The sequence below is a fragment of the Silene latifolia genome, chromosome 2 (genome assembly GCF_048544455.1).
Source record: "Silene latifolia isolate original U9 population chromosome 2, ASM4854445v1, whole genome shotgun sequence".
NCBI lineage: Eukaryota > Viridiplantae > Streptophyta > Magnoliopsida > Caryophyllales > Caryophyllaceae > Silene > Silene latifolia.
The window spans coordinates 196,484,038-196,628,216 of record NC_133527.1 but is presented as its reverse complement, the minus strand read 5'-3'; the positions used below and the strand labels follow the sequence as shown (position 1 = coordinate 196,628,216).

General features: G+C 35.0%; 12 protein-coding genes across 18 annotated transcripts; 3 read left to right on the top strand and 9 right to left on the bottom strand.

Annotated features, from left to right (window-relative positions):
* Positions 1-11,303: 11,303 nt before the first annotated feature.
* Positions 11,304-18,068, top strand: LOC141644269 (putative alpha,alpha-trehalose-phosphate synthase [UDP-forming] 9). Of its 2 annotated transcripts, none has more exons than XM_074453755.1 (4): positions 11,304-11,506; positions 13,648-15,676; positions 16,261-16,528; positions 17,236-18,068. In XM_074453755.1, the coding sequence occupies exons 2-4, from the start codon at positions 13,695-13,697 to the stop codon at positions 17,560-17,562; spliced, it is 2,577 nt and encodes an 858-aa protein (XP_074309856.1). In that variant the 5' UTR covers positions 11,304-11,506; positions 13,648-13,694; the 3' UTR covers positions 17,563-18,068. The 2 variants fall into 2 exon arrangements, with proteins under 2 accessions (XP_074309856.1, XP_074309857.1); XM_074453756.1 differs by having other exon boundaries at positions 11,306-11,506; positions 13,651-15,676.
* A 2,005-nt stretch (positions 18,069-20,073) lies between these two features.
* On the top strand, positions 20,074-24,501 carry LOC141644268 (uncharacterized). The gene is made up of 7 exons (XM_074453754.1): positions 20,074-20,471; positions 20,582-20,662; positions 21,120-21,296; positions 22,626-22,796; positions 23,100-23,312; positions 23,453-23,541; positions 23,636-24,501. The coding sequence occupies exons 1-7, from the start codon at positions 20,375-20,377 to the stop codon at positions 24,284-24,286; spliced, it is 1,479 nt and encodes a 492-aa protein (XP_074309855.1). The 5' UTR covers positions 20,074-20,374; the 3' UTR covers positions 24,287-24,501.
* Positions 24,502-42,060: 17,559 nt separating this feature from the next.
* Positions 42,061-46,745, bottom strand: LOC141644267 (uncharacterized). Of its 3 annotated transcripts, none has more exons than XM_074453753.1 (2): positions 45,944-46,502; positions 42,061-42,391 (listed from the first exon to the last, which is right to left on the bottom strand). In XM_074453753.1, exons 1-2 carry the CDS (start codon positions 46,040-46,042, stop codon positions 42,155-42,157), a joined length of 336 nt encoding a protein of 111 aa, XP_074309854.1. In that variant the 5' UTR covers positions 46,043-46,502; the 3' UTR covers positions 42,061-42,154. The 3 variants fall into 3 exon arrangements, 2 of the variants coding, with proteins under 2 accessions (XP_074309854.1, XP_074309853.1); XM_074453752.1 differs by lacking the exon at positions 45,944-46,502 and adding an exon at positions 42,496-42,649; XR_012543983.1 differs by lacking the exon at positions 42,061-42,391 and adding an exon at positions 45,325-45,840 and having other exon boundaries at positions 45,944-46,745.
* A 6,824-nt stretch (positions 46,746-53,569) lies between these two features.
* Positions 53,570-55,048, bottom strand: LOC141632568 (uncharacterized). The gene is made up of 6 exons (XM_074445109.1): positions 54,970-55,048; positions 54,645-54,803; positions 54,492-54,560; positions 54,300-54,372; positions 54,004-54,208; positions 53,570-53,860 (listed from the first exon to the last, which is right to left on the bottom strand). The coding sequence occupies exons 1-6, from the start codon at positions 55,005-55,007 to the stop codon at positions 53,775-53,777; spliced, it is 630 nt and encodes a 209-aa protein (XP_074301210.1). The 5' UTR covers positions 55,008-55,048; the 3' UTR covers positions 53,570-53,774.
* Positions 55,049-57,730: 2,682 nt separating this feature from the next.
* Positions 57,731-60,468, bottom strand: LOC141632556 (uncharacterized). Its single transcript, XM_074445098.1, has 6 exons — positions 60,317-60,468; positions 59,913-60,125; positions 58,659-58,727; positions 58,485-58,557; positions 58,161-58,365; positions 57,731-58,014 (listed from the first exon to the last, which is right to left on the bottom strand). Exons 1-6 carry the CDS (start codon positions 60,352-60,354, stop codon positions 57,929-57,931), a joined length of 684 nt encoding a protein of 227 aa, XP_074301199.1. The 5' UTR covers positions 60,355-60,468; the 3' UTR covers positions 57,731-57,928.
* Positions 60,469-63,294: 2,826 nt separating this feature from the next.
* Positions 63,295-64,783, bottom strand: LOC141632550 (uncharacterized). Its single transcript, XM_074445094.1, has 5 exons — positions 64,681-64,783; positions 64,368-64,592; positions 64,209-64,281; positions 63,668-63,875; positions 63,295-63,531 (listed from the first exon to the last, which is right to left on the bottom strand). Exons 1-5 carry the CDS (start codon positions 64,713-64,715, stop codon positions 63,446-63,448), a joined length of 627 nt encoding a protein of 208 aa, XP_074301195.1. The 5' UTR covers positions 64,716-64,783; the 3' UTR covers positions 63,295-63,445.
* A 965-nt stretch (positions 64,784-65,748) lies between these two features.
* On the bottom strand, positions 65,749-67,321 carry LOC141632544 (uncharacterized). The gene is made up of 5 exons (XM_074445086.1): positions 67,195-67,321; positions 66,855-67,067; positions 66,695-66,767; positions 66,244-66,451; positions 65,749-66,132 (listed from the first exon to the last, which is right to left on the bottom strand). The coding sequence occupies exons 1-5, from the start codon at positions 67,227-67,229 to the stop codon at positions 66,041-66,043; spliced, it is 621 nt and encodes a 206-aa protein (XP_074301187.1). The 5' UTR covers positions 67,230-67,321; the 3' UTR covers positions 65,749-66,040.
* Positions 67,322-70,076: 2,755 nt separating this feature from the next.
* LOC141644262 (AP-1 complex subunit gamma-2-like) lies at positions 70,077-99,270 on the bottom strand. Of its 2 annotated transcripts, XM_074453742.1 has the most exons (18): positions 82,949-83,340; positions 82,095-82,397; positions 81,857-81,998; positions 80,893-81,066; positions 80,163-80,342; positions 79,532-79,686; positions 76,493-76,583; positions 75,995-76,158; positions 75,305-75,359; positions 74,804-74,926; positions 74,601-74,696; positions 73,799-73,926; positions 73,212-73,316; positions 72,828-73,087; positions 71,774-72,025; positions 71,381-71,556; positions 70,723-70,827; positions 70,077-70,555 (listed from the first exon to the last, which is right to left on the bottom strand). In XM_074453742.1, the coding sequence occupies exons 1-18, from the start codon at positions 82,978-82,980 to the stop codon at positions 70,460-70,462; spliced, it is 2,637 nt and encodes an 878-aa protein (XP_074309843.1). In that variant the 5' UTR covers positions 82,981-83,340; the 3' UTR covers positions 70,077-70,459. The 2 variants fall into 2 exon arrangements, with proteins under 2 accessions (XP_074309843.1, XP_074309844.1); XM_074453743.1 differs by lacking the exons at positions 82,095-82,397; positions 82,949-83,340 and adding an exon at positions 99,146-99,270.
* On the bottom strand, positions 95,147-99,146 carry LOC141644266 (AP-1 complex subunit gamma-2-like). 3 transcript variants are annotated; one of them, XM_074453749.1, is made up of 5 exons: positions 98,969-99,146; positions 98,038-98,209; positions 97,346-97,515; positions 96,738-96,889; positions 95,147-95,529 (listed from the first exon to the last, which is right to left on the bottom strand). In XM_074453749.1, exons 3-5 carry the CDS (start codon positions 97,442-97,444, stop codon positions 95,520-95,522), a joined length of 261 nt encoding a protein of 86 aa, XP_074309850.1. In that variant the 5' UTR covers positions 97,445-97,515; positions 98,038-98,209; positions 98,969-99,146; the 3' UTR covers positions 95,147-95,519. The 3 variants fall into 3 exon arrangements, with proteins under 3 accessions (XP_074309850.1, XP_074309852.1, XP_074309851.1); XM_074453751.1 differs by lacking the exon at positions 98,038-98,209; XM_074453750.1 differs by lacking the exon at positions 98,969-99,146 and having other exon boundaries at positions 98,006-98,209.
* Positions 99,271-123,521: 24,251 nt separating the features above from the next.
* Positions 123,522-128,596, bottom strand: LOC141644256 (RING-H2 finger protein ATL46-like). Its single transcript, XM_074453736.1, has one exon. It carries the CDS (start codon positions 127,887-127,889, stop codon positions 126,747-126,749), a length of 1,143 nt encoding a protein of 380 aa, XP_074309837.1. The 5' UTR covers positions 127,890-128,596; the 3' UTR covers positions 123,522-126,746.
* On the top strand, positions 123,539-124,986 carry LOC141644255 (putative aspartic protease At2g35615). The gene has a single exon (XM_074453735.1). It carries the CDS (start codon positions 123,539-123,541, stop codon positions 124,856-124,858), a length of 1,320 nt encoding a protein of 439 aa, XP_074309836.1. The 3' UTR covers positions 124,859-124,986.
* A 4,839-nt stretch (positions 128,597-133,435) lies between the features above and the next one.
* On the bottom strand, positions 133,436-134,203 carry LOC141632538 (transcription factor PAR2-like). Its single transcript, XM_074445082.1, has one exon. The coding sequence runs from the start codon at positions 134,020-134,022 to the stop codon at positions 133,762-133,764; it is 261 nt and encodes an 86-aa protein (XP_074301183.1). The 5' UTR covers positions 134,023-134,203; the 3' UTR covers positions 133,436-133,761.
* Between the last annotated feature and the right edge of the window lie 9,976 nt (positions 134,204-144,179).

Genomic DNA, 144,179 nt, shown 5'->3' with positions numbered 1-144,179 from the left:
CGTCTATAGCAAGACTAACTGTTTTTTGAGAGAAACACGATTATATTCCTTTTATTAGGATATGAAAGAAGATATTAGGGGACGCAGCTACTATTGTGCAAAACTGTCTCATACTATAAGACGATTTATTTATAAAAAATCACTCTTTTATTAATAACAAATGTTTTTTTTTTTAAAAACGCTATCTCCGTATCTCCGTCATAAAACCGTTTTATTCTATAACGTAAGCGGGTGACGGCCCCTTCACCTCACGTCTCACGAAAACCCATGTCATGAATAGAAAAGACAATCATAGCTCAAAGGCCGGAGTTTGTGGATCATAGATTCATACGAAGGAAAAGGGAGACCATTCTTGTATGTGTAATATAGATGGATGGTTGAACAAATAATATCCGAGAAGAGCGTGGCATATACGTTTGGAATACTAGAACATTCCTCATGTGGGTGGGTCCCCTTCATTTTGGTATACAAGTACTAGATAAAACACTTTGCTGTTCTGGATAAGGATGATTGACCCCACTTCACTAATCCACTTCACCTACGCAAATTCTTATTTATAACAGACCAAAGCGTCTTGCTTGTGACGGGCTAATCCCGTCACAAGCTGAAGACCTCTCGCAAAAAGGGAGAGGGGACAGGACAAGGTGGGCACCTCCCATGTGCTCCCCCACTCACCTCTCATGGGTATTTTGTGAGAGGAAACGGTATCCGTCACAAGCTTGTGATGGATATCGCCGTCTTCAATGAGATTTTGAGATTACAGACATATCCGTCGTAAAATGACAAGATTTAAATATTACTCATGTGGGTAGATAATATAAAAATAGAGTGTTTAAGGATTAATATTCTACTCACATGGGTAATACTTAATTCGTCGCAAGCTTGTGACGGATATCTCTATCACAAGAAAGACTTGCTGACTTACTTATACGGTTTTTTATTTTTAACATTTGTTTTGATAAATTGTTATATTATTTTCTCGTGATTTTTTAAATGTTTCTCTTAAAATTTAGCGTAAATGGTTTTATATTAAATTTACTTTGAAATAATTTTAGAAAACCAAATGTTACCGTATAAAATAAGTACAATTGTACAAATCATTGTTAAAGATCAAATCTCATTTATATACCAACAATTCTTATATATAAAACCATTTTACATAAACAATATTGTAAAATTAAATGATTATTTATCTAAAAACCTCTATTAAAATAACTTTCACCAATCACCATTTTTCATAATAAGGGCATTAAGGAGACTTACTCTATATATACATCCTCCTTGAGTCCCTCAGTCTCGATTACTCCGTAGTTGTTTACTTTTATTTATCTTTTGTTAAAAATATTGGGATTAAAAATGGTAGATAATCACCAATTCTTATTTAAAACTGTCTTATATTTTAAGACAATTCTCACACTCGAGTAAAATAAAGATGAAGTAAAAGTGGTTGTGATTTGTAAGAAATTTTAAGTTAAAACGATCTTAAACAATATCAAGTTATCAACGGGTAGTCTCGTAGTCTTGTAGGTAAAATTAGTTTTACACAAATTCTTGTTTGTGACGGCACATATCCGTCACTCTTGAGTGACGGATACCATTTTACCTCATAAAGTACCCACTTTTTCTCTCTCTGCAACACTATTCATGTGGTCCCCTTTCTCCACTAACCCATTTTGTTACCATTTTATCTCACAAAATATCCGCCACAAATGATAACCCGTCACAAGGGAGACCAATTGTTAGTTTTACGAGAATTCTATTAGTATTAAATCTATGAATATTAGTCTAATCACAATTCACAATTACTTAGCATGATGCATGCCCCCATAGCCCCACATGGCATATCCTACATCGCATCCCGTTTAAAGCGGGTAATGGATAAGCCCATTTCTATTCACTACTTGACCCACGACCATACACATACATGCGTCAAATACATGATGTCGGCATCTTGTCATTTTCATGCATTCCTACCCATTATTATTCCTAATCTCTAATATTTCATTTTTAATTAATTATATAAAATTAGATTAGATGTTTACGTCATTATGGCTTAATCCTTAGTTGTTTGGCTATAAATATAGTTTATGACTTTTAAAACATGATCCTATTAAAATTGGATTATGATATGATAACAATCATGTTAGACAAACACTCATTATCATCCCATAAGTCAACACAAGTGCACACCATAATTCTACCAAACATTTTAATCTCAAACAAGCTACTACTACACATATTTAAAAAGTCAACCCATAATATATAGGGGTTCGCAATTTTTATTTCAGAAGAGCTATTTCCCGTCTGAAATAAGACGGATTAAAAGTAACCATTTTATGATAAAATGTTACTATTTTCTGATAAAATGTTACCAGTATTTTCAAGGTAACAAAATGATATTTTTAGTTATAACATTTTGTCATTAAATGGTTACATTCTATTTAAAAAAATGAAGATATTTGGTCCGTCTTATTCCAGACCGTCTGAAGCAAGACTTATTGGTAGGGGATTAGAGGTTGGTTGTGCTCATAGCCTCAATATATACGATAAATCTTTCTTAAGACGACACTATTCATCTTAAGTTTAAAACGAATCAAATATATATCACTTGTGTCTATATAAGAATGTAGAATTTGTGTAATATATACATGCTCTCAAGTTAACGAGTTAAGATTCGGTGAGAGTTATTTTGTAAAGTTGGATGAGTTGATTAGTACGAGAGTGGGAGAAGCAAAATTCAACGGAAGCAGGGGAGGTGAGAAATTTCATTATGGGTGAATTACTAATGTAGTCGAATAAATCAGATTTTTTTTATAATTATTATAACTAAAAGCTCAAATTATTATTTTGTGGAGACGATCATCGCTGCTAACAAAAATTCTCATTTGTGACGGACAATATCCATTGCAAGTTTGTGACAGATCAAGTAAAACTCACTTGAGTAAATAAAGACAAACCATTTGGGATTCCCAAGGCACTTTTACTTTTGTCTTATCTACTCATGTGAATGATACTTGACCCGTCACAAATTTATGATAAATATACCCGTCACAAGAAAGATTTATTACCCTGCTAATTCCGCCTAACTCCAAAATATGAAGTAATTTTACTACGTGGGGTTAATTCTCAGCTCCACTAATAAATTGGAAGAAACTTGTATAAACACAAATTCACATTGGAAACATAAGGCTTATCATATTGGGATTAAGTCAACCAAGAATAGTGATGGACAATTCTAAACCAAAACATGCCGACACAATATTTTTTTAAGAGATTACCTTTTTTTCTAAATTTAAACAAAAAATACAAAATTACAGCATTTCATATTATACTGATACTATCCGTCTAAAATTGTAGATGGATCAAATATATGACTACTTACATAATAAGACAAACAACAAGTGAAATGGTTGGGTTACTATTCATGCAAAAATGAGATTATTTGACCCGTCTACAATTTTAGACGGATATAACCGTCATCAGTCTAATTTTCTTACCTAATAAAAATAAAAATGAGAATGTTTAAATGTAAGATAAGAATCGAAGTGATAAAGGCCAGCTTTTAGTCACGTGGATAAAAGTACGTGTCAAAGTGTGGTTCAACCGGCGGCTTTAAAAAACTAACCTAATTTGTTGACAGCCAGCTAGGATGTACCCGTTGGACATTTCTGTGTTTGGGGGTTTGACAATTATGATGTAGGGTAGCTTGACTACACGTGTCGGTTTATTATTGGTTTAAGGCGGGTGTACGTAGAAACGCAATGAAAATACAATTGGTCTCCTTGTGACGGGTTACCATTTATGGCGGATATTTTGTGAGATAAAATGGTAACAAAATGGGTTAGTGGAGAAAGGGGACCACATGAATAGTGTTACAGAGAGAGAAAAAGTGGGTACTTTGTGAGGTAAAATGGTATCCGTCACTCAAGAATGACGGATATGTGCCGTCACAAACAAGAATTTGTGATGAAAATATGGTTTGTGGGAGGAAAAGATACGTAAATTGTTACTACTCCACAAACTTGATCTTCTCATTTTTTCCAATTTTAACCTTCTTTGATTCAGATTTGACGTCTATGCCATTATTGTTAGAGTTTTGTTAGAGTTGGTCTGATCTTGTGTGAGACGGTTTTACGGTAACATGGTTGTAACTTGTAAAACAGATTCAAATACATCATATACAGAGTATATGCAACTATGCAAGTATTTGTGTTATTATTGTTAAGGTTTATATTTCACATTTCGAACTCCTAATTTTTTAAGAGGCAAGGTGTTTCATTAAATTATTAAGTTATCACCTTTTCTTTTGGTTTTTGTAAATCTATTATCGTTGATCTTGGGATTCTTGTTTGTTGATGTCCCATTTTTTTGGTAAATTATTTCATGTAATTATGCAGTTACCAAATTATTTAAAATTGTTGTATCCTATATATATATATATATATAAAACTGGGTTGAAGCGTTGTGGATGCGCCACGTGTCAACCCAGCATTAAATACAGTATTAATTACAGTTAAACATTAAATATAAACATAAAAAATGCTGTATAAATCTCAGTAAAATATTAATTATAGTTTAATAAATTTTATTATAAAATTACATTAAATAATTACGATAATTTGATACTAAATTTATTAAAAAATTATTTTGATAAAAATTCAAAAATGTGAATATTATGTTTATTGCGAAAAATGCTTTAAATTGAGTATAATTTTCAGTATATTTATTGAAATATTTTGATTTGTAGAGATAATTAAAGTGAGTGTCTCATAATATTTTATGTTTACATAAAAAGACATTTTGAGAAAGTTATAAAATTTAGACCATTAAATCCTAATAAAAATATATTTGAAAGAGTCATTGTATTTCTTAAAAACATAACTTAATTAAATAAAACTACTAAGAGATAAGTTTTTATGTGGGAATGAAAAAAATATATTGCGAAAAATTGAATACATGTGAGATTTTGATAGGTTTAAAATTTGAATAGTATGATAACGAGTATGTGTACGAGTGTGTATGTACGCAGTGATCGCGAGTGCATTTGAGTAATCAAAATAAATGTAATGATTATTAAATAAAATAGTATTATAAACGATATGAAAAAGTAGAAAAAACGTTACATTTTTCTTTAATATCTTCAATTAAAATATTTATACGTCAAATATAAATATTGATTATGACTAGCTAAATATTACTTTTAGTTAAATATTTTATATGTTATCTTTTAAATACTTTGAAGTTAAACCTCAAAAAATATTATTCGAGAAAGTTTAACCTATTTTATTTACAGGTAAACTCTTAAACATCATTTATATATAGTTGTTTAAAAATACAAAAGGAGCAATTCTTATAGATATGTTTGACACATAACACATCTAAGACAAAATCAAAACATTTGAATAAGTTGGGTTTAACTCTATACGTTTCATACATAAATATCATACGGTACATAAAAAATTAAAAATTACATAAAATTATATTCACATCATTTTGAACAAATTTTAATTGATTTGGAACATAACATATCGTGAAATGCTATAATTTGAGAACTTAATGTTGATTGTTGCATTATTCGAATAAATTTTAATTTAATTAATATGATATTTGATCGGTCACAAAATAATTTATAAAACGTTGATCATGCATAATTAATTATCACTTATTAGTTTTAATTAAAATTGTATGTATTTTATTATAAAACATTGAAGTTAAACCTACAAAAATTAAATTTGAGAAAAATTAATTTATTTTTATTTATAAGTAAGAACATTAAAGGTCATATATAAATTATGTTATTTTTATTCAATTTATAATAATAAAATTTTAAAACAGGCCGCTCGAAGCGCGGGATACTACCTAGGTATGCTTCGCGCGGTCACAATAGGTAGTATCTAAATAATAATTATGATAACAAAATGTTTCTTCAATTATGTCACAATAGGAACTCTCGCGACACAATAGGTAGTATCCGAATAATAATTACTACTTATTATAAATTGAAAAAAACTGGGTTGAAACGCTATAGACGCGCCACGTGTCCTATACAACATTAATGACAAGTATTAATTACAGCTAATCTTTTAATATGAGTATAATAAATGTTGTACAAATCTCAGCAAAATATTAATTATAGTTAAATAAATTTATTATAAAATCACATAAAAAAATTACGGTAATTTGATTCTAAATTTAGTAAAAAGTTATTTTGATAAAAATTCTAAAATGTATATAATTACGTTCATTATAAAAAATGCTTTCAATTGAGTATAATTTTGATTATATTTATTAAAATATTTTGATATGTAGAGATGATTAAAGTGAGTGTCTCACAATATTTTACATTTACGTAAAAAAAAACATTTTGAGAAAGTTATAAAACATAGACCATTAAATCTGGTAAGAAAAATATATTTGGCAGAGTCATTGTCTTTTTTAAAAATAGAACTTAAGGAAAACTACTAAGAGATAAGTTTTATAGTGTGAATGAAAAAACTTATATTGCGAGAAATTGAATACATATTAGATTTTGATAGTTTAAATAGTGTAATAAGGAGTATGTGTACACAGTAACACATTGATCGCGAGTGCATTTAAATAATAAAACCTAATATACTATTACAAACGACATGAAAAAGTAGAAAACACGTTAAATTTTTCTTTAATATCTTCAACTAAATATGTATGCGTCAAATATAAAATATTGATTATGACTAACTAAATAGTACATTTAGTTAAATATTTTATATATTATCTTTTAAATACTTTGAAGTTAAACATCAAAAAACGATATTAGAGAAAATTCAACCTGTTTTATTTACAGATAATCTATTAAACATCATTGTAGAAAAATAATATAATTGATAGTTGTTTAAAAAAAAAGGTGCAAATTTCTTATAGATATGTTTGGCACATAGCACTTGCAACACACAATCAAAACAATTGAAAAAGTTGAGTTTGGACGCTATATGCTTGATACATAAATATCAGAAGTTATACATAAAAAATATAAATTACATAAAATTACATTCACATCATTTTGAACAAATATTAACTAATTCGGGGCATAATGTATCGTTAAAATAATATAGTTTGATAACTCAATGTTGATCGTTGCGTTATTCGAATAATTTTTTTTTTTTTTTTTTTTTTGAGAAAATATCATTATCATTAATAAAAAGTCATACGACATCTACAACATATGCCAAGCTCAATCGGATACAAATCGATTACAACCATAGGAAATAAATTCTTGTTCAAAGAATGAAACACTGCAACAGAGTCTCTATCATCGATTCGCCGCAAAAGGCTTTCATCCATAAGAGGGTCTCCGAATCTTCCTTGACGAGTATCCATTTCTTTTGACGTGATTGATTGTAGCCATGAATCGGACAAAATATGTAAAACCATATAACGATCTATAACAACGCTGATCTTCTGCCGACTTATTAGAAAACTGCAAACGAACCAGAAAACGAAAGCTCTCAAACTGAGAGAAGGACACCACCGATAGACGGGGACGGAGCCCTCAGAAAGAGAGACGAAACAAAAACGAAAGCGGAAATTAAACAAAAATATAAAGGAAAATAGATTGCATACTATTGATTGAAAAATAAAGCAATTTTGGGGCTTACCATCGATTGATGATCGATGGGAGCCCCGTATAATTGATGGAGGCTAGGGTTTTTAGAAAGAGTTTTTTTTGAGAGAGAAGTGATATTGAGAACAATTCGAGAGAGTTTTTTTGAATAAATTTTATTTTAATTAATATGATATTTGATAAGTCACAAATTTATTTATAAAACGTTGATCATGCTTAATTAATTATCATTTATTAGTTTAATAATTAAAAAAGTTATTTCATAAAAATAATCCGTCCTATTGGTTCGTTATTAGTAGGTATGGTGTTTAGGTTGGATTTAATTGGTATTATTGATAGGATGGAGTGATTATTGCAGATCATCAATAGGATGGATTATTGTTATGAAATAACCCTAATTAAAATTGTACATACTTTATTTTAAAACATTGAAGTTAAACCTAAAAAAAATTAAATTTGAGAAAAATTAATTTATTTTTATTTATAAGTAAAAATGTTAAAAATAATATAAGAATTATATTGTTTTTCTTCAATTATAATAATAAAATTTAAAAATAGGCCGCGCGAAGCGCGGGATACTACCTAGTATTCAATAAATTTATTACTAAATTATTTTTTTCCTGGAATATAGAGAACAATATAGTGTTTCGTGTAGATGATGTATTTAGATAATATTATGTACAATTTAGTTATGAGAAAATTTAATTTTTATGTAGTCTCATTGTATTTATGGATAAATCTTTGGGGTCGTTTGGTTCGCTAAGGGAATTGAAGTTCCAAGGAAATAAGAGTTCCCATGATTTTGTAAATCACATGAAATGGAAAAAAGTTGTTTGGTTGGAATGTGGGAAGTTAATTCCACAGGAATTCACACTTACCTGTAGGGGCCTAGGTAAGAACTTCCCACATCATGGAGAATTGAGTTCTATGGAACTTCAATTCATGTGATTTTGGGCAAACAAACAACTCTCCCATTTTGCAAATCCCATGAATTGTAATTCATGTGTTTTATAATGGGTAACCAAACGACCCCTTTGTATCTTTAGTCATGCAAATTGTATCTTTCATTTAATGTATAATGTACACGCTATTAAAATATATAAATATAACTCTCTTTCTACTTAATGAGTCTCATTATACTTTAGCTCGATTTTAAAACGTAAAAGTAACTTACATATAGGTGAAATTCAATTGTTGTGTATTTGTGATAACTTAATGGTCGAATCCATATAATGAATGTAGACAAGTTATTGCGAACAGTAGTTGGGATTGTACCTTTTTCATATTTTTTTTAGTCAACTAGGATTATCTTTTCATTACTTCTATCTAATAACTTAAGGATCGATGCATGCTATCTAGAACATTATCTCCCTATTAAATTTGTATATTGTGCCCTTGCCCATAACCTGTAATAATTACAAAGATAATGTAAATTATCAACCTTCATTACCACCAATAATTAAAAATATAGCTAATAATCTAGGTAGCATTAAAATGGACATGAACACATGACACGACATCTCATAAAATTTAGGACACGGAACACGTTATTTAAATTAAATAAAATATATATTTTATAATTATAAACGTTCGATTTTATTTTTGTTAAATTATTTGATAATAAATTTAAATAAGTGAAGGTAAAATCTGTCCTTGATTATAACTCATTTTCATTTACCATCCAAATGTATCTTCTAATCAATCTCTTCCGACTGCTCATTTGTCGTTTAAATAACATTATTCACCCCAAATGATGTCCAAATGTCATGGACACGCGTCGGACACGGCTCAAATACCATTGACACGCGTCGGACACGTTCTCGAATAAATGTAGAAAGTAGACACGGCTTTATAGGTGTCTGACACTTTTCGGCGTGTGTCCGAGGAGTGTTGGTGTCCGACACGGTGTCAAACACAGGACGGCTGATTAGTAGAAGTGTCCGTGCTACCTAGCTAGTCATTAAGAACCATCAAAACTTAAAACAGGTCAACTACGTTAGATAACACAAAAGAAAAATGCCTAGTAACCTACGACAAGTTTGTCATATACACGCAAATAAGATTATAAAAGCATATTTATCACATTTACATTTTAAGACCGATATTATCATTCTGAGATATGCATGCCGACTGAAGAAAATATAGCAATGGTGTTTGTTTAACCAAAGATTCCCTTAACACTTTATATTAATCTTGTCACATGGGAGTATTATTTATAGGCACTAACAAACTAAAAAGACTAGTTTTTATAGAAAAAAATACATTAAAGGGCTTAAACATTATTTTGATTTTTGAGTGACTTTTGTTAGTGAAGCTTGATGACATCGGGTGGGACTTGAGCTATATTGTTTATGGAGTGATGTACAATGAATTTTATTTTCAGTCCGTCTTGCTTAAGACCGCAAGATCCGTCTGAAACAATAAGATTTCTCACAAGTGGAAATCGCATGGGTCGTGGGACACCCCATGTGCTTTCCCACTCACTTCCTAAATGAGTATTTTGTGAGAGGAAACGGTCCGTCTTATTATTTCAGACGGATCTTGTGATCTGAAATAAGAATTTGTGTTTTATTTTATTACAATAATAAAGTAGACTTTACTTAGTGACTATTGTCCTTTTGTGAGGATTATAATTTAGTATAAACATATTTGGACAAATTAAAATGGAGGTATAAATGGCCCTTCGTTCTTTGTATGGCCCTTTTTGACTGATTAATTTTCATCGAGGAAAATTAAAAAAGCGCCACCAAATTAATGGCTCACATTACTTTCTATTTTATCGGTTCATTCGATTTTGGTTATTTGTTAACATTTTTTTTAGGATGTCTTATTAGTTTATTTACTTTTTTTTTTATTTTAGAAATGTTCGTTATGAGTAATTGGACCAATCATATATACTCTGTATATGTATTATTATCCAATTGTATTTCATTAACATTAACTACAAAATATTTTCTCCTCTCTTTTTTTTCCAAAGAACAAAAATAGAGGAAAATATAACACAACCTATGAAAGGTAGATACCGTATAAGAGAAATTGGTATTTACCTAAATATAACACTCCACATGAAGAATTTATTGAGCAAATGCTTTTACAAGAACATTAGAATAAATGACATATCATCCAATTACAATGATACATAATTATAGAAAATTGCTTTGTGTAAATTTGTAGATAGTTAAAGCCGATAGTTCACGATATACTTAATTTTAAATAATTTTCTTAATTTATGCACATTGAAAACAGGATTACGGGGATTAATTATGCATTTTTTTTATCATTATATCTCTCTTGTATTAAAGACTATAATTTTTGTTTTTGTTTTTGTTTTTATAGTAGATGATACTCGAACGTCGATATTTAGCTAACAACTCCGATTTTAAAAGGTTCTTTTCAGTCAAATGAGCCACAAAGGCAATACAATATCGGGGGTGCATAGGAAGGTTCAATTGTTGACCAATTATTCAATATACCTCATTTCTAACCATTAAACTAAGATATTTTCAATTTCAAAATTGAAAAATTAAGAGTCTTAGTTTTGTAAACTGTTTAAACATGCTATTAGACAGGCCTCGGTGACTTAATCAAAAGTGAGTAGATGAGGTTGGATATTAGAAGAAGTAGGTAAGGGTAGTAAAGTAACAAAAGAAACCAAATAGAGTAATAACATAACCCAAGTACACAACATAATAAAATAAAAAAAGTAAACCTTATCCAAAACCAAGGTTAAAAACCTAACTATGGTAAATCCCATTTATTTCTCTTTCTCTCACTACTTTTTTTTTTCCTTTGATTTTTTTTTGCTTCTTCCTCAAGTTCATCACCCCTTTCTCTATTTATTTCTCTCTCTAAATTAAATTAAATTGTCACTACTAAACATTTCTCAACTATTTTCTTCAACTTCTGGTTAGTCAACTTTATCATTATCCACTTCATTTTATCTTATTTGATCTTTACTTTACTCTCTAATCACTTTATTTATGCTTAATCTATGTTTAATTATTAAATTAACAGTAAATTTCTTGGTTTTATTTGCTTTGTTTATTTAATTATTTGTTATTTAGTTGATTTACAAAAAAAATTAGAATACCCAGATCGTGTTTTTGATTGATTTTATTCTTGTATGTGAGTTTAAGCTAAATGGGTATTAATTTATTGTGTTAATTATTGTATTCTTTTGCTTTTTGTTTGATTGGGTTTAGTAAAGTTTTGATGTTTTGATGTTTATTTTCATGTGTTTTGTATTAATTCTGTTTAATTATTGTATTAATTTGATTTTGTTTTTTGATTGGAGAAAATATTTGATTTTTGGTGTGAAAATGGTATTTTAGCTTGAGTTTTAGGTAATCATTTAATTATTTTCATGTGTTTTGTATTATTTTTTGTTTATTTATTGTTTTATTCTGATATTTTGTTTGGTTGGGTGTAGTAAAGATTTGATTTTTAGGTGTTTATATATTTATGTGATTGATTTTTAATATATTTTTGTTGATTTGCTAATTAAGGAAAGAATAACTCTTTCATTGTGTAGAACAGATGGTGCTTTATTTTGAAGATGTCACATCTGTGAAGTAATGGGTTTGTTTTTGCTAGATTTTGATTGTATTCACATTTCACAAGTAACTTGTGATTAATTTGATTGTGTTTTGTTTTTCCTGATTTCTGGACTTATATGTAGAGGTTGATTAGTTCAATTCTAGTTAATGGGTAGTTGAGTGATTAGAGATTGGATTAGTAGAAGTTAGGGGGTAGAGTGGAGTAGGGAAGAAAATACCTTGGCCGATACGTAGCTTTCATTTTTCGAGAGGAAAGAAGATAAGAAAAGGAAATTGGTTCTAGGGTCTGTGTGGATTTACAATTTCTGAAATAGGGGGTGTGGTTGAACACTACTTGAACCTCAGGATGATTTCATTTGCATTTTCTGAGTTCACCATCAAGGGGGTGTCTGGTTTCAGTGTGTAAATTCTAGACAATTCTGTGCTTTGACTCCCCTAATGCGCGCAGGCCGCGCACACACACATACGCTCATGTTATGCGGAAGCGTGAATATCTTTTTGTTGGGCCTGTACTGCATGTGTGTCCACTCTCCATAATAGAACGATATTGTCCGCTTTGGGTCAAGCCCTCACGGATTTACTCTTGGGCTCCTTCTCAAAACGCCTTGTACTATTATATTCTTTGGACACTTATAAAGACGATCTTCCATCTTTATTCTATCGATGTGGGACATGGGTTTGCACCCTAACAACTCACATGATTTTGTTGTATGTGGCCGAGGATAATTCTTTGATAGATTGAGGGCTAGTATTTTTACTGCAGAATGGCATCGATCTACTTAATTATATGCTGGTGAAGGTTATACATTTCGTAGTTTTATGTAGTGTTTTGGTATGGAACAATCTTGGACACTCAAATATGGCTTGTCATAACTGGACAGTCTTTGTCTTTGTTTCATTTTTGGGCTCAAAGAAGGTTTGGAAGAAATGTGGGTTTTCTCATGACGTTGACTTCTTCAAGTGTTGTTCTTCTAATAGTTTTTATTTTCATTAAGGTGTTTCAAATCCATTGTTACTGACTTGGTGGACCTGGTTATGTTCTTTTGTTACTCAATCTCTCATTATGTACTAGCCATTTCCTTCTATTAAATTTAGATAGATTAAAATGTTATCGTTTCAGTTTTTGACTAATATATTGTCTTCAGCTTCGGGGTTGCCCATTTACTAAATTTGGTGTGACAAGAGCTTTGATCATAGGTTCTACTGGAATTCTTGTACTACCTAATTTCAGTTGTTGTCATGCCAGTTCTGCAAATGTCTGGAATGTTGCAGTCTACTCATTATGAAAAAAAACCGATAGGAATTTATGAATATTGAGTATAACTTTTTGTTGTCTAGTTCTGACTGATAACCTGAAAGGTTGCATGAATTAGTGATATGATTGTGGTTAATGTGATGCATGTATAACTATCTCAGTGTCTCTTGGTGGCGTGCTATTATTCATTTTCATGTAATGGTCGTATCTGACATACTGCCTTTTTTCACCAATAGCAGATCTTCTGTATGCTTGAGCTCCCAGGCGGATTCTGCTACTTGTCATGGCTTCGAGGTCATATGGAAACTTGTTGGGGCTTGTCTCTGGTGATCTTCTAGATATTCCGCATACTCCTAGAACTCTTCCACGAGTTATGACTGTTCCCGGAATTATCTCTGACTTGGATGGTCGTGAAAGTAGCGGTGATGAAACAGACGTATCTGTTGTTCGTGAGCGGAAAATTATCGTTGCAAATTCGCTTCCTCTGAATGCTCTGAAGGACGTCGAAACGGGAAAGTGGTGCTTCACCTTAGATGAAGATTCAATTTACCTGAATCTGAAAAATGGACTGTCACCCGATACTGAGGTTATCTATGTTGGTTCTCTGAAGGTTGAAATTGATCTTTCTGAGCAGGAGGAGGTTTCCCAGAGGCTCCTCAAGGAATTCAAATGTGTTCCCACATTTCTTCCCCAAGACATTCAGAAGAAGTTTTATCATGGGTGTTGCAAGCAATATTTGTGGCCTCTTTTCCATTACATGTTACCTATGTGCCCTGACCATGGCGATCGTTTCGATCGCTCTCTTTGGCAAGCATATGTTTCTGCTAATAAAATATTTGCTGATAAGGTTATGGAAGTCATTAACCCAGAGGATGACTTTGTATGGGTACATGATTATCACCTCATGGTCCTGCCTACTTTCCTAAGGAAGCGATTTTATCGTGTGAAGTTGGGATTCTTTCTTCATAGCCCTTTCCCTTCGTCAGAAATTTACCGAACCTTACCAGTTAGGGATGACATTCTGAGGGGTCTTTTGAATTGCGATTTAGTAGGTTTTCACACATTTGATTATGCCCGGCATTTCCTGTCATGCTGCAGTAGGATGCTTGGGTTGGACTATGAATCGAAGAGAGGGCACATTGGGTTGGATTATTTTGGACGCACTGTTTACATTAAAATATTGCCTGTGGGTATTCATGTTGGTCGGTTGACATCTGTCTTAAATCTTCCTTCCACATCAGCCAAAGTAAAAGAGATTCAAGAAAAGTTCAAAGGAAAAAAAGTGATAATTGGGATTGATGATATGGATATCTTCAAGGGCATAAATTTGAAGTTGATGGCCATTGAGCAATTATTACATCAAAACTCGAAGTTCGTAGGCAAGCTGGTCCTGGTTCAAATCATAAATCCCGCTCGAAGCACAGGGAAGGACGTACAAGAAGCCAAGCGAGAGACGTATATGATTGCTAAACGGATTAATGAAGTGTATGGCTCTCCAAATTACGAGCCTGTGATTCTTATTGACCGGCCTGTTCCACGTTCTGAGAAGTCGGCATACTATGCAATTGCTGAATGTTGCCTGGTCAATGCTGTGAGGGATGGGATGAATTTGGTTCCTTACAAGTATGTTGTCTGCAGGCAGGGAACACCTGCCCTTGATGAAGCTTTAGGTATCAAATCAGATACACCCCACACAAGCATGCTCGTGGTTTCAGAATTTATTGGATGTTCACCTTCTCTTAGTGGGGCCATTAGAGTTAACCCTTGGGACATTGATGATGTGGCTGAAGCCCTCAACGTAGCTCTTACAATGTCTGATTCCGAGAAACAACTACGGCATGAGAAACATTATCGATACGTTAGCTCTCATGACGTGGCATATTGGGCCCGCAGCTTTCTTCAGGATTTGGAAAGAGCATGCAAGAGTCACTATAGCAAGCGTTGCTGGGGATTTGGGCTGGGGCTTGGTTTCAGAGTGGTTTCTCTTTCTCCGAGTTTCAGGAAGTTGGGTGTTGATCGTAGTGTATCTACATATCGGAGGTGCAGTAGAAGGGTGATATTCCTGGATTATGATGGCACTCTCGTACCAAATAGCCGTATGAACAAATGTCCAACTCCTGAAGTGATCTCTCTTCTGAATGGGCTCTGCAGTGATCCTAAAAATACAGTGTTCGTTGTTAGTGGTAGAGGAAGAGATCCACTTGCTGACTGGCTTGGCCCTTGTCAGCTGCTGGGTATAGCAGCCGAGCATGGATACTTTTTGAGGTTTGTTCATTATAGATTTTGTTCTTCGAATTTTGTGAATGTGTAGTTGTCTTTGGTTAACAGTGAGAACCAGCAGTGCCTACCTTAGGTAAGCACCCAATGAATTCGTAGGTATATGTCATAACAAGACGTGGCAAATGGGTTGGGTCAATTCGTGTTTGGGTCATTTTGGGTATACATGCATTCAGGTCAGATCGGGGCATTTCAGTTCGGGTCTGCTTGGCTGTGTCATGATCTAGTTATCTATGTGTTTTGTACGGACCGAGAAACATTCGGGTCAGAATGTCAGATTGAATTGGTTTGGATCAGTTCTGCTTCCGGGTCAAATAAAGCTCGACTGTTAGGTTATGGGTCTGGTTGAGTCAGTTTTGCCAGGTCTAGGCGTATGTCATACACGATAGGCATTCGAGAAGGCTTAATCGGGCCAATGGCTCCCTCAATGGTCTGAACTGGAGACCCAGTGGGCTGACTCATTAGTACTTACATTCGATACTGAGAATTATATGAAAATACAGGACAATACAAGTACAAAAAGATTTACAATATGCGCTTATGTAAGCTGATATATTTTGCTCTTGTTGCAGGTGGAATAAGTCTGATGAGTGGGAGTCCATGTCCGTGGAGCTTGATTGGAAAGAGATTGTTGAACCTATCATGAGATCATACACCGAAGCAACAGACGGGTCCACCATAGAGGTTAAAGAGAGCGGCCTAGTGTGGCACCATCAGGATGCAGACCCAGACTTTGGGTCATGGCAAGCAATGGAATTAGTGGATCATCTAGAAAATGTGCTTGCTAATGAACCTGCTGTTGTTGCTAGGGGCCAGCACATTGTCGAAGCTAAGCCACAGGTACCTGTTTTTGTTGTCGCATTTTTTACATCTGTGTGCTCCTAGTCGTCTGTTTCCCAATTTCCGACACCCAGGTTATAGATCTAGCCATCGGCGATGACACTATGTTACTTCGACTTCAGACTTGAGAGTATTTCAATTTCACTTCAAGAACTAGTATTTCAGATTTATAAGTATATTTTGAGGTACAACCGTACAAGACATGCCACTTCACCTGTATTCCTCATTTTATGACGGTCCTTGTGTTTTAAAAAATCGATTTATGACAAACTAACGTTCAGACACGTGCATGTGTCCAACACATGTACATGTCTGAGTGACTTCGCTCAGGGATGGCCGATCCACATTACATAATTTTGAAATACAAATTCTCATTTGTGACGGCCGATATCCATCACAAGCTTCTGACGGGTCAAATAAAACCCACATGGGAGAATTAACACAAGCCATCTGTGATTCCCTATGCATTCTACTTTTAGTCTTATCTACCCATTTGGGTGATACTTGACCCGTCACAAGCTTGTACGGATATATCCGTCACAAGTGAAACCTATTGATTTTGAAAATGGGTGATAGGACAAATTTCTTGATCTTTTTTGTGATTGATAGCAACTTCAATGTTTTTTGCGGCTCTTCGTTATCCCTATTCTTTTCTACCATTTGTCGTCTTTCCCAAATTGATCTCATCTCTTTTGAGTGTAATTCAGGGTGTGAGCAAGGGGCTTGTTGTGGAGAAGGTTATCTCAACATTAATCAACGAAGGAAATCGACCGGATTTTCTCATGTGCATCGGGGATGACAGGTCTGACGAAGACATGTTTGAAAGCGTATTGAAATCATCTTCCGATTCATCTCTACTATCGAGTCCCGAAGTGTTTTGTTGTACGGTGGGGCAAAAGCCTAGCAAGGCCAAATACTATCTTGACGATACGTCTGAGGTTTCAAAGCTCCTTTCAGGCCTAGCTTCTGCTACTTCAACTCAAAAGCCACGGTATAATCCTCATGCACAAGTCTCTTTTGAAAGTTCTGTCTAATACCATGTGGCGTTCATTTAAATGTCGATCCAATGAAAAAGATCGCCATTAAAGCTTAAAATTTCACGGTATCTATGAACTCGGGATTTCAAAGCTTCTTTCTTGGAGACGTCTAGGACTTGTACATGGCGAGAGAATCTGAAATTTACTTGTTCAGTAACTTTTAAGGGATTTCCGAGTGTTCTTTCAGTGTAAGGACGTCCGTGATTGTACATAAAATGTGTTGGGCCCCGTCAAGTTGTGAATTGTTTTCAAAGAGCATTTTCGGGTTTGGTGGCAAAGTCCCTCTTTGTATCGACAAGTTCTAACAAGTGAACTGGATGATCCAAACAAACCATCAAGAGATTCGTATTGATCTTGCCTGAGATCAACCGGACCCTTGGTGCTAACAAAAGTATATTAGTGGCGTGCTCAATCTTTCGAGATTGATTTCCTGTGTAGTTCTTTGAAAAAAACTAATTATTATTACCATGGGGGTGAAATATAATTATCTTTTGTCTTGTAAATGTGTTTTTAAAAGATCGTCAGGAGACAACTGGAGTCGTTATCAGTAATCACCATTCACCAGGTAATGGCGTACTACGTGCATTTTCATGCATTACCGAGTATTTTGTTTTCGTTAGCATGTTTTACGTGTTTTGGAATATTCGGATGTATGTCAACATGCATGAGCTAGCTGCTACAACAGTAAACAACACAAGGGAAACGCTCGCGCTGCTCTACTCTAGGTAGCTAGAGAATTGGTTTCGTGTTGGTTTTATGGATAGCAGACAAACTGATTTCGAGTTGGGATGGGCTCGTTTACGCCCTATGCCTGAGTGTTTCGGAGAATCGGAGGTATACTATCTGTTAGTAGCTGACTAGCTGGGTCTATATTTGAAGTCTTGGGGACCAAAAATATGATCCAACTTTTTTTTTTTTTTTTTTTTTTTTTTTTTTTTTTTTTAATTTGAAGTTGAACTTTTTCATTGCCTAAGAGGTGATGGGCATTCTCGACCTTTGGCGTAATTAAATTTATTGATATTAAATTAGAATGACGCATATGTTTCCGGCTTCAGAATCATCAAAAAGCAGGTCGAGTTACTCGGGCAGGACTGTTTTAACATTTCTACTCGTAAGGCAGGCCGAATTGTTCAGATTGAATCGGACTGTTTTTAACATTTTTACCAATGGTTAGAGCCCAAGTAAGAGGGACAGCTAAAAAGGATTCAACGGAATGTTTTTAACATTTTTACCGCGCGTGGGTGGGTTTTGTGCATTGCTTGGCTCTGCCATGGATGTTGCATTGTTCATCATTCATGGACTTCACAGTGTAATTGAAAGGGAAATGGATTTGACGCTTGGCAATGCCACTTCCACCACTGTCGGTGCCCTTCTGTGGCCCCCTTGTGGAATTCGCTTCCCTCACATACATGCGCCATAACGACGTTTCAAAGGTGGGTTCAGGTCAGCCTATCCGGCTATCCCAAAAATTACTCCGTATGAGATTAATGCTATAATGTTGTTATCGTGGTCTTCAGTTTTGCACTGGCTTTGCTATCTCATTCTTCTATCTTGCCACAAGCAGCGGAACAGAGCCTCTGGTTTTGACCACTGAATTTACAAGCTTTATTGATAAAATTCAATATAAACCTCGATTCATATTTGGGGAGTCATTTTCTAGTGGTGTACGAGAACTCCATTTATTTTAAAACGCCAATATAGTGTTCTATCCTTAGTCAGTCCGTTAGTCAGCAATTCATTATTGTGAGATTAATGTTATAATGCTTTCTTCTTTTTGTTTTTTTTGACTTGTAAAAGTGGTCACGTGATTTAAGAGCTAATATACGAATTAAAATTGGTTCGTATTTATGAATTTGATGTATAGACCGATTATCAGCTTTTGTCTAGTTTTATGACCAATTAACTCAAATTATAATTTGGATTGATATTGTTTTCTTTTAATCAACCAACATAACAAAAAAAAAGTTAAATTAAATTAAATTAATTAAATTGTACGAGTATGTACTTATCTTTTTATCTCGTTGATAAGTTTTCAATGTATGTCATGTGCACCATGACGGCATGACCCCATGTACCAAATCTTTAGGCGCTGGCTTACCTCATTCACCTAGTCACCCCATTCTCTTGAATTTCCCTTTTATCTATTTCCAGAATTTTGGAAATCATTCTCTCTAAAATTCTATATTACCATAAAAAAAATTGTATAATTAATTTTTAATTATATATATAATAAATTACGTATAATTAATTTAAAAAATAGCTTAACTGGAAATCCTCCCTCACCTCCGCGCTCACACTAATACTTCTTTCCCAGTGTAAATTATTGTCATAGATAAATAAAATGGTGTAATAAACATAGCCAGAGTTTAACAAAGTTATATATATGAGCGGTAATAATTATAATTCAAGTTTAAATTCTATCGATATTATCGATATCATATGCGTTTTTGTAACTAGAAGCAAAACAAACAAATTAATTACATACTTCTCTTAAAAGTGCAAATTTTCACACTCCTTTTCTTATTTTCTTTTCTCTCTTTATCACTTTAATCCTTTTTAATCCAAAAAAATATCCTTTATTTATCACCTTTTTCCAACAAATTTTTCAAAAAAATGAAAAACACCCATTTAATATTTTCACAAACCCAATAAAAAACACCCACAGATTCATTCACTATCACTCCAAAAATCTCCTCCACTCCACTTCACTCCAACTTTCTCTCACTACTATTCAGCTTTCTCTCTCTAGGATTTCCCTAATAATGCAACAATAAATTCTCATTTTTTCTGGGTGCATTTTATTTTTGTCATGGAATTAATGGGTAGAAATTATTTTGTTATTTTTCTCTGTATTTTTCTCTTATTTTCTGGGGTTTCTTCTGTTTCAGCTTCTTCTTCACCTGCTAGTAAGTTCTAGAACCTTCTAGAATTACCCCTTAAATTTCACCCTTTTTTTTACTGTTTTTTTCTTGGTTAATCTTTACCCTCATTGTTGATTTTGTGTTTTTTTTGGCAGGAATTGTGAATGTGTTTGTGTCAAGCTCTTTTGCTAAGCTTATGAAATGGGTTTGGTCACTTAAAACTACCACAAAAACAGGTAATTGTGATTTCGGACCGTATTAAGTTTAAGACGGCTTTTTTCATGCTAAATGGTTCATTTAATACCCGCCGTTTTGACTATGTTGTGAGTTTAAGACGGTTTTAGACCCGTCATTGGTTTATTTAATGTAAGCTGATGTGACTGTGTTGTAAGCTTAAGACGGTTTTAGACCCGCATTGGTTTAATGGTTTATTTAATACAAGTTTATGTTGACTATGTTGTAAGCTTAAGACGGTTTTTGATCGCATTGGTTTATTTAATACGGAGTACAAGTTTATGTGACTATATTGTAAGCTTAAGACGGTTTTAGACCCGTCTTCAATGGACCTCTTTTGATTGATTTGTTTTATACAAGCTGATGTGACTGAAGATTAAGGATGATAATGATTGTTATATTAGTTCTGATTATAACGATGATGATGATGTAATGATAATGGTGACGATGTAATTTCAGCAATATCAGGGAGGTCAATGGTGAAATATGAAGGTGGTTATGAAGTAGAGACGGTGTTTGATGGAAGTAAACTCGGGATTGAACCTTACTCTGTCGAAATTTTACCAGATGGAGAGCTTCTTGTTTTAGATTCTGCTAATAGCAATCTTTACAAGATTTCCTCTGCACTCTCCCTTTGTAAGTGGGTTTCTTTAATTTTGTCTGTGAATTATTAGTAGAATGTAAATATTAAATGATATTTAGATTACGATGTTTCATGTTAGCTGACGTTGAATAATTAAGGGATTATGATTTTGTTGTTGATGTTGTCGTCGTCTTTGTCATTGAATAGGGACAACTACTCAAAAGAGACTGCTTTAGTTACCCCCTAACTACCCATTAATACTTATTAATTGTATATTTGTAATTTTGTATGTCTTGCAATTTGTATGTGTGAGTCGATCTCTCAAGAGACTGGACCTTTTATTGTGACTTGTGAGATGCGACAAGTTTTTGATTTTGCCATCTCACAGTCTCAGTTTCAGATGCCCTCATATGAATTTTGTGATGGGACTATTTATGAAGATTATGTCGAAATTGATTTATGGGTTGTTTTCAACATTGGATTTGTTTGTCAATTTTATTTAGTTTAGAATTAAGATAGTAGTAGGTGGCATTTGCATAGGTAGAACGAGTCCTACCTTATAGTTAGCGGGTTTTATTAGAAGGTTTGACTTGGAGCTTACATTGTTAAGGCATGGGTGTTTGGCAATCGAAGGTTACATTTAGCAGGTCGTAAAAAAATGACTGGTTAATACGCGATTCTTTAATACACTATTTTGAAGCTATCATCGGATTCACGGGTGGAAATGTCTTTTTACAAAAAAATTAGGCTTTATATTTTTCGAATGCTTCTCAAAAGAACATGTTGGAAATTAGCATCTTGGGCTGAAACCCGAACACACCAATGTCTCAAACTATATTAGTACCGAGTACTACTTAACAAGCACCAAAATCAGCATATTAGCTGGCAAGTGCGCTAAATAAAACCCAATATGCTCACTTTTTCCTGATATGATGAAACCCAAACACCCCAATGTCTTCTCTTGATGTAGATGTCTATGAAATGTCTTTGGTAAGATGCACTTTTATTTAAAGTGTGAACTGTGAGATGTGGCCGTCAAGCTGAAATTAACTTTTGTTAATGGGACCATCACTTTCTTAAGCATTATTATGCTCTTCCAACTTGCTGTTTGAGACTGATCAATCGGTCCGCTGAAATTTGTCGTGAATATACAGTTAATGTTTAGTTTTGGGTTATAATCTTATTATGTGGTTGGCCTTTTCTTGTTCTCTTCTGAATCCATTTCACTAATAAGCCTCATTTTGAAATCAATGTCATGAAAAATAGTTAATGACGCTAATCTAGCGAAATAGTGGGAGTATCAAGTAGTATATTTGATTGTGCATGTGTACGTGCGTTGTTTATTTGGCTTGGTTCTTGGCGTGATTCATTGGGATATGCAGACAGTAGGCCAAAGCTGGTTGCTGGATCAGCGGAAGGATATTCTGGATATGTAGACGGAAAACACAGGGAAGCAAAGATGAATCATCCTAAAGGTGTTGCTGTAGATGACAGGGGAAACATATATGTGGCTGATACTGTGAACATGGCAATCAGGAAGATCAGTGATGCAGGTACATCCGGCATTTAAATTAAAATTTAAGCAACATTCGAACGAGTTTTGATGATTTTTCTTATCTTTGGATACAAGAGGGAGGGGAGTTAAGAGAGTAAATCATTTTCCTTCCATACAAAGCATTAAAAGAGTGCATAGGAAGTTAAATGCGGCTTCTGATGTGTCCACCAATGATAGTTGGAGTATTTAGGTAAAATATCATGGGAAAAATATCGACTAACTCATCTAAGAATTAGTTGTTAGAAAGAGAGATTGAAATTCTTTCAGATCAGCTTAGGCTAATTGATCTTGTTCATGCTAGGAGTTACAACAATTGCTGGTGGAAAATCGAGCCACAGAGGTGGCCATGTGGATGGACCGAGTGAAGATGCAAAGTTTTCCAATGACTTCGATGTGGTGTATGTTGGCAGCAGCTGTTCCTTGCTGGTAATCGATCGGGGGAATCGAGCTATCAGAGAAATCCAACTCCATTTTGATGACTGTGCTTATCAATATGAAAGCAGCTTCCCTCTTGGTAAGCTAACACTACTAGTAGTAAAATGAGACGGAATACGTAAGGGTTTGGGTTGGTCTATAATGTGAGACCATCTCATAAAACTCATTGTTTCTTAAGCGAAACTGCTTTAACTCACCCCTATTTACTCATGATGACAGGAATCGCCGTCCTAGTAGCTGCTGGGTTCTTTGGTTACATGTTAGCCCTTTTGCAACGACGAGTGGGTTCAATTGTTTCTTCCCAAAATGTAATTACTGGTTCTTCATGTTCTTATTAGACAATGATAAAATTTCCAATAGTAAATCGTCCGATGCATTTCCTGACGTATATTTTTTTATCAGGATGTGCAGACAGTTGAAAGCTACCCACCAGGTTCATACCAAAAGCCTCTAAAATCAGTGCGGCCACCATTGATCCCTACAGAAGATGAATCAGAGAAGCAGGAGGAAAGTTTTCTTCTATCATTGAAAAAGTTGCTTGCCGCAACTGGCACATCAACCATGGAAATCATTGGAAGTATATTTCCAGTTTTCAGAAAAAAACCAGTTCCTTATCAATACCAGAACCCGATAGGGCTTTACCAGCAATCTAACGGGCCATACCAGCATCCCAACGATCGGCAGTCACCAGAAAGTTTCGAGATACCTAAGGAAGAAGAACCTCCTTCCATTGATAGGGTACCCACTCCAAAGAAAACATATGCCTTCATGTCTACAGACGCAGACAAGATGCAGCAACAAAGTCGGGTTTTCTACAGTGGGTGGGATGCAGAAGTTCAGAAACAACAGAAACATCAAAACCGTCATCAGCATCACTCCTCCGTCCCCAATACTTACTATGAGCAAAGCAATGAGAAATCAAGTGAGATAGTGTTTGGTGCAGTTCAGGAAGAGGATCATTATCAATCCGTTATAAGACCTACTCCTTATGCTCTGGATTCATCTATTCAGTACAGAAATGGGTATGCCAGCGGCTTCTCATCCTATACATAAGTACCATGTTTATTTTGTTAGCACTTATTATAATATATATTATCACGATGCCTTTTTGAAGTAGCAGTAGTATCGTAGTTGTATTGAGGTAATATTTTTTCCACCAAAGGGTCGTTGAATCATCTACCCTTTCAAGCCGTCTACATCACAGTAAGAAAAATGTCATCCTTACGAGTTGAGATATTGATGTTGGTAATATAAAGTTCGTTCTCTCATAGTCGTCTCATACTTCCCTTTTTCATGTGTTTTTCGTGTTAAGAGTAATTCTGATGCAAATTTTTTTCATATTGAGTCTTATGATATGTCCTTTCTACATTTTCAAAGGCCATGATTCACACACACCACATGGTTTTCCGAGTATAGCGCGATACTTCTTGTTTACTCATCTTGTTTTGTATTATCATGTACATGATCCTTGAAATCACATCTAGAAAATCAATCTCTTAGTATACTTGGCTACTATATAACTAAAATCCAATATTATGACAGCTTGCTATGAAATGCTGGACCATTAATCATATGATATATTTGTTGTTTTATATTGATGCATTTTATATTCCAGATTCCCGGAAAAAAAATATACATGCAGTTGCACCAGTTAACCATTGTTAATGAGAAACTGTCAAAATTTAGTGCATTGTTGTCGCAAGAATATGCGCCAGTTTCTTACTGTCAGTAGTGCAGAATGTCTGATCTGAAATAAAATAAAGAAGCATGGGTTTTTGTTTTAATAAATCTGCTTTTGTTTTTGTATGAAAGATCCCATTATTGGCTGCTCAAGTTTCTTTATTTGGTTTTCCAATGTGAATACTAGAGATAGCTTACAAGTGGATGCTATGTATAGCAAATGTAGGCCCTAGTCGTGTCGACGGTTGTATATTTCAGTGTAACCTGGGGCGGAATAAGGATTTGAATTTACGGTTGAACAAATAATGGAATATTAGTAAATTTTAACTCGAGTTTTCACATTTTCCCGCTGTTGGGGACGACTGTCCCTGTTAGCTACTCTCTCTCGTTCCGCTACTGGATGTAAAAATCACTTTTTTTTTTGGGGGTAATTAAGCAAATAAATTAATAGCTCTTTTCCTTGATCAATCATCAGGATTAGTAGCGCTTTTGTTCTCTTTTCCCTGCATCCGTTCAAGTCTTTGTCAATTGTGTGGTGGGTTTTGTCTATTCACAATTGCAAGATCCAACAATGCTAGAATCTAGAGATAATGTTTGATCTTGCTAGGCACATGATGGCTATTAATAGGGTTGGCAATTTGTGGGTCGGGTCGGTCCGGTTTGTATCCACAATTTTGTCCGTTCAACATCACCATTATGGTTGATGGGTTCCGGTTTGGCTCGATAATGTAGAGATTGATCATTGTTCCTAATCAAGCTAATTCGATAATGATCCCTGATAATGAGACGAGACAACTTGCGAGCAATTCGAACTTGGCTCGGATAAAGTTCGGTCAAAGCTCGGTTCGGCCTTTGCACGAGAATTTAAAGAGTCAAGCTGAGTTAATGCTGGCTCGGTTCGATCCCAAGCGAGTCAAACTTGTGTGATTAGATAAGATATTGTTTATAATTTATAAGAATATTTTTATCATGAGTATATCTTTTTATCAAAGATCAAATGTCTCACTGATTTGCCAGATATTTTTATATATAACTTTCGAGCTTTGTTATTGAAAATATTGAAAGAAAGAAAAACATAAATTTAACAATTATATAAATCGAGTTAAGATCGAATTTGGCTCGAGCTCGCATTAAAGATCGCAACCTTGATAGTGAGCACATTTTTTTCAAGCTCGAGCTCGGATTTTGCTTCATGAGTACAAGTCCTGCAAGGCCAAGCTCGTGCTCAACTCAACTCGTTATTATCCCTAATCCCTTCTAAGTATGTTTATTATTGGGCATTTTAAGTTCAGATGTATTTTGGTTAGTTAATATAACTGTCGATGATAATTAGTAATTTGTCGACTGACGAATATCGAATTGGGTCATTTGCCTACTCGAGTTTATTTTGGGTTCATTAAGACATATAGGCTGGGTGGATATGGGGGGTTTAGGGTAACTTGGACAGTTAAGATTGGGCCAGATCAATTTTTAGGCTGATCAGTATTCTCGGCCCAATGCCTTGACAAAGTGAATAATAAATCCAGACACGACCCGAGCTTAACTGACTCAAACTCGATCCAAATAACCTGATCGATTCGCAATTCATGGATTATACAACCAGTTGTATATATTGTACGACGTAGAATCTGAGTTTTGTGATAGAGTATCCGGGCTTTATGTTAAATAATATGAGCTTTATTAGAAAGTATTGAACTTATCCATTTGTACAATGCTTATGGTACAATAGTCTAATTAGAACAAAACTAAAATTGGTATAGACACGTAAGTTACAAATTGTTAAATCTTTCACTTGGTGCAATTATAAAAATAATTTAATCCATATTACTTCGTATAAAACAAAATTATAAATTGTCGTTATAAGTTTATAACTAGCTTAATATATAAATGATTGTCTTAATATAAACATTTCCCAGCATTTCTTACTTTTCCTTATTATTTTTGTAGAGCCATTTTTTTTCTTCTGAAAACGAAGTATATCAAGGTGAAATTAGAAAATTAATAAGGTAGCAATTAATTTATAAATAATACACGAAAAAATAAAAATATGTATACATCAAACGAGATCTAAACTAGCAGTAGTTCACTACCAGTTCATTAAAATCGTCATAAAACTTGTGTCCTTTCGCATACAACATAATAAAAACAAACCTAGAATAGTAGTGTTGCTTAATACATAGCAGAAGAAAATCATCAATCACTAAATCTAAATGGGTCGAATTCTAAAGGTAAATTCTTATTTCAGATGGTCTTTTTTGTCTAAAATTAAAACCGAGAAAATGTTGTCATTTGGTAATAAAAAGTAACCATTTAATGACAAAATGTTACAGCAAAAGTTACTGCTAAAACTATTCACATTTGTTCTGGTAACCTTTTATAAAAAATGGTCACATTTTATCGTAAAATTGTTACATTTTCCAAGTTTTAATTTTAGATGGAACGGACTCGTTCTAAGGGAAACTTGTTGAATGCAAAATTATCAATTCCTTTGGTAGGATGATTAATTATGCCAGGACAGTATGTACATCCACCAAACTCCGCTTCGCCTGAATAAAATGCAGATCAAACAAAACGGGTTAATTTGGAGAAGTAACACAACCAACAAGACAATCAGGCGCCGAATAGAAAAAAATGTATATGAAAGAGTAAAATCGTAAAACACATATATAAAAGAGTAAAATTCATATGCAAAAGATCATAATATAAAAAAAAACTTATTTAATTAAAGAATGGAAATCGAAGGTAGCGACTGTGGGGATCTCTCGTCAGCAAAAAAAAATATGGAAATCAAAGATAAAAATACCAAGTCTGATCGAAAACTTATATCTAGGTAATTTTTGAAAGGTTATATTGGATTAGTACTTTTTTCGTATAGAGTAAAAATGTACAATGTATATATGGTTTGTATTAAATTTGGAATACCTAAAAATAAAAATACCATCATTTAAAAACTTTCTATGTACCAAAAAAAAATCATTTAAAAACTTTCATGTGTGAACTGTGAAGTGAAAATAAGTAATTAAATTGAAGTATAAAACATGCATAGGTACATTAAAAAAAGCTTTTTTTTTATACTCCGTATATTTTAACAATGATTTTAATTCTGGCTTTGTCTTTGCTACAAAGAAAATATTACTCCCTCCGTCTCACTTAATAGTTTAAGTTTGCTTTATTTTCTCCTTACAAAATAAATCAAATATAAACTATTAATTGGCACAAGGGAGTAACTGTTTAGAGATGGATAAATACTACAAAGCTAGAATCAAACAATAAATCAAAATCAGTTAACTTTTAACAATGATACTCCATATTTTATCAATGATTTTAACAACTGCTGCCTTAAAAATAAGTTTTTTTTTTTAAGGTATGCCCTTATGGCCTTATAAACTTAATATGGAAAGATTTCAGGAGATTATCTAATCATGGTAAAAGCAAAGTTTATATTTGCCTTTTTTATGAGAATATCTTGTAAACCTTTTCATATTAAGCTTATTAATGTGTGCGTTAGAAAAACTGAATAACATAATTGTTTCCTCTGTTTTTACCAAACAATCTAGTATTCACCGCGAAACGACAGACGGAAAACTTACACCAATGTGGTACTTCTTGACTAGGCCCCAAGCTTACGCAACAGTCGACCTTCATATACGGGGCAAAACTCAACTGCGCAAAGAAAGTCTCGAGTGGAGCGCTTGGACAATTTTTTTCCTTAGCCATGAAATTAAGGTGATTCATCATAGGCGGGTTGATTGCCATAGTAGGACCGTGCTCTACAAGCTCATACTTTTTACCGCCATCCTGTAAATTAACCAAAATAAGTACATCAATCGATAATTGTTAAGCTACAATAATCGAAATAAAATACGAATTAAACAATTTTTTACATTGAATAAAATTTAATTACCCGGCTGTTAAAGTATTCTAAAGCAGCCTCTGCAGCCTCACGGGAGATCATTGCTACATATTTGTCTGTTACCCTGCCAGTAATAGATGACGTAGCGTTACTTTTACGAAACTACGGAGTATTATTTATTAACGTAGTTAAAATCGGTTAAAATCGTAACATACCATATGTCCTCGTCTTCATCAAACAAAGAACCATCAGCATTATACCAGGTATCACGGTGTTTCGAACTCGCTTTCTCCATCTCTCTAATCTTTTTAAACCTTGAACAAGTTTTTTTTATCGTGATTTTAGAGTATTCGGATTTCAGATGACTTAGACCAATTAAGCAATAGCGTATGAGAATTTATACAGTATTACAGATACAGTATTACACATTTACACGTGTTTCGAAAGTAAATTTGGGAAATTCATAACAGTTTCCTAATTAAAGATACAGGATTAAGGAAATTGATACGGAGTATCTTATTTCCTTCATCAATCTTGGAAAAATATACAGTCATATAGATGTGGAATCGTGATTAGACTTTGAAACGGATTCAAGGCATATTCTAACACCGCTTATACTTCTCTCTTCATAGGACGCCCTTCTTACATTCAAGGCAAGGGAGGAGGACTAAAGGAGGACCATTTTCATTTTGATCCTCCTCCTTTTAGTGTAAGAAGGACGTCCTCCCGGAGGACACAAGTATTTCTTTGGGTAGCTTGTGTTCCCATGACACTTCTATGTAGACATGACAACCGGGTCGGGTCAGAATGCGGGTTGGGTCAAATACAGGCTGAGTCAGATACAGGTCGGGTTAGGGTAAAAATACGGGTCAATAAATAATTTATGCCTTTTTTTAAGTAAAACATATTTAAAATTAATATTTTCATCATATTCAATGTTTACATTAGTTATATTGACATAACTAGTTGGAAAGCCCGTGCGATGCACGGGGCTTCCATTAGAATTATTTGTAAAAATATATTCTTAAGTTGATAAAAAAGTCCTACTATGTTGTCATTGATGAAAAAAAAATCGTGATTGGTATAGATGATAACCGATAAGTTATTAATGCTTTTAGCATAAAAGTTTTGCCATCGATTAGTATAACATCAAGTGACATAGTTAATTAGTTATATATAGTATGTCGCTCTTTTGTTCATTGTTACAGACACAACCAGTTTTTAATTAAATACAAAACGTTTTCTCTATAAACATGGTGGAGCTCACCAATATGAACCCTTAATAACGGAGACATATCTTTATGAGTTTTGCAAATTATTTTACAAGTACGTAAAACTGAATGATGTTACAAAAAACAGCAGTTATCATAATTATATATATTTAGTGCGTTGAGAGAGAATATTAGATCTCTTACAACATAATTTTACCTTGACTATTTACAATTAAGAGTATTTGCTCCTTATACACATCTCGCAATATCTCTGATTCTATTACATAAAATGCACGGGCACTTAGTAGTATTATCTGTGACAATATCAGTTAGTAGTTTATGTCATTTTTTAAAATAGTTGGGTTACCAAGTTAGTATAATAATGTCAGTTAGTAGTATATATTTTATGGCACCGCTAAAAACGTTATTTGACGTTACCATGGTCTGGTAAAAAGAACTAATAAATTTAACAAAAAGTCAAATTATGCTACAAATGGAAGCAAACAAAATCTCGGGGATTGATTTAGATGAGGACAGGTTAATTATCAGTTCCTATAACAAAAAAGTAACGAAAGCGTTGTGGCATTTGGTATTTAACTATATCAGTTGTATACTAACATTCAGAGATATAGTTGGATTATAGAGTTACCGTTCTTATTGTCTTAGCACCATCTATTTTTTAACGAAATAGTCTTTGACTACTTATCCCTAAAAACTCCATGCAAAATATATAATACGACATCTTAATTTGGTAAATTATGAAAATTTCTTTGTAAATAATGTCCTTCTTGTGGACTTGATACATTAGGTCTCTATCATCGATGTAAAATCTTAATCTCTCGGATGTCGTTGCAAAAAACAGCAGGTATCATAATTATATATATTTAGTGCGTTTTCTATCAAAAAACATTTTTGGCTTAATCAATTAAATTATCACCTCTTAATTTTCAGTTACCTTTTAAGCTACATTTTTAGGTTTCAGTTAACTTTTCAGTTAGTATGACAAATGAAATTTAAGATATAGTAGAATTAATTATATTTTACTCCTTTTTGAAATCTACATTTTAAAAATTACTCCCTTTTGAAATTGTATGCTAAAATTACTCCATTAAGTTGCATTTTTCCCTAAAATTGCTTCAAAACTTCAATTTATGATTTATTTTCTCTGTTTTTGAACTCTCCCTCCATTTGTCAACATAGTTATACCTTTCAAAGTATAAATTGGCTAAGGCACAATTGGAATAAGTTCAAAAACAGACGAAATAGGTCACTTAAATTGGAATTTTGAAGTAATTTTAGGAAAAAAAATGCAATTTGAGAGTAATTTTAGCAAAAAAATTCAAAAGGGAGTACGGTAATTTTAAAAATGTGAATTTCAAAAGGGAATAAAATCTAATTAACTCGATATAGTATATGAATAATGTTTCTTATAATTAATATATCATATAATTGATAGAAAAGACTTCCGCATTAACAATTGTGTAAAAGCAATACGGAAGATCATTGCGAAGAAGATAAAATACATTTAATGTGAAATTCCTAAAAGATAATGAATCTTACTCCCAAAGTCTACACGAACTAAAATACCCGACAAAATCTCGCATAATGAAAACAAAAGCGATGCCTAAAAGTAAGGATGCCAAATGGGGGATAAGACATGACAGATATAAGCCTTCTCATACCCGTATTTAATAGAAAAATTACATGCCCCTACTTGTCGCAAGTAAAAATTTTCAAAAACATAACCGCTTCAACTTTGTCTATTCTATAACTTTCTCAATAATTATGATATTATTTTACCCTTATATAACATCCATGGTTGGCACGATTTAAAATTCAGTTTGAGTCCAACACTTGCTACATCCAAGACAAATGCGATATAGTTGGACACTTGTGATATATTTTCCTTTTTGATCAAATTAATTTATTTTTTTCTTATTGTAGAGCTAACAATACTTTTTATTCTTATGTAGAAAGCTAACATTTATTTTGAGCCTACTTATTTATTCCGTTCCTCATGATTTTGGAGTATATATGTACCTTGTGTTACAATGCCTAATTGTTAATATTTATTTTGAACCAATAGCTATAATGGAGATTATAAAATTAAAAATGGAATTAACTTAAGATCAACTACTTACAACAGGGTTAAAAATAAGTAAATATTGGCAAGAAAAAAAACATCAACAAGTAATTAATTAGATATGAGAAAGGTCGGGAGATCATGAAAAATCTGATATTTAGGTTTTATTTCAAAGAAATTAGTTACCTGTTTTTTTTTTATTCATTCAATTCATAATATGAAATATAGAGAACTTATTAGGTACTTTTATATCATTTTACCAAAAAAAAGCTACATTTCGGTTAGTTTGCCAAATATTTTTGGCTTAACCAATTAAATTATCACCTCTTAATTTTCAGTTACCTTTTAATCTACATTTTTAGGTATCAGTTAATGATGGGGCATATTCTGCACCGCTGACCAAGGTTAACATATTGAGCAAGGTCAAGGGTATCCACAGCAAAGTCAACGACTTAAACAGTCTAGCCGATGGAGCCCATCGGCCTGTCACCTGGGTCCCGGCCAGACAACTGGCCAGCCGGGGCACATTTCCGCGTACTCATATCCAAGACCCTCGGCGAGCCTGCCACAGGTCCATCGGCCGAGGGTACAACGGTCTTTTCACCTGATAGCCACTTAGCCACCTGGCCACTACGTGACAAAAGGTGAATGCCTATAAATACTCCTCAACCTTCATTGAGGAAAGGATCCACAAATCAACCTAACAATCACTATTCATCTGGTAATATCTTCCTTATCTCTCTACAATACACGCTTAGCCAAGTTACAGACAACTTCTCTCTAAGTTTACTGACTTGAGCGTCGGAGTGAGTACGCTCGGCCAAAGCCGAGCCCTCAGTTTGTTCATCGTTTCAGGAGACCGCAAGGAGGATTCAAGCAAGGACATCTTTCCACTAGCTACGAGTGGTATCAAGTATCTGCTCTGGAATTACACCCGGAACAATTGGCGCCGTCTGTGGGGAGGAAACTAGAAGCTAGTCACATTCATTCCCAAACTACAAAAACAAAAACACAAAAACCCACCCAAAAAGCTGAGAAGATGTCAAAACAACAAGTAGTCGAGAATGACGAAACCACATTCCACCAAGATGATACATTTCACCATTCTGGGGTAGTGCAACCCTCCACCGGCGGAGTAATCCAACCGGAATTCGGAATGCCGATAACACCGGACACACCGCCGCCCGTCAACCAGGTCACCATCATGGGACAGGTGGTTGACGTAGCAAAATTGAAGACACTCCTGGACCTAATTGGGAGTGCACCAGCACACACAGGCACGCCGACACGAGCGACGGAAGCCATCCAGGAGACCAGGGCCCAGGGCGTGACTCCGAGAAACTTGGACGAAGCACTGGGAGAAGCAGACCTTATCAAGACGCCGGAGGAGCCCAAGGTGGTCGTGGTAAACATAAGTCCTTCTCGCACTCGGGAGAGGACGCCGCCGCAGCATCGACGAGGCACACCCCGGGAGAACCAGCGAAGCCCGACTCAGGAGAGTCGGAGAAGAAGCCCAAGCCGGAGAAGAAGTCCTTCCCGCTACGAGGAAAGAAGCCGGACTAGGAATGCGAGGAGTCGGTCGCCGCGCGTCATACGACACGTGGTCAAACAGCCCCTCAGTGACTACGTCCTAGACACCGCCGTGCCACCCAAGCTTAAGTTGCCGGCGCTCACTTACAAAGGAGATAGCGACCCAACCGACCACGTCGAAGCCTTTGAGTCACACATGTCGGTATGGGAGCAGCCCGATGAAGTCCGTGTGGTTTTCCCAACGACTCGCATGGGATGGCTCAGAGTTGGTACAAAGGTCTTCCCGACGGGTCGATATACTGTTTCGCCGACCTAAAGGACGCCTTCTTAGCCCAGTACTCTTGTAACAAAAGGAGGGCCGTGGAAACATCGGACCTCCTAACTATCAAACAGGAGGAGGGCGAGTCCCTACGAGGCTACGTGAAGAGGTTCGAGGACAGGGTACAGCAGATTCGGGAGATCAACCCCGAACTGGCGGCGTTCGCACTAATGAAGGGCCTCCCAGAGGGAAATTTAAAAGACGAGCTTATCAAGCACGGGGGCCTGGGCATGGACGCCGCACGGAAGATGGCCGACCAGGCCATCAGGGTGGAGGATTACCACAAGACCTGGGTAGGCCCCAGCGAGGCCGAGACCTCAGAAAAGAAAAGCCGCCGGGATGACAGCCCGGATGAAAGACGCCGCGACTCTAACAGGTCGCGATCTGATGAGAAACGCCGTGACAATAACAGGTCACGGTCTGATAGATCTGCCAGGAAGCAGGACAAGACAGGCGCCGGGGGAAGTTCGGGAATGTTTTACCAAAGGCATTACCATGATAAAACCCCTCTGGTCACATCGGTCGCCCAGGTCTTCGCCCTGAGCAGAGGCGAGGGCCAGAAGTGGGAACGGCCTCCCAAGCCGAAAGGAGACGGCGACTCGAGCCAGTACTGCGAGTACCACGGTAGCACCGGCCACCTCACCGACAACTGCCGGCACCTGAAGAACGCCATTGAAGAGCTAATCCGAAAGGGGTGCCTCGACAAGTATGTGGCCAAAGGCCAGAAGACAGACGCCAGCGGCTCTGACAAGAAATCCGTTTTTAAACGGATAGGAGTGATCAATGTGGTCATCGGGGGTAACGAGAACGGTGGGTCTGCTCATGGGCACAAACGGCACTTGAACGAGCTGTATCAGGCCATCAACTTTGTGCCCAACACAGCAACCCCCGCCTCTAGCATTCCCGATATGACTATCGGGGGGAAAGACTACGAGGGAATCATCGCCCCTCACAGCGACCCATTGGTAGTCAACTTGGACATATCCAACCACCTGGTAAAGAGGTGCCTGATTGACACAGGCGCCTACACGAATATCATGTTCAGGGAGTGCTTTAACAGCCTCGGCCTTAGACTCAAGGACCTGAGCCCCTGCACAAATCCACTATACAAACTTCTCCGGGCAGGCCTGGTACCCCGGGTTCAATCGACACCTACCGGTGATGTTCGGCGAAGGGAATGCGGCCAAGAATGTCCTAGCCGAGTTCGTCGTCATCAACGGCTCATCCGCCTACAACGCCCGATAGGCCGAGTTACTCGAGCGATGCCGACGCAAAGTGATGTCCATCCGGCCCCGACACTAATGTACGTCTCGGACCGGGGGGAAGCGCATAAACTCGTCTCCAAAGACGAGAAGGACGAGGTGGTCAACATCCAGATATCTGCCAGAGGATGCAACATGCAATCCCTCAAAGTGGCAAAGCAGTCGGAGAAGGGGAAAAGCTCATCCTCGCAACCAAAGGGCGACCTTATGGATGCAACCGACGGCTGACGGGGGAAGAGCGCCTCTAATGAGGCATTAGGAAACCAATAGACCTTGTGTATCGCCGGAGGTGCCCAAAACAGCTGTGGGCACCCCGACGCATGTTAATATCAAATGTAAAAACGACCAAGTCTTTCATCAAAATGTTCATTTTTCAGGCCAGGCGCCATCAGAGGGCCGACGCCGTCTCATACTGTCGATTCGACAAGAGCGGCAGTCGTTGAAAGAAGGCCGACGCCGTCTCATACTGTCGATTCGACAAGAGCGGCAGTCGTTGAAAGAAGGCCGACGCCGTCTCATCTTGTCGATTCGACAAGAGCGGCAGTCGTTGAAAGAAGGCCGACGCCGTCTCATACTGTCGATTCGACAAGAGCGGCAGTCGTTGAAAGAAGGCCGACGCCGTCTCATACTGTCGATTCGACAAGAGCGGCAGTCGTTGAAAGAAGGCCGACGCCGTCTCATACTGTCGATTCGACAAGAGCGGCAGTCGTTGAAAGAAGGCCGACGCCGTCTCATCTCACTCTGTCGATTCGACAAGAGCGGCGATGTTGAAAGAAGGCCGACGCCGTCTCATCATCTTGTCGATTCGACAAGAGCGGCAGTCGTTGAAAGAAGGCCGACGCCGTCTCATACTGTCGATTCGACAAGAGCGGCAGTCGTTGAAAGAGGGCCGACGCCGTCTCATACTGTCGATTCGACAAGAGCGGTGGTCTCCATGAAGAAATCGAGTGCTGTGGCAGTCACCCCAAATAGTAGACGCTTCGGCAGTCACTTAAAGTGGTAGACGCCGCGTAACACGCTGTCCGGACGCCAGCTCACACTGTCATAGACAAGAGCGGCGGTCCCCATGAAGAAATCGAGTGCTGCGGCAGTCACCCCAAATAGTAGACGCTTCGGCAGTCACTTAAAGTGGTAGACGCCGCGTAACACACTGTCCGGACGCCGACTCTTACTGTCGTACCGACAAGAGCGGCAGTCTCCATCAGAAAGCAGACACCGCGACAAGCCGCGGCCAACGCAGTTGATAAATAAAATCAAAATGCCTTAAAAACGCTAAAAACAGTTGAGTTACACATTCTAAACCGCCTCGGCCAAGCCAAATCGGAAACGAAAAGAGACGCTCAATTAATGACGTAAAAGGGCAACCCAGACAAAAACGAGAAAAGACCTCGGCCAAACCAGAGGCAAAGTGGAAACACTCAAAAAAAAAAAAAAAAAAAAAAAAAAAAAAAAAAAAAAAATATATATATATATATATATATATATAAGGTAAAGACCTCGGCATGCCGAAGGCAAAGGAAGAACTCTTATTAATAATAACAGTTTACAGGCAAAAGAATGGAGATAACAGGCCGTCCCCATTGGGATAGACCAAAACACAACCTACCAAAGTTGTACAAAATACAAGGAAAGGAAAGCAAAAGTTGCAAGTATCATTTTTTAGCAACAAAAATGGCAGAGGGAACAGATCTGCTGTAAACTTGTTCTCATCAAGCAGCCCACGGTGTTAGTGAGGAGCTGAAGCTATCTAAGACACCGGGTGACCCTGGTGACGACCGACCACCCCCTATGCCTGTCGCTGCTCATCATTAGCAGCGGTAGCCGCATCCTCTTCAGTGGGCAACCCAGCAGCTTCCCTAGCAGCCTCAGCTTTGGCCTCAGCTTCATCAGCCGCCCTCATTCTATCAGCTTCCTCCTTGGCCGCCTTAGCCTTCTCAGCAAGAGCAGCTCTCTCCGCGGCCGCCTCCTTCTCAACCTTCGCCCTCACCACCTCCTGGGCTTTCTCCGCCATGGCTTTCTCCTTAGCCGCAAGCTTATCATCAAGCAGCTCCTCATATCTGTCCCACGGAAAGGAACCGTCAACAGGGAAAAGCTCCCCGATCACTTCCCTAGCAGCTCCTTCGGCCAGGTCCCGGAATTGAGCGCACAAATTGGGAAGCATGACGGCTTGGAGCATCTCAATATCCGCCTCCTTCTGCTTGATGATGGCGTCTTTGCTCCGGCCCACCTCCGCCTGAGCCTTAAACAAGTCCCTGAACTCGTTCTTCTGCTGGAGATAGAGGTCGGCCTGCCCCTGAACAAGGTTGCACTTCACCTGCAACTTCGCAGCTTCGGCTGCCGCAGCCTCGCTCTTGGCTCTCTCGGCAAGGACCTCCTTTTCAGCGTCCTCCCTGAGCTTTCTCTCAGCCAAGAGCGCCTTCTCAGCATCTCCCCTAAGCGTCCGCTCATTGAGGAGATCCAGCTTTGCCGACACAGCCACCTGCTTAGTGACATTGCGCTCATGAACAACGCGAGCCACGGTATTCTCCTGCTCTTTAAGACGAGCACCGGTGGCCACGTGCCACCTTGCCAACTCCCTAATTAGCTTCGTGCCTTCCTCTATAAGCTGGGAGACGGAGGGCTTCTGGGACAAAGGGACGGTGGTAACAATTTGACCACCAGCCTGCGGCTGGGAGGAGGAAGCCTTCTGGGATGAAGGGTTGACAGTGACGCCTTGATCACCAGCCTGCGCAGAAGACCCCTCCACCTGCTGCCCAACAACGGCAGAACCCGACTGCGGTTGGCCTGCAAAAATTGATTAAAGGCATCAGTATCAACGTGTATCGACATATCAAAAAGCCTGGCTAAATTTAAGTCACAAGCTAGATAGGTACCATGTTTGGCCTTCTTGGCCGGAGGAGACTTTTCCCTGCCAGCGGTAGAGGCAGTCCCTTTCCTCTTTCGGATAAGGGAAGACTCCCCCTCATCGGAGTCATCATCAAGAATATCAACAATCTCCTTCTTGGGGGGAGGGATGGGAGGTGCAGCCGGCGCTGACGTCTTCGCCGCCGAAGACGTAGTTTTCCGCGTCCGACGCACTACACCGCTAACGACCCTCGCCTGAGCCTCCTCCACACTCAAGCCCTTCAGCCGTTGTTCCATAAGATCACTCGGCGACTTCCTACGGTCGTGGGCTAGAGCCTTCGGATGCAAGTTAGCAACGGTCCCATCTTTGTGCAGCCCCATTCTTCGAAGAAGATCCTCAGACAAGCCCTTTCCAAAGTGATCTACGAAAGATTTAAAGCAAGAGTAAAGGTAGGGAAAATAAATCGAAGTTCGAGGAACAAAAGCGTTAAGAACGACGATGGGCCTCACACCGACCCCACTCACCCTGTGCCAGGGCCGGTATGAGGCCGACATAGCAGAGCGGCTCATCCTGAAGGATGATCTGCGTCGGGGGAATCCATCTTTTCGGCACCCCTCTCTTGTCCACCTCAAAGAGCCTCAGTGCCAGCCTCTCATCCTCCTTGAGATAGACGGTGCTGGCGGATATTTTGGGCCTCTTCCAGGAAACCCATCTATCGTGCTCCGCCTGAGTCTCACACCGCAAGTTAACTTGGTGCTGGAAGGAGCACGGAAGCGGATAGTCATCCGGCACCTTAACATACACCCACCGGCCTTGCCATTCCTTGCAAGAAGGAGGTTTGTCAACAGAGACATAACCCTGCTCCATCTGCACACTATACCATCCGGCGCGGCCAGATATCGATGGTTTGAGACAATGAAGCCGGCGGAATAAATTCACCGTTGGAGCCTCTCCCTTGAAGAGACAAAGCCAGACAAAACCAATTATGGTTCGCACAGCCAACGGGTGTAGTTGTGCAACGGCAACGTTCATGGCTCTAATAATGGCCATAACGTACCCATTCAGCGGAAACCGGAGCCCATACTCCAAATGCTGCATATACACGCCAGTATGGCCCGGTGGAGGGCAACAGACGGCCTGACCCTCCTCAGGGATAACAATTTTGTACCCCCTACCAAAGAAAAAATGGCCCTCGAAAAATTTGTCGCCTGAACAACTGGCGAGCTTATGAGTCCAAGCACGGTCAAGATGGACCTTACAAGCGTCGCCGTGATCCAGGACGCATCGCTTCCCCCTTCTTTAGGACGAGGCCCTTCCACTTCATCACCGAAATCATCACCAAAATCGCCATAGGAATCAGAGTCCTCCCATTCCTCAAGAATTTGAGGATCAACTTCAGGAGAAGGAGACCTAGGGCCTCCCGACGCAGTTTTACTAGGTCCAGCATCAACAGAAGACATGTTCACAACAAAGTTAACGAAATAAAATGAAATTTGTTTGATTACCTTAAAGAAATACACTCGCCGGATCGAAGACCGAAGATTGGAAGAAAAGAAAGCCCTTGAAAATTTAGAGAGATGAAGGTTTTGGGAGAAAATTTTCGAAAATTTGAAGAAATGAAAGTAATGGCCAAAATCACGGCATAAACTGCCCTATTTATAGGGAAAAGCCCATGAAGAAGGACCAATCAGGACACAGCCCATGAAGCGTCAACCAATCAGCAAGCAGACACGTGTCAGACATGCAACCACGGAATGTCAATCGTTGCAACGATTGAATGTCAATCAATGCTACAGTTACCAAGCGTATTCAACACGCCCATTCACATCTCTTCGCCTGTTCATCTTCCACACCAAATTCCTAGGCACCTGCTCTCCGCCGGCCACATGATCGACCAAGCCAGGGAACACCGGCCGGGGGCAACCAGAAATAACCGGCACTCTCAGCCCTGGTCTCGGCCGGCATCACATCCTTTCCCACATCGGATACCCTTTACGCATCCATGTGGAGGGGGGATATAGTAGGCCTACGAATGATCAAGCCGATGCTGCAGAAGAGGCCGACGCAGAAAATTTTTGCATAACACTTGCGCAGAATATACACTCAACATACATCGGAGCCCATGCCACGGCATAGACTACGCTGGGGGCAAATTGATGGGGCATATTCTGCACCGCTGACCAAGGTTAACATATTGAGCAAGGTCAAGGGTATCCACAGCAAAGTCAACGACTTAAACAGTCTAGCCGATGGAGCCCATCGGCCTGTCACCTGGGTCCCGGCCAGACAACTGGCCAGCCGGGGCACATTTCCGCGTACTCATATCCAAGACCCTCGGCGAGCCTGCCACAGGTCCATCGGCCGAGGGTACAACGGTCTTTTCACCTGATAGCCACTTAGCCACCTGGCCACTACGTGACAAAAGGTGAATGCCTATAAATACTCCTCAACCTTCATTGAGGAAAGGATCCACAAATCAACCTAACAATCACTATTCATCTGGTAATATCTTCCTTATCTCTCTACAATACACGCTTAGCCAAGTTACAGACAACTTCTCTCTAAGTTTACTGACTTGAGCGTCGGAGTGAGTACGCTCGGCCAAAGCCGAGCCCTCAGTTTGTTCATCGTTTCAGGAGACCGCAAGGAGGATTCAAGCAAGGACATCTTTCCACTAGCTACGAGTGGTATCAAGTATCTGCTCTGGAATTACACCCGGAACAGTTAACTTTTCAGTTAGTATGACAAATGAAATTTAAGATATAGTAGAGTTAATTATATTTTACTCCCTTTTGAAATCCACATTTTTAAAATTACTCCCTTTTAATTTTTTTTGCTAAAATTACTCCCTTATGTTGCATTTTTCCTAAAATTGCTTCAAAACTTCAATTTAAGTGACTTATTTTGTCTGTTTTTGAACTCTCCCTCCATTTGTTTATATAGTTATACCTTTGAAAGTATAAATTGGCTAAGGCATAAAAGGGAATAAGTTCAAAAACAGACGAAATAGGTCACTTAAATTGGAGTTTTGAAATAATTTTAAGAAAAAATGCAACTTGGAAGTAATTTTAGCAAAAATTTTTTTAAAAGGGAGTAATTTTAAAAATGTAAATTTCAAAAGAGAGTAAAATCTACTTATATTATATTAGGATGTTGACTTTATTAAAATATTAGGAAATCTACTTTTACTAGGATAATTTTATTAAATTTGTTTCGAAATCTACTCTTGTTAGGAATTCTTAAAATTGTTTCGAAATCTACTCTTGTTAGGAATTCTGAAAAAGTTGGACTCTCTAATATCGCTTGAAAAGTTTCTGCTTTATATATATGTATTGATTATTAAAATAAAGTTTTTTTAGTTATATAAAATTGGATTTTTAATTGTGTGTGTAATTTTAAGTAATAAATAAAAATAATTATTTTTTAATTAATTTTGCAAATTTTCGTGTCTTGACCCTAAAAAACGGGTCAGGTCGTCGGGTTTTTGGATCGGGCCAGAATTTGACAGGTCTACTTTTATGACATTGTACCATGACCATCATACGCAGTGGCGTAGCTATAATTTATCGAGTGTGGAATCAATTTACCATAATACACTCCGTAATTATTATGGGAAGCGTTAGGGCGATAGCGGTAGTTATTGACTTTGTAAACCACCCTAACTAAATTAATAAAATATTATAATTAATTTGTTTACCGACAAACTTAAAAAGGACAAGGATGTAATTTACATTTTAAATTAAATTTTAATTCTATGAATATGTTATCGTCTTTGATAAATTAAATACTAATTTGTACATAAGTTTTACTGGTTCAAATGCAATTGTTGCTACCAAGTCTTCTGCAATAATTACTACTGTTAACGACTTAATGGTCACTGTTTCATATCGAAAACCGAACCCCAATGGCAATTCAATCAACAATTGTTAAATAAACGTCACTGCAATCAAATAACATAACATGGGCGTAGTTAATTTCCCCACAGCAGAGCGTCATTGTCTTTACAAAAACCAAAAATTCTTTAAACACGGCAAGAAATGTCGGAAAATAAATAACCACCATTAACATACATAGAAGATCATAGGATTAAATAATCCTAAACTTAATCTAACAACTCATAACGACTAAATAACTAAATCTAATCTAACAACTCAGAAATATCGACTGATGGTAGCTCTTGAGTAGTGCCCAACCTTACACAGGAGTTGATCCTCAAATGCGGGAAAAAACTCAACTCCGCAAAGAAAGCCTCGACTGGAGCGGTTGGACAATCTTTTTCCTTAGCCTTGAATTCAAGCCTATCAAGGTGATCCATTGTAAAACCCCTTGCCATAATAAGACCATCCTCTACAAGCTCATATCTTTTGCCATCATCCTGTAGTTTAACCAAAATATGTACGACAATTAATAACAATCGATAACTGTTAAATATGTACGATTTTTTTTTAAATTGAATGAGAGGAAACAAAATTTATTTACCTGGCTGTTGTTGAAGTATTCTAAGGCAGCCTCCATATGCTCATGTATTTTAATTCCTATATTTTCGGCCTCAGCAGCGTCGATGGAAATCGTTTGCCCCATCTTTCTAGTCTCGTCTGTTTGGAATTTTTGTTGTAGGAATTACAGATTTCAAGTATTCTAACTTCGGATGAATAAAATAGATGGCTTATGAGAGTTTATATAGCGCTCTCATAACGACCTACAATGGATTTAGGAATCATTAACAGTTTCGTAAACAAATACAGAATTATTATTAATTTCCTTAATGATTCGAGGAACCTAATCAGATGCGGAATCCTAATTAGACTCTGAAAAAGATACATAGCGACGATAGCGTATTTTAACACTCCTATTACTACTCGGTTTTGAAACTAAAGCTCGAAGACAAGGTCAGTTTTTTTATCGTCTTTTTTTTGGTAATTATTGCCTATCTCGTATTGCCAGATCAGCGAAGATGAATCATTCTAAAGGCGCTGTTGTCACTTGTCAACGACAAGGGGAACTAACTACTAAGACGTGGCTGATAATGTAAACATAGCAATCAATAAGATCAGCGATGCAAGCATATCGGACAATTAAATAAAATCGAGCCAGGAGTTACAACAATTGCTGGTGAAATCGAGCCACAGAGTGAAGAAGCAATGGGTTTCTAATGACTTGAATGTGGCCTAATATTGGAAGGAGCTGTTCCATGCTGGTAATCTAACGTGGAAATCGAGCTACAACTCCATTCTGACTTCGACATGAAAGCAGCTTATATTATTACAGTTCGGCAGTTCGCGACATCATTTACTTCATCATCCTTGTACGAGATGGTACCACTCGAGGAACGTTTTAAAAAAACATGGGCTCTAATCAAGCTATTCGATATATTGTTAACTGTAAGCGGAAAAAGTAATTGATAAAGTAAAAAAAAAAAGTTTGGCAATTTTGCTGAAAAGGTACCTTATTTTTGGTAAAATAATGTAAAATGATATAATAATTATTTAATATTACATATTGGAGCGGTAATAAATGGAAGATAATTAAGGTACTTTAAATTTCAAATGCTAACTTATTTGACCAAATAAGTTACCTGACAAACATTTAAAAAAAATTCAGGCAACTGTAATTTTGATAAAATAAGCTACTTTGTAATTACCTAAAATGTCGTGTCAAATGGAGCCAAAATTAACGAAGTTGTGTTTTTTTTTTGAAATTGTCATCTCATTAATAATCAACTAAGCGTAGGTTACAATGAAGATAACAAATAGACAAAGGAAAATCAAGATTGCTAACGTAAAAAATACATTCAAAATAACTATCTAAATATCGTAATGATACCGCCGCTCCAAAATCATAAATTTCTTGAATCTATGAATAATCGATGTCTTTGCATCCTTCTTGATGGAGGGAAACAGTGTAGCCGTCTTGATGTATTCATCCACGAAACAAATCTGATAATCTCCCCGTCGATTAAAACTTATTATATTGATAACAATCCCACAAAAAAAATGGAAAAACCCCGAAAGAAGGGACGGAACAACAGATCTCACCAAAAGGGAGACTATCATTGAAAATAAGATAGATCTGCATAATATTAGTTGTTTAAGAAAGCTTTTGTGGGGCTTACCATCGATGGATGATCGATGGAAGCCCCCGAATAATAATGGAGGCTAGGTTTTTAGAGAGGGTTTTTTTTAACGAAGTTGTGTTTTGGGGAGTTAGAACTTGGACCTTGAATTTGTACTTCAGGAAGACTAGCCCAAGAATAATTATGTTTATTACTATAATCTGAGTGATTCAGCAAATTAATGTGATTGAGGAGTTAATAATATTCGATTTCAGCCCCAAATAAAAAATATTAAACCATTTTTGACAAGTATTCGATTTCCACCCAAGACTGGTTAATCGCATAACGACTCCATTAGATGTCCTTTGTTGCAACTCAAAATTTTCGTGGCTGCTTTATCAGACTCTAGGAACCCTCCATGTGATATAAAGACATTTTGTTCTCAGAAACATGAATTCCCGAAAACCGTGTATTATTCACTTCAATTTGAGCTGTTTGGGAGGCCGTATCGGGTCATATTTTTTTTTTTTTGTGCCAGTTTTTCAACCACGTGTCCAATGTCACTTTATGAGTTACCCTATTCAATTTAAGCCCAAATAACAATTATTAAACCATTCTTAACAAATAACGGATTTTCCAGAGACTAATTGACCACATACCGGCTCTATTAAAATGTGCTTTGTTGACTCGAAATTTGTGGCCGCTTTGTCCGACTCTAGGAACCATCACTGTGATTTACAGACATTTTTGTTCCGGCACCGTAAAATCCCGAAAAACATGTATTATACACTTCAATTGGAGTCGTTCAGGAGGCCATATCGGATCATAATATTTTTCTTCCCCGATCTTTTCTTCCTTGTACAAGGGGTCGTTTCAAGAGAGTTTCCTATTCAATTTTAGCCCAAATAAGAAGTATTTAATCATTTTTTACAAGTATCCAATTTCCGACGATACTAGCTCATCACATACCGGCACTATCAGATGTCATCTGTTACACTAGAAACTTTTTGTGGCCGTTTTATCTAACTTTAGGAACCCTCTCATGTGATTTACAGACATTTTTCTCCCGAAAACTTGAATTTCCGAAAACCGTGTATTTACACTCAATTTGAGCTGTTCGGGAAGCCGTATCGGGTCATATTTATTTTTGTGCCAGTTTTTCAACCACATGTCCAATGTCACTTTATGAGTTACCCTATTCGATTTAAGATCAAATAACCATTATTAAACCATTTTTAACGAATATGCTAATTATAATTTGCTTTCACAATTTGTTTCTGCCAATATTTATCCGTTGTTTACCAAACAGAACCGTAGTTAGATATCCCCACCGAAGAGCGTCACTGCCTTTACAAAAATCAGAATTTTTTTCGACACAGCGAAAAATGTCGGAAAATAAATAACCACCATTAACATACAAAGAAAATCATAGGATTAAATAATCCTAAACTTAAACTAACAACTCATAACGACAAAATAATTAAATGTAATTGCTAAACTTATTCAACAAATAAACAAGTAATTAAATCTAGTCCTAGGATTGTTTTATTCGACTAAACGAGTGATGGTAGCTCTTGATTAGTGCCCAACCTTACACAGGAGTTGATCCTCAAATGCGGGAAAAAACTCAACTCCGCAAAGAAAGTCTCGACTGGAGCGGTTGGACAATTTTTTTGCTTAGCCTTGAATTCAAGCCTATCAAGGTGATCCATCGTAAAACCCCTTGCCATAATAAGACCATTCTCTACAAGCTCATATCTTTTGCCATCATCCTGTAGTTTAACCAAAATATGTACGACAATTAATAACAATCGATAACTGTTAAATATGTACGAAAAAATTTAAATTAAATGGAAGGACACAAAATTTATTTACCTGGCTGCTGTTGAAGTATTCTAAGGCAGCCTCTGCATGCTCACGTATTTTAAATCCTATATTTTCGGCCTCAGCGTCGTTGGAAATCGTTTGCCCCATCTTTCTAATCTCGGAATTACAGATTTCAGAGTATTCAGACTTCGGATGAGTAAAATAGATGGCCTACGAGAGTTTATATAGTGCTCTTATAATGGCCTATTAACAGACGGTTTAGGAATCATTAACAGTTTCGTAAACAGTACAGAATTATTATTAATTTCCTTAATTATTCTAGGAACTTAAACAGTTGCTGAATCCTAATTAAACTCTGAAACAGATTCATAGCGTATTCTAATAGCACTCCTATTACTACTCAGTTTTGAAACTAAAGCTCGAAGACAAGGTCAGTTTTTTATGGTCTGTTTTTTTATCAGCGAAGATTAATAAAAGAAAGCTGAAATGGTAGCGGTGCTTAATACACAGCGGAAGAGAATCATCAATCAGTAGACGAACAGACGTGTAATCATGCCGATTCTAAATCGCTTTTTTCCATTCTCTCTATTTGCTTATTTTTATAATTGTTTTTTTTTTTTTTAATATATGACAATCAGCAAGATCAGCAATGCAAGTATAATGGACGACAATTATATAAAGTCGAGCCAGGAGTTACAACAATTGCTGGTGAAATCGCGCCACAGAGTGGAGAAGCAACGTTTTCTGATGACTGGAATGTGGCCTAATATTGGAAGGAGCTGTTCCATGCTGGTAATCTAACGCGGAAATCGAGTTACAAGTCCATTATGACTTCAACATGAAAGCAGCTTACAGTCCGCGACATCACTTCAAGAACGTTTCCAAAAAATCATGGGTTCTAATCAACCTATTCGATATATTGGTAATGGAAAGCTGAAAAAATAATTGATAAGATAACTAATTATAAAAAAAGTTTGGCAAATTAGCTGAAAAAATAGCTAATTTTTGGTAAAATGATGTAAAAGTATATGATAATTATTTAATATTATATATTGGAGAGGTAATAAATAAAAGATAATTTATTTGAGGTATCTTAAATCTCAAATGTTATTCTAGTAACACTTAGGCTATGTTTGGCAAGGCATTTCAGGTATCTCATTTGACCAAGCAACCTGATTTGACTAATATTTCAGGTAGTTGTTTTACCTAGTGCTGTTTGGTAAAGTCGTTTCAGGTACCTGAAATGACTTTTCAGGTATCTGAAATGAAAAGCTACTCCAGGTAGCTTTTTAAAGTTTCAGGTAGCTGAAATGTTCTACTTTACATATTTATCCTTTATTTAAATTAATTTATTATAATTATTAATGTCCTTTTATGTCATTTTACAAAAAATCAGTTACCTTTTCATTTAGATTTACCAAACACTTTACAATTAATCAGCTACCTTATCAGTTTTCAATTTTCAGCTAGCATTTCAGGTACCTTTTTAATTTCAGTCACCTTATCAGGTTTCAGGTACCTTTTTAGGTTTTAGGTACCTTTTTAGTCAATTTTACCAAACAGAGCCTTAGCTTATTTGGCCACAAATAAACATTTAGAAAATTTCAGGTAACTCTAATTTTGATCAAACAAGCTACTTTGTAAAATAAATTACTTGAAATTTCGCGGCAAACGGAGCCTAAATCAACAAAGTTGTGTTATGGGGAGTTAGAACTTGGACCTTGAATTTGTAGTTGAGTGTAATTTGAGTGATTCAGCAAATGTGATTTAGGATTTCAGCCCAAATAAAAAATATTAAACAATTTGTGACAAGTATCTGATTTTCACCCAAGAATGCGGGTCGGGTCAAATACGTAGAGTCAGATACAGGTCGGGTTAGGGTAAAAATACTAAATAATTTATACCTTTTTTTAACGTTTTTTTAAAAAATTGTAAAACATATTTAAAATTAATATTTTCATCATATTCAATTTTTAACATTAATTATATCACAAATTCTCATTAAAGACGGACATTATCCGTCACAAGTTGAATACGGATAGTGTCTTTCTCACAAAATGCAAATGGATAGTACAAGTGGGAGTGAAATGGATATTCTCACTTGACCTCCCACTTGCATTTACTGAGATGGTCACTATCCGTCTTCAGCTTGTGACGGATAGTGGCCGTCTTCAATGAGACAGAAGGTAATAATATCGATATAATTATTAAAATAAAGTTTTTTAATAATTATTTTATTATTAAATATTATAAAAGTTATATAAAATTGGCTTTTTAATTGTGTTTGTAATTTTAAGTATAAAAATAATTATTTTTTAATTAATCTTGTAAATATAATATATAAATATTAATATTTTAATAAAAAAAATTGATTTACCTCTGACCCAACGAGTCGGGTCTCGATGCTAACATAACAGGTGATTTCGGGTTCGGGTCGAACGAGTCGCCGGGTCGAAATTTTCGAGTCTTGACCGAAAAATGGGCCAGGTCGGGTTTTCAGGCCGGGTAAGAATTTGACAGGTCGGCGTAGCTATAATTTATCAGTTTACTATAATATACTCCGTAATTATTATGAGAAGTGTTAAAGCGACACCGAGTGTTATGAGTTTGTGAAACACCTTAACTAAATTAATAAAATATTATACTCCGTAATTAATTTGTTTAACAACAAACTTAAAAAGGGCAAGGATGTATTTTACATTTAAAGTTCACTTTTAATTCTATGAAGATGTGAATTGTGATCGTCTTAAATACTACTCCGTACAATAATTTTACTGGTTGTCTTACACTAGTTCAAATGCAATTGTTGACGTAGCAAATGTGTTTCATATGGTAATGCAACCATAATCACTGGTATCTCGTCTTCTACAATAATTACTGTTAATGGTCCGTGTTTAATATCGAAAACCGAACCCCAATGGCGATTCAATCAACAATCGTTAAATAAACGTCGCTGCAATCAAATAACATAAACATTGGTGTATTTAAAACCAGAAATTCCTTAGACACAGCAAAAAATGTCGGAAAATAAATAACCACCATTAACATACAAAGAAGATCATAGGATTAAATAATCCTAAACTTAATCTAACAACTCATAACGACTAAATAACTTAATCTAATCTAACAACTCAGAAATATCGACTGATGGTAGCTCTTGATTAGGCCCCAACCTTACACAAGAGTCGATCCTCAAATGCGGGAAAAAACTCAACTCGGCAAAGAAAGTCTCGAGTGGAGCGGTTGGACAATCTTTTTGCTTAGCCTTGAATTCAAGCCTATCAAGGTGATCCATCGTAAAACCCCTTGCCATAATAAGACCATCCTCTACAAGCTCATATCTTTCGCCATCATCCTGTAGTTTAACCAAAATATGTACCACAATTAATAACAATCGATAACTATTAAATATGTACGAATTTATTTAAATTGAATGAGAGGAAACAAAATTTATTTACCTGGCTGCTGTTGAAGTATTCTAAGGCAGCCTCCATATGCTCACGTATTTTAATTCCTATATTTTCGGCCTCAGCCTCGTTGGAAATCGTTTGCCCCATCTTTCTAATCTCGTCTGTTTGGAATTTGTTGTAGGGATTACTGATTTTAGAGTATTCAAAATTCGGATGAATAAAATAGATGGATTATGAGAGTTTATATAGTGCTCTCATAACGACCTACAATGGATTTAGGAATCATTATCAGTTTCGTTAACAGATACAGAATTATTATTAATTTCCTTAATTAATCTAGGAACCTAAACAGTTGCGGAATCCTAATTAGACTCTGAAACGGATTCATAGCATACTCTAAACACTCCTATTATTACTCGGTTTTGAAACTAAAGCTCGAAGACCGAACCCCAATAAGATACAGTAACATAAGATGGGTGTCGTTAAATTTCCCTACTACAGAGCATCCTTGTCTTTTCAAAAACCAGAAATTCTTAAGACGACACAATACTGAGAAATGTCTTGAAAATAAATAATCAGCGATGCAAGTATATTGGACGACAATTATATAAAATCGAGCCAGGAGTTACAACAATTGCTGGTGAAATCGAGCCACAGAGTGGAGAAGCAACGGTTTCTAATGACTTCAATGTGGCCTAATATTGGAAGGAGTTGTTCCATGCTGGTAATCTAACGTGGAAATCGAGCTGCAACTCGATTCTGACTTCGACATGAAGCAGCTTATATTACAGTTCGCGACATCATTTACTTCAACACTTCAACATTCTTGTACGAGATGGTACCACTTGAGGAACTTTTCCAAAAAAAAAAACATGGGTTCGAATCAAGCTATTCGATGTATTGTTAACTGAAAGATAAAAAACTACTAATTGATAAGATAACTGATTATAAAAAAAAAAGTTCGGAAAACTAGCTGAAATGTTATGACCGAGCAATGCCTAGGCCATGGGCACCAATGACCGAGCAATGGCCGAGCAATGCCTAGCCATAGCCGAGCAATGCCTAGGCCATGGGCACCAATGACCGAGCAATGGCCGAGCAATGCCTAGCCATAGCCGAGCAATGCCTAGGCCATGGGCACCAATGACCGAGCATTGCCTAGGCCATGTGCGGCAATTGCCTAGGCCACGGGCACAATGACCGATCACTGCCTAGGCCATGAGCAGCAAGTGCCTAGGCCATGAGCAGCAAGTGCCTAGGCCACGGGCACCAATGACCGAGCACTGCCTAGCCATGGCCGAGCAATGCCTAGGCCATGGGCACCAATGACCGGCTGATTTTTTGATAATATGATGTAAAAGATATGATAATTATACAAAAATATATTGGTCGAAAAATTCTAAAAATTACACTATAAAATTCTTTACGAATAGAGCTTTAATATAAGTATACATTTCAACATATATATTTAGTTATATATTTTGATAGATATTGAAGAGAGAAGTGAGTATCTCGAAAAGTGAGAATGACAATAAAAAAACAGAGGGAGTATTATATATTGGCGCGGTAATAAATGAAAGATAGTTTATTTCAGTATCTGATAACATTCCATTTCTTGTAGCTTATTTGACCAAATAAGTTAATTGTCAAACACTTAAAAAAAAATTCAGGTAGCTGAAATTTTGGTCAAATAAGCTACTTTGTTAAATAAGTTATCTGAAATATTGTGTCAAATGGAACCTAAAAAAAATTCAGGTAGCTGAAATTTTGGTCAAATAAGTTACTTTGTTAAATAAGTTTACTTTGAATTTGTACTTTAGGGAGACTAACTCAGCAATAATTATGTTTATTAATGTAATTTGTGTCATTCAGCAAATATTTCTACAATAATTACTGTTAATGGCCGTTGTTCATATAAAAAAACCGAACCCTAATGATTCAATCAACAATTCTTAAATAAACGTCGCTCCAATCAAAAAACATAATATGGGGTGTAGTTAAATTTCCCCACCACAGAGCATCATTGTCTTTACAAAAACCAGAAATTTTGTCTCCACAGCGAGAAATGTCGGAAAATAAATAACCACCATTAACATATTAGAAAATCCGAAAATACCCATAACATTTAAACAACTAAATCTAATTGCTAAACTTATTCAACAAATAAACAACGAATTAAATCTAATCCTAGGATTAGTTTTACTCGACTAGATGACCCCGCTTAACATTGACTCGGACAAAGGGAGTAATCATTGAAAGATCGTCCTTTTCTTCTTTATTGCTTAGACTTATTAATTTTGACACACAATGCACTAATTGGAAATCCTTAATTGCGTCTACGTTTGATTAAGAGGAAAATACTTTTCTAGGAAATTATTTGTTGCCATAAGATTGCAAGAATCCCAAGTCCTAACCAAATTGAGCTTGAGTGAACAATTAGACAAACCCAATTCTTCATTGCTATAGTTACTCTTATTTGGGAATTGCGAAATGAGGCTATTTTCGAGAACAAGACACCTAACTGGTCGTGTATATTAGATAAGGTGTTTCTAAGAGTTGGGTTGTGGTGCAAATCATGGAAGGAAAATCTACCCTACACCCTAGAAGATTGGTTAAATAATTGGAAAGCAATGAGATCATGGAAAGAGAAAAGGATAGCACAAAGAACGACCTTTCGTCTTGGTGTTTGAATACGTGTTGTTGTTCTCCGTCTTTGTAGTGTCTGTGTTTTCTGTGTGGGACTCTACTCGCTGTAGGTCTCTGGGTTTATCCCTACTTATTAATCAAAAAAAAAAGACAAACCGTAAAACTTTTCCTCATTAGTTTTAACACCGCTGTATTTCCATATTGAACCTAAGACCTCTAGAGTCGAATTAGTGAAAACACGACTTTTCTCATATTAGATGCAAGTTAGAGTGCGTATATCTTATATGGAGTATCTCATTATTAAGATATAGGACTATAGGAGTAGAACTGTCGATTCTGTTTCCAACATCAGCAGAATAAAATGTAAGTATATTAAATAAAACACGACTTTTTTTTTTTTTTTTTGGTAAAATGTAAGTATATTAAATAAAAGGATATCAATATACAGAGTTCATATGATCAAATTACAAAAGATTCTTGCTTTCTAACCATTCCATATCATCTATTCTCAGCTGGTTTTTATCCCTCTCCCTTATTCTAGCTTTCATGTCGTTCATGAGCCCTCTTGCAAGCCACTCAGGACGAAGTAGAACCATTTCATGTCTGCATTTGTTGCGCTGATGCCATATCATATACACTGCACATATCGCCACTGCATACTGGATCTCCTTTTGTAACTTTGAGCCTTGTCTGTGCAAACACCAATCCAGGACATATGTATCAGGAATCTCTTGCATAGTTTGATACTTTGATAGTTGCATGGTAATTAGAGGTGGCCCAGATGACCAAGTTCAAATCCGAAGAGTCCCTTATACTCAGACGCGGATTGGTTGAGATGGTTCCATGTAGCTTAATGAATATATTACTACCATATTCGTGCCAGAAATTGAAACCAACGGGGTCGAACAAGTAATGGTTTAAGAAAAACTCAAAAAAAGTTGGAATATTTTGACTAAAAACGTCGAAATTTCTGTCCGCCAGCTGGGACGACCGCCCTGCTTGCCCCCTAGATCCACCGCTGATGATATGTCATACTATTTAACCATTTAAAGTGAGTGTTTATTTGTATTGCCTAAACGAGTTACTATGTAACCCATGTCAGGAGCTTTGGGAATGATTACTCCCTTTGTCCGAGTTAATTCTGTACCCGGGGTCGCTTCATGAGCTTCCTATTCGATTTGATTAAGCTCCAAATAAGAAGTATTAAATCATTTTTTACAAGTAATCCAATATTCGGCGAAGACTGGTTGATCACATACCGGCACTATCAGATTTCATCTGTTACACTACAAAAATTTGTGGTCGTTTTATCCGACTCTAGGAACTCTCCATGTGATTTACATACAATTTTGTCCCGAGAATCTGAATTCCCGAAAACCGTGTATTATACACTTCAATTTAAGCTGTTCGGGAAACCGTATCAGGTTATATTTATTTTTGTGCTAGTTTTTCAAGTCCAAGGTCACTTTATAGTTTACCCTATTCGATTTAAGACCAAGGCGGTTGATCGCATACTGAACGGGCAACAGGAGTAATTTAATACGTGGCAATTCTCAACGCTGCCACATACTGGGAATGCTTTATAACAAGACACCCAACACAGTTGCACACGGGTATGTTTGCTTCGAAAAATTTAAATAGGTGAAATCGTTACTTCAAAACAAAAAGTGGGACAAAGAATCTCTACCGACCGATGTTCTATGAGCCGGGGTATAAAAACTCTGGCTCATTAATATTCACAAAACTAGAATCCAAAGCTAGAGTAATGCCGAGCATTGTTAATTATTATACATAGCATAAGAAAAACCATCAGGCCCATACACTCATATCAACCTTAAATTATCAACCATTTCAAGAGGATGATTAACCAAAGACTTGCATAATTTACATCCACCAAGATTTGCTTTCCCTGAGAAATAAAAACCAAACGAGTTAATTTTGACAACTACCAAAAATCACAATTTATGAGATTCTAGAATTCCCATGAATTGCGTGGGCAATCACACGAGTCCTGAAAGTATGGCAACAATTGCAATAATATGGAGAACTTACTCCAATGTGGTAGCTCGTTACAGGGCCCCAAGCTTACGCAGCAGTCGACCCTTTTATCCGGACCAAACCTAATCTGCGCAAAGAAGGTCTCGACTGGTGCGTCTGGACAGTCTTTTTCCTTAGCCTGGAAATTGAGATGCCGAAAATCATGGATGGTTGACACATAAGGGCCTTGCTGTACAAACTCATACTTTTTACCTCCATCCTGTGGATTAACCAAAATATTTGAAACAATCGATTTTATGTGCTAATATTCAAACATTATTCTGACATGGCTAATTAAGGGTGTATTTTACCTTGTTGTTTAAGTACTCCAAGGCAGACTCTGCAAAAGAACGAGACGCTTCTGCTACAACACTGTCAGCTATCCTGCCAGAGAAGGATTGAATTAATTGAGTATTCGACAAAAAAATACCATTACATATTGCGAATATTAACGCAACTAACATAATTCACATCAGTTAAAATCGTTAAAAAGGCGGTCATACCATGCTTCTTTTCCGTCTTCCGCAAAATCATCCTCATCAGATATATCATCTGAATCCACTTCCTCATATCTACAAATTGACAGTAATTAGCGGTAGCGCCACATTACTATGTTTGAACAATTAGACAACATAGCAAAAAAAGGGCATACACACCTGCCCGAGTGAGAGTACGAGTCAGAGTCCGATTCCGACTCCTCGTCCTCGTCGATCAACGTCAATTGGTGTTGAGAAAGAACATGCTGAGAAAGAGGCATAAGACTCGGGAATTCACGTTTGCAAATTTTGCACTGATTTACAATTAACCCTTTCTTACTGCCATTAAAAACAGAAAATTAGTCAAAAACAACCATTGAATTAAATTATAATCAAAATGTAGAGTAAATAATAAATTTGAGATTCGAGAATAAACGTATTTTAATCAAAGGTATACAAATAATTGAAAAAGAGCGAGAATAGGGAGTAAATGTAAACAACATACACTAAAATATTTGGGGTAATCGTTTTGGGGCGGTCCATCTCTCTAGATTTTTTTGTCTCTTGATTTTATCTAACTTTTGAAACCCTAGTATTATATACTGTATTTTTTACAATTTACGTTAGGATTTTTTTCTTTAATAATACTTTCTTCTATTCACAATAACTTTCCTTTTTTTTTTTAGTAAGTGTTTGTGTGGTCCAAATTTATTTATAAGGTGGTTTAGTCTATTTTTGCGGTCTAAATTTATATATATGGTGAGGTCGCGTGTTTCCTTAATTTTTGTATCAAGATGAAAGGAAAGTTTATTGTGAATAGGAAGGAGTAATAGAGACTGTGTGTTGGGGGCCCACACGGGTTAAAGCTTGTCGGGCAAGGCGGGCCGGGATTTGGATAAGTGAAACCAGGATTAGCCTGTGACAGGGCGGGCTAGAGCGGGCCGATACGATGCTGTTATTATACGTATACAATACGAATATCCATGTATCGGTAAAATAAAAAAGTGGATATACGGTTTCAGATATGGTTATTTTTTTTTAATATAAAATACTAAAATAAAATCATGAGTCATGTATACGTGACTGGGATTAATTAGCTCGTCTTATACATTTCATTTCATTTCAGGTAGTTTATTTGATCAAATAAATTATTTGCCAAACACTTTAAAAAAAAAAATCCAGGTAGCTGAAATTTTAGTCAAATAAACTACTTTGTTAAATAAGTTACCTAAAATATCGTGTCAAACAGAACCTAAATCAACGAAGTTGTGTTTTGGGGAGTTAGACTTGGACCTTGAATTTGTACTTTAGGGAGACTAACCCAACAATAATTATGTTTATTACAATATTACTGTAATTGAGTGATTCGGCAATTGTGTTTCATTTGGTAATTGCAACCGTAATCTCTAGCATCTCGCCTTCTACAATAATTACTGTTAATAGTCGTTAACTCATTGTTCATATTAAAAACCGAACTCTAATGGCGATTAAATCAACAATCCGTAAATAAACGTCGCTGCAATAATCAAATAACATAACCTGGGTGTAGTTAAATTTCCCCACCGTGGAGCGTCATTGTCTTTACAAAACCAAAAATTCTTTAGACACAGCGAGAAATGTCGGGAAATAAATAACCACCATTAACATACATACAAAATCCGAAAATAGCCATAATAAGTAAATAACTAAATCTAATTGCTAAACTTATTCAACAAACAAACAACTAATTAAATCTAATTCTAGGATTAATTTTATTCGACTAAATGACTGATGGTAGCTCTTGACTAGTCCCCAACCTTACACAGGAGTCGACCCTGATGCCTGAGACAAAACTCAACTCCGCATAGAAAATCTCGACGGGAGCGCTTGGACAATCTTTTTCCTTAGCCTTGAAATTAAAGTGAGCCATCATAGGACCGGTTCCTATAACAGGACAATGCTCTACAAGCTCATACCTTTTACCGCCATCCTGTAATTTAACCAAAACATGTACGACAATCAATAACAATCGATAACACTGTTAAATATGTTCGAACAATTTAATCAATAACAATCGATAACACAAATTAAAATTTATTTACCTGGCTGTTGTTAAAGTATTCTAAGGCAGCCTCTGCACACTCAGCATGGTCGATATCCGTGGAAATCGATTGCCCCATCTTTCTAATCTCGTCTGTTTGGAATTTGTTGTAGGAATTACAGATTTCAAGTATTCAGATTTCGGATGAATAAAATTGATGGCGTATGAGAGTTTATATAGTGCTCTCATAACAGCCTATGACAGACTATTTAGGAATCTTTAACAGTTTCGTAAACAAATACGGAGTACATAATAATTATTAATTTCCTCAATTAATCTAGGAACCTAACAAGATGCGGAATCCTATTACTACTCGGTTTGAAACTAAAGCTCGAAGACAAGGTCAGTTTTTTATCATCTGTTTTTTTTTGGTAGTTATTGCCTATGTGTATTGCCGGATCAGCGAATATGAATCATTCTAAAGCGCTGTTGTCAACGACAACGGGAACTATATAGACCATGGCAATCGATATGATCAGCGATGCAAGTATATCGGACAATTAAATAAAATCGAGACAGAAGTTGCAACAATTGCTGGTGGAAAATCGAGCCACGGAGGCGGCCACATTCCAAAGAAAACAGGCAGTAAAATGAGAGGAAATACACAAAGGATTTGTGTTGGCCTATCATGTCAGACCATATTCGCGGAGAAAAAAGATTACGCATCGGATGCATTACCTCATACCCTTCTAATTTATATGTAGGTTTTGAGCAATGTTGTATTTTTTTTATTTAATGTTTAAATGGGGGAGCTGTAAAACTTTATACGAAATACTCATATTTTTTAATAATACTAAAAAAAATTATCATAAAACTCGTACAAAATTAGATGTACTACTTCTGATGTATAATCTATAAACTGAAATTCGCAGTGAGTGTGCTTTAACTCTCCCAATTTTTCTAATGATGAACCAAGAATCGCTATTCTCGAAGCAAGTATATGAGTATATCGGACAATTATATGACAATCAACAAAATCAGCGATGCAAGTATATGAGTATATCGGACAATTATATGACTTCAATGTGGCCTAATATTGGAAGGAGCTGTTCCATGCTGGTAATTATATGACTTCAATGTGGCCTAATATCGGACAATTAATAATGACTTCAACATGAAAGCAGCTTCCCTCTTGGTAAGCTAACATCGCTAGTCCTTGAGATCATTTACTTGAACATTCTTGTACGAAATGGTATCACTTCAAGAACGTTTCCAAAAAATCAAAAAAACATGGATTGATTTTTGTCTTTAATTAAGCTATTCGATATACTGTTCATTTTAAGTACGGTTATTATCGATCATTTCAAGTTCGGATGAATAATCCAAAGCTAGAGTAGTACCGACTAGTGTTAATAGCATAAGAAAAACCATCAATCACATACACTCATATCAACCTTAAATTATCGACCATTTCAAGAGGATGATTAACCATTCCAGAGCATAATTTACATCCACCAAGATTCGCTTTCCCTGAAAAATAAAAACCAAACAGGTTAATTTTGACAATTAATTACCAAAAATCACAATTCATGGGATTATTATAGAATTCTCATGAATTGCGTGGGCAACCACACGAGTCCTAAAGTATGGCAACAATTGCAATATGGAAGACTTACTCCAATGTGGTAGCTCGTTAGAGGGCCCCAAGCTTACGCAGCAGTCGACCCTCTTATCCGGACCAAACCTAATCTGCGCAAACAGGGTCTCGACCGGTGCGTCTGGACGGTCTTTTTCCTTAGCTTGGAAATTGAGATGTCGAAAATGATGGATCGTTGCCACATAAGGGCCTTGCTGTACAAACTCATACTTTTTACCTCCATCCTGCAATCGATTTTACGTGCTTATATTCAAACATTGTGACCTGGATGGATAACTAGGTAAAAGGTAAACTAATGACGAGTAAATAGCTCCGAATAATTAATAGTTGTATTGTATTTTACCTTGTTGTTTATGTATTCCAAGGCAGAGTCCAGTAACGGACGAAGAGCATTTGCTATATTATCGTCAGTTATCCTGCCAGAAATGAATAAAATACCATTACATTACATATTGCAAATATATTAACGCAATTAACATAATTCAAATCAGTTAAAATCGTTAAAAAGCGCACATACCATGCCTCTTTTCCGTCTTCCACCACATCATCCTCGTCAGATTCATCATCCTCATCCACTTCCTCATATCTACAGATTGCCAGTAATTAGAGGTAGCGCCACATTACTATGTTCAAATCTGATGTACTATTTTCAGTTGTATAGTTTCTGAGCATTATGAAATTTTTGAGTTTTGTTTTATAAATTACTCCCTCCATATAGAGGTGGCAAACAATGACACGACACGAAAACACGACACGAACCCGACACGAAATTAACGGGTTTGGGTTGAGGCTTAATGACCCATTTATGTAAGTGGGTCGACACGAACACGACACAATATTTAATTGGTTTGGGTTAGGGTTGACCTCTCTAAACACGAACCGGACACGAATGACCTGTTTACTAAATTAATCCTAATTTTTCTTGATCCTGCATCACAAAGATATACTTAAACTTTCAAAATATTGACGTGACACGAAAACACGACACGAACCCGACACGAAATTAACGGGTTAGGGTTGAGGCCTTATGACCCATTTATGTAAGTGGGTCGACACGGACACGACACGAGACTTAATTGGGTCGGGTTTGGGTTGGAGGGATTGTGACCCGTTTACATGTGACACGAACCCGACACGACCCGATCTGTTTGCCAGGTCTAAGAGGCCACACCAATAGTAACATTGAGAATCTTGACACTATTCATAGTCGTAGAGAATCTTCGATATTATTCTTAATCTACAAAAATTACATCAGGTAACCAAAAAGGGCATGTTGTTTGATTGATGCACATTATTATTATTGTTAACCCTACTACTACTACTAATAATAATAATAATAATAATAATAATAATAATAATAATAATAATAATAATAATATTATTATTAGCTTTACTATTGCTAAGGGTGTGGGAGCCCAGATTGTTTCTCGGCTCCCCACCAATTTCATGTAAACCTTTTACTTTTATTATAATGAAAGCTGCGCGCGCATTTTATAATAATAATAATAATAATAATAATAATAATAATAATAATAATAATAAGGTTTATTATTATTATTATTATTATTATTATTATAGTTACAAAAGTTTTGCAGAACGATCGATATAATTTGATATCTAGAAATACTCAGCTTCAGCTTCATTAAAAGAGCACAAGCGAGACCTTTTATAACGAGTTGTCGAGTTGAATTATGTACTCGATGTTGATGAATATGAATATTAAAGAACCCTAATTCCAAAAACGACACCAAGATTAAAAGGGCATACACACCTGTCCGAGTCAGAGTCCGAATCTTCTTCATCGTCCTCGTCCTCGTGATCATCATCATCATCATCATCATCTCCAACTTCATGTTTCTTTTTACGTGTATCTTTCACGATCAACGTCAATTGGTGTTGAGAAAGAACATGCTGAGAAAGAGGCATAAGACTCGGAAAGACACGTTTGCAAATTTTGCACTCATATACAATTAGCCCTCGCTTACTGCCATTAATTAATAACGAAACAAGGTGAGTTATTCAACAGAAAATCAGTCAACAAAAACATTGACTTAAATTATAAATAAACTTTAGAATAAAAAAATAAATTTGAGACTTGAGATCACAAATCATATAAATAAATTAATCACCACAAAATAAAACGAGTAAATCTAAACAAAATACATACATACATACATTAAATAATTTGGCGTAATTGTTTTGGGGCGGTCCATCTCTCTAGATCTTTCTCTCTCTCACTTGATCTTATCAACTTTGGGATTAAGGTTCTAACGTTGATGTAGATGTTGTTATTGTTGTTTGTTGTTATAGTTTACGGTAAGAATTTTGTCGCTGATAATCAATACTAATACTAATATATTAAATCCAAAAATCAAGGACTTTAATGTAATTAAAAAAAGTTATACAAATTAATTATACTATATAGTTTTAAATCAATAGCACATGTGATGGACCCAATTAAGGGATCTCAGTGCAAATATTATATAGTTCGGGTTAAAATTTAATTATATAGAAACTTGTTAGTTTTCCTAAACATTTGTAATAGACTAAAATATGGTCAATTTTCTTAAAATAAAATAATTAATTAAGATGGTCAATTTCTTTAAAATAAACTACTCCGTAATTGATTAAGAGGGAGGGTCAAAGAGACTAAACGAAAGAAGATGTCTGGTAATTTTCCTAAATATTAATAGAATACTAAAAGATGGTCAATTTCCTTAAAATAAAATATTTAATTAGTATAAACATGCACGGTATTAATTATTATCATCAAAAAACCTATTTTTAAATTTAAAATCTATGCAATTTTATTAAACTTTATAGTTTATTAGATGTATAAAGATGTTAATTATTTAACATACAAAAATATAATAAGTAGGTTATAAATAATTCAAGTTAGATTCCATAATATATAATATTGCATAATTGTTTCGATTTGATTTAATGCATATATGTAGTACATTTATATAAATATATAATCCTCTTAAAATTGCATGCCTAAGTAGTAAAAGTAATTTCGCTATCGAAGAAAAGAATTGCACTAACATGGATAGAGTTATACGATAGTAATCACTCATTTGAATAGTAAAAGTAACAATAGTATCAGCGAAATTAGTGAAAGTGGTAGAAACAACAACGAGAGTAGTAGAATAATCAATATTAATGCTGCAATAGTACTGGATGTAACAATAGTTACGGTGAGAGTAGTGAAATTATCAATATTAATGCAGCAATAGTGACAGTAACAATAATTACGACGATAGTAGTGAAAGTAACAATGATTAAGGGCAAGTAATGAAATGTTATTACTAATGTTTCATTAATAACAGTAAAATATTAATAGAGAGTAGTGAATATGTCTCAAAAATTTATTTCATCGTAATTTTAGGATATGTCATAGAAAAATATATTAATGATAAATTTATGGGTTATACAACTTTAAGTAATTTTATTTAATAAAAAAAATTATTGGAAAGTAAAGGTAGCCCGAGGATAAGCCGGGTGTCACGGTCCGGTACTTTAGCCGGATCGTGGCGCGCACCCTTACCCGTCTCAAGGCAAGATGCAAGCGACAAGGCTCTTCGAACTAGTGAAGGATCGCTCACTAGCACGATACTCGGGTCTCGGCAACACTCGACAAGATTGCAACGAGAGCGTCAAGCACTAGTGTTTGTCAAGCACTAGGCGTTCGTAATCGGTGTCGGGTGTGTGAGTCGGGATTCTAGTGTCCATCCCACAAACATGGCTTGTTAGAAAAGTGAAGGCTAAAAATCGTTCACAACAAAGCAACAACAAGCAATACGAAGGAACAGGGTAGGAAGCAGATTTTCATTCACTAGTACTTCCTAAAGAGGGAAATTTGATAGTTACATCTTGGTAGCAGAAAACATTGAAAGTGCAGAATATCGATATACCTATTTATAGAAAGGAAAGTTATAAAGAAAAGCTATGCTAATTATGCTAAACTAGTAAAGTATTTACTACAAATGTACAAGGGAAATGAAATTACATAAGTATGAATAAATCTAAGGGTTCGAGTGTGCGGATTGTCACACTGGGCACCAATGCTAGTAATAGGGATTGTGATATATAACCGATTACGAGACTTCAAAATTAGCTAAAACTTTTGATTGAGATGGTTTTTAACATGGTATCAGAGCTTGACCAAAAGTCACGGGGTCGAATCTCACACACTTAATTCTAAAGTGGAATATTAAGCACCAGGTAACAGGACACTTGTAGTTGCATCTACACTTCAAGCCCAACGAGCATTCATGTAAGGGGGCGTGTTAGAGTATAATTAAAACTGAAGGCGTGAGCAAAATATATCCACATTTCAAGCCCAACGGACATTCGTGTGAAGGGGGCGCCTTAGAGTATAAACCGAATTGCGTGAGTAAAAATATACGATACGATATACAGTTTGATTATATGGATTTCCATGATCTGATATGAATGTTCATGTATCTGATATGGATCCGTAAAATTTGAAACTGGATATACGATTTTCGAAACGATTCCTTTTTTTAATATTATAAAATATATATTAAAATAAAATCATTTAACATCGAGTATATCCATGACTCGGTTTTATTAGACAGTCTTATACATTTTAAGATTTTCTATTTTACTTTTTAAGTCATTAAGAAAAATCATAAAATCACCAACAATGAGTAAACATTGTACAATCAATATTCAATACTATATATATAATTCGGAAATCAATGGATTTCAATGTAATTAAATAAATTTATATAAATTAATTATACTATATTGACCAAGAGAATTGAATGTAAATATTATATAATTTTGGCTGAAGTATAGATTTAGAGAATAACAGAATTTGGTGATTTTTTTTAAAATAAACATGCCCCACGTATGTAAATTAGTATAAAGATGTTAATTATTTAACATACACAAATATATTATATCTATGTTATATTTTGGAAATTATTAAAAGGTAAATAAGTCAAGGTAAATTTCCAAAAAATATAATATTCCATAATTTTGATTTAATGTATGTAAGCCTCTTAAAATTGCATGCCTAGTAGATAAGTAAAAGTAAATCTGTTGGTAGTAAAGTCATCCTTCATTTGAATAGTCAAAGTAACAATCTTGGCAGCGAGCAGGAGTAGTGAAAGTAATAGAAGTAACAACGAAAATAGTGAAATTATCAATATCAATGCAATCGTAGTGAAAATAACAATAATTACATAACAATAATTATTCCATTGTTAAGATTGTCAAAATTTGCACCAATGAGCAACATCTTAATTATTCCATTGTTAATTAAGATATCAACCTTCAACGCAATGTTAAGTTATCAACCTTTACGGTAGGGTGATTAATTATTCCCTTGCATAATTTACATCCACCAAGCTCCGCTTTCCCTGAACAAAAAGCAGATAAAACAAAACGGGTTAATTTTGAGAAGTTACACAACCAGCAAAGCTGTCTAGGCGCATAGTAACACACAAAAAAAAAAAAATCATTATTATTGAAAATAGAAATATATGAAAAACTTACTCCAATGTGGTAGCTCGTGACTAGGCCCCAAGCTGACACAGCAGACGACATCCTCCATACCCCGGAAATACTTCATCTGCGCAAAGAAAGTCTCGACAGGAGCGTCTGGACAATCTTTTTCCTTAGCTTTGAAATTGAGGTGCCAAATCGCAGGGTTGGTTGCCATAGTAGGGCCATGCTCTACAAGCTCATACTTTTTACCTCCGTCCTGTAGATTAATTAAAATATGTGAAACAATCAATAATCTATCATAATCGAAATAAAAAAGCAAAATTAGGATACGAGTACCAATCGGTACGAATAAGAGTGCTACTTATAACAAAGTGCTTGCAGTCTAGTGGTAAACTTGGGTAACCTCAAAGCTTGCAAAGGCAAGAATTGCGAGGTCCCGTGTTCGAACCCACGGATGAGCAATTGCATGCGGTTATCTCGGCGGCCCCAATTGGGTGGTTTACATGGTCCAGGTGGTGACGCCGGAATGCCTGGGCCCGGGTGATTAAAAACCCTCGTCAAAAAAAAAAAAAAAAAAAGTGCTGCTTACCTTGTCGTTAAAGTACTCCAAGGCAGCCTCTGCATTCAAACGACAATTCAATGCTAAATTTTCCCGTGTAAACCTGTCAATAATGAATAAAATACCATTATTTTTCGTAACTAATAACGTAATTCAAATCAATTAAAATCGTTTAAAAAACATACATACCATATTTCTTTACCCTCCTCCTCATCAGACTCAGATTCAGATTCATAGTCGTCATTGTCGTCGTCGTCATCATCGTCACCGTCATCTTCATCGGAATCGTCCCGTCGAGACTTGACAGACAATATCATTTGGTGGGAAGAAAGAAGATGGTGAGAAAGAGGCTTAAGACTCTTGAAGCGCCCTTTGCAAACTCTACACACAATAAATTGTCTCCCTTGATGATACCTATTAACAAAACAAGATGAGTGATTCGACCCGAAATCAGCCAATAAATTTGAATTATACAAGGAAAATAGAACGGAGTAGTAAATACTCGTAATCAAGACGATCGTAAATCACTTGTTCCATCGTCTCTCTAATTTGCTTTATCAAATTTTGATTTCAACCTTAAATCTCTTTCTAATTGCTTATTTATATCTGACTTTTGGTAATTAAATTAAATATTGTCTATTTCCAACCACTAATCAGTTTTGGTACTTTTTCTTTTTAGTTACTGTGTATTATTTATTCATTCACATAACGGAGAATTAAGGGGGTGTTTGGTTCACGCGTGGGTATGGGTTTGGAATCGGGAATCATACCTGAGTGGTATCGGGTTAGAACTTATACCTCATACCTTGTGTTTGGTTCAATTTTGGAGGTATGAGGTTAGAAATCAATTAAAGCTAAAAACTCTTCAAAATACAATATTTTTAATAATAATTTTTATACTATTAAATCATGTAGAGAAAATTTAATCAAATAAATATATAAAATGATTTTTTTACAATTGTTTTTATCACTTTTTAATATTTGTAATTTGATACCATGGGTATCAATCTCATACCCATCCCCCCTCCCTTGGTATGAGAAACCCATACCTCATGGGTTTGAGGTATGGGTATGAAACCTTCAATTTTGTCAACCAAACACATGGTATGGGTTTGGTTCATTCCAAACCCATTCCTCATACCTATATTGGGTGAACCAAACACCCCCTAAGGATGTTAGTGGAGCGGATCTGAGCTAATCGAATGAACCCCATAAATCGCGTGGGAAGTCGCTAATTTGACCATTTACGTATCAATAACCATCAATAAAATGGTCGCTAATTTGACCATTTACGTAACAATATAAAGTCTGAAATCTGTAACTGCTCAATATCAATAAAATATCTCTTCGTTCTACTGGTGGACGTAGCTATCACATCCATAGTGAACTACGTAAATCCATTTGTCTGATTTCCCGTTTGTTTGTTACTACCTTTTATTTATCTTTCTCGCATATGTTATACTCCGTGTAATCACTAGCGTCTCGTCCACTGCAATAATTGTTGTTAATGGTTGCTGTTTCATATCTAAAACCAAACCCCAGTGGCAATTCAATCAACCATCAACAATCCTTTAAATAAACATCGCTTCAATCAATTAACATAACATAACCGCAGAGTCGTGCTTGTCTTTACAAAAACCGGAAATTCTTTATCAGCAAGAAATGCCGGAAAATAAATAAGCACCATTAGCATTTATAGATCATAAAACCATTAGCATACTGCATACATACAAAGCTGAACTAGTATCGGTACTCAATACAACGCAAGGCGGAAGAGAATCAACAATCAGTAGACGAAGAGAAAACTATGATCGTCAAAATGAGCACCAAGATGAGCTGCATCGATAACCTTCGACCCAATTTTAAATTAGAGACCTTTTTAAATTATCAACCTTTCCGGTAGGGTGATGAATTACACCATTGCATAATTCACATCCACCAAGATCCGCTTTCCCTGCACAAAAGCAAATCAAACAAAATGGATTAATTTTATTATATAAAACTAATTCGCAAACGTATAAGTTATAACTAAAGTATGACAGCAATTGCAAGATGGAAAACTTACTCCAATGTGGTAGCTCGTGACTGGGCCCCAAGCTGATGCAACAGTCGACCCTCGAACCCTGCCCATAGTTTCTCATCTGCGCAAAGAAAGTCTCAACTGGAGCGTCTGGACAATCTTTTTCCTTAGCTTTGAAATTAACGTGCCGAAACGAACCGTATCTTGCCATAGCAGGGCCATGCTCTACTAACTCATACCTTTTACCTCCAACCTATAGATTAACCAAAATATGTGAAACAATCTCTAACTGTTAAATCTATAATTTTCGGGAAAAAAACACGAATAGTTTTTTAAATAGAATATATGATGAATAACAAAGCACAAAACTGACAGTAACAAAGCATAAACGAATGGCTGTTTGCTTCGTCCATTTTTTTTATTTTCTTCCCATTTGCTTTGTTGCGATCTCCAAGACGGAACTCTGGCCGTATATTTTACGAATAAGAGTGCTTACCTGCTCGTTTAGGTACTTCAAGGCAGCCTGTGCTTTCAGACGGCTGGATAATGCTAAATTTTCTGATGTAAACCTGACAAATAATGAGTAAAATACCATTATTTTTCGTAACTGATAACGTAATTCAAATCAATTAATATCATTAAAAAAATATACATACCATATTTCTTTTCCCTCCTCGTCATCGGATTCAGATTCATCTTCATCATCGGAATCATCATTATCGGAATTATCATCATCGGAATCTTCACGTCGAGACTCGATGGACAATATCATTTGGTGGGAAGAAAGAAGATGGTGAGAAAGAGTCGTAAGATTCTTGAAGCGCCATTTGCAAACTCTACACACAATCAATTGTCTCCCTTGATCGTACCTAATAACGAAACAAGGTTAGTGATTCGACCCGAAATCAGTCAAAAACATTGAATTATACAATCTGTAAAATAAATGATAAATTTGAATTATACAAAAAAAATAAAATAGAACTGAGTAGTAAATACTCGAGATCATCACGACCGTAAATCACTTGTTCCATCGTCTCTCCAATTTGCTTTATCAAACTTTTGGTTTCAACTATAGGTCTCTCTCTAATTGCTTGATTATGTATTTAGGGTTTTTCTAATCTGATTTTGGTGATTATAATTATTGCCTAATTCCAACTACTAATCAGTTTTGGTAACTTTTTCAAAACAGCTACTAGGACGGGCCCAATAAGAAATATTAGTCCAACAAGAGATTTTTCATTAAAAAAAATAAAAAAAAAAAGTTACTCGTACTTTGCAGTAAGAATTGTGAAAACGTGGCCTAACTGGAAAAAAAATGTGAGTTTTCCTCACTTGGGTCCCACTCCATGTAGTACCATTTACCACGTTCAATTGTTCATGAGATTATTCATGTTACAAATTAGTTCAACATGTATTCATGTATTCATGATACATTGATAATTCATCAGGATCAAGAGTGTAGGTATTTATAGCTTAGATTATAAATGTTGAATATTAAATTAAAATGTCTAATTCTTAAGTTAAAAGCACGTGATTTAGAAATTAAAAGATGAATTATCTAATAATTAAATTTAAATGTTAGTTTTAGAAATTTGGGTTTCGAATGTTGGATTTTCAACTTAATATGTGGTTTTTCAATACAAAATATTAAGTTTTCAGCTTTTTATTACATTTATTACCTTGAAATTTTAAAATAATCAACTAGAGTTTCTTTGTTAGAATCTTATAATTCCCGGCTTTTTAGCTTAAAACCTCAAGTTCTCAAATAAAAATCCAGAATTTTGAACTTAAAACTCAAAGTTGTAAGTTTAAACTAATAGTTTTAAATTTGATCTCTTAAATACTTGAATGGTTGAAGCTACTTGTGCCTGAACTTATATCCGATTTCTCAACTAAAAGTATAACAACAGAATTAAAACATCAAAATTTTTAAAAACAAATTATAATTAATGATGAATAGGCAGGCGTTCATTGTCGGTGCCAAACACCAAATATCAAGTAGCCAACCCACACCTTGTGCATTACAATTTACACATGCTCTTCCATTTGAGCTAGTTAGCTTTTGACAAAAAAACAACTTAAAACCCGAGTTTTTAAGTTAAAATCTCAAGTTATTTGCTTAAAAAAAATCAGAGGTTTAATTTTAATCCGAGTTTTAAAAAAATTGAATCTCAATTTATGACCAACTAAAATACACAAATTTGAAGAACTTAACAAAATTGAATGACAATCAATCTATATATACCTAAACAAAATGCTCATGACACGAAATAGTACGTACACAAAGACACACAATTTGATAAACCTTGATATCGAGTCGAAAATTTAGCTAAATTCACGAAATTGCCCGAAATTCTGAAAATAGCGTTGCATACTCGAGAAATGCAATAATGACCGAAATCTGATTGTAACGAAAACTAAAATACAATAAAGAAAAGGAAGAAGTTACTTACTTTAATGTGTTCAATTAATGTAGCACAAACCTTGTACGTATTGAAAATGGGTAAAACGTCTTCGAATAAGTACGTAGTACTAGTATCGAACATAATGCTGTTTGAGATTACATACAAGAAACAAATACGAAAAAAAAAATTGTGAGAATTGGTGAGAGAGTCAGAGAGAGGAAATGATGAAAGAGTATAAAAACCGTAGCAAAGAGTGATGGTTAGTAGTTTAGTAGGTAGTTGTAATTTGTATTCCCTCTCAAAATTCTAATTAGAGCAATTGGGTTGGGCTTTAAATAAATAGAGAGGTCTTATCATATAAGACCATCTCATTAAACAATTTGTGTTTTCTTACTATTAATTACTCTGTAGAGATGTCGATGGGCCGGCCCGAATGACGGACCAGTCACCCGAACAGCCGAAGTCAATACGCGAGCTTGACTCGACCTAATATAACCCAACCAGAATATTTAATCTTGCATACTGATCATTATCCATGAATAACTTGATGATAATTGACCCAAAAATAACCCAAATCCAAAATGACCCAAACATTTGGAAACTAAAAATTAACTCGGCCCGAAATGACCCGACTAGATTGACCCGTTTGCCAGATATAGGCGGGTATATGTACAAAATTTCCACCCGCCATGGGTGGTGGGGCGGGGGTCAAGCGGGTATGAGCCTGGATCCTTGTACATACCATAGGTGGTGGTGGAGGAGCCAGGCAGGTTATGGGTATTGTTTGGTGGGTATGGATGCACGACCCTGTATCGACGACCACCCAACCACAATTAGGGGGGTTAATGAGACGAGACAGCTCGCGAGCTACTGGAGATCGGCTCGGTCAAAGCTCGGCTCGTGCGAGCTCGGCTTGGGGTCGGGCTTGGGCTCGGCTCGAGAGCTTAACGAGTCAAGCCGAGAAAAGGCTGACTCGACTCGAAAAGCTCGCGAGCGGCCCGAACTTGTGTGATTCCATAAGATATTGCTCATGTTTTATAAAAATATTTTATCATGATTATATTTTTATATCACATATATCAAATGTCTCGCGCTAATTTATCAAATATTTATACATATAACTTTCGAGCCTTGTTATTGAAAATATCAAAGAAAAAAAATATAAAAAATAAACAATTCTATACAGGCTCGAGCTCGCCTTAAAACTCGCAAGCTTTATAACGAGCACATTTTTTTTCAAGCTCGGGTAAGCTCGAGATCGGCTCGAGCTCGAGTTCTGGTTCTTAAGCACAAGCCGAGCAAGGGTAAGCTCGAGATCGGCTCGAGCTCGAGTTCTGGTTCTTGAGCACAAGCCGAGCAAGGCCAAGCTCGGGCTCGGCTCGTCTCGTTTCGTTAACACCCCTAGCCCCAATAACAAAAGTTCTTTTCACGCATTTGATACCACAGATTAACAATCATTGCCCGAAATTTCACTTTGTTTCCAACAGTCACCTTTCCGTATGGAGAAATATTAATCATTTTTTCAACAAATTCTGAATTCTAAATATTCCAAAAAAAACACACATTCCCTACATTTTGATACAAATAAGAATCAGTATATAATGTACACAAGCCGCCCCCAGCTGCGTAAAATTGGGAGGAAAAAAAGAATGTAAAAGAAGAGGCCTGAACAAAATACAAAGATATCATCAACTGCTACAAGCCACACCACATTGCCTACACTTAGAAGAATCAGAACGTATAGATATAGATAGATTGGGCACTAGATTGACGATGGATGACGAGGTGTCTTCTCTTACTCGAAGTGTCTTGTAAGCCGATTTTCCTACTTAGAATTCTCAGCTAATCGATGAACCTCATAAGTCACGTGGGAAGTTGCTAATTTGACCTTCCTCCAAAACATCCTTCCCGTTTACCTTGTAGCCTATTCTTATGCGCATTACCAAGGGTTTCTGAAGAAAGAAAATATTACCTTTAGTTTTTAACCACTATTTGAGTATCAAAAATTTGTATAAACTGCAATTATAGCAGTCTGATTTTTCCACATTGGATTAGCATGAATAAACCAAGGAATCAAAGTAGACTGTGGTGGATAATTAAGAGGTAAAACCATACATACCTTTCCGTGCTGGCTGTTAGTGACGCGTAGACTCTGGACGATGGAGCCATTGCCACTAGCCGGAAGGGTAGTGCTGCTAGCTGGATCTAGATTCAACTGAAGAAACTGTAACCAAAACATCAAATATTATCAAGCTCCGTCAACCTGGTATAGTAGTATACTGGTATGTTCAAGTTTATTTACATTTGTATGTGACCCGAAACAACTAATTTAGGGTTATGTCATATTCTTTTTTAAGTCCATTAAGTCCAATAATACACCTAAAAATGACGCAAAAGTCGTGTTCGTATGTGACCTGGTGATTTTAACTCGACTCAAATAACCCGACACCCGATAACTGAATAGAATAAGCCAAATATGACTCGATAACCGAATTGACTCGAACAAACCCACCTCAAAAATGACTTGGATTTGAAAAGACCCTAATTGGTCAACAAAATGACTAGAAATGACTTATTCGAAGCCCTGTCTACACAAGAAATGGCAAAACCTAAAAAAACATGACCAAGGATAAAAAAGCCCAGATCCTAAGCACCCGACCCAAATGACCAATTTGCCAGGTCTAACAGTCAGTGCAGTTCAAATACCTTTTGAGAAAGAAACTATACACAAAGGCAGGAAGACCAATATTTACGGAGTTCACTATTTCAGATGTTACCTTAGGGACTGCCGCCTGGAAGACGAAATCAGTATATACATTCGCTGATAAGTTAATAAATGTAGCTTTGATAGATGTTGTTTGTGGGTTAGCAGAATTTTTGGAGAAGTCGAAAGTCATTTTCAAGGAGCTGCTCTCAAATGCAACGATGGGCACCAATTGCAGGCCATTGCTCTCTGAGATTGAGAAAAAGGATTAGCATTGCATAAAGAGGTAGCCCACACTCATACACCTTAATATATTACGGAGTATTATATAAAAATTATATGAGACGTTCTCACATGTGAGACCCACTTTTACCATATAGTAAAATGAGGGTACGTAAGTACTTGAGTTGGTCTAACATGTGAGGCTATCTCATACATAAGTCACTGAAATATATGAGCACGGTACCTCTTGTTGGCTGACTGAACGATAAACCATCCAATAAATCCACTACTGGAGTACTTCCACTGGAAGTCACTTGTTTGGGCAACGAAGGAACCGATGACAACCCCTCTAGTGATGCCCCAGAATTTTTGCTTTCTAAGCTCAAAGAGAAAAGGTCGGGATTCTCATTCACTGAACTATTTGCAGCAGGTGAGCTCCCAATTGATAAGAGATCCATCAGGGCATCAGTTCCTGGTTTTTTATTCTGACCAGAACCTTGAAATGAAGAAGAATTAACATTAAGGGTGTGTTTGGATAGCAAAAGTGGAGGGAAAGGAAGGGGAGGGGAAAGGAGGGAAGGGAAAGGGAGAGAAGGGAAGGGGAGGGGAGGGTGAATGAAGTGTGGGAGCTTGGATACAATTTTCCTCCAAATCTTGCCTATTGTGGAAAGATTTTGATTAGGCTTGGATGAGGGAAATTGGATCCCTCCAAATCTCTCCCCCTCCATTTCCCTCCACCCTCATTTCCAATCCAAACAAGGGATTTTAAATTCCCTATTTCCCCTCCCTTTCTTTTCCCTCCAAATCACTCGATCCAAACACACCCTAAAACATTTATGGCAGAAAAACCATTCACCAAAAGTATGAAATGCGCACGGGTAAATCTATCTCCATCAAAATCCTAGCTTTAATTATCCAAGAGCACTGCAAGGGGTTGATGACTTAACTAGAGGTCACAAGTCCCTCAAAATACAGCAGTGCTAATACTCAGATGGTGCAATTCCGGAAAAAGAAGTCCTAAATATATGTAAAAATTGCAATGAGCACCTTAACACATTCTACCAAGGACATAAGGTTATCATCTCATTAGATAAGATTGGTTTAATTTACTCTTGTCTGAGTTATTTTATTTCGCTTTTGTTTTTTGAATTAGAGAAGGGCTTAATGCTGTTGTTTCTCGATATATAAAGAGGGCCCAGGCAAAATGCAAGATTCTTTTCTAAGAACACCTGATAGCGAGATTATTACAGTTAGTGCCATACCAAACATCAAATGTGAGATTTATTTCCAAAGCATACCTGATTGCGTTGGTGCCAGAGAGAGATCACCAAGGAGATCTTGTAGAAAATCTCCACCAGAAGAGCTAGGTGCCGGTATATCATCTGAGCTGAGATCCAGTAAGTCAACCAGAGGCATGGCAGTTGCGGGCTTGGGTACTCCATTTGCAAGATTTACTGATGGGCCATTAGAGCTGGAAACTGCTGCCGGTAAAGACCCGCCTTTTCTTGCACTGTATGTTGCCTCATCTAAAACAGGCATCCTTTCCACCAACGCAGATCTGTAATTATTTCAGCAGCCTTGTTAACTACTCCGTATTTCCCCATAATATTGGAAAAACAAAGGTTAACTGCAACAAAAAAAAAATGGAGAATGATGAGGGATCAGCAAAGACTGATAAATACCTAATGTTTTGATGTCTTTCAATAATTGAATTAAATTCTATAGCTCTTTGCTGCAATTCAAGAAGGATGCTACCTTTGTATTGCACTAAGATCTCTTTTACCCTCCTACACAGAAAAAAAAAATATAATTAAGTAAAAGAACCATAAGTCAAGGATCCTCTGGTGTCGCATATTCTTTGGACACTAATTCTATAGAGTTTCCGGGTAACTTTATTCCTGTTGACCCTAAGACGTGCTATACATCTCCATGGTCCAGAAAATGTTCATATAAGCAAGATTCATAATGCATTAAGGTCTTAGATCAGCCGGCCGGACTATGTACAGAAAGAATGTTTTCGGATAATTCACACTCAGAACCTTAAATGAAGCACCACACTACAGCAAATTCTCACTACATGCATTTAGAAAAGGGTGTCATTTTAGTTTCTCAAGTGAAAGGATTTATGATTCCTGAAAAAAAAAATACTGACCATTTGTGTTAAGCAGTTAATAGTTAAATACACGACCGCAAAGAAAAGGTGAACTCGAGTTTTTGTATAAAAGTTATTCAGATCCTTACAGAAGTACTACATGAAAAACATACTTACTGGGAACAGGCCGGAAATCGAGAAGAAAGCTTCAATAGAGCATTCAAACACATAGCCAGGATGGTAGTATCTGACTGGTGTCGCTTTATAGCAATATCAATGACATCAATAATATCTGACTCTGTTACCTGTTTAGAAACAATATGCATGCAGAAGAAAAAGTATCAAATTAGCACCGTGCCCGCTGAAGGTTAAGGAAAAAAAAAGAGAGAGATAATTGACTACTTACATCTTTTACATACACGTTTTTGAAACTTCTACCATTTGTAAGAGTTTTTCAAAACTCCTACATTTTCTAAACACTCTCCAAAATTTATACCAAAAGTTGGTTTTTTTTTTATTTTATTTTATGTAAAAAGTCATTTTCCGGAGTATCAAATGATAAATCCATGTCTTTTTACCAGCCTAAAACTGGCCTTTGGGGTAGGAAATACAATTATGATTGATACTCACCAAAATGTCGTACTACAACTGGAAACTATTACCTTTTTTGCCAGTTACCAGTACAGTGGTTACTGCAATGGCCATTGACTGGATCACTAGACCAAAAGATAAACTTATAGGAAAAGGAGGTTGCTTCTCTATTTTGATATCAAAAAAGTTGTACTATATTACACAGAAGATACTAGATTAAAAATATAAAGTGCACGTCATCGACTACGTAAGAAATGAGGCCAGGCGTTGAATCCTTTTTCAGGGTTTGCACATATGAGGCAGGCAATAATTAATCCTAGTTGTAAGAACTAAGAAGATGATTATGTGGCCAAATATTAAATTAAATGACTAGTTAATACGAACTTACCGTTACTGGGTCCTCTATGTCCAGCATCCCAACATTGTTGACCAACATATCACCATATTCTCCGATGCACCAAACTGCCACTTTGGTAAGTGTTTCCTGATATATATACATGAATACATGATTCCTTTAAACACAAGGAAATTCCAATACTGATCTGCAGTACAGGTGAATCACAGCTATTAACTGATGTAATAAGACAATACCTGCTCAGTTGAGGCCTGAAATGCTTTGTATAAGGACCTAACCGTGTAGCCGTGGAGATTGATAGCATTACTTATCACAACTATGAGAGTGTGCCACACTTCATCCTTAACATAGTTTCCAGCCTACTAAGCAGAACATAAACATCAGTATATTGATATAAGCAAGAACCCACAAACTTGTATTTATTGCTGAGATTGATGAGGAAGGGGGATAAAATAGGAAGCGTATATAATACTGTAAGTTTTTTTCTTGAATAAGTCTCTTTCGATTAATTAATACTACTTGTATATATCATCCGATTAAGTAACACTGAAGAAACATCAGTAAGATGCATGATGCCTAAATAAGGGTTTCAAGATGCATCCTTAGTTCCAGCCAAATATACTAAACTCCGTTCTACCGCGTACATTACATTTTCAAGATGTGAGGGACATTTTGAAAAATGCAGAGAACCTGGTTGAACAGAGGGAGTTTATTGTTAATGACAGGCAAATGCATACCTCGCAAAGAACCTTCATCATTTGATCAATGTACCAGATCTTCTCCGGCGAAAACCTAAAGAATCAAAACCATTGATCAAATGAAGTAAGAGCATCAAAATGTTGAGATACCAAACCAATGCATTACCAAACAACATTGCATCAAGAAATAAAGAAAGGATTCATTAAATTCCAGTTTCAGGTGAAAGGCAGAAACAATCAGTCACGAAGAAATGCAACTACCCATATTATGAACATTCTTATAAAGAAGTGAGGTTTCTAAGACACTATTTCTAGTTCCTTGTTCATCCTTTAGCAAGATTCTCCCAAATTCATCAATCTAGCTTCACATATTACTGAATGATATGAATTACAGAACGCTGGAAGGAAATTTGTTTATAATTCTGTCCAAACTGTGACCAGGAATTTTCAAGAATCTTTATCAAGAAGCAATATTGAACAGTGAACTAGCGGCCTTTTGCCTTTCTATCCAATTTCACTGGTAACTTTTTTTTTGTCTTGATTATGGAACTTAACTTTCCTGAAAACAGTACCTTAAAGATATTGCTGAACCAACTCGGAAAAAAACAAACACCTCCAAAAAATTTAGTGGTTTCTAAAACACAGAAAGCATTTACATATAGTATAAAAACAGAGTAAAAGTGACAACTTTAATACCGAGTAAAAGTGAGAACTTTAATGGTCGCTTACTTATCAACAATGGAGCAGATTTTGGTGGAAAGATCCTCCTTGAATTCATTGTCACTTACTTCCAAATAATCGATTAGCTCTTTTGTCAGAAGTTTCACATTACTGTCATTGACTAAAAGATAAATAAGTTCAAGAGCCCTTTTCCTGATTGAAGCATCTGAATCCTGGCAAAGAGGTTAGAAGCGTCTTAATGTGATGTAGACACTTGGGGTCGAGATGGTTGAACAGCGCAAAGCAAAAAGAATGATAACCAGAAGTTAGGAAATAATAGGATCCCACTCATGCAGTGATCACACAGCACATGTAGTATTTGCGATGCATTAGAAAAATGGTCACTCATCTATTGGGACATCCCGTAAATCATGCCATTTATTGTGTGGAAGAGACTTCTAAAGCAAGGTGTCGAGAATCCATCAACCTAAATTTTAAGGAACCCTACTATGACAAATATGACACCCAAAAAAGTCATTATGGTCAACACTCAGAGCAGGAACATACCTTGACACATTCCAAAATAGTTACTCGATGCCTCTGGACAGCTTGAGCATCAACATTGATGGCCCTCGTCAACATATTCAAGGCAACATATCTGGTAAAACAAATATAAACCACTTAATATCAAAAAGACAAAAACTTAAAATAGGCCTAGTTTAGCCTTTAAGAGAACTAAACACTATGGAGTATTATCCCACTCCAACTACATTACGAGATAAAGTTTCAACTTCCAGAGGAGATGACAGCCTAATAAGAGTAGCACATGCCATTCCTGTGCCATGCTGCCAGCAGTATCATGTTATCTCATATAAAACCACACCCTCAAATTGTTGGACATCAGTTAATACTGTTAACTCATTTCCTCAATCAAAAAACACAATGATTCTCAATTATCGTGCTACCAACCATGCATAAAAAGGAGATTGTATTATTTGACAATGAACAGAATTAAAGAATGAAAGATAAATAGGCACATGTGATTCAAGGAGTGAGGTAAGAGGAACACACACACCAAGGGGGAACAAAGAGATAGAAACTGCATGGAAATTTTAGTTGTCTTCTATCAAAGAAGTTGAAGCTGAAAATAGTGCCAAGTCACTAATTTTAAATTTATTTATTTTTATTTGAAGAAATCAGCTCATTCTCATTAAGACAAAAATATTTCTTACAGAAACTAATAGCTCACTAATAAACAATCTAACCTGGTATATACTGTACCATATCAGAGTTTTCATAACCCCTCGACCAAGAGTACATTCTTAGACTAACAGCAGATTTAACTCTATAGAGAAGCTGTTCAATAGTTTGTTGCTTTCCTATGAAAATTCGACTATTTCTCTCTTGCCAGATGACATATACAACCTCTGCAAGAGAGCACCTTGCCCAAACCTTCTTCCAGCTCATCCTTCAGAGTTTAGCCAAGTTATATAACTCATGCTTCAGAGTTCAGACTAAGAACCCTCCTAGTGACTCCTTGCCAAACCAGAATGTGCTGCATTACAGCAGCAGAAAAATGACGGCCAAAAAATAAATGCCCTGCTGACTCCGAGTCCTGGCAACAAAGGACGCATTTATTGACTATACACAAGCCTCTCTTACACAAATTATCAATGGTAGGGAGGGCGTTGTGAGAAACCAATGTCGCAGTGAAAGCATCCCTGGCATGACTACTACAATCCCCTATCTACTAAGAGAATAAGGATCTCAAAAAAAATTCCCTCCAAAATGCTACATCTTAAATATGGAAATAAATTAGATTTTCTTTCATTAAACTATTCTTTCATTTAAAAAAGGGTAAATTGATAACTTAAACCTAGTATAATACCATTTTTCAAATCTTATACCTAAGATAATGTTTTTCTAAAACTTATACCTAAACTCCTATTTTCTTACTAACTTAATACCGAATCTCAAAAAAAGACATAAATTGACTGTTTTACCCTTATAATTAACCCACCCTCTCTCAACCCCGTAAACCCATTACCAACTTAATATAACTGATAAGATTGAGAACTGGAATAAATCCCATCCCCGACTTTTTATCGCCGTCGCAGCTGCCACCAATCCTCCCTCCTCCGCCGCCGCAAACGTCGAGGAACTTGAATTTGATTGATCGAAATGAAATAATTGCAACTGGGATTGCGCAATCGAAGTCGACGTCAATGTCCATATTGATGACGATGAGGATGATACTGTGGAGGGTAAAATTAGGGTTTCGCTGAATTGAGCGCAATTAGGGCCGTGATTTATGTGGAGTTTCTTGAAAATGTGCTTCACTTCTTTGTTGTTTGTTGTGAAGGGGATGTTCATAGTCCATGTTTTTCTCTTTCTTTGGAGTTATGTATAGTGTGCTAGTAGTGTGATTGTTTGAGTGACACATAATATAAAGATTGAAGACAATGGAGGAGACATTGTTGGTTGTGTTGTTGTTGAGATCAAGTACGCAACAATCAAACTGACAAATATGTATACGGTTGTGTTCGACAAATAAAACTGAAACGGGTCCGACATGACAATCACGAGGTGTCGGTGATGGCAGTGGTGGTGATGCCGGTGGGAAAAGAGGGGGTTACATGGTGGTAGTTATGGTAGAGGTGGGGTTACTGGGTTATGTGAAGAAGAAAGAATGGATAGATTAACTAACTAGTAAGAGGGTAAAATGGTATATTTATGTCTTTTTTTGAGTAATGGTCAAGTTGGAAAGAAAATAGAATTTTAGGTATAAGTTTTTAAAAAAAGTTGTTAGGTGTAAGTTTTGAAAAGTGGTGTTATTCTAGGTATAGGTTATCAATTTACCCTTTAAAAAATAACAATCTTTTCATCAACCTATAATCTTTTCATCATTGAACTTTAAAATTTAATTTATTAACTAAAATAAAATAAAATTGGTATAAAATTATAAACTATACATAACCATAAAATGAAAAAGAATTTATTAAAGTAATGTAAGAAAATTTATAAAATGAATAACTAGATTTCTTTTGTACGTCTCGAAAAATGTAAAGGTGTGCCCAAATATTCAGGGGGAGTTACCCTCCACATAATTAGTAGCATGCAATATGAGTTCCTTAATATCAGGCTTCACTCCAGCAAAGTAGATATTGGTCTTATTGGGATTAGGGGTCAGACCAAAGAACTCAAGAACTCAGATAACGATTTCAAACTCTTGTCAGCAGCAACTATAGAGGGTAGATCACCCCTACCAAACACCAACAAATCATCCGCAAATATTAAATGTGTTAGGCCAATTCTTGAGCATTTAGGATGATAGCTGAAATGGGGTTGCATTTTAATCCTCCTCAAAATCCTAGATAGGATTTCCATACAAAGAACAATGAAGAGGAGACAAGGGATCACCCTGTCTAAGTCCTCTCTTCCCAGAGAAGTAACCCACAAACACCCATTTATGATACGTGAGAATGTAGACGTCGAAATACAAGTAAACACCCAACTACCCAAGAGCAAAGTCGCTAATTTCATGCATGTAATTTGATAAAATAGCTGGAAAATGAAAAGGACAGTCAAACAAAGAAAAGTATAGACCTGATATTATTGTCCTTGTTTGATAGAAATCTTCCCAGAATATTTATAGCAAGTACACGCAGGCCACTGTTGTCTTCAATTCTCATGATAGTTTCCACACATTCATAGAGAATGGCATTCCCTGCATTCTTGATTGACTCCGTTTTTGTTGCCACCTAAAAGCACATATAACATTTCAAATGATGAAACAGGAAAGGAAGTCATTAAAAGCACCAGGCTGAAGAAGTTGTAGAGCAAACCAGCAACATCAGCAATGAAAAAAATTGAAAAAATAAAGAAACATAATTCATTTGCGCATATAAGGAATTTGAACCTAAGAAGAAATTAGAAGTCTATGAATAACTTGAATCCATTTGTGTAAAGAGAATTTCTACAGAATTCATTAGCTGCATAGTCAGAGGCGGACATGCAAATTTATAATATATGCCCAAACTTGGAGCAACCCCCTTAGCATACTTCCGCTGTTCCAATGAATTGTATACCTTTTTAAACTCCCACTTACGTGATTGGAAAACGTATACAACTCAAAAGGAATAAGGAAGTTCAATAAATGTCAGAGGGTAAAAGAAACTATCTATGGGACTCATACCCACATGGACATACATAGAGTCTAGAGAGAATACCCACAAACCTGTGCAAGTATGTCATTCATGCATTCACTGGCGTCAGCATCCCCATGGCCCAAAACACGCAAAAACCTCAACAGTCTCATGTGCAGGAAAGGGTCCGCAATCCCAGCAACATCATATTCCGGAGCGTACGAACTGTTCACTAGATCCTTTAAAACTCTCACGACAGCATCTGTGCATTTCTAGAAAAAAAAAAAAAAGGAAGAAGTTAATCACAATAATGCTGGAGCCATTGCAAACTTGTTGAAAAGGAACAGAAAAATGAATTTGACTCACAAAGTAAATTTAAATCAACTATCAGCAACAGTGTGCACTAATTTCACTCTGCGCAAAAGATCTAGTGGCACTTAAAACTAAAACCCCTTCTTGAAGATGGCAAGAGAGCTCACACTAGCTCAAATCACAAGTTTACTGGTCACAAGTTTTATAGGTGTAAAACAAAAACAAAAAAGAAATTGAAGCCCGCACACATTAAATCTAATCCATTTACATCGAACGCAGGATAATTACATGTTGCATAAGAAAACTGCCAACCAAATAAACACTTTAGGTAATTTAACCTGTGGTACAAGTGTACAACCAGTTTTACACTTCAATAAAGGAAAAAACAAGATGAAAAAGCTACAACTGATAAGTCATGCAGTAACCAAATCAGCATAACAAAAATACACGCAGACACGAGTACATCAGTACATGGCATACTGTTGAAGATTTAAGTAGGGGAGATGATACCTTTCTGAAATACTCAAGGGCATCTTCACTAACTTTACACAAATCGGTACAAAGTTGAACTCCAGTTATCAAGACTCCATGGTGCTTTTCTTTCAGTAGAGCAGCAGCAGGATTAATGAAATTTTCCGCGAGGTCAGGGACTTTCTTTATAATCCGTATTGAACACAGGGCTGCCTATTTCATAGGAGGAGTTAGTTATTAGGGTTCTTATGATTCAAACTTCAGATATCGAACACGTAAACATTGTAAACATATACGGAGTATTGGACAACTTTCATTTTCACCATGGGAATCAATGACCACATACAATATATGCAAGTGACATTGGTCAAATTGCCGCAACAGGAAACGAAGAACACTCTTGCGACTTCTAGGAGAAAAATGTTGCTGTGACAGCCAGAGATCCAGAAGAACAAGAAAAAAAGATTATACAAGCAGTTCTATCACAGATCCAAGCTCAAGATCTTTGCTTTAAAACACACAAGAATTATCTCAATGCTCCGTGACTATGTCTCAAACGAAATCAAAATGTATTCAGAGCTTTTTATAAAAGCTCAGTGTAAGAGCTTTTGTTCAAGGAAGCTAAAAAAATGTAAATGATTTAAAAAAAAAAAAAAAAAAAAAAAAAAAAAGTTATAGAAGCTCAAAATAATTTGGGCCAGTAGTATGTATAGCCGGATGTATAGAGGCTCAAGAACTTTGCATATGAACTGATTCAAAGACCGGCTGGCTGACGGCAATGTGAAATGAAGATCCATGCTTCTCATAATATATATGGAAAGCAAAAACGACGGTCCTTTAATATCATTTCCTAAACAATGTCTAGAGGTACGGAAGAACCAATGCTGCCTCTCAGATTGCATTCTAGGATCAACAATCAATTAAATCAACTATACAATGACACAATCTGCTCGAAATAAGTTGGCACATAGAAAATATCTACTCTTGTATGAGCAACATTTACCTTTTTGCGAACGTTTGGATCCCGAAACAGAAGTAATCGCTCAACTTCTGGGGCAAGGTCACGAGCCATTTCAGCGGAACAAATGTTCCCAAGAGCACAAAGAGCGAGCCCCACGATGTACTGGTTTGTATGGTTGAGGTCTCTAGTATATAATTTAAGGAAATAACAACACTACATTGTGAAGTAAGCACAAAACACTATAACAATAAACTGAATCAGAAAACAAATATAAGGATACTGTTTTAAGGAATTCGTAACCAACATAAGAACTTCTTGTCTTTCATCGAGAAGCAACATAAGCCCAAGATATCCTATTCTCTTTTCAGGAAATCCCGGAGACGCAATCAACTTAAGACATTCCATTTGACCAAAATGTGTAGGGTAACCAAGCATATGAATAAACATAAGCTTGGCCATGTTCCTATGCCTATAATCCGGGTCATTTTCGCTAATGGCAGCACGAATAGATGCACACTCTTTCCGGACAACTGCCCGTTCCTCTGCAGCTGTTTTACTAGCTCGTATAGAGCGAATCATGTCCCTGCATTATGAATAATAGCATATATCATAACAAAATTTGGATAGAACAACTCCTACTTTCGACACAATCTCGAAATGTGCATTCGAATTCCCAATTTAACCTAATCATATTACTTGCATTGTGATACCCTAACATACCAGTAGGTCTTACTTAAGACGGTCTTACTTAAATCGGTTGGGAGAGTCGTCTTAACTAGGATGAACTTACACATTGGCACAAAATGTTGCAGACCACTACTATTTGCAGTTGTCTTCCTTGTGACGGATACGGGTCAATATTACCCAATTGGGTAAATAAGACAAAGATCATAGTGCCTAGGAATTCCCATATACTTGTCTTTATCCTACCCATGTGAGTTTTATTCGACCCGTCACAAGCTTGTGACGGATATTGCCGTCACAAATGAGAATTTGTGCTATTTTAAAACACGACGTATACAATCAAATGGAACAGACGAAGTAGGAAATTGTAACTACAAAAACAACATTAACAAAAGGTCCAAAAGCATGATCTGGGAAATTATGAAAATGGAAGATATAATTGAAACTTACCTCAAACGGGTACCTGAAGAAAAGGGATTCATGATTTTATAACCGGGTAACAATAAACACTTGATTTAATTGATTATTGAAAACAAACCAATTACAAAATCAAAAATGGGTATGAATCAAATCTGCAGGGTGATCAAAAGGGTATGAAAAGGATCAAAATTTTGTTAAAAAAAAAAAAAAACAATGTGGAAATGTTGTGAGATCTGAGGAATTGGGATTAAAAGAGAGGAAAGATTAAGGACGAGCAATGGAATTAATTTGAGTGGATTAATTAAATTACTTCTTTTTTCGAAAGTGATTAATTAAGTTAATTGGGGGTTTCAATGTAGTCTTAATTTTCTTTCTTTTTGGGGTGTTGTGAGTTGGTTTTTTTTTTTTTTTTTTTGTTTGACAATGGGGTTAACGAGATCGACTTGTGTAGAGGTGATCATGGGCCGAGCCAATGCGGGCTTGGGCTGGGCCTCTATAACAAAAACGGTCCATTTGTGTGGGCCGGGCCGAGTCGGGTCAAGTGCTTGGGCTTATTTAGCAAGCCCAAACCCGGCCCTTATGGGCTAATGCGGGCTTTTGGGCCTAAAAGGGCTTTTTCAGGCCCTAAAATTTACGATTTACCCTAGGAAATAATTAGCGTAATACCTTCAATTACAACTTTTAAAACATACATAGTTTATAAAATTGCACAAAATATGATGAAATGCATATGAATTGCTCTCTAAAATAAAATAATGACAAAAATCGCTACTTTAGAATGCTTAATCATGCATTCTTAGATATGATTTATGTTATGTATACTTTGTTTTATAAATCTAAAAAAATATACTTGAGTTTGTAAAGAGTTGGGTAAAACTTTAACGTTACTTCAATAGGTTTTATTAGAAAAAATATTCATTATTAATAAATATGGGCTGGGTTGGGCCAAAATTTGGGCCTAACGCTTGGCCCAAACCCGGCCCCAAAATATTTTGGGCCTTTTAAGGTCGGCCCATGGGCTTTTTTGGGCCAAAACTAAAGGCCCAAGCCCTTAAAAAAACGGGCATGGCCGGGTAGGGCCTATGGGTTTGGGCCATTTGATCAGCTATAGACTTGTGTGTACTAGTTCGTCTAGTTGTACGAGAGCCGGCAAATTCGAACCGACCCAGCAAATTTAAAAGTGGACCTAAAAGACCTTGAAAATTTAATTATAATCAAAATCTACCCTAACCGCTCGTTTGCAATCTGGCAGCCGATGCAACCCGACGAACAATGACCAATACCCGAACCTTGACTTAACTCGATATGAAACCAATCTGGTATTGACTCGACAATTACTAAGCTTAATATTGATCGAAAATGAAAGCGATTTATTAATGGTTTGTTTGATACGTTTGACTTAATAACGAAGTAAATAAACCGAATAATGATTGAAAAGTACAACTTAATGGAAAATAATGAAAGTGATGTGATAGAGTAACTAAACCCGATAACGACCAACCCCAAACCCGATACATCAAATTAACATAAAATGATGTGGCCTGATAAACTATTTGACCCGAAAGGGTAGGTTGCCCCATAATTAGAGAGGGCAAACTTAGTCCAACCATAGCAAACCCGGCCTGATGATGAATTGTAACCAGACACGACCCACTAACCAGTGACTCAATCAATATGAACCCGATTTGATATTGACTCGATAAAATTAATGACCAGACAATTATTGACCCGACAATCATTGTTTAACTTTTATACAAATAAGGGTAATAAAATATCTTTTTGAAATTATATATACGGATTTTAAACCCTTTTCAAATGAGAGGTAAACTATATTAGTTTAATAAATTGTCGAATATTCTAATACTTATCTAAAAGTATCGTACTTGCCTAAAAAGGAAGTTTGATAACCCTAAACTTCCACTCTCACACTCCCATTTCCCAACACTCCAATTTTGAAAATGGGAAGGAACAAACCTGAACTTGAAAAAGAAAACAACACGGAAGACGAAGAATCCGAGGAAGAAGAAGATGAAAAGGAAAACCCTTTCCAAAATTTGTTATGGAAAATAGCAGTAAAAGACACCCAATTAAGTAAAGCAATCACTAAGATTAAGAAGGTTAGCGATTTAAGTTTAGAACCAGCGGGGTTTTCGTAGAGGAATTTCGAAATAGATGGTAGGAAAATGATGCCTACTACACTTAATCAAGAAAAAACCGATCTGTGCATCATTTTCAGTCTGTTGGGTCTTTTAAACTGAGAAGTCTTGATTGTACCCAATGAGTTTTAGCCTAATACATGAGAAACTGAGAAGTCTTGATTGGGCCGGTGTCGAATTATGGCTTTTATCCACAGTTATCTTTAGTGAACCATCTTCAATTTTGAAAAGCATACTATCGTAATTGTTCATGAGCTATTAACAAGCCATTAGGTATATTGACTTCATTTTATTCGGGAAATCACGTAGTACTATTAAACTGTCATTTTGTAGGTGGTCTCCAGTCGTTTAAGCCTAACCTTGACGTTTGAATTTTTAAGTACGACATGCTCTTTTTATCATTTTTAAAATCTTTAATTGAGCATAAATCGTAGACTAGAAATCCAATTATTTTTTTATAAATTGATTAATTTTTCGAGATTTATAATTTGATTGGTGGACAAATTATACCATGTTCATATGTTTTATACGCTTATAAAGTGTAATTTTACTATTTGTTTAACTTAACTTATTGTTTAAGAAAATAAAATAAAAATAGATCTAAGGGTATGATCTCGATCTCGACCATACGATCCATATATCCTTATCCACTGGATCTCAAGTATTGCGATTCATATTCGGTCCGTAGGATCTGGATTCCCGTTGTCATCCTAGTCGTGGCAAAACACATATAGAATACCAATATTCGTGGCAAAATATTAGTAAATTGTAGTAAAATGGATATATATTGTTGCAATATACATAACATATACGTCAGGGTAGTATGATGGTGAATGTAAAAAAATAGTAAATCCGGGTAATTCATGCTAAAATGGTGAGAACGAAGGTTAGAATGAGTTAATGTTATGAAAATTAAGTGAGGGCATAATAGTCATTAGACATTAAGGGTAGTATGCTCAAGTGAAGGGTAGTATGCTCAAGTGACTAAAATGTTACTTAGTCCCATTTCTGTCAATTTAGTAGTAGGATGAAGTTAGTTATAGGGTTGTAGATAGTAATTTGCATAATTAGTTATATATATATATATATATATATATATATATTATTACAAAACTAAATGATTATTTACTTAAAACTCTTGACTGGTTTACCTACACATATAACTAACAACAAACAATAGTACAACATTACAACAACAACAACAATTATAATACCTTAGCAACTGATTTCACCTTTGAAAATTCCGATTCATCGGTTATATTTCTTTTAGAGAGCTCCATAAAAAAAATCAACACTAGGCTTTGATTTCAAGGTGTTTAAAACCCTGATCATGTAATCTTTCGAAGGTACCAAATCTTTAGCTTTTTCAAACTCGGTGCACTAAAAGTTTAGTTGAAATTTAAATAGTACAAATGAACTGTAAATGGCTATGACGCTAACATCCTCAATGTTTAAATCCCTCCAAGAAAACCCTTGAGGTGTTGCCTCCAACCCATACTTACCTTTTAACCTCACAATAAGCTCACTCAACTGACTTTTGGATAACAGTTTCTGATTTTGATCCTTAGGTACAACAAAGTCACCCATCGTGTAATGTCGGATAAGATGATGTAATGTTAGAGAGGAAAAAACAAAAAAAAAAAGACGGTAAGAAATAAAAAAAATAGGAGTGAAAAGTCGGCGTGTGATTTTACCTTTTTAAAGAGAGTCATTAGGGCAATTTTGATTGGGTTGGGCTTGGGATTAACCCTTTACTAGTTTTAAATTCGTATATAAAATTCACGTGTCGTTATTAATAATAGGTTCTATTATTGGATATATGAGCATAAAAATAAGCATGATTAAAATATTAGATGAATTTTAAATTCACGATCAATTAAAAAATTGATAAAAAATGGATTATTTAGTTAATACAATACTAATTTAGCTCCTGTGCAATGTATGCACGATATATATAGAGTTTTCCTTTTTTTTAGTCTATTATATTTATGAAATTTAAATTAACTAATCTTTTTTTTTTTACATTTCTCATCGTTATATTTTGATTTGAAAAATCAAAGTCAATATCATGTTAATCATGAAATGAGTATTTCAATGAAAGTTTTTCTTATTACCGAGAGATTAATAATGTTATTTTATAAAATTTTACTGATAATATATTTTTAGTCGTAACTTTTTATCATAGAAAATCAATGAATTTTTTTTTCGTATGATTCTTTCGACAAAAAAAGAATTCCTTTTTATATCAAAAGATTAGAGATAATTTTGTGTAGAATGTAAAATACTAAATGACATAAATATATAAATCTGAAAGATTATGAGTATTATAGCCCAACATACTTATACAATATGCTAAAAATAACTAAACTTTATTTTAGGAAATATGTTTAGACGGGAAAATTTAGAGTTTCACCTATTCATTTAGTAAATATGGGATGATTTTAATTAATACATTTAAACCGATATAAAGAACAAAAAAAATCTTATATCAGCGAGATTGAAAATAACTATATATTATCTCAACCCGTCATGACTATTTTAGTGTTGTACACATTTGACCGAACCTCTAACCCGTATAATTGATATATGAGTGGTTTAACCCATTTTATAACCAAGCCCACCCGAGCACGACCTATTTAACAGATCTAGCCCATTAGTATATTACTCAAATGAATTCTATTCGGCCCAAATAACCATACACCACTTCCAAGGTTAATTATGTGTAGTTTCATAAACTAAACCCATACTCTCACCCTTTTATTTTTCAAACTGAAAACCCTAAAATAAAATGCCTCCACTAAATAATTCACTTCCTCTCCCTTGGAAATCTAGAACCATCAATTCATGAATTATACAACCAGTTGTATATGTTGTACGGTGTAAAATCTGAGTTTTGTGATAAAATATCCGAGATTTATGTTAAATAATATGAGCTTTATTAGAAAATATTGAACTCATCTATTTATACACATTAAAAATATGAACTTTGATTTAGCTCAAGAAAAATAAATATAAGCTCGAATTCCGATACCTTGGTTGTACAATGCTTATGGTACAACTGGATGTATAATCCTATTTGTGTAGAACCATCCACATGCATATGTTGATTATTTTGAAAGGTGGAAAATGAAATCCAAAATAATCCTCGTTCCACACCTTTGTCATTAATTTTTCATCATCCTTACCCCCATCCCTCTAATATCACCAACGCTAATTCATAATTTTCTTGTCGATTTGTTTCTTCGATCAAACATGCAATTGATTATTGAGAGCTCATGATTTTTTTTTGCAAAAAATTATCATGTTATTTCAATAAGAAATAAAACTACAATTTTGTAAGAATATCACACTAGAATACAACTCGAGAAAGAGATCTCGAGAAAACCAAGCTCTCTTTAAGAGCAAAGCCTATCAATCATGACTCTAGGCTGCCTCCTCAATCGTCATATACATCCTAACTAAAACCAAGCTCTCTTTAATTGAGAGTCCATGATTAATTTGTCATGTATGTGTTTTTCTAGTATTTTTTTTTTATGTTTTATCTCAATCATTATATTACATGGAAATTATGATATTTTTTTCTCCTATTTCGTAATTGAACTTTTTCAAATTATCAAAATAAAAAATAATATAGTATTTTAAGAATGAAAATATTCAGATTTAGTCATTATAAATGATTGGATTTTTGTAAAGAATAATCTAATAGTTCCTTTTGAGTCCTAATTTTTTTAATGCAAATTTATTGGTTTATTAGCGATTTTTTTTTTTATATTTTGTTGTTACTATGAAATTATCTAATATCTACATAGTATAAAAGCTAAGTTTTTTCTTTGCTTATGATTGGCTGCTGAGTTTTTACATGTGGATCCCCCCATGTTTTCTTATTCTATTTAATTACCTTCTATCCTCAACACAATTCTTATTCCTATCTCTTATTCCCATTTTAATTACTTTTGTTAAAATATATGTTAAAATGTCATAATTTACATAAAATATTGCAATTTACATACATTCAACGGGTCTAACATGTTAAATACCTTTTAATATAATTCTAATAAAATACGATTGTACATTATCTAATATTCAAATCTAATATTTATCAAATATTCGAATCTCCAAATATGGACTATTTATATTGTCACGGTATTGAACACTTAATCACGCTAAATTATATGTTCATGTATCTAATAATAATGTCTGCTATTACGACCCGTGCATTTCTTGCACGGGAATAAAACTAGTAGTTTTTTAAAAGTAGATCCGATTTTTTTCGACATTTAATAAAAACTTAAATCATCTTCATCTAAAAATACTATTAAAAGGTTAGCCTAAAAATGCCACATAGGATGGAAAAAAGCCACATACACAATAACAATATGACTTGGCAAACTAATATGACATGCATTATCAATTTATTATTATATTGCATTAATTTAATTCACTTATTTTCTTTAAAAAACCATCCATATTCCATTAGTTTTAAATTTAATTAACTAAAAAAAACTATAATAAAAAAATACGCATTAACTATAAGTTAATAATTTCAAGATTTCATATGGAGTAATATTATATGTATTCGAAATAAAAAAACTGAATATATAAGAAATTAAGAACGAAAAAGAATAAATGAAGTTAAAAAAAATTGTATTGTCACTAATTCACTATTTTTTTTTTTTTTTGAAAGGCATTAATTCACTATTGTTATTACTAGAAAAAAACAATAATATACCATAACTTTGTTGTATATAGAAGATGTTTTACAGAACTAATTAATCAACAAATGAGTATTAAAGATCATATAAAATATTTTCTTAGGAAAATATAAAATATTTGGAAAATAAATATTTATTTAATTTAAGTAATTTACATACAAATTTTGTAAATACTTAACTGAAATTATAGACTAATAATAGAATTTTAAAAGGGTAGTAATACCATGTATTTAGTTCATGAAATTATTTCACGTAAAGGATAAGGTTTTATAAAAAAAAAAAAATAGAAATTGCATTGTTTAGCAATATATTTAGTAAGTAAACTAAAATAATTATATTTATAATTTTGTGTTCATGGTGAATTTAAACGAGACCTTCTCCATTCCACTTTTATTGTTTAATTATCCTTTAAAATTTATTCCAAATTAATTGTTTTTTCGAAATCTATACAATAATATAAAAAGCCTAGATTGAGTAGCTAATAGAAAGACACGTGACGTAATACAAGTTATACAATAACATAAAAATGCTGGATTGAGTAGTTACAATTATATGCTGGATCAAAAATTAATGAAAAAAGTAAATTAAAAACAAAATACAAAAAGACAAAGTAGTAATCAATATATTATATCATTTATCCTACGTAAACTTTCATCTTACAAACATTACTCTATTTCATAATTACAATTTATTCATCTTTAATACCAAACTTTTCATATTCCATAATTATGAAACCATCAACAAATTTTACCTATAAAATAAGATTAGTAGATGAGAATCTAGCTTACCTATTTGTTTTCATTTGATTGAACTTTAAAAAAAAAAAACTATCTTTCTTTTGTGGTAAAATGAACGAGAAATGAAGAGATAAGAGAAAAATAGAAGAAAAGAGAATGTGTAATTAACAAGCATTTATATCGTATTGTTCGTTTTTGGTGTTGTCGAATGTTGATGATGACACTTGAGATTATTGATGATCGATGATCGAATATATATCACCATCCATTGTGGCGAAAGAATGTCCAACTTTGGTGAATGAAACTCTAGCTTAACCAAACTTGTACCCTTAACTTTTTTGTCTCACACATTCTTAAGAAAAATGTAATGTTTTGGAATTTTTTTTAATGTATTCATTAATTAATAATGTGTAGTTAATTTGTTGGGATTAACAACAAATTACATATGTATTGAATAAAATTTATATTTTGCTCGTACTTGACTATCAAATAGTAACATATTTTTTTATTTTTGAATTTTTGAAGTGGGAATATTGCAGTAATATCGATTTTTTTATCTCGATCTATTATATCCATCTCATTTAATTTTTTTTTTATTTGATTAAATGTTACAACGGTTAAGTGAAAATGAGTGAAGAATAGTTTGATTTTTCAATATAATTATAATTTTCAAACATAAAATATAACTATGGTTGATGTTACTTACTATTTTTATGATATCAACATTTTAATAAAGTTATAAACTAGAAAAGATATCATTTAAATGTCGAGTAAATACAATATCATTTGGCTATAGACAACAAATAAGAATAATAAAACATGATACAATAACAAATAAACAATAAAGAATGATGTAAGTATCAAGACACTATAAGAAAATATAAAAAAATTACGTGAGCAAATAATTATTAATGACGAGCTAGAAAAGTCACGTGATTTTCACGGGAAATCTATACAATATTTTAAAAAGATAAAGCTAAGCATTTCACTAAGTAATGTCTCCTATCAAAAGTCATCTTGAATTGTGATGTGTCACATGCATATAATTAGTGAAAATAAAAATAAAATTTATGTTGTACAAAAGAATGTAAATGTCAATAAACTTTTTAGTTTCCTCTCATCTTTATAGCTATTAATAATTAATAATTAATTTACTCTACTAATTTAACATCTAAATCCTTTCTTAGTTGATTTTTTGGCTTCCCCCTCCTCATTTATACTACCTATACACATTGTCATATTTTTGTCTACAATTATCATCACTTGCATTACCACAATATTTTGACTTCTCTACCTTAAACACTTTTGAGATTTTATTTTGAAGATTTTTCATCTTTAAGCTTCCACACTCAATTCAAAATTATTTGGTTCACATAAAATCCTAATTGAATTAATCATTTCAACTTGACTTTATAACAACTTTACGTAGCTACAATATATTTTATATTCGTATTTAATTGTATCTCATTCTACAGAATTAAATTAATTGTTTCAGTTTACATTTCAATATTATAGTTTGATTGACTTTTTATTTTTTGACAGGTACTTCTTTTATACTATGTAGTATGTATAATTACATATAGTAGTATAAATCTCAATGAAGCCACATAAGACATTACATCCGCCAATTCTTGGAAGATTTTTTATCAAAAGTTTGTGAATTCTACCCAGTTTATCTTTGTTGCACTAATGTTGCACGTAACACCTTTTTTTTCCTTAATTTTTTTTTGTTAAGACTTCAATTAGTCACAAATCAAATAACTCAAAGTGTGTTAAAGATTATACGAGTAAGTCAGTAAGCTTAGACATTTTTGTCAATATAGTTTAAGGAGATATTTTTAAGTTGTAGCTAATTATTTTTACAATGTATAAGAATGTTTATTTATTTATATTTTTGGTTGAACAAAGTGGACACGCCTATGTGACATATTGTATAGATTAAATATTTGTTATGTGTGTCATTCATAAGATGCATAACTAATTTTGCTCATTTTTACCAATAATTGTTCGAAATTCTAAAGTTATACTCTTTTACTTCACTCTCTTACTATTTTCCATAAATCTATTGTACGCGAAAATAATTTGTGACACAATTTTTTTACTTATTTGGTATTACAGGGCATTCTACATATTTTTAAAATATGACAGAAATTTTTTAAAAGTATAAAATCCATTGAAATTGAAGGAATATAAAATTGTTGTAATATACAAGTATATCCATTATTAGGTACTGAAAATTTAGTTCGTACTTGCAACACATACATAATAATTTTAAAATGTTACCTTAAGCAACTTTTTTTTTTATTAAATATGCAATTATTTTCACTATCCATCTATAATTACAGGTGTAAAAACTCTAATTCATTTAATCAATAAAGTGAAATTAAACTAACGCTTAAATTTTTGTTGGTTAAGAAAAACATTTGTATTGCATAATCTTTAAGCCGATTAAAAGAATAAATTATTAACAATCCCGTGATTTTCACGGGCTCCAAAACTAGTTGATTTATTTAAAAGGTCATTTTTTTCGGAAAAATATCTTACCATTTAATGTTTAGAGGCCAAATTTCAAAACGTAATATAATTTCTTATGGAGTATAAACTATATGTGTTGAACGTGATACTATGTTTTTTTTTTCCAATTTGAATTTAGTTAACTTATTCTTGTGTTTTTTTTAATTTCAATTTTAATTTAGTTAAGAGTTTTTTTGTAAATAACCCCCATATATGTTCCTCTTTTTACAAATAACCCCCTTATATGTCCATTTTTTGTAATAACCACCTTAATTTCTACTTAATTCAAAAATTAACACCCAAACTAAATTACGATGACGATTTTTAAAAAACACGATCTAATTACGACATTTCAACTTTAATTTAACAAAACTACCTAAACAACCCTTAATAATTACACTCACCCAACCCACACCCTCCTCCCTCACTCATTCAAATCATTCATTCATTCATCTCCAAATTACAATTTCTTCGGGTAACTTGCCTTTTTTAGGCCAAAATTTCTCAATCCATCAACTTCAAATTTGTACTTAAATTCTGTAGAATGGAGTCATTTTTAGAATCCCAATATAAAGGTAATATAGGAAATGAAGAACATGAAGAAGACGAAGAAGAAGAACAAGTGCAGAATTACTCAAGATTATTGAAATATAAGTCAGTACCAAGCTCATTGTTGTATGAATACACACAAAATTTGAGTGAAAATGATTGTTTGGAAATATACGAAAGGAAGCCTCAAAGGCTTTGTGCGTATTCCAATTCCAATTCGCAATTACCACCTCAATATCCAAAGCAAACTCTTGTTACTGCTACTTAAAATTCAATAAGACAAGGGAATTTTAATTCTGCTGCCTTAAATCTATCATCAGTCTCGTCGTCACTCAGGAAATCATGGCCATGAGGCTCGAACCGTCCAATAGACCAATCCGAATCCTCATACTCCGACTAAGATAAACTAAGATAATTGATTTGGGGATGAATTTGGGGATGAATGATTTGAATGAGTGAAGTAGGGTGTGGGTTGGGTGAGTGTAATTATTAAGGGTAGTTTAGGTAGTTTAGTTAAATTAAAGTCGAAATGTCTTAATTAGATCGTGTTTTATAAAAATCGTCATCGTAATTTAGTTTGGGGGTTAATTTTTGATTTAAGTAGAAATTAAGGTGGTTATTACAAAAAATGGACATATAAGGGGGTTATTTGTAAAAAGAGGAACATATATGGGGGTTATTTACAAAAAACTCTTTAGTTAATGTCTCAAAAGCGTTGTACTTGTAAATAATACTTACTCAATAATCACAAAATAAATAATTTGTATAAAAAATTCAAAGATTTTTTTTTACATAAACAATTCTCGCCAAATTTTCTCGACAAAATCATTTGTATAAAAATTATGAGTGTAAATCCGACTTATTTTCTAAACTAATGTTTATATAATGATATGGTATGTTCACATTTTATTTGTCTAGGTACCCACAGTGACCCCGCACGCCTAATCGAGCCAACAATTCATAGGCCCGCTGGCCCACCCTTCCCTCTACCCGGCCCACACTACCTAAACTCGCCCAGTCCGTCTAACCCACTTTTATTTCTGCCTATTTTTCCCAACCAGCCCGGATTAGGGCCACCACCTCCCAGCCCATCCCATCCCACTCTCAGCCCGCATCCTCACAGCCCACACACTGTGGGCTGGGGCTTCCCACTCTCCAACCAGGGCCGGTTCTAGCCCGTGCTAAACCTGCCACAGTCTAGGTCTAATCCTGATACACAAATATTACTATATACTACTACTATCGATCATCAATAACCGCGACTTAAATTTTTAATAGTTTTTGTACGCGACTTAAATTTTTAATAGTTTTTGTACACACCGTATAATTAAATATATTATCTAGTTTATTTCAAAATTTACAATAATTTATGATAAATCATGATACTTAGAAGTAGTTTATGAAATGATAACTTTTTTGGACAACATAATAACAAAAGGCAAACTTTATTCACTTGTTTTTTTGTTGTTGTTGAATTTAAGTCTAAATGGACTCGAGTGATGATTCATGTTAATTGACCTAAATTATGGCAGGACTAGCGTTGTTGTTGTAAAAGAAAAATAAAAATAAAAATTAAGTTTGTGCATATAGTTGTACTTCGGAGATTTGTAGTTTGTGTTAATGAGCACATGTTTCTAAATCAATTGAGACGGAATGTTATGTTGCTCATCTTACTCTTGAGTACATACTAGTTGTTATTGTGCACGCGGTACCCCAAGAGGCCAAGATATGAGCTTATCGATGGTAGCAAAATACAAGTCTTGGTTGAATTTCACAGGACAGCTGATGGGTTCAAGGGAACCAAGTTGATTAGCAGTCCGGTCTCTTTCTCGTGGTGCTGATGGCTTATAAACAGTCACACCTCCTGAATTGTACTCAGAGACAACCAAAGGTCATGCAACAACCTGTCTCTGATCGGTGAAGCAATGAGCCCCTACGCATTCCTGCGTAGAGCAAATGTCGGAAACTTATTAAATCAATCATTCTGTCAAGGTAACTGATAATAAAATTTCAGAGGTATAAAATCCATTGCGAGATAAGCACTCTCTTTTTGGAGGCTAAATCTAAATGCACAAAATTTACCGAAACTTCAACATAAATCCTAAACCAAGTATCCTAAACCCTGCAAATATACCCAAAGCTTCATAGCAGACAGATGTTCCATGCCTGCAAACAACATACATTTAAGGAACCAAATTCATCCCATTCCTCACAGCATCGACCAGGCAACACTCAGCAATTGCATAATATGGGCTATCCCGTATATGATCCCACTCAAGCAGCAATCACACAGCAATGAAGTGTTTGCGATGCATCAGAAACATGATCACTCATCTACTGGGCTATCCCGTATATCATGCCACTTATTGTGTGGAAGAGACTTCTAAAGGAAGGTGTCGCAAATTCATCAACCTAAATTTTAAAGAACCCTACTACGACAACGACACCCAAAAGAGTCATTATGGTCAACACTCAGAGCAGAAACACCATGACACATTCCAAAATACTTGCTCGATGCCTCTGGCCGGCTTGCATGTTCAAAGCAACCTATTTGGTAAAACAAATATAAACCACTTAAAATAGACCTAAAACCGTATCAAAAACTTAAAATAGGCCTGGTATAGCCTTTAGGAGTACTAAACTACTACGGAGTATTGTCCCACTCCAACTCCAGTACGATAAAACGTTTTGAACTACCAGAGGAGATGACAACCTAGCAGGAGTAGCACATGTCATTCCTGTGCCATTATGCAAGTAGTACCATGTTATCTAATATAAAACCATACCCTCAAATTGTTAAACATTAGTATTACACTGTTAACTCAATTGCTCAATCAAAAAAACTCAATGACTCGCAATTATCGTGCTTCCAACCATGCATGAAATGAAGATTGTATTATTTGACAACGAACAAAACTAAAGAATGAAAGATAGATAAGAGCATGTGATACAAGGGGAGAGGTAAGAGGAACACGCACACCAAGGGGGAATAAAGAGACAGAAAGTGCATTGAAATTTTAGGTGGCTTCTACCAAAGAAGTTGAAGCTGAAAATCGAGCGAAGTCACTAATTTCATGCATGTAAATTGATAAAATAGCTGAGAAATGCAAAGGACAGGGAGGATAGATGTCAAACAAAGAAAAGTATAGACCTGATATTATTGTCCTTGTTTGATAAAAATCTTCCCAGAATATTTATGGCAAGTACACGCAGGCCACTGTTATCTTCTGCTCGTGATAGTTTCCACACATTCATAGAGAATGGCATTCCATGCATTCTTGATTGACTCCGTTTTGTTGCCATCTAAAGCTCATATAACATTTCAAAATATGAAATAGGAAAGAAAGTCATTGAAAGCACCAGGCTGAAGAAGTTCTAGGGCAAACCAGCGATATCAGCCATGAAAAGACTTGAAAAATAAAGAAACATTATTCATTTGTGCATATAAAGAATTTGAACCTAAGAAGAAATTAGAAGTCTATGAATAACTTGAATCCATTTGTATGTAAAGAGATTTTCTACAGATTTCATTAGCTACATAGTCAGAGGCGGATATGCAAATTTATAATTTATGCCCAAAGTTGGAGCAACTCCCTTAGCATACTTCTTATATTCCAATGAACTGTATACCTTTTAAAGATCCCCCTTCCGCAATTGGAAAACGCATACAACTCAAATGGAATAAGGAAGTATCAAATTATCAATATATGTCACAGAGGGTAAAATAAACACAGAAAGAAATAAAGAATACCCACCAACCTGAGCAAGTATGCCATTCATGCAGTCACTAGCATCAGTATCCCCTTGGCCCAAAACACGCAAAAACCTCAATAGTCTCATGTGGAGGAAAGGGTCCATAATTCCAGCAACATCATATTCCGGAGCGTACTAACTGTTCACTAGATCCTTTAGAACTCTCACGACATCATCTGTGCATTTCAAGTATACAATAAAAAAGAAGTTAATCACAGTAATGCTAGAGCCACTGCAAATTTGTTGAAAAGGAACAGAAAAATGATTTTGACTCGCAAAGTAAATTTAAATTAACTATCAGCAACAGTGTGCACTAATTTCACCCTACACATAATATAGTAGCACATAAAACTAAAACCAATTCTTGAAGATGGCAAGAGAGCTCACACTAGCTCAAACCACAAGTTTACTTCGTAAGTTTTATAGGTGTAAAACAAAACAAAAATTTAAAAAGAAAGAGTAGAAAGAAATTAAAGCGCACACACATTAAATCTTTTCCATTTATATCGAACGTGGAGTAACTACATGTAGCCATACAACTGCTAAGCAAATAAACACTTATAATGTATTTGAACCTGGGGTGCAAGTGTATAACCAATTATACACTTCAATCAAGAAAAAAACAAGATGAAAAACTACATACACACACACGAGTAAATGACATACTATTGAAGATATAAGTAGGGAAGGATGATAACTTTCTGAAATGCTCAAGGGCATCTTCACTAACTTTACACAAATCAGTACAAAGTTGAACTCCAGTTATCAAGACCCCATGGTGCTCTCTTTCAGTAAAGCAGCAGCAGGATTATTGAAATTTTCCGCGAGGTCAGGGACTTTCTTTATGATCCGTACTGAACACAGGGCTGCCTATTTCATAGGGGAAGTTAGTTATTAGGGTTCTTATGATTTAAACTTCAGATATCGAACACGTAAACCTTGTAAACATATACGGAGCATTGGACAAACTTTCATTTTCACAATGGGCATCAATGACCACACAAATTATATGCAAGTGACATAGGTCAAATTGCCGCAACAGGAAACGAAGAACACTCTTGAGACTTCTAGGAGAAAAATGTTGCTGTGACAGCCAGAGATCCAGAAGAACAAGAAAAAAAGATTATACAAGCAGTATATCACAGATCCAAGCTCAAGATTTTTGCTTTAAAACACATAAGAATTATCTAAAAGCTCCGTGATTTCTTATCTAAAAGCTCCGTGACTATGTCTCACCCGAAATCAAAATGTAATGCTCAGTGCAAGAGCTTTTGTTCAAGGAAGCTAAAAAAATGTAAATGATTTAAAAAAAAAGTTATAGAAGCTCAAAATAAACTGGCCAGTAGTATGTACAGCCGGATGTATAGAGGCTCAAGAACTGTGCATATGAACTGATTCCAAGACCCACTGGCTGACGGCAATGTGAAAGGAAGATCCATGCTTCTCATAATATATATGGAAAGCAAATACAATGGTCCTTTAATATCATTTTCTAAACAATGTCCAGAGGTATGCTGCCTCTCAGATTACATTCTTGAATCAACAATTAAATCAACTATACAATGACACAATCTGCTCGATATAAGTTGGTACATAGAAAATATCTACTCTTGTATGAGCAACATTTACCTTTTTGCGAACGTTTGGATCCCAAAACTGAAGTAATCGCTCAACTTCTGGGGCAAGGTCACGAGCCATTTCAGCGGAACAAATGTTCCCAAGAGCACAAAGAGCGAGCCCCACGATGTGAAGTAAGCACAAAGCACTATAACAAGCAACTGAATCGGATAATGAATATAAGGATACTGTTTTAAGGAATTTGTAACCAACATAAGAACTTCTTGTCTTTCATCGAGAAGCAACATGAGCCCAAGATATCCTATTCTCTTTTCAGGAAATCCCGGAGACGCAATCAACTTAAGACACTCCATTTGACCAAAATGTGTAGGCCCGTAGGGTAACCAAGCATATGAATAAACATAAGCTTGGCCATGTTTCTATGCCTATAATCCGGATCATTTTCACTAATGGCAGCACGAATAGATGCACACTCTTTTCGAACAACTGTCCATTCCTCTGCTGCTGTTTTGCTAGCGCAGTAGCGCGTATAGAGCGAATCATGTCCCTGCATTATGATAATAGCATAAGTTCATAACCAACTTTGGTCTATTTGGATAGAGTAACTTCCAACTTTCGACATAATCTCGAAATGAGCATTGGAATTCCCATTTTTAATACAATCATATACGGAGTATTCAATATTATTTGCATTGTGATCATATATTCAATATTATTCCCATTTTTAATACAATCATATATACAACTTTCGACATAATCTCGAAATGCAGCACAATGCAGCCAAAACACTACTTGCCGCGGTTCTATTTGATTCTATATATTTCTATTCTAAAACACGACGTATACAATCAAATGGAACAGACGAAGTACGAAATTATAACTAGAAGAACAACAATATTAACAAAAGGGTCCAAAAGCATGATCTGGGAAATTATGAAAATGGAAGATATAATTGAAAATTACCTCAAACGGGTACCTGAAGAAAAGGGATTCATGATTTCATTATATATAGAGCTGAAAATTACAGTAAACACTTGATTTAATTGATTATCAAAAACAAACCCAATTACAAGATCAAAAAAATGGGTATGAATCAAAATTGAAGGCTGATAAAAAGGGTATTAAAAAGATCAAAATTTTGTTAGCAAAACAAGGTGGAAATGTTGTGAGATCTAAGGAATTGGGATGAAAAAATAGAGACGAGGAAAAATTAAAGGACGAGCAATTAATTAATTTAATTTGAGTGGATTAATTAAGTTAATTGGGGTTTCGATGTCGTCCTGATTTTCTTTCTTTTTGTGGTGTACTAGTTCGTCTAGTTGTACGAGAGCCGGCAAATTCGACTCGACCCAACAAGTTCAAATTCGGACCTAAAAGATCCGTGAAAAATTAATTACTCAAAATTCACGTGATTCGACTCGTTTGCAATCTAACACCCGACACAATCCGACTAACAATGACCTGAACCCGAACACAAACTTATCTCGATAGGAAACCAACTTGGTATTGACCCGATAATTACTAAGTTTAATATTAATCGAAAATAAAAATAATTTATTAATGTTTTGTTTGATACATTTGACTTAAAAATGAAGTGAATAGACCGAATAATGATTTATAAGTACAACTTAATGGTAAAGAATGTAAGTAATATGATAACGTAACTAAACCCGATAATGACCAACCCCAAACATGATACATCAAATTAACCTGAAATGACGTGACATGATAAATGACCCGACCCGAAAGGGTAGGGTGATCCATAATTAGAGTTGACAAACCTGGTCCAACCCGAATGATACGGCCTGGACCATAGCAAACTTGACACGATGACAAATCGTAACCAAACACGATCTAATAACTAGTGACCCGATCAACATGAATTTGGTTCGATATTGACTCAATGATACATTTGACTTAATAATTAACTAATAAAATCAAACAATGGTTGAAAATTAAACTTATTGGTAAAAGATTGAAATAATGCAATATAAGGTAACTTGACCCGACTCAAACCCAACCTAACTTGGTACATCATTTGACCTGAAATGACTCGACTCGACCTGATAACAATCCAATGCAATCACCACTTGACTCAAAAAGCTATGGTGACACAATATGACTCGAACTTGATACGACCCTACCCAACCGACACCTCTATGCATAATACTCGACCTAATATGATTTGACTTGATCCGATTTGACTTGACCCGATACTAATTTTATTTTTATTTATTATTAAAGTACTCCATGTCAAATAATGTTATCTATTTTAGTAGTATGTATTTCATTTATTGTAAAATATTTGTTGTATTACTTTGTATTTCTTATTTTTTTAAAATTCTGAACATAACTATAATTAAAACTAAAACATAGTAAAGGTAAACTATAAAATAACAAATTCCTTATTTACTAAATGAATAGGCGAAACTCTTATTTTTCCCGCCTAAATAATATTTCCTAAAATAAAATGTATTATTTTTAGCATATATTATCTCACAATCTTTTAATGGCACCATCTTTTAATAAATTTAATATATAAAACATTCATATTATTTCACATTATACATAAATTTTTCTCCATTATTATATAAAAAAATTGTATACTTTTTTTAAAAATAATTGTACATAAAAATTCATTAACTTTTAATGATAATAAGTTGCACAAAAATGTTCATAGTAAAAATATTTTAAAAATAACATCATTAATTTCTCGGTAAAAAGAAAACTTTCATTAAAATATTCATTTCATGACTTTTTACAATTTTAATTTTTATTGCTCAAAGTAAAATAAAGTGATGAGAAACATAAAAAATAAGTGAAATATCATTTTAAAATTCATAAATAATACGGAGTATACTAAAAAGTAAAATTTTATAAATACATATATTGCACGGGATCTAAACTTATTTACCTTAATTAATTAGAGGTTGTAGTTGATTGGTGGAACATAGTCGATTTCATATCCTCCGACGTTATGCATATCCATTGTTCAATAGTCCCAGAAAAGTAGGTACCCGTACATCCAATAACACAAATTGAAACAAAATGAGAGAGAGGAATAGGTCGGTCTGAGACTCTCAGCGACCTTGGATCCCAAGGAAACCCTTCCCAAAATGACAGAATTAGAGCGGATCAAATGACCCAAGTAGAGGTGATTATGGGTCGGGCCAGTGCGGGCTGGGGTCGTGCCTTTCTAACAAAAACGACTCATTTGTGTGGGTTGGGTCGGGCCAAATGTATGGGCTTATTTGGCAAGCCCAAACCCGGTCCTTATGAGCTAATTCGGGCTTTTGGGCCTAAATGGGCTTTCCAGACCGTAAAATTTACGAGTTATCCTAGAAAATAATTGGCATAATATCTTAAATTTACTATTTTAAAAACATACGTAGTTTCTAAAAATTGTACAAAATACGGTGAAATGCTTATGAATTGCTCTCCAAAATAAAATAAAGACAAGCACCGCCACTTTAGAATGATTTATGTTATATACATTGTTTTATAAATCTAAAAAATATACTTGAGTTTTTAAAAAGTTGTTTATAACTTTAACACTATTTTAATAGGTTTTATAAGAAAAAAATATTCATTTATTAATAAATATGAGCCGGATCGGGCCAAAATTTGGGCCGAACGGTCGGCCAAACCCGGCCTAAAAATATGTTGGGCCTTTTCGGGCCGGCCCATGTGGTTTTTTGGGCCAAAACAAAAGGTCCAAGCCCTTCTAAAAATCGGGTTGGACCGACGTGTATGTTCATTGTCCAATAGTCCCAAAACATTACGCATATCCAATAACATAAATTGAAACAAAATGAGAGTATATTGGTAATAGGTCGGTCCGAGACTCTGAGGACCTTTGGATCCCAAAAAACCTTTCACAAAACTAGAGAACAGACGCGCTAACGGCAATAACCTTACCTGGACGGTTTCTTATATAGACTTTACTCGAAAAACACTTTTTGATGAGGTGGAATTCGCCCGTGTGAAGTATAATTTTTAACCATTTTATGTTGTTTAAATCAACTGCGTGAATGTAATCCCGACTGCGAAATTTGTTTTCCTCTTGTAAAAAAAAAATATCTTATGTAGATGTTATGTACTTATGTATATATTGCCACGATATGTATCCATTTACCACAATTTGATAAAATTTGGTCACGATTTATTAGCATTTTATCATAACTATTGGATTATACATCCGATGTACTAAAAAAAAATAAGCCTTTAAATTACCTGTTATTGCTTGAATGAAGTGATTCATTACAGTAAATAGATTGTATATCCGATGTAGTACACCCAATTGTATAGTTTATGAGCATTATAATAAAGTTTTGAGTTTTGTTTTAAAAATTATGAGTTTTATTATAAAGTTTATGAGAAACAAATAAAGTTTGAGGTAAAAAGTTCAAAAAAGTACACATATGCTCAAAAAGAACTAAAACCGCAAATGAAAGCGATTTAGCACCAACACGTACATCGCAGATGAGGGCGGAGAATAAGTAGGTCTCAAACAAGCGGACCTTGAAACTCAAGAAAACCTTCCTAAAACGGGAGTATACTAGCCCTAAATAAACATCCACACTCCCAATATAATTTTCTCACACTCCATCCACACACTTGAAAATGGGAAGGAAGAAACCTGAAGAAAACAACGAGACATTTGAAGATGAAAAAGAAGATCCCCTCCAAAATTCGAAATGGAGAAAAGTTGTGATTGACACCCAATTAAGTAAGGTAATTATCAAGACTATTGAACCCTCGGGATTTTCTTGGAGATATTTGGTAGTGAATGGGGTGAAGATGATGCCTAGCGCATTGAACCAGCAAGATTAATCTGGAACTTAAATAAGGCCAATGAGCTATAGATTATACATTGATTCGACTTTCCTTGATCCATGGCCATAGGAATGGCGCTTACACCGTCGATTTCCAAGCCTCTCCAAGAAAATCCGTCGGATTTTGCCTCCAACCCATACTTTCCCTTAACCCTAATGATAAGTTCAGTCAATTGACTGTTACATAATCGTTTTTTCCATCTCGAATTCTGATCCTTGGATACCAAAACATCCTTCAAACCGTATTTTCCCTTTATCCTAACATAGTCACTCATGGTGTCGGAGTGGAGGAAGCAGAAGTAAGAAGAAGAAAGGCGGCAAGAAATTAAAAAAAGTCGGCTGTGACTTCCTTCTTTTTTTAGGACTATATATAGAAAGGGAGTTATTAGGGCAATTTAATTGGTTTGGGTTGGGCTTGGAAAACATTGGCACTGGGATAATGTTGTTGTCTTCGAATTTCAAACTATATGTATCTATTTGTACCCTTGTTTTATTAGGCAAATTAACCAAAATAACCCAAATTTCATTTATGCTTCCCATCAATCACATGATTAAAAAAATCCTAAGTATAAAGGTATAATCCTAACCGTCTCCTTTTATTTCTTGTGTGTTGTCATAATCTTTCTGGTGTTGGCTTAATATTATTTGTTTCTGATTTGGCGATATAAAGGTATAATTCTGACCGACTTACTTGTGTTGTTGCATATAATGGGCTGGATGATGAAAAAGCAGTTGCTTTAAGAGCCTCAATTTGATTGAAACAGGAGTGTTTAATTGCTAATGCATATTGTTGCCCATTGCTAGAATACCAGTCACTATTTTGTGGTTTTAGGAGGCCTATGACGTTGGTAACTCATATGCAATTTGTAACTTTGGCAAGATGACATTGTTTTAATCAATTTAAATGTAAATGTGCTCGTTTTCTGATGTTGGCTCAGTGATGACATTGCAATTGCTATGAGAGCCTTTTGGTTTCATTTAACATGTGTCAATACTATCTGTAGTGTGGTTTATTTGTTTAATTTGTGAGAGCTCAGTAATGACAATGATCAATGTTATGAGAGCTCACTAATTTGCAATAATAAATCCAAAGTGCTATTACTTTTAGCCCTAATTGTACACTTCAGACTACTCAAGAGTGCATTAGACTCCTCAAGGTCTCCCCACGCAATGAAATGGGGCGTTATTTGGGACTTTCAACTGACTTTTGGTCGACAAAACGAGAGATTTAGCTTACCTCATTGAGAAAGTTCGTAAGCGAATCTTAAGTTGGACGAATGTTCTATTGTCTGTTGCTGGTCGATTAACTCTTATTTACTCTTATAAGATCCTTCTTTAACTTTCCTTGGCCCAGCCCCCCTCATCCTTGTCTACTTCTCTTTCCCATTTACTTCTACGTCCTTACCCTCATTTCCATCAACATATCACCAAAAAAACACCAACTTATAAACCATGTTCCTTTAAGAGCCTCAATTTGATTGAAACAGGAGTGTTTAATTGCTAATGCATATTGTTGCCCATTGCTAGAACACAAAATACCAGTCGTCACTATTTTGTGGTTTTAGGTCTTTAGGAGGCCTATGACGTTGGTAACTCATATGCAATTTGTAACTTTGGCAAGATGATATTGTTTTAATCAATTTAAATGTAAATGTGCTGGTTTTCTAATGTTGGCTCAGTGATGACATTGCAATTGCTATGAGAGCCTTTTGGTCTCATTTAACATGTGTCAATACTATCTGTAGTGTGGTTTATTTGTTTAATTTGTGAGAGCTCAGTGATGACAATGATCAATGTTATGAGAGCTCATTGATTTGCAATAATGAAGCCAAAGTGTTATTACTTTTAGCCCTAATTGTACACTTCAGACTACTCAAGAGTGCATTAGAACCCTCAAGGTCTCCCCACGCAATGAAATGGGGCGTTATTTGCGACTTTCAACTGACTTTTGGTCGACAAAACGAGAGATAACTCCTTCAAACGCCCACCCCTTTCATCGCCACGTGTCACAACTTCTTCAAACGCCACGTGTCATCATATATTTTTTTTCTTAAAAAAAAAATCATCAAAATTTAAATAATATCTTTTGATTGATTTAAGAAAGGCAATCATATGGAGGTCTGTTCATTTTTCTATGTAATCAAATCTAAAAAATCAAAGACCTATAACGCCACTTTAGAATATTATCCAATTAACCTCTGATTTTCAATTTTTTTTAACTAAAATAAAATGTCATAATATTGATTCTTCCTAAAGGCAATTCACATAATTTCCCATAATACGATTATACGAATATATTATAGAAGGAAGTTAGCATAACTATTGGAAGAAGTGATTATCACTATATATAGGATGATGCAAGTTTTCATAATATCAAAAATATTTATTAACATAATCAATTTATTCATAATCAAATTCAGTAATTAGTGATTTGTGCATCATTTACAGCATCTTGGGTATTTTTAAATTTCAATTACATTTGCTTGAAACGGAATTGGGAGAAATCAACTTCGAACCTTCACATAATTATATGATTAGGGTGTTAAATACGATGCCGCTAAAAACTAACCTTGATGGTTTCTTATGGAAACTCCGCACCAAAAATCTCTTCGATAAAGAGGAAGGAACCAGTAGACAAGAAGAAGACGATTTATGAGATAACCTGCGGTTTTAAAGTCAAGGAACCAGTAGACAATATGAAGGGACGCATGGGCTAAAAGGCCCAAACCAGTTTTTAACCTGTGACGTCTCTCAGCATAGCCGTTATGTTGAAGGGTATTAGGAGGTGATGTAACACGTAAGGTGCGATATACCATTATTGCTAGAAAGGATGCTAGCTTTTGATACTCGCTACCATTGTCATAGTATAGAGTAATGATGGGCCGGGAAATATTTTTTTTCCTACTAAAGTTTTAAAATGAATGAAAATTTGTAACGGAAAATTCACGTGGTACCCTTGAATTTTGCCATTTTGTATGTGGTACCCAAATTTTTAAGTTTGTGCACATAATATCCTTGAGATTTGATTTTCAAGCACAACACGCCATTTTTATCGTTCTTAAAATTTTCAATTGAGTATAAATCATAAACCAAAAATCGGAATTGACTAATTTTTTTTTTCAAATTGATTATCTCCTCGAGATCTATAAATTGATAAAACGAAAATGGTCATTCGGAAGTTTATCATCGAAAATATGGTTGATTTAAGATTTCCGTTTAAAAAAACCCCATAAAATATCATTCGACAATTTTTTTTCTCAAATCGTAGGTTATGACGAGATAATCATTTTAGAAAAAAAAATTGGCCGATTCTGCATTGCGGCCTCGGAGTTATGCGTAATTGAATTTTTTTCTAGCGACAAAAAGGACATGTTGTGCATGAAAATCAAACATATAGGGTATCATGTACACAAACTTAAAAAGTTGGGTACCAAGTGCAGAATGGCAAAGTTTGAGGGTACCACGTGAATTTTCCGAATTTGTAATGAATCTTATCAAAGGAGTAAACCGGTGATGTCCATAGATCGTTAAAATGAATGAAAATTTGGTCTTTGATTTCTACTATAAATAAGACGATTTTAATTCCTCTCCTTGTTCCTTATAAAATCTGAGCAACAACTTTTGGGTTCCTACTCTTTCAATTGGAGGCAAATTGGAAGAGCGATGTGTATGCCTTGGGGAGTGTCGTTCTCATTTAGATAGCATCGTGTCGACTGCCGAGGGCGATTAAGCTTTAAAGGCAAGGACTTCCATACCATGACACAGTGAAGTTATTTTAATCCGTTTTCTGTTCGTTTGTTTTGCCCTTACCGTAACTATTTTTCTAACAAAATCAGTAGAGAAAGATAGAAAGATCTAGAAAGATGAACCGATCCAAAAAAACTACACCAAATATTTTAGTGTATGTTATTTAGATTTACTCTTCGTTTTATTTTGTTGTGATTTATTTTTATACAGTCCGTCTTGCTTAAGACCGCCTTATTTCAGACTGCAATAAGACCTCTCACGAGTGAGAAACACATGGGTGGTGGGACAACCCTTGTTCAAATGTAACTAACTAATCATTTTTTCATATTTCAATGCCATATTTATTTCTAAATTTTTCATTTAAATCTTCTCAACATGTATTTTTAGGGCACATTTTAGAAAAACTGATAATAATTAGCTTCTTTTGATCATTTTTATTTTATTTTTATCTTTGGGTACCACTTATTTATTCCCATAATTATTGTAACACCCCACGTTAATTGAAGAGGTCCAGTGATAGACTTAAATGACTAGTACTTAAAGAGATTGAAAGTACTACTCATATCAACAAAGTACACTTTATTTTCTGGTTATCCATGCAAAAGAACTCCACAGTTAAGCGTGCTTGGCTGTGAGTGATCTTAGGATAGGTGACCTCCTTGAAAAGTTCCTGAGATGCGTATGAGTGAGGACAAAATGCGCTGGAAAAGACTCGCGTTGATCTGTGGGCCATGTACATAATCTGACGAGCTACCGTGAGTAACCACTCCCGACCCGGTTTGGGCCGGGGTGTCACAATTATTAGTTGCGGTTAATTTTTTAGTAGCAATCTACAAAGCTTGAATCAATCATTTTTAAAATATACTTTAGGTAAGCCTTGTTCTTTTGGACTGAAACTGATCTAATCTGAACTGAACTTATAGGATCTGAACTGAACTTATAAGATCTAAACTGAACTGAACTGAACTTATAGGATCGGGAGTGAACTTAAATTAAGTGACGTATATGATCTAAACTGAATTTATAGGATCTGAACTAAACTGAACTTACAGGATATGAACTGAACTTACAGGATCGGAACTGAACTGAAATTATAGGATCTGAACTCAACTTATGGGATTTGAACTGAACTAAACTTATAAGATTTGAAGTGAACTTAAATTAGGTGACGTTAAGTCCAAAAGAACAGGGCCTAAAAGCCTAACGAAAACAAGTTTCTAAATTACAATTTGTTGATTTATTTGTGAATTAGTTTTATAGAGTAAAAGTATCAAAATAAGTTGATTTATTTGTGAATTAGTTTATAGAGTAAAAGTTCAGTTTTTGCTACTTTTCGTCTTGTTGGTTTTGTAAGCTTCCCCACTAAACTAAAAGAATAAGAAAGCTCTTATATTTTCCCGCCTAAATGAATATTCTATATTTGGGCTTCATTATATCTTATCTACAATTGGGCCAAACTGCTTAATTCCATATAATTCTATTCCATTTACACATTTATATGTCTACAACTGGGCCAATACTGATTAATTACATACAATAACTAATCTACTACGGAGTACAAGATAAGAGCATTATTCATATGTTGTTTTACTTCTAAAACGAAAAAATTGCGAATAATTATTTTTGGGATATTCTACGGTGTACCCCTGTATTTTTCTGTTTTCTATGTTGTACCCTTATATTTTTGAAATTCTATGGTGTACCCCTAAATTTCTTACTTATTCTGCATCATGACCTCCTTCAAATCTCCATTAACTTTATCACTATAAAACAACCGTAATTTGACCTTTATTTTGACTCCTTAATTTTGTATCACCATCGTATACGAGAAGCGTTACAAATCACTTTTAATAAGCACAAACTACAATTAAAAAACCCCGTTATGAATCATGAAATGATAATGGCGATTTGATGAATTTGAGTTAAATTCGTATACTATTTGGGGGTTAATGTTAATTCGGCGAACTAATAAGTAAATGAGTAGGTTGTCGAGTAATTGAAATGGTAAATAGACGATTTAATAGATCAATTAAGAAATTAAGCTAACAAAGACAATGAATAAGGTCATTGTATAGACTAATGCATAGAGTTTAGGGGTATACTATGAAATTTCAAAAATGTAGGGGTACAACATAGAAAACAGAAAAACTCGGGGGCACACCATAGAATATCCCATTTTTTTTTACACTTTAATTTAATACTATCTATTTCTAATATATACAACGTGAACATTTAAATTTTGGTTATTTTTTTAATTTTTTTGATTTAATATATACATAAGTATATTTATTACAACACAAATACACACAAAATAGTTTCAGCAATTGTATATACTGAATGATGTTGAACCTTCTTTTTTCTATCTCTTAATATAAAACATTACTAATATTAAGTTTTATTCTATACTTAAATTTCAAATGGAGTTAAAATAAGTTAAATATAATTAGATAATTGTTAAATTCTCTAATGTCACTATCTAAAAAACCGCGTGTGCGCGGGATTTATACTAGTTCAAAATTAACCCGTTTTGTTTTATTTGCTTTTTATTTTTCACGGAAAATGAATCTTGGTGGATATAAATTATGCAAGTGTTTGGTTAATCATCGTGTTGAAATGGTTGATAATTTAAGGTTGATGTGAGTGTTTGTGACCGATCGTTTTTCTTATGCTATGTATAATAATTAACACTAGTGAGTATTACTCTAGCTTTGGATTCTAGTTTTGTGAATATTTAATTAGCCAGACTTTTTATACCCCGGCTCATGAGAACATCGGTCGGTCGAGATTCTCTGCCCCACTTTTCGTTTTGAAGTAGCGATTTCACATGTTTTAATTTTTCGAAGCAAACATACCCGTGTGCAACTGTGCAAGGTGTCTTGTTATAAGCAATCCAAAACGTGGCACCATAGAGAATTGCCACGTATTAAAGTACGGTCCTTTCAGGGAAAGCGAATCTTGGTGGATGTAATTATGAGCAACAATCTCCAAAATAAAATCATTCTTTTACAATGAATTACTCGTATATAGTTATATAACAACAATAATATAAATCAAACAAACCTTTAAATTAATTTGATCCGTGTTTATCTGTGTGAATTACATATATATTATTGTACTCCAATAAGTATACGATTCAAGGGCATGCATTATTGCTATTAGCTACCTGTGAAAACACTGCAAATATATTAGCAAAACTCATGAAATCATATACACAGATGATATAATAACCACAAATATAACAGTGATAGTAATAATAATTATAAAGCACGACGGGAAGGCGGATTCATTATCGCAAGCAGGTAGACTAGTTCTGGTAAATGCTAATTTAACCGCGAAGAGAACTTTTCAAATGCAAAGCTTCCTTCTTCCTTCATCAATCCATAATAGATTAGATAAAATTAATCGAGACTTCCTCTGGAATAAGAATCTTTCTCAGCGCTCCCCTAATTTGATTGGTTGGCATAAAGTTTGTTTACCGAAATCGGTTGGTGGACTGGGGCTAAAATCTTCTGAAGCAGCTAATAAAGCTCTTCAAATGAAACTATTATGGAAAATTGCTACGGATAAGGAAAGCATATGGGTCAAAGTGATTACTAAAAAATACCTGAGAAATTGTTCACTCTTTGATCACAAGCCTAATTCAGTCTCTTCGTGGCAATGGCGTAAACTTATGAGTGTTCGGGCTCTGTTTAGAAAAGGGTTGAGATGACAGGTAGGGAATGGCAGCAATATTAAATTTTGGACTGATAATTGGGTTTTTTCACACCCAATTACCAACAATATTGGTGATGATAGTACCCGTGATCTTAATCTTTTGATTAAAGATTTCATAACCTCTGACAAACAATGAGATGTTTGTAAATTATCCAATTTAGTAAACTAGTTTTAACCCGTGCAAAATTGCACGGTATGCTTTTAGGAAAAATAATATAATAATATATTTATTAACAAAACATACACGATATATAATTGGCTGAAATTTATGCTACGGGATCCTCTAAATCCTATCAAATCGTACACCATACAATAGGGAATCGGCAAACATATTTTTGAAGTAGCCCAACAATCCAAAACCTCTAATTCCCGGCCTTAAACTAATGAATAAGCTCCTATCAAGTCGTACCCCATTCAATTTCAACGACCATTCAACAAATTCATGTATTAATATCGATAATTCAAACAAATACAATACGAAATATTATTTTTTTAAAAGTTATTTGCGTCGAGAGATGAATATCCCACTTCTTGATCTACCTTAGATTCTTACATAGGAGATCCGCCAAGTCTAATATTGGACCTGTATTTCCGACGTCTGGTCCAAATTTTAGTGTTTGTATGGTAAAAGATTTTATGATGATTGAATTATGAAGTTGATATATTAATTTGTTGAAGGTTCATTATCAACGTCTTGTAATTTTTATTTGTTGAATTTAATTTTTTGTTATTCATTTGTAATCTCTACAATTGATGTTTTGTTAAATTTGTCGATTTTTTAATTAAAAATAGTAAAAATGAGGTAGAAAGAAATAATTTACATCTTTGCCTTTTAATTATTTGTTTTTTTTTATTAAAATATCGTTTACAAAGATTGTAAAATTTTAAAAAATTGACTGAGACGGGGTAATAAGATTTTAAAGTCATGGTAAAGTTGAGAAAGTGGACACATAATTTTTTGTCGATGTATTATAATAGCTTCCAGATAAAAGATTTAGAACCTTATATTAGGTACTGAGTCTACTCAACAAAGCGTTGGCTTTTTGTCAACGTTGTATAGAAACTTCCCTAATAAATCATTTACTCCCCCGTCTCAATCAATTAATTATATTTGATTAAATACCCCTTATAAAAAAATAAAAAAAGCTACACAAATGATCGAGACAAAAAAAATACAGAACATCATATTATTTCTAGGCTTACTATATATATTCATTAAATAAAATTACCTCGAATAACGCTACAACTTTGTCCATTATATATTTATATTATGCAAATTTTTTTTTTTATAAAAAAATGACATTGTTTTTTATTAATCTCTTATAAAATTATATGGTATAAAAAAAAAACTAAATAAATATAAAAATAAGAAATAGAGTATATAAACATATCTAAAAATCAAAAGAATAGTAAATTGTGTTTCCTACCTTGCATGATTAATTATTCATTTTTTAGTTGTCCCCACCACATATCAATTAGCCAATAAGCTTCCACTATTGTAAAAGTGACGTGGGTTAATGTAAATGCTTTAAATGTTTTTGTTTTAATAAAGATAAGATAATGATATTGTTAATCAGATTACTAATATTTCACTGCCACATAATGATACTCCGGATACCCTCCTTTGGGGGTTGTCCGTAGATGGAAATTTTTCTACCAAAACAGCAACATGGTTAACACAAGGTTTGTTCGATCAAAGATTTGAAAAATGTGAATTTCAATGGATTTGGAAATTGAATATTCCTCCAAAGTTAAAATTTTCCTTTGGAAAGCCTGTGTTGATGGCCCCCAACGAAAAGCAGGCTTCTTAAAAGTTACTTCCTCATATTCATTCATTTTGTCCCCCTTCTATTTTGCACAAGAATTAAGAAAATGATTTTGGACCACACAAAACACTCTATTCCACTCTACCCACATGTAATTAAATTTAGACCACACAAAAGTTACCAAAAAAGGAAAAAGGGACAAAAATCCGACTAGCTTCAATAAGGAAAGAGGGACAAAATGAATGAATAGTAGGGAGTATATTAATGTCTCACCTAAATGTGTTTTGTGCAACCCTCATATTGAAAAGAGAGATCATTTCTTTTACGAATGTCTCTTGATTGGTTCGGTTATCCAATACATGAATATTATTAGCTTTAATAATTTTCTGTCAAATTATGATAATATTACAAGTCAAAGCTTTCTTATGAAACTCAATTATCTCAAAGATTTAATTCCAAATGATAATTTCATTAAAATTATCTTTATTTGGTGGAATGCATGGTCTTATATAAATGACATTATCTTTAACAATGTTCATATCAATAGCAACAAAATTACTCCCTCCAATTTCCTAATATCTTCCCTCTTTCCTTTTTCACACAAGTTTGATTATCTTCCCTCTTTCTTTTTTTGGTAAGTTTCATTCATTTTTTATTAATTTCTCTCTTCTAAAAAATCAACTCCTCTCATTACTTTATATATTCTTTATTCATCATTTATTCTTTATTATTTTCTCTCACCTATAAATTTCACAACTAACAATACTTTATTCTACTTTATTCCTTCTTTCTTCCCCTTTCTTAATTTTTGTGCCCAAAAGAAAAGAGAAGATATAAGAAAATAGGAGGGAGTATTATTTTATGTAATAATAACATTAAGTCTGTAATGAGACTAAACATAAGGATCTCAACAATCCCGAAAACGACAAGTCAACTAGAACCAATTCTAGTAAGGAAGAAATTTGGTGGGAGAAACCTAGAAACAGTTTGTAACACCCCCATACTCTAAGTGCCTTACCAGGACCACTCAGGTATAAGGATGCCACCATCTCGGTTACCCGAGGTACTGAATATCATAAGACAATAAAGAAACGTACTTTTAAAGTAATTATAGATTAAGCGATTACATTATAAAACCAAAGCTAACAAAAGGAATTACAAGGTTCTCATACGGTCTACAGCTAAACTATCAAAGCTACTAGACTTCGTCGACACAAATGGAAGACTTCTAACGCCACGTGATGACTCATCCTGGCTATCCCATACGCGTCATATCACACCTGCTCAATAATCGCTCACCACCCCGAATGGATCACCACGCTTTTAAAACATTTAAACGGGTCGACTAATCACACAATTCAATACATATATCAACAATAAGATAAACAGACAAACGAATCACACACACACACACACACACACACACACCAACTCCCATCGTCTCACTCATCGATCGTCCACTGGACCACCGCCGATGGGGACCGCAGCCGTTCCCACCTAAGCCCCGCTCATCGTACGAGCGATAACCCCGTCCATTAATGTGCACATCCCTTCCGTGGCGGGTTCCACGAAGGGCGAAACTAGGGCGTGAGATCACTCCCGCAAGTGACCCCACTCAGCCGAGAACGCATCTCGAGAACCATCACAAACACAACCATAATCACAATCACAATTACAATTACAATCATCATATCAATCAACTAACTACAGCACATCACCAATATCCCATTATGGGACTAATACTGAGTAGGAAATCCTACCTGGAAAGCACAATACGCAGACGGTATCTACAGCTGTATCAAAACGGCTCCTCTACGAATTCTCCTCCTATCATATAGCACATACAGACTATACATCACATACTACTCATAATACCCCCAAACCCCAAATTAGGGTTTAACCAATCTTAACAAAACATTATATAAATTACATTAAAAGCTTACCCTCGACGCAAGGAATCCAACGACACAAACTACGATGCAAACCGACCGTCTGAACTCCGGGAATTGTCAAGAACGCGATTAGGAAGAAGACAAGTTGCTTTCTCTCTTAAACAGGTTTTAGGTTTTGTAAAAAGTGATTTAGAACAAAGACGAATTGGTTTAAATACCTTAATCGCGTAATTAACAAAACCCGAGAAAACTCCCCCGTAAAACCGGACACTCGATCGAGTACCCAAGGTACTCGATCGAGTACCCCCTACTCGATCGAGTACCCCACTACTCGATCGAGTACCCAACAGTCGAAACTATTTTATTTCGCAACTTGCCCTTACTCGACAGAGTAAGGGCTACTCGATAGAGTACCCCAAGACTTATAAATACGGAGTATTACAGTCTTCCCTCCTTAAAAGGAACTTCGTCCCCGAAGTTCAACCCATACATAAAAACAACCATACAGACTCGACCAAGACACAACAACTTAGCTAAGGACTCGAGAACTCGACCGAACATAGAACGTGAACTCTTAACCCCCATTCTACCAACTATGTTTACTTCCACAACATGACTCACTATATCGTATCTACCACATATATATCTCTCACGACACCAACTCCACACATAATCAACTACCATCCTCTAATGCTGCTAGCTCCATAATATCATCAACTATCAAATCCAATACCAAGACACTCATAGACATCAAACGGAATGTTACATTCCACCACCCTTAAAAGGAACTTCGTCCTCGAAGTTTACTCACACTCATAACATCATCCTCCAACTGTTAACATTATATAAAATATTCCCCCACTCTGAAGCATCACACTACTACGAGCACGGCCATGGCCTTTTATAAGTATTGTCCACAAAACAAATCCCTCCTTTACGCTACGCTAATACTCTACTTCCAATTATATTACCGCATGCACCACCATGAAACTCTCTTTTATTGCATCCTACTCCTCTTAAGACAAATGTTACGTCCTCGTAACTTGCTAATACTAAACCCTTAGCTATATTATCTCATTATCCTCATCACCACCCTATGTCAAAGATAACTGCCTATAACCTCATTTCCATAATCACTCCTATTTCTCAAGGCTCTCTTACTTCAACAGTTCTCATACTTCAAATCAATCTGCACACCCCTAACCTATACCATAAGGCTCGTAGCAAAATCACCATACTAACTCTCCATTATCACTCGCAAACCAAAGATACCTCGCTATGTAAAGCACTTATCTTCCGTAAGCATAACTCACGATCCGCACTCGTTACGTACACGCACACTAGATCCTCAAGTTCTTTCTTTCATTACCGCAAAATTCATACACAACTTAACATGACACTAATTTCCCCAACACCCCACACTCACTTTGTCTCAACAAAAGATTATGAACTACCTGCCGCTTTCAGCTCATTACAACACATGATCCACGAATCACTTCCCATTACCATGTCTACCGATGTCTCATCTGAAAACAAGATCAACATTACCGTAACAACCTCTCACAACCGTGTCCCATCACCAGATTATCACTATCCCATGACAACAACGAAACATATACAACTCTATTTCACATCATACTCTACCTCATTCCCAACTTAACCTAGTAACGAAAACATAAATAAGCAAGACAACTGTCTATCAGCACAAACTGAAACTCGTAGAGAGCAACATCAAACAAAACAACAATCTATGTATAACTGGTATGCACTTTCGAAAACTCGAATCATAAACATCCCGCCTACTCCACCACAACCGGTGACGGCATCACAACACCGCCACCAACAGCCACACCGTAGTGCGAAAATACCCGCATCCCAACACTAAATATCGTGCCCGGATCACCACCCGAGGCACCACCACCACATCGATAGCCATCACAACTACATACGATTCCATAAATACTGCCTCGGAAATAACCTTTCGGACAAGGAAACTTACTCCAATCCACTTTACTCTATCACAACGCAACATATTATATGAAATAACAGATAAGCATCTCATGAACATCATCTCTACCATTTCACGGAATACACGTGTGTTATTAATACACATAAAATTATAACTAGCCATGTCAAATTAATCAAATTATTACCTTTTTGGATATCATTCAATTAAACTACCGTGTCCAACATATATATATTACAGAACATTCATAAAATAGCTTTATAATTATCACACCATACCACTTCTTGTGAGGTCCGAACCTCACACAAACATTTACACATATCATAGACCCGTAATCACAACCAACTAGTCAATCCTGACCACGTAAGTTACCACTCAACAAAGGTTACCTGCTGTCCGAGCTTAACTCGCATGCCCCTCATCACATTCTTCCCTTCGCATCACCAAAGACCTTCTCGCCATACATAACCATACAGATAACACTCATTATGAGAAACCACCTCCTAAGACTATGTCTTATACTTCCTGACAACCATACTTTTATCAATTCAGTCTTTACAAAATCAGCCTCTTTAGAATTGCCACTTTTCTAATATACACTTTTCCTTAACCACTAGTCAAAGACCATAACACTACCACTGTCCGGACATCAAACCTCTTCACTCATCTCTAAATATCATGATTTCTTTTCTATCTTTGGTTAACATCCCAAACAACGAACATCGAATCCATGAACAAAATTATCTCAACATTCTTCCCAATATTTTCCTTAATTGAATCATCATCCATTTCTCCACCAAAATCTCATATCATGCAGATATTCTTCTAACTTCTTACTTTCCTTAATTCCTCGAAACTCATTATCAATCATGTTGTCCTGAAACTCCTATATAACCTTCAGCTAACATCTTCGTGATACTATCACACATTTCGATGATTCCTTACCTTTACATCACATAACTCCGGTGAATATTTTCCTCAGCTTACTTTTATCCTTCTTTCCTCTTTACACTCAATAATACCAATTAATAGTTCAACTCCTTATTCCTTCTAGCTAACTCTTTAGGAATCTGGTTACCCCTTCGTTGCTCCAAAACTCAATTCCATTATTTTCTACCGACATCATCTCACTCTCTCTTACCATGGATCTTCTCTTATTATGCTATCACTCATACTTGCCACTAATCTATCCATAGAACCAACGTTTAATGTTCAAACAATTGCATCTCCTTTTTACATCTCTAGAAATCAGAATTCATTTAATACCGTTAATTACCCAAGGAAATCTCACAGTAGTTTCATCTTTTAATAAACCAAACCTCCCAAACTCACTTACTGTCTACAAATACTCCTCGCAACATGTCTCCACAAAGTTCACTATATATTACTCTTCTCAACCCCTTTAAACGAACTTTCACTACATAAATCCATAATCCACACGACTCCTAACCATTTCCCTCCATAACTCTTTACACATCTCAAGCTGCCACTATCCACATTCTTACTTTCAATCTTTTCATTCTCACGCTCATTATACTCACATCATCCCTTGCCTATATTCACTTATTTTTACATGCCTCAACACACAACCATATCACTCATCCCGTCTCGCAAAACGTGCGCCATGCCTCAATAAACTATACCAACCTTCCTTTTCTTTTTCCACCATCTATCATAATCACATATAACTCATGTCCTCCCCACCGAACTCATACTCATCATAGTGCCACTCTTTACATCATAAGATTGGGTAACTTACGCTTCAGGACCAACACATACGTAATACAATGCATAAAGAAGTAATACAACACCTTTGAATTAAACATAATATGCAACGAATGTCAAAAGACAAACATATGACCCGAAATACGCATATGACCTGCACAGACCCCACTCGATCGAGTACTTAACCTACTCGATCGAGTTGAGTCTACTCGATCGAGTGCCCAACATGCTCGATCGAGTGCCCCGACTCGAACCCAAATAGACCTTCGATCTCGACTTACTCGACCGAGTAGTAGCCCGCTACTCGATCGAGTGACCCCATACTCGATCGAGTGCCCGAGGTACTGATCGAGTGCCCAGAAACACGATTCTGGTCAAAATAACGACAAGTACCCACTCGATCGAATCAAACCCCACTCGATCGAGTCATGCAGACTCGTGAATACTACCCGCATGTTATCTCACATACCCTAACGTACTATGCATTCATTATTATTTCAACATTATGATTACAACTACGCATTCAAATCTGCGCGACTCCTCATACAATTAACAAAATAATCTACTTCGTGTTATCAAGTGCCACGTTATAAACAACCATCATGCTTTTCATCCAATTCGTTATATAAAACACATATCATTGAACCTCTTCATGTTACTACTTACCAACAAATCAAACATTACCATCTATCATGCTCATATAACATTCAACTTTCAATTATGTATTACTCGCATGTTTTAAGTTTTCATAACTTTTCATAACACAACCCACACCCATACACTACAAATCCTAATTCCATGTTGCTAATACAACAACATTACAAATCCACTTCATCACACATCACCATATACGAACTACTTTCTTTTTCTACCATATCATTCATCATTCTCATATACTTTTCCAACGATTCCAACCATCATGTCAACCAACTATCATGCAACATGCTTTCAACAAACCATATACAAACCTGACAATTAACATACACGTCGCACATATACACACGGACTCCACGTTCCCATACCATGTGATCAAGCTTAAGTATCATGGGGCCAAGATTTTGAAGTGAGGGCGCCTACTCACCCAAAACCTAGCATCAGCCGGGCTCCCATTACACATACACCAGGTTCATTTTATTAGACTCCCTATGTTCATTATGTTCATTTGTTACAGGTTCCAAAATCGTCGCTCTGATACCATTTGTAACACCCCCATACTCTAAGTGCCTTACCAGGACCACTCAGGTATAAGGATGCCACCATCTCGGTTACCCGAGGTACTGAATATCATAAGACAATAAAGAAACGTACTTTTAAAGTAATTATAGATTAAGCGATTACATTATAAAACCAAAGCTAACAAAAGGAATTACAAGGTTCTCATACGGTCTACAGCTAAACTATCAAAGCTACTAGACTTCGTCTGACACAGCGGAAGACTTCTAACTGCCACGTGATGACTCATCCCAGCTATCCCATACGCGTCATATCACACTGCTCAATAACCGCTCACCACCCCGAATGGATCACCACGTTTTTAAAACATTTAAACGGGTCGACTAATCACACAATTCAATACATATATCAACAATAAGATAAACAGACAAATTTGAATCACACACACACACACACACACACCACCAACTCCCATCGTCTCACTACGATCGTCCACCGGACCGACCACGCCAGATGGGGACCGCAGCCCGTTCCCACCTAAGCCCCGCTCATCGTACGAGCGATAACCCTGTCCATTAATGTGCACATCCCCTTCCGTGGCGGGTTCCACGAAGGGCGAAACTAGGGCGTGAGATCACTCCCGCAAGTGACCCCACTCAGCCGAGAACGCATCTCGAGAACCATCACAAACACAACCATAATCACAATCACAATTACAATTACAATCATCATATCAATCAACTAACTACAAAGACATCACCAATATCCCATTATGGGACTAATACCGAGTAGAAATCCTACCCGAAAGCACAATACGCAGACGGTATCTACAGCTGTATCAAAACGGCTCCTCTACGAATTCTCCTCCTATCATATAGCACATACAGACTATACATCACATACTACTCATAATACCCCCAAACCCCAAATTAGGGTTTAACCAATCTTAACAAAACATTATATAAATTACATTAAAAGCTTACCCTCGACGCAAGGAATCCAACGACACAAACTACGATGCAAACCGACCGTCTGAACTCCGGGAATTGTCAAGAACGCGATTAGGAAGAAGACAAGTTGCTTTCTCTCTTAAACAGGTTTTAGGTTTTGTAAAAAGTGATTTAGAACAAAGACGAATTGGTTTAAATACCTTAATCGCGTAATTAACAAAACCCGAGAAAACTCCCCCGTAAAACCGGACACTCGATCGAGTACCCAAGGTACTCGATCGAGTACCCCCATACTCGATCGAGTACCCCAACCTACTCGATCGAGTACCCAACAGTCGAAAACTATTTTATTTCGCAACTTGCCCTTACTCGACAGAGTAAGGGCTACTCGATAGAGTACCCCAAGACTTATAAATACGGAGTATTACAGTCTTCCCTCCTTAAAAGGAACTTCGTCCCCGAAGTTCAACCCATACATAAAAACAACCATACAGACTCGACCAAGACACAACAACTTAGCTAAGGACTCGAGAACTCGACCGAACATAGAACGTGAACTCTTAACCCCCATTCTACCAACTATGTTTACTTCCACAACATGACTCACTATATCGTATCTACCACATATATATCTCTCACGACACCAACTCCACACATAATCAACTACCATCCTCTAATGCTGCTAGCTCCATAATATCATCAACTATCAAATCCAATACCAAGACACTCATAGACATCAAACGGAATGTTACACAGTTTCCTAAAGCTAAATATTGACGTTTCGAGAATAGAAGGTAATAAAGCTGCTTTAGGATATTGTATAAGAGATCATAATGATAAAGTCGTTCTATTAGGAGCAAAAAAGTGTGGATCTAATAATATTCTTGTTGCGGAAGCTCTTGCTTTAAAAGAAGGTATTTTAGCCGCTAAACACTTAGGAATCTCAAAGTTAATTGTGGAGGGTGATAATTTATGCGTTATTAACTCACTTCGTAGTATTTGACAAATTCTTTGACAAATCTCTAGTATTATCAAGGATGTGAAATTAGACCTTTATTTACTCGATGAAAAGATAATTAAACATTGCTTTCGTGAAACCAACAAGGTTGCTGACTTCATGGCTTTTATTGGACATTCATGTCCAACTCTTTCGAGGTGGTTTGAAAGCCGGTGGTTTCAACTTAGCTCACTCATTCGAAAGAATGAGATAAGTTGGTCCTACCCTAAAGGATCAACCTAATTTTCTTACCTTATATAAAAAAAAAATGCACAACGACTAAACGACAATATATGCATGTTGGGAAAGGACCGTATAACAAAGGTTAAAAAAAAAGTAAATTTTAAATGTGGTTTTTATTTTTCAGGGAAAGCGAATCTTGGTGGATGTAAATTATGCAAGTGTTTGGTTAATCATCCTCTTGAAATGGTTTATAATTTAAGGTTGATGTGAGTGTATGTGACTAATGGTTTTTCTTATGCTATGTAAATTAACAATACTCGGTACTACTCTAGCTTTGGATTCTAGTTTTAATACCCCGGCTCATGAGAACATATCATACTCCCCTAAGTTGAACGTTAATCTGATCTAATGCAACTCGGGTCTTATTCAGTTCACTTTGCTTCATCCACCACCCCTGCATTTTACACGAAAGTGATCCGAGATAGAAATCGGAATTAGCCAAGTTTTGTTAATTTTCTTAGTTTTGATGTAAATCGCTACATGACGTAGCGATTTCACGTGGTTTAATTTTTCCAAGTAAACATGCCCGTGTGCAACTGTTCAAGGTGTCTTGTTATAAGCATTCCCGGTATGTTTAGAGAATTGCCACATACTAAGTAATCCCGTGCTGCCGTGTTCGTCCAGTAACAGAGCCAGGAATTGGTCCGGGGACGAAAAATCTCAGTGGGGGCGAACGGTTAATGGTGTAAGGTAAATTCGAAAAAGTTGGGAAATTTTAACTAAAAACTTAGAAATTTTCGACCGCCATCGAGGGCGAGCCTTCCTGCTAGCCCCCTCTAAATCCACCAGTGTGTCTCTGTACGTTTTTCTTATTTGGATATCTCATAAACGAGTATTAGAGCATGTTTGGCCTAATTTGTTGAAAACGAGTTTTTGTTTTTCAAGCTTAATTTTCTAAAAGTGTTTTTCAAAATTGATGCTTCTATTTTTATGGGCAAAAAGAGTTTTTCGGCTTTTGAGAAATTTCTTTTTAGCTTTTAAATAAAGATGTGTTTGGCCAAAAAATGTTTTTGAATCAAAAAACACTTTAAAAAGTCAGACTAAACACACACTTAATTTAGTGTAGAAATATCAAGTTTTCGATACAGGTTTGGATACTTCGCTATATACGATCGCGATTTGGATTGCTAAATCAAGGAGCGATTGTAGGCTTTTTTTGAAGCTCCCGTTTTTAGTACTGTACTACAGTACTAGGGGTAATTTGCTACATAGTACAGCGATTTTGGTCTAATCGCTGTATTTAGCAGTGATTTTGTACCCTTTTTTACAGCTATCACTTCATATAGCGAATTACTTTGCTGTACTTCTAGCCATAGTAAACTGATGTAGCGGCAACGGAGCGGTTTATTGTGACGGAAGGAGTGTGGAACTGAAAAACTGCTAGTTGCTGGTGTGTTTGTGTCTTCTCTGGACAACTGAATTTTGTTGTTCATTCTTCATGCTAAGTATATGCCTCTTGGAAAAGACCATATTTCATGCAATGCAAACCGAGTTCTCCGCATCTTTAGCTGAATCTAAGCCACCTTTACTGTTATTTTTTTCCGAAACAATGTCGAAAACACTAATAAATCATAATCATTTATATAAACATGTCTTAAACAACACAAGGTGTCATGCATTCTTCAACAAAAGAAAACAATTCTCTCAAAATGTTAACCCTTCTGTTTTATTTCTTCACTGCATTATCCTACCACCATAAAACCGTCACCGGAGCTAAAACTCAACAAGAAGATGGATTCACCGTTAACCTAATGCACAGATACTCCCAAAAATCTCCGTTCTACGACCCGTACATGTCATCTCTCGAACGCTTCCAAAAATTACTCAAGGCCTCAAAATCGAGGCATGATCAAATAAAATCGCTTCAAAACAAGGTTGATACTACTATACTCACAAATGACGGAGATTATCTCATGAGTCTTTACGTTGGCACTCCACCAACTGAACTAGTTGCAGTTCTCGACACATCAATTGACCTGACTTGGCTTCAGTGCACGCCTTGTGTGAATTGCTACGAACAAACTGTTCCTCTATTCAAACCTTACTCTTCAAAAACCTACAAAATTCTTCCTTGCGACTCACAGCATTGTTCGGACCTTGACCCTTCCCATATTAACTGCGACCAATCGTCTGACCAATGCTTATATTGGTACACTTTCGGAAACCATACTAGCATGACCGGTGGTGTTATGGGAAACGACACATTTTCCTTCAGTTCATCTGATAGAGAAAATCCTTCCTTTCCCTCGACCACTTTCGGGTGTGGATATGATCAGGTTGGTGAGTTTGATCAACGGTCAGCTGGCGTGGTTAGCCTTGGATCAGGCCCTCTTTCACTGGTTTCTCAAATGGGTTATAAAATCGACTACAAGTTCTCTTACTGCTTAGCCTCTACCTCAAACTCTACCAGTAAGCTAAGATTTGGTGCTTCGGAGACAATTGGACAAGAAACTGTCAGGACTCCTTTTTTCACAAAATACCCTGCAAGTTTCTACAATCTTGAATTGTATAGCATAAGCATAGGTCAAGTGAGCGTAAAAGTCAACAACGAGATAATCCTAGATACCGCTAGCACACTTACGTATCTAACCCCGAGTATCTTCTCAACCCTTGTGACTATGGTTAATGGGGCCATAAGGATAAAACCGATAGTCAATGGTCTAGTGGAGTCGGTATTGTGCTATACGACGCCTTCAGGAGTTATAATCCCTCCTGATATGGTGTTTCACTTTAGTGGGGGTGACTTGGTTTTGAAGGGTACAAATTTGTTCTTCGAGTATAACGACTCCCTTTGCATGTCGATTGTTTCGACACTAGAAGAGGACGATCCTTTGGTCTTCGGGAACATGGCTCAGGTAAACTTGGAGGTTCAGTATGATCTTCTAAGGCGGACTGTTAGCTTTTCTCCGAAAGATTGCGCCTTAGATAAGTAACAGCAGTACCATAATATACAGCAATAATAACTAGTAACCGGGATCTAAAATTCTAATCTAATAAAGTTTAGTGTTTTCTATATTTTCTAAATATAAACTGAAAATATGACATAATATTGGGTTATATATTTGCGATTAATATTGCAGTTTAGTACCATGTCAAGATTAACCACGACTTATTTTTGCAACGGTAATATAAATCGTATCAGTCTACTCTCGGCTATCGGTCAAGTAGCCGTCCCATATTCCAAACCATCAAATATAAGCATTTTTACACAGCAAAGATATAGCCAGGGCAAGTAGAAAATAATTTACATAACAATCAATTTCAAAGTAATGACCGACATGGTGGTGATACCTAATACGGAGTGCCCTGCCGGGTTGTATCATATCGTCTCAACTCCAAAGCAAAAAAATAACACAGACTTTAATCAAAGTCGCAGTAACATGCAGATAAAACAGAAACTTGTGCATAGCATTATAGCAGTCAAAACATCAGGAAGTACAAGCTAATAAAACATGTTCTCTCCGTGATACAGTCAATCACAGTAAAGGTCCAAAACAGTTTTTTTCAGCAAGAAACAAATTACTCAATGTTCCAGACTTCCAGTACACCGTCAACTCGACGAGAAAACTCGATAAACGACCCAACAGTTTTGGCATTTTTAAGGCATGTAAATAAGACACAGATATACAACCAAATTTCGAAATTCAATTCTCTACATAAGAACAAAATATAGACCCCATGTTAAACTGCTACATAATTCAGTCTGTCTTAGTCACAAGGGTACCGATTTTGTTGCAATTCAATTATTGTACATGGATAATACAAACCAATTTATTGTTATGACTTATGACAGATGAATTATTGGTTATTTTTTCTCGCAGAAAGATTTGGCTATCTCAATAGAAATAAAGAGTTTGTCTCTAATAGCACACCGATAATTCAGTTAATTTCATGTAATCACAAAATTCACATTAAGTATCTTCTATAAGCAAACTGATACTTAATTAGCACATTTGCATTAATAATTCTAAAGTGTAGACGAAACAACTAAGCGGAATTAATAATCCCTTGAATCGTCAAAAACACCTCAGCAAATGAAGTAGACAAAAAATAGGTGGCTTGTACTTGTTTTTCACTTCTTGGAATTTTGGAAAACTAAGTTCTTCCAACTACTCAAGAGTAATATTTTAGAACGGCTATGTCACCCAAATGCATGCTTAAACTTATGACAACATGTTCTATGAAGTGGGTTGGAATTTAGGACAACGGACAAGAGTTGTTGAGCTACTAGATTAGGCATATGTAATATAATCAGAATGATCCAACAAGAAAACTCCTAATAGGTACTCCCTCCGACCCTCCGTCCCAATCAGTCATTTACCTTTGATTGAAATACCTTTCACACGGAATAAAAAGGTAAACAAATGTTCACTAGAATAAATGGCACTCCAAAACACTTATCTAGCACTCTAACTCGATATTCTTTGAGATAGGAATTAGGATAAACAATAGCGGAAGTACACGGAACCTATTCTCGAGGACCAATCAATGCTTGCTAGAACAATGGTGTATCAACTAGGAAATTAGACATGATAAATCTAGGCCAAACAAGAAAGCAACATGAAATTCCATCATAAGATAAAGTTCACTGACATTAGACTAAAACTTAATCTAGAAGGAACATAATGCACATTAGATAGCCAAACCCATATGCCAAAAAAACTTAATAAAGTGAAAAAGTAAAGGCAAAAGTGAGCAAAACTAAGAAAAACATGTTCTAAAACTCTAAATGTAAGAGCTTTCATGTGTAAATAGATCATAAATTCATAATTAGATGATGAGAAGTTTACAAGCGATACGAGGAAGTGAATACCTTCACTATCATGAGGCCGGAGCTCTATTACTCCAAGGCAAACTCATATCAACATTGCTACCACTAAAATCTGCAATAGATGAATTTGGAAACTTGCTCTTCTTCGACCATAACCATATTTTAGAAACGGATAGACTCTCAACTTTGCTCCCAATATTAATCTTTCTAGCTTCGGCATCAGCATTAGCAATCGATGTCGCTGTAGTGGAGTTTCTGTGTAGCCCATTTCTCAAACTGAGATTCTTCAATTCAGCAACAGTCTCATTCAAAGGGTTTTTATCAGGGGATACTGCGACTTGTAACATCGAATTTCCAACCACATATTGGTATGAACCCATTGAATAACACCTCCTAGCATCCAAACTACTACTCGTCTCACCGACATCTCTCCCTTGGAACACAACACCTTCTTCTTGTCGAACCTCGTTACTTGTGCTCCTAAACTTGCCAAGTCTCACAGGAAACACCTTCTTCTCACCAACAATCTCAATCTCAAATGGCTTCTGATTTTTCCCAACCATTCCACAACCACCACCTCCAATCCCATTGTAAGACATCCCAACCCCCCCACTCCCATCATCATCCATCATATCCTCATAATCGAAAACCGGGTTTTCAATAGCGAAACCAGGGGCATAAAGGGAACCTCTACAAAGAGGGCAAGTAGAATTGGACAACAACCATGTATCTATACAATCAATATGAAAAGCATGACTACATAAAGGCAACAACCTTAACTTATCTTGTTCCGAAAACTCACACAAACAAACAGCACAATCAAATGGTTCCTTCAATCCAACAATTTCCTTATACTGAAACAAAGGTAATGCATCAATAAATGCCTGATCTAACCCTGAATCATGAAGATGAAAAAGTTGCTGCAACTGTCTTTGCATTGCATCCGAATTTGAAACATTATCTGTGTATCCATTAGATTGAGACATTGCAGAAGATGAATGTCTTTGCTTCATGAAAAATCTAATTAACAGGTGAAGTAAACCAGATATGAAGAAAATTACTGCTAAAATTATAATTATAAACAAAATTGCAGGACTGATTTTTCCAGCTGAAGATGATGATGGTGGTGTTGCTTGTGAAATTGTGTCTCTTTGGAAGAAATTATGATGATTTTGTGATTGAAACAATGACATGTTAGCAAGTTGAACAATACCCAATAATAAAAATTCAAACTTTCACACAAATTTCTCAACTTTCATAACAAAATGTATGAATTTTAGGGTTTTGACAAAAACCCAATATTAAAGATTGAAACTTTCCCCAAATTTCTCAACTTTCATAACCTAATGTATGAATTTTAGGGTTTTCTCAATAACTCAATAATAAAGATTAAAACTTTCACCCAAATTTCTTAATTTCATAACATAATGTCATAAATTTTAGGGTTTTCTCAAGAACCCATCTTTGATTTCATGATTTCTGAGCAAACCCAGATCATATTTTTTGCAGCAGCAAAAAACCCAGTAAAATAACCCTAATTAAATGAGGTTTTTTGGGGATTTTTTAATATTTGGGGGGAATAATTTGAGTAAGAAAACCCTAATTTTTACTCTAATTTGCAACTTTTTAAAGAATCTGGGACTATGTTGTGATGATGTATAGTTTGAAGAGAAAGTTTGGGGGAAAATCAAAAGGTGAAATTCTTAACTTGAGTTGAGTTGAAGACGACTTTGGCTTGTGGGAGTAGTGGGAGCTTCAGAAAGGTAAAATGACTAAAATAGGGTTTAAATTTCCTGCTAATTTTACCTTATAATCAAGGAATACAAGGGTAGATTGGTCATTTTAAAAGTGGTGTTTGTTTTGTACTCCTTAAGTTGTAACTCTGTTTAGAAAAGGTCAAAGGCTTGTCACTTACTGTACTACTTTCACATGTGAGATGGAAATTGGTCAACTAGGAATGTAATAATGGTAGAGTGCACTTATCTTTCAAATTCAATTCTTTGGATTTTAGACCATTTTGCACGATAAACTTGGATAAGTAGACCTGCAAGAAGATGAGATAGCGTTATCGAATAATATTATTATAATTTTTACATATCTAAGATATAATTGTGCCTAAAAATTAAATGTAATAGAGTGATATTGGAGTCGATATTATTGTACCACTTAATAATGCCACATCGTTGTTTAGAGCAGATAAAAATTGTTTTAAAAAAAATGTAGTTAAAAGGTGAGACTATTTTCGGATGTCATAAAGGTATGATTTATTCCCGACAATTCTTCCTATCTCAAAATCATCGAATTTTGAAATAGTTATACGTCTATACACCTAATGTTCTTACTACTTTTTCCATTCAAATTGATTCTAATACATTTAAATGTTTGGCTAAACACTCTCACGTATAATATCTAAACATATTGAAATTAAATTGAATGAATGGAGTATTAAGTTAATATCGCACAACAATTAGCGGTATTTGTTTCTATAAAAGCAACTTTAGTTAGTGTATACTCTCTCCGTCCCGCACAAATGGTCATTTATTTACATATTCTATTTTTGGGTATCTCAATCAATTGTTTAACTTTTTATTTTAGGAATGCCTTTAATGGACAATTTGATCATCCACACTCAATTTGGTCAAATTGCCATTTAATAATTGACTCCCTCCTATTTCCTTAATTTTTATGCCATAACTAAAGGTAAACAGATGACCGAGACGAAATGAGGAAAATATTTGGGCCACTTTGATCACTGATTTCATGGATCATTAAGTCTGTATCAAGCCCAAAATACTTTAAAGTAGGATCATTTCAGGATCCGCAGATCTTTAAGTGACCAACTTTTTGGGCCAAACTTGTATTTGGACTTTAGAGCCTCTTGATGGACCTTTATTTCTGATACACTTCGATCAAAGAGATATGGGCCTTCCAACTTATATTCACACGTGATATTAACGCTCCTGTTTTTTCGGCTTAGTTTCAGCTTACACTTCAATTCAGCGTAGCTTATTTCAGTTTATTTCAGTTTAGCTCAACTTCTTTCAGCTTTGTTTATCTCAGAAAATTTCAATTTAGTTCAGAGAATTTCAGTTCAGTTCAACTTCATTAGCCCAAAAGAACACGCCATAAGTGTCGGATCACGATCCTTTTTTTTTTTTCCCAAAACCGTCATTACATACGACCAGGTTTCTAGTTCATCTTTTAGATGAACTTTAAATGAAATGGAAAAAAAATTCAATATTACAAGTCAAACAATTTAGAGATAAAAATAAAGGTAATGATAAATACAACCCACTAGGTTATATTTAAGAAACCAAAAGAGGAAATAAATTCTTGATATATGCATTAATTATATTGGTTAATGTGTAACTAGTTTAGCTCCCGCGCAATGAATGCGCGGTATTTATAGAGTTTTTACTTTTATATTACTTAATAATGCCAAATTAATACTTCATTAATTTTTCATATTTCATGTCATAATATTTTGATATGAGAAAAAAAATAGAACTGTAAATTATTCAAAAAAACAGAGTAAAATTGAACTGCAAAATAATAGTGGTATCTAATTAATTGTTCATTTTCTCGTTATTGTATATTTTTTCGAGAAAAAAAAAATTAAAACTGAAAATTAGTCAAAGAGAATTGAGTAACGTGTTGAAATGTATTTTATAAAAACTATTTTTTATACCACAAAACTAATGATTCCAATTTATTAATTCTTTCATTTGTTTTTGTCATGAAAGTAATCAAAACGATTTATAGTTTTGTTTATACATAGCACGAGTCAAGTTATTCTCAAATAATAGTATCAATAAAAGATTTAATAGTTTATAGCTTTATATTATTTATATTTTAATTAAAATACTATAGTTTAGTGTTTAGTGAAAATTATAAAATTTGATGAAAAAGTTAATATTTAATGGAAAAAAATTATATAATGAAATACATTATAATTATTAATTACCTTATTTAGTGAATACAATTAAATTATCAATAGTTTCCTTATTTATAAAGATGTTTTTTGGAGGGAAATTTTGGAGTTCACCTATTCATTTAGTAAATAAGGGATTTAATACTTAATTCATAAATAAACACCCAAAATAGAAGGTATTTAATGCTTAAATACAACCCAGTGGGTTAAATGGATGGATAAAACAAAATATCAATGTCAAAAAAATGGTGATCTTAAGAGAGACTAACAGATTTAATTTCTTTCTAGCGTAAAACAATTTTACCTAAGTGTTGTTAGAAAGTGTTATCCAGTATTAGTGGTACTCCGTAAGTTGTAGTAGAAATAAGCAAGTGTGAATGAATTAGGTGGAAAATGAGTTGTACTAGAATGTGTATAAATTATTTGCATGTGAGTTGCATATGTAACCTCACATGAGATCATATGCATATGCGATGGTGGTGGTGGAAATCGTAATAAAATCTATACGTACTGGTCCAATATAATCCATCCTTGTATATATCACTTACCCTTACCTCATTGGAAAAGAGGAAAAATTCTCAATCCTCATGTATGCATGTTTCCTTGTTGCTATCTCTTATGAACTGTCTCAACGTGCTTATTTACACACTTATGTGACCTTCAAGCATGCTTAATTAGTGCATGCATATGCTCAACATGTGTCGAGCTTGATCAATAGTCGATACCATATCATGTTCTAATATTATGTGAGGAGCTGTTTCGAAAGCTTTTAGATCTGAAGAGAATAACTTGAGGTATGTAGACCGGTTAGCTAGTGCATATGATGAAAATGTTCCGAGTTTGATATCATATCATGTTCTAATATTACGTGAAAGAACTATTTCTGTTAACAACTTTTAGACTTGAAAAAAATGTACAAAACAAGTTTTAAACTCGAGGTAGACCAGTTAAGTAGTAGTGCATATAAATGTATGATGAACATGTCTTGAGGTCGATATCATATCATGTTCTAATATTATGTGAGAGAACTATTTCAAACCTGGTCTGATGAATAGAATGTTTAATAGCTAGTGCCTATGATGAAAATGTTTTGAGCTTGATATCATATCATGTTCTAATTAATACTCCGTATTAAGTTAAAGAACTATTCTGGTCAAAAGCTTTTAGACCTGAAAAAAATGTATAAAACAAGTTTTAAACTCGAGGTAGACCGGTTAATTAGTGCATATGAATGTATGACGAACATGTCTTGAGGTCGATATCATATCCTGTTCTAATATTATGTGAGTGAATTATTTCAGACCTGGGCTGATGAATAGAATGTTTATTAATAAGTTTTAAAATCGAGGTATGTAGACTAACCGTTATCACGTTATGTATCTCCGGGCATTCATATGTTGTACTATACCATAGATTAATCGACATACGACATTTCAAGCTTGAAATTTGCTAAAGGTTATTATTACAATTTACAAATCCGTTGTCGTGCATGAAGAGAAGGACGATTGCTTCTGCTAACCCGTTAAAAACCCGTCACTAAGTAGGGTACAATTCCATAATTCATCCCAACATGTAACATGGTGCAAACATGCTCCGTTACGAGCAATAACCGTCAAAGATTTCTCAAAAAGTTTTGACAGATAAATAGTGAGTCATACTTAGGTCCACTCCAACTCCCAACAACGTTGCCAAACTTATATAAAGACAGCTACTCTTATTAACTTATCCTACAGTAACTTTCTTTTTACTGGATTTGATTATTGTCGGGCTAAGATTTGGTAACCAACACACTTTATTTTTTGCATGCAAATGCAATTTTCCAACCATGCTTTAAGTTGTCCTTCTATATTAGGGTATTTTTATGAATAAGTTTGGTATAATTATCAAGAATGTGACCAATTGACAAGCCTATTAGATAGCTACAAACTAAATTGTCTCATGTCTTCTTGTTGAATAATTGATGATAATGAAAATGAGATTAACAAATGATTACACATCGATCGACTTTTTCTAATACGTTTTTTACTTGCTATATTTAGCTCTGTTTCGGTCAATGAATTATGTTTACTTTATTTAGTACGGAAAGATCAATCTAAACGTAAATTATTGACTTGAACCAAGATCAGGTAATAATTAATTTTTGAGTAAATTAAAAATAACTCCCTTTTAAAATCCTGTTTTTTAAAATTACTCCCTTATATATTTTTTTCCTAAAATTACTCCCCTAAATTACACTTTTATCAAAAATTGCTTCAAAACTCCAATTTAGGTGACGTATTTCGTATGTTTTTCAACTTATTCTCTATTGCTATACCTTTGAAAGTATAAATTTGCTAAGTTACAAATGGTATAAGTTCAAAAATATACTGAATAAGTCACTTAAATTGGGGTTTTGAAGCAATTTTTGATAAAAGTGCATCTTAAGGGAGTAATTTTAAAAAACTGAATTTTAAAAGGGAGTTATTTTTAATTTACTCTTAATTTTTCTATGATCCACGTTGCCAAAAAAAAAAAAAAAATTCAAAAAATTTAGCTCATCACAAAATAGATTGATGAGCTAAAACTTTATTATGTGCATTTTAGTTACTCTAAAACAACCCATGTTGTTTACCTCTTAGATAAGAGAATAGTTCTAACACAATCAAACCCTTTTGTGGTTCATATGATATGTAAAGTTACTAGAATTGCAAACTTTTGCAAGAAATCAAACCTCGATATATAGAACTTTTACCTTTGAAATATCGCTTACTTGAATGTAAACTGTAAACAAATGACAAACGGAATAGTAATTTGAATCATAGAACCCCATAACATAAATGTTACAACTCATACTAAATGTTTTTCCGCAACAATGATATTACAATTTGGATGTAGTACTCCGTGAACTAGATAGTAAATAAACAAAAAAAATGGCCTAAAAAATGGTCTCAAATTTTCGACCACCCAAATTAAAAATATGGAACAAATTAAAATTAATAAATATTACTAAATACACTAAAAATGCTAATTTTTGAAATATGAAATAATGAATATTATTATTATTATTATTCATTATTATGTAGCAAAACTAGTTACAGGAAACGCGTCAGTTACCTTCTGAAAAATACCGACTGAATAAATATTCGAGTACTAATTTAAACATGGGATGAATAGACTTTAGAAAGAGCATGAAGCAAGTTAATTTGCAACCTCAAATGCAAAATGTAGTTAGCCGTTAAATCAAAAAGGCGGTCCGGATGAACCGTCTCTTGACCACCGGGAATTATCCTTTGTAGCTTCCTCACCTTCTTCTCCACCACACCTCTACGTCGTCCTTTAGACCGCCTTCTCCGTTGCATGAGTCGCTTCGCGGCCGATATTGGCTTTCTAATGTGGCTTCTAATTGAGTGTGACATTTTGGTTTTGAGGTTAGTGAAGAAGAAGTGTTAGTATTTGTGAATGAAGGAAATGGAGAGGAAATAGTGAGGTTTTATAAAAGGTGAGTAAGGTATATAGGAGAGTATGGGTTGTGCCATGTGATATGATAATGCGATGGTAACCCAAATTGTGGTCGTGGACTACTTGGTTTGGCTTAAATTAGGAAGGACATTGCACTTAAATTATATGCATTTTATATGGTTCACATACAAGATATATGTTGATATATCATTGAAGGTTAATACTCTTTTATTAGACGGTCTCAAAATAATTTTGTATTGGATTACTAAATTAGATTATAATAAAATGGAAAAGATCATACTAAGATATATGGAGTATATATAATAGAAACTAGTATAGCTCTCGCGCGAAAGTGCAGGTTTTTAGATAGGAATATGAAAGAAAAGGATAATACGAAGTAGTAACAATTATAAAACCTGATATTTAACTCAATTTGATATTTAATTGTAAAATTTATTATTATTAATGTTTTGTATTAATCGGTAGAAAAGGGAAAGTTCAGTATAATCCAGTTTTACATATAAGATAATGAAAACCCAATTACAGATATGATATAATAAAAGCTCAATTACAGATATAATATAAAGAAAACTCAATTATAGCCAAATTCATTTAGGCGGGAAAATTTGGAGATTTCTTATTTTTTTAGTATGAGAGGGGTGAGATGACACTAGCTGATACGCGTAATATTTTAAAAAAATTAATTGTTACTCGATATGTATATATAGAGAGTTTCCATTGTGCATGTGAGTGTCAATATTTTTGTAAGAATTGTAAAAATACTCAAACAAGATTTGTTCGATCAAAAAGCGTAGATCGAGTTCACAATTGTTATCTAATTATTCATGTAAAATTATGACTCTTAAAATGTTTTTTAAGTTTTTCGCATACATACAAGAAAATTTCATCCTATAAAAATCAATTGCGAATAATATTAAAAAGTATCAGAATAAGAGTTTGGCCATCGGTACTAATCTCAAATTGCCAAAAACATGGATTCGTTTAGATTTTAATTACTAACGAAGATGTAAATATGTAAGTACTCAGAATAATTGAAGTCTCGCTACAAACTTTATGAACTAGCCAAATAATTACGGTAAATCGACGTTGACATATTACATAAAAGGATCAAAAAGTCCCTTTTATGCATTCATCATCCCTATATATAATTAATTTGATATTAAATTAAACAATAACAAAATGTTTTTACTAAATTGTCGAATATTAAAATTTATAAAAAAAAAATATTAATGTAAGAAAATAAATAGAGAGTGGTCCCAACGTGAATGCATATCTGTCTCAGAAATTTCCAGGGAATCACGAGTGCATTAATTTAAATAAGGAAGAAGGCATGTGAAAAAATGATGATTTAAGGGAACAACTGCCGTGAATTCATATGTAAACATAACAAATGACATGCATGTGTTTGTACGTGGTACGTTATAAATTTATTACATGCATGCAAACACTATTAAATTTACTCCGTAAAATTTACTTGTGGTAATATACTAGGACTCTAGGTGTACGATAATGAATATATACATCCATTCAAATTTTATTCATCCTTAAATCTAGCTAGTATTTGTATACTTTGACCTTGTTTTTTTTTTTGTCTAAATGGAGTTAAGCTGAATTTAATTGAGCCGAATTGAACTGACCTGAACTAAGTTGGACTTAGTTGAACGTAGCTGAAACTGATCTGAATCGCGATTTGCTGAGATAAATAAAACTGAAATAAGCCGAGTTTAACTAAAGTGAACTGAATTGAGGTGAACTGAATGAACGTAAGAGTATACATTTATTTAGTTGCATGTGCAGTGGAGCAAAGCCAGGATCTGAACTTAGTGGTGGCGAAAAATTTTCAGCCAATACAAATCGGTAATAATAATATAAGTGAAATCGAACGCATTTCAATAAGTTTGAATAAAATCCAAAAAATTTCATTTTTCATGATGAGTATCTCAGCATCACCATTGACAATAAACAACTCCACAACCAATTTCAATCCTAATTAAAAGTCAATTTTAAAATTATTGATCACTTGTATAAGAGATGAAAACTCGTATACTGTAAGTCTGTAACTTGCTCCGTAGTAAATTTTCGTTACGTAAATTCGACTTTACTAAAGTACGAAAATTCAAACATGACTTTTTTGAGAAAACGAGCATATAAAAGCCATTCGTGGGGCAAATGTAATTTTAAATGAGTGGGGAAAAGGATAAACGGAATGCACGTGCGTTGTCGACTTGAATTGGGAGCGACCCAAATCAATTCCTAACCAAGATTTTATGTATTTTTGCTTGATCGGAGCAAAATTACGAGCCTAATTTACGTTTGGTCTCCCATCTTTTAGTCATTTATATCATATCTTGAAAAGATTGTCTCGAACATTATTCTTTTAACGATATTAAGTTTTTTATTGATTGTGTTTAATATTGAGTATGACTATCAGTAGAGAGATTCATGAGATATATGTATTATTGGAACTTGGAAGATCTAATAATCCCGAAGATCAGACCTATCAGTCGGTTCATATATCCAAACCATTCGTCATGAATTTAGGTAAGTTTCGTTCAACATCTATTGTTTATATATCGAATAATTAGTACTCTAGGAAGTATAGAGCCTTGTAATCAGATAAAATCTAACATACTCCGTATAATTGACACTCATGTAAGTATGTAACTATGTGTCATTGCATACAAGGTACTCCGTATAATGTTAATTTTTTATTATCACATAAGACATACCCAATATAATTAAGACGAGTTCTATATATACGTTTACATTCGTCCAATTAACATCCTTGTCAATATTTGGATTGTCAATAGCTTTCTTGCATGTAGGCCTAGATGGGAGTGAGTCACATTAAAGAACAAAAAAGACGTTACGCTAAAAAATACGTTTAAAAATGCACGGGTCCATTACAAGAGCATGCATATGGTCATATGGGGTATATGTAAACTTTCATGCAAGTAAATGTATAGGCTTGGTCAGTTGTTGGTCCACAATCTAGTGAGCCAAGGACACTCTTAAGAAGACCTAAAATCCCTCTAATAGCTCAATTTCAAAGAACGGACGTCAATTAACGTAGTTGATAAAATTATTTGAGGTGGTAGTTGTGATATGAATTCGAACTCTGTTAATATATCAAAATTACTCAAGTGGTTCCCTTTACTTCAAGAAAAAGCTCAATTTCGGAGTACTTAGTTGATTTTTCATGATCCATCAAATGACATTATACCTCGTTTATCTTCATTTTTACATTATCTCTTTGTATCGAATTATAATTTTAAGCAGTTTTTTTTATAACAAACGTAAATATGTTAATTTTGCATTATTTTTTTTTTAAAACTTGACTAAATATAATCAAGATGATTATTTATTTAACAAATTTGACTTGAAAAAATAAATAGATAATGTGAAATGAATAGAAAATTCAGTTCAATTCAGCTTCATTCAGTTCAGCTTAACTCTTTTTAACTAAGAAAAAACACTTTCGTTTATTATTGACACTCTCGTTTATCATTTTTCCCTTCAAGTACCATATATTTTTTTTTGTTCAAATAAATTTACTATGTCTGATCTCGCGAGTGAGAATCGAACTCACAACTTCATGATTAAGGTAAGATAGCTCTGACAAATTGAGCTAGTTCATACTCTATTACTCTTTATTAACAAGTGCCAACAGGAATACAGGATTTAACATGAATTAGTGAAGCAGGAGCACATTAGGGTTTTTAGTTACTCCGTATTAATTAGAATGGCTAGGGACCAAAATTTAGACAAAAATAATGTGCATGGACAACAAACCTTTTAATTATGGTGGGAACGGAATTCACATGGCATGCACATGATATCCTCCCTCTCCTTTTCTAGTCACCACTTACACTATCTTTCTTCCCTTGTTTGGCGGGTCTAAGTTTCCGGTATAACGATTATACAATAAAACAATGTAAAATCACCCATAAAGCATAATAATGATTTTACACAAAATGTAATAAGGAGTGAAAGTTAATAAAGTCTTTACACAAAACATACAAATAGGGATTGGAAGTTATTTTTAGTAACGTTATTGAAGTAAAATGTCGGTTGAATTTACAATAATACTGGTGTAAAACATAAAACAGTTTTACACAAGAATTTAAAATTAACAATTTTTCTTTTAACATTGTATATTCACTATATAATTAAATGATTTACATATTATCTATATTATTATTAAAAAAAAAATCAAACAGAAATACTTGAATTTCAAGTGAATGCGCTATATAATAATAGTTTAATGGGTATTTTTAATGTCCATTAGTTATGCAACATATAATTGTCTATCTATAAAACTATTAATTGAGCTTCAATTATTGGTCATTCCAACCAAAAGTTTAAACTAACTGAGTAACTGTTTCCAATTAATAGTCACTACGTTCATACTTTCATATTTTCCATCGTATGTTAGACCGGTGGGCCAAGTTTCACGTTGGCCCGTTTTGCTACAAAATCCACCACTGTCCAGACAAGCTCACCCTCCGGGTCGTTCTCGCTTCTCATCATCGCCGGCGAAGACTCATCCCGACCTTAGTCACTTTATCCAGAAGCCCATTTCAGAGCCCACTTAGCTAGAATCGGGTACAACCCAGTCCAAGTTGATCTTAGCTAGTGAAGGCCAGACTCTGGATCGATTGGGCTTGTATGTTACATAGACTACGTAAAACTTGAAGTCTTTTGGGCCAGAAGCTTTGTTTTAACAAACAATAGATTAAAAGCCCAACAGGAAGACGAACGAGAGGCAATTAAATTTTTAATTTTTAGTTACTTTTCTTTTTATACGTCTAATAACGTAAGATTGTCTTATAATCACATTATCAGAAACCGTATTTTAATCACTTTGGAAGAATTTCTACATCTTTTAATTTTTAGTAACTCTTATGTTTTGATCGTTAGGTCAGTCTAGTGGCACCTTTTGATCGTCTTAGGTTTACGTTGTGAATTAGAATTACCTAATTCAATTAAATCTAAGTCATAATCCTCGAGGATATTTATTAACCTCCTTCTGATTCAAATTGAATGGGGTATTATCGATAAAAGATAATGAACTCCTTAGTGTAAAACATTATAGTAAGCGTATAAGCAAAACTATTTTTCAATAGGATTACTAAAATGAAATGCTAGTTTGTTTTCTAATCACACACATGTGTAGGACGGTTTACATTTTAAGTGATTTATATATAGATGCTCTTTGAAAATAGAAAAATAATTTTTCCATTAATAAAATGGAATAAATTAGCTCCTTTATTACATGAGACAATCAAAAGCGTCATACAAAAAAATTGAATTTTCTTAAAACAACTTATAATATAAAACATCGGGAATAGTAGATAGGGGTATTGCTAATAACCATTACTTATGCGACATATTAAATGAGCTTCAACTATTGATAATTTAAACCAAAAGTTTAAACTAATTGTATCCTATTAAAAGTGACTACGTAAAAACTTTTTTATTTTCCATCATATGTTAGATAAAGCACGATCATTGGGTCAAATCTCACAGTGGCCCAATTGTGTTACAAACTCTACCGCCGTCCTCCCTCGCCATCATCTCTCCGGACAAGGTCACCCTCCGAGTCGTTCTCGCTTCTCATCATCACCGACGAAGACTCACCCGAACCTTAGTCATTTTATCCAGAAGCCCATTTTTGTAAAAAAAATGAGCCCACTTAGCTAGAATCGAGTTCAAACCAGTCCAAGTTGGTCTTAGCTATGGAAGCCCAAACTCTTGATGGATTGGGCTTGTATGTTACATAGACAACCTAAAACTTGAAGCCTAGTGGGCTAGAACCTTTGTTGTAATAAACAATAGGTTATTATTAGCCCAAGAAGAAAATGAACGGTGGCAATTATACATAGGCGTTTGCAAAATTCGGTCCAAACCGGTTCGATCCGGAAAAATGGAGGAAAAATGGTCTGGTTCGATCCGGACTGAAACCGGGTCTAAAAAGAGGAAAGTACTCATACATCCACGCTTGCAACAACGACAAGCAAGCACAAATAGTCTTCACAGTAGCACGTGAAGAAACACCCAATTGTCGGTACATGTAGGCTAGTGTACCAGCACCCCAATCATAAGATGCTATACTGTCGGTATCTGCCACCAAGGGAAACAACTAAGGACGTATCATATCGTCTGATTTGTCGATGAAAAGTGTCGACCCCAAAACCACGGCTATAAACCCCTGAGTATGCTCATCATCATTACCGACCCTCGCCACCTAACACATCAAGTCTACCAAAATACCTCCACTCTTAGCGATAACAAAGGTAAGTCTAGTAAATATGTAAGCGGCCGCACGAGCCCCTGCATCGTAAGATTGTTATTATTGTTATTATTATTATTATTATTATTATTATTATTATTATTATTATTATTATTATTATTATTATTATTATTATTATTATTATATATTTTTTTTTATAGAAGGATGCGCGCAGCTTTTATTAAAAGAAAAATAAAAGTTTACATGAAATTGGTGGGGAGCCGAGAGACAATCTGGGCTCCCACACCCTTATTATTAATATTATTAACATTATTATTATTATTATTATTATTATTATTATTATTATTATTATTATTATTATTATTATTATTATTATTATTATTATTATTATTATTATTATTATTATTATTATTATTATTATTATTATTATTATTATTATTATTATTATTATGGATGCGCGCAGCTTTCGTAGATAGAGAAATAAAAGTTTACATGAAATTGGTGGGGAACTGAGAGACAATCTAGGCCTCCACCCCCTTAGCAACAACAAAGTTAAGTTTAGTAAAAATATAAGCGGCCACCCAAGCCGCCGCATCCTGAGATACCAAGAATTTCTGGATCCACTTGAGTAAGGCAACAACATTCGAACCCAGCTCTCCAAGCGAAGATAAAGAGAAAGGAGGGTGATAACACCATTTTAACCCCCATATTTTGATGTCCCGGACCCATTTTTGTCATAATAAATCAAGCATTATGAACTCATTTAGTTAGTACTCCTAGCGTAGGACATGTTTTGAGCATTTTTCTCGTACTTATGAACCCTTTTTGTAGGTATCGTGCTCTAAAATATAAGAAGAACGGGACTTGGAGCGGAATTTACTTGAAGAAAGGAAACAACAATGAAGAATCGCAACCGAGGGAGTAAACTTGACCCGTCCGGGCATAACCTTACGGCCTTACCCGACCGGGTATAACTTTACCCGGCCGGGTATCTCTCACCCGTTTCACGTTTTTCAGCGTTTTTGGCCCATTTTTGCATTATACCCGACCGGGCATAATTTGACCCGTCCGGGTACGATTAACTCCCTCGGCTGCAGTTTTCGTTTCCTTCTTGTATTCTCACCTAACTTTTTGTACTTAATATAAATACTTAATTTCCCAGAAAATTAGGGATCTAATCCTAGTTTGAGAAGAAATTTGTAAGGTTAAGAGAGGAAAACTCAAATCCTTTGTAACTTGTCAATCATTCTTCATCAATCAAAGATTATTATTATTGTGCTTACCTTGTTCTTCATTATTATTCATACTTCCATAGTTGGTATTGCTTCTTTCCTTTTTCTCTTTTCTCCTTTGTTCTTCAATTGTTTTCTATAGTTGTTGTTTGATTTCTTTTTGCTAGAATTTGTTGAGACTTATTGTTTGTTGATAGTTTAGTCAAAATCTATCTCTCTTGTTTGTTGTCCATGCTTTTGATTGGAGTTGTTCATATAAAGCTTGAGACTTTGATAGATTCGATAAAGCTTTGGTCTTTTTGAGTTAATTCATCTACTCTTAGCGTTATTAGTTGATTTCCATCTTCTCTTATCACCTTTGAATGCTCTATCATAAAATTCATAATATCTCCATGTTTATTGTTAAAGTATCCTCCTTTATTGCTTGTCTTGCTAAATTAACCTTGATTAGTGAGTAGTACTCTTGCTACGATGCGATTGGGCACTTACATGAGTGATTAGCATGTTTGATTCCATTTAAATAGTCATTAAGGGGAAATTGGTGGGGTTTATCTTAGGATTTATTTTGTTAATGTTGTAATTTGGGAATTTGGTTGATTGATGACCATTGTCCACCAAGGGGAATTGGTTAGGTCCTAAGTTGACCCCCTATTTACATCCTTTGCCTATTTGGGTTGAATCCGGGAGGAAGAGCCTAAAGAGGGTGCCTTTGAGAACCGGTTTGACCTTCACCTTTGGGAAAAGGGTTGGGAAGGCCGGGAATTTATCGTATACTTAATGACTCCTAGCATAAATCGACTACCTTGGGGATGGCGCGTGTTCCTAGGGTCATAGAGTGTTGTTTAGGAGATTCCGAGTCATGAGCCCGGGAGGGAGTTGAGTCGGTAGGTCTAGTGTCCTATTGTGAGCCCGAGAGGGAGTCAATAGGCGAATTAGAGGCGTTTTCCCCCGCCTTGTGTACCCAAGATGACTTAGGGCATCAACAATAGAGGTTTGTCAACAAAGGTTTGTGTACTTTTTAGAGGTTTGTTGACAAACCTCTCTATTGTTGGAGATGGGGTTTGAGGTTCATCCATAGGAATGGTTACACATTTGTATACGGGTTTGTTGATTGACATGGCAAGTGGTCCCCTAAAAGTTAGTATATTTTTATTCTCCAACAACATATATATGAGGGGGAAAAAATGGGTAATTTTATGTGGGTCCTATGATATGAACCTTGAAAAGGTTTGTCTATTGTTGTATATGGGTTTGTTATTGAAGAGGTTTGTTAAATTGATGATGTGTCATGTGACAAACCTCTTTAGAGGTTCATCTATTGTGGATGCCCTTATTGCCGGAATTAACATGATAATCATGAATGTTTGTAGCCTAATCGTGCCCTAGTCCTTCCATATCTTGAGTAACACATCTTTCCATTTAGTTTTCTCTTTGAATTTAGTTGTTGCTTATTTAGTTTAATTTTACTTGTCATTTAGTGTAGCCTACTTAGTCTATTTACCAATCAATCCTTTTTCTTTGACTTAGCTAAACTTAAGAATAACAACAATTAGTAGTCTCCCAAACTCCTCGTGTTCGACGACCCTTACTAGTGCAACGCATCGTTCACTTGCGAGGTTTAACTTGAACCATCAGAAGGAAACCATAACCAGCTGAACATTGATAGAACGCAGACTTTTATTGAGATCAAACAAATTGTTTACGAGAAATTAGTGGGCGGTCAAGATAGAACATTGATAAAAAAAACATAGTCTAAAACACAAGGTAAGATAATAACATTATTCAGCTTTATATATATATTGATTTCTTCATACATTATACTACGATTACATTACGATAAAAATAATGAGAGGAGTGATAATTTTATTTTAAAAATAATAATGTATGTATATGTATCGAATAATTAATTTCAAATGTTTTACATCCATTTTTAAAAACAATACTTTGTATATAGCTTTTCTGAACTGAATTTATAGGATCTGAACTCAACTGAACTTATAGGATCTGAACTAAACTGAACTGAACTTATAGGACCTGAATTGAACTAACTTTTATGATCTGAACTGAACTTATAGGATCTGAATTGAACTGAACTGAACTTATAGGATCTGAATTGAACTGAACTTATAGGATCTGAACTAAACTGAACTTAAAAGATCTGAACTGAACTTATAGGATCTGAACTGAACTGAATTTATAGAATATGAAGTGAACTTAAATTAAGTGACTTTAAGTCCAAAAGAATAAGACCAACCCTTCAATTATCTTTCTCGTTTCTCTAATTTTAATACGGAAATTTCCCATGGTACCCCTTAAATATTTCCCATTGAGGGTACTAGTAAGAAAATCGAAATCTTGTAAAGTACCAATGAAAAAAACCCATTTTTAATTTACCCGGCACATACTCGTGACGGATATCACAAATGAAAACTTGTGTTCGGGCTTTTATGTGAGTTGGGCTTTTATGACACACTCCTCACATAAAGTCACAACACAACACAACCCACACCACACCCTTTGCTGACACATAATCTCACACGCATTCACACGCATCAATCACCACCAAATCAAATCAAATCAAAACTCAACAATCAACAATGGCGATAAA

Coding starts and splice junctions, on each gene's coding strand:
- LOC141644269 (XM_074453755.1), top strand. CDS start 13,695: ATGGCTTCGAGGTCATATGGAAACTTGTTGGGGCTTGTCTCTGGTGAT. Junction 15,677..16,260: donor GAGCATGGATACTTTTTGAG/GTTTGTTCATTA, acceptor CTCTTGTTGCAG/GTGGAATAAGTCTGATGAGT. Junction 16,529..17,235: donor TTGTCGAAGCTAAGCCACAG/GTACCTGTTTTT, acceptor AGTGTAATTCAG/GGTGTGAGCAAGGGGCTTGT.
- LOC141644268 (XM_074453754.1), top strand. CDS start 20,375: ATGGAATTAATGGGTAGAAATTATTTTGTTATTTTTCTCTGTATTTTT. Junction 20,663..21,119: donor TAAAACTACCACAAAAACAG/GTAATTGTGATT, acceptor ATGTAATTTCAG/CAATATCAGGGAGGTCAATG. Junction 23,313..23,452: donor TGAAAGCAGCTTCCCTCTTG/GTAAGCTAACAC, acceptor TCATGATGACAG/GAATCGCCGTCCTAGTAGCT.
- LOC141644267 (XM_074453752.1), bottom strand. CDS start 42,597: ATGGGGCAAACGATTTCCATCGACGCTGCTGAGGCCGAAAATATAGGA. Junction 42,392..42,495: donor AATACTTCAACAACAGCCAG/GTAAATAAATTT, acceptor GTTAAACTACAG/GATGATGGCAAAAGATATGA.
- LOC141632568 (XM_074445109.1), bottom strand. CDS start 55,007: ATGGACCGCCCCAAAACGATTACCCCAAATATTTTAGT. Junction 54,561..54,644: donor TCGTACTCTCACTCGGGCAG/GTGTGTATGCCC, acceptor GTCAATTTGTAG/ATATGAGGAAGTGGATTCAG. Junction 53,861..54,003: donor TAACGAGCTACCACATTGGA/GTAAGTTCTCCA, acceptor TTTATTTCTCAG/GGAAAGCAAATCTTGGTGGA.
- LOC141632556 (XM_074445098.1), bottom strand. CDS start 60,354: ATGGACCGCCCCAAAACAATTACGCCAAATTATTTAAT. Junction 58,558..58,658: donor GAAGACGGAAAAGAGGCATG/GTATGTGCGCTT, acceptor CATTTCTGGCAG/GATAACTGACGATAATATAG. Junction 58,015..58,160: donor TAACGAGCTACCACATTGGA/GTAAGTCTTCCA, acceptor TTTATTTTTCAG/GGAAAGCGAATCTTGGTGGA.
- LOC141632550 (XM_074445094.1), bottom strand. CDS start 64,715: ATGGAACAAGTGATTTACGATCGTCTTGATTACGA. Junction 64,282..64,367: donor GAGGAGGGTAAAGAAATATG/GTATGTATGTTT, acceptor CATTATTGACAG/GTTTACACGGGAAAATTTAG. Junction 63,532..63,667: donor TCACGAGCTACCACATTGGA/GTAAGTTTTTCA, acceptor CTTTTTGTTCAG/GGAAAGCGGAGCTTGGTGGA.
- LOC141632544 (XM_074445086.1), bottom strand. CDS start 67,229: ATGGAACAAGTGATTTACGGTCGTGATGATCTCGA. Junction 66,452..66,694: donor TGAAGTACCTAAACGAGCAG/GTAAGCACTCTT, acceptor GTTAATCTATAG/GTTGGAGGTAAAAGGTATGA. Junction 66,133..66,243: donor TCACGAGCTACCACATTGGA/GTAAGTTTTCCA, acceptor GCTTTTGTGCAG/GGAAAGCGGATCTTGGTGGA.
- LOC141644262 (XM_074453742.1), bottom strand. CDS start 82,980: ATGAATCCCTTTTCTTCAGGTACCCGTTTGAG. Junction 75,360..75,994: donor ATCTGCTCCATTGTTGATAA/GTAAGCGACCAT, acceptor TTGATTCTTTAG/GTTTTCGCCGGAGAAGATCT. Junction 73,088..73,211: donor GAAAGACATCAAAACATTAG/GTATTTATCAGT, acceptor AAATAATTACAG/ATCTGCGTTGGTGGAAAGGA.
- LOC141644266 (XM_074453749.1), bottom strand. CDS start 97,444: ATGGACCCTTTCCTCCACATGAGACTATTGAGGTTTTTGCGTGTTTTG. Junction 96,890..97,345: donor TGAATGGCATACTTGCTCAG/GTTGGTGGGTAT, acceptor TATGAGCTTTAG/ATGGCAACAAAACGGAGTCA.
- LOC141644255 (XM_074453735.1), top strand. CDS start 123,539: ATGCATTCTTCAACAAAAGAAAACAATTCTCTCAAAATGTTAACCCTT.
- LOC141644256 (XM_074453736.1), bottom strand. CDS start 127,889: ATGTCATTGTTTCAATCACAAAATCATCATAATTTCTTCCAAAGAGAC.
- LOC141632538 (XM_074445082.1), bottom strand. CDS start 134,022: ATGTCACACTCAATTAGAAGCCACATTAGAAAGCCAATATCGGCCGCG.